The following is a 127,846-nucleotide window of genomic DNA, read 5'->3' as shown; positions in this document are numbered from 1 at the left end:
TAAGATACACAGGAGTTGTTTAATTATGTACTAAGAGCACGTATAAAGAGAGACTGCTGAGACCCCGGGGAGTAAGTAGGAAGCAGACATATGTAATACTGCATTCTGTAAATAAACCAACTATTTAGAAAAGGATTAGTGTCTAGTTTCATACTTCACCAACTGGCTTGGGGTAGAGTTAACATGAAAGCTGGCACTATGTAAATGCAGTTCTTTGAATTAATTGATGCATCACAAGAAATAAATGGAATATAAGCCAATGTCAAATGCTTCATCCATTTATTTTGAGCTCTTTTAACATTCAAGTTTGGTACAATTAGCAGCTGATAGGAATAGCAACACAGACTAGACTATGTTGCAGACTCCTCTTATCCTCTTTGAGAGAGAGTCCATTCATCACAGTATTCTCCCCCACATTACTAACCGCATTTCACAGAATTATGACAAATTGCCAGTAATCCAGGAAGGAATAAGGTTTAAAGTCTTGGTTAGCAGAGAAATTAACACAAACATGATCGGTCAATCAGAGCGAACAGTTAACGCAATACTGAGAAACAGAGTTGTTGTCTAAAAGGGACTCCATCTGTCTCAAGCTGCACAATAAACAGAATATGAGGGAAAATGCAGAAAATACTGAGAAGCACCTGTTTCTCGCTCCACAGGTGGTTATCCGTATTTTCTGCATTTTCTCTCATATAATTCTGTTTATTATGCCATTCTAGACGATGGAGTCCTTAATGATTGGACCAGATTAACAGCACTAGGCAGGGAACTCATATTCTATGTAGTCCACCTGACTGACCTCGTTATAATCACTACAGCAGGGAAAGAGGTGGCTCGGTGGGGAAGAGCCTGATAGGCAATGGAGGGAAGAAGCTAAATAATAAGATGGAAGGTCTGTTGATGGGGTGAAAGGCAGCTGTGAGTCAGATAATTCTAAATCTGCAAAATGGGCAAGCAGTCAACTACAGGTGAGTGATTAGATTACTTACAGTGTGGAAACAGGCCCTTCGGCCCAACAAGTCCACACCGACCAGCCGAAGCGTATACCACCCAGACCCATATTCCTACATTTACCCCTTCACCTAACACTACGGACAATTTAGCATGGTCAATTCACCTAACCTGCACATTTTTGGATTGTGGGAGGAAACCCGAGCACCCGGAGGAAACCCACGCAGACACGGGGAGAACGTGCAAACTCCACACAGAGAGTCGATTTGGAGATGAAAGTTTAGGAAAAGACTTTGTTAAGGACAATGTTGAATTTATAGCCCAGAAAGTGACCTTCTGTTTTTACCTCATTGATTTTAACCCGACTGCGAATCCTCTTGCAAGGATGCCTGCCTTGAAGAAGTTTTCCTCCTCTCTCTACAAGAATCTCAGGGAGTCCCTCTCCCACTGCAACTCCCAGGTCATTTCCTCTGCTCCGAAGCTCTTCAACCATGTCGCGAAACAAACTCGCTACCACAGCCACATTTGCTTCCTCAGTGCCTGCCTCCGTAACCAACTCATCCCACACGGACTCCGGACCACCTTCAAACCAGCAGAGTTCGGACCCGAACAGGACAAACAGTACAGACTACAGATTCAAAAACACCAGCAACAGTTCTCCTTCAAGATCCTCCGCTCCACGCTTGCAGCAATGCGACAGCACCTAACCTCTCTCCAGTCAGCCCTGCCTCAGCTGAGGGCCACACTCTCTCAGAATTGCAAAGGACCCACTCTGTATTATATCCTCAGGAGAATTCATACTCTCAACAAACAGTATTTCAACTCCATCTCCAACATCAAAAACTGTAAGTACAACAAACTTTTATCCACCCACCTCCATAACCAGCGCTCCTCAAACATTCCAGAAGCTTCACCTGGCCTCAGAAACGACATTAGCCATGCGGCTGATGCAGCTACCACCCCCACGCTGAGTGATGATGTCACTTCCGCCCCCATCATGGCCACTCCCTCAGCCACTTCCGGCCCTCACATCATCGCTGATGCCACACGCTCAGTGACTTCCGCCACTCCTACTGCCGTGGTCACCACCACTTCCGCCTCCACCAGCGCCACTCACCTGCATTCTGCTGACACGCCCCCCACAGACCCCACTGTCACTATCCCCACCCCCCCAGAACCCCGAGGGCAACATTACCCCTGCTCATGCCTCCACCCCCATTCCCCCCACCATCACACCCACTCCAGGTACTGGCTCCGACCCCACTCCCAGCTCCACACCCACACCAGATCCCAGCTCCCGGCCCTGCCGAGTTTTCACCATCCCCCCAGACCTCCCACTCACTGAGGACGAACGATCAGTCCTCAGCAAAGGACTCACCTTCATCCCCCTCTGTCCACGCATCAATGAATTTAATACACGTCGTGACATCGAACAATTCTTCTGTCGCCTCCGCCTCTGAGCTTACTTTCACAATCAGGACTCCCGCCCACCTTCCGAGGACCCCTTCGCCCACCTCCAACACACTGCATCCACCTGGACACCCCGTGCTGGCCAATTACCTGCCCTCGACCTCTTCATTTCCAACTGCTGCTGGGACATTGACCGCCTCAACCTGTCGTCCCCCCTCCCCCACTCCAACCTCTCACCCTCACAACACGCAGCCCTCCAATCCCTCTGCTCTAATCCCAACCTCACCATTAAGCCAGTGGATAAAGGGGGCACAGTGGTAGTCTGGCACACTGACCTCTACACCGCTGAAGCCAAACGCCAACTCGAGAACACCTCTTCCTACTGCCCCCTCGACCATGACCCTACCCCCCCATCACCAAACCATCATCTCCCAGACCATACAGAACCTCATCACCTCAGGAGATCTCCCACCTACAGCTTCCAACTTCAAAGTCCGGGAACCCCGCACTGCCCGGTTCTACCTCCTTCCCAAGATCCACAAGCCTGACCACCCCGGCCGACCTATTGTCTCAGCATGCTCCTGCCCCACTGAACTCATCTCTACCTACCTCGACACTGTTCTATCCTCCCTGGTCCAGAAACTCCCCACATACGTTCGAGACATCACCCACACCCTCCACCTCCTCCAAGACGTCCGTTTCCCCGGCCTCCAACGCCTCATCTTCACCATGGATATCCAATCCCTCTACACCTCCATCCGCCATGACCAGGGCCTCCAAGCCCTCCGTTTATTCCTCTCCAGATGTGCCCAACAGTACCCTTCCACTGACACTCTCATTCATTTGGCCGAACTGGTCCTCACCCTTAACAATTTCACCTTTGAATCCTCCCACTTCCTCCAGACCAAAGGCGTAGCCATGGGCACATGTATGGGCCCCAGCTATGCCTGTCTCTTTGTTGGCTATGTAGAACAGTTGATCTTCCGTAATTACACCGGCACCACTCCCCACCTCTTCCTCCGCTACATTGATGACTGCATTGGCGGCACCTCGTGCTCCCGCAAGGAGGTTGAGCAATTCATCAACTTCACCAACACATTCCACCCTGACCTTAAATTTACCTGGACCATCTCTGACACCTCCCTCCCCTTCCTGGACCTCTCCATCTCCATTAGTGACGACCGGCTTGACACTGACATTTTTTACAAACCCACCGACTCCCACAGCTACCTGGATTACACCTCTTCCCACCCTATCTCTTGCAAAAATGTCATCCCGTATTCCCAATTTTTCCGCCTCCGCCGTATCTGCTCCCAGGAGGACCAGTTCCACCACAGAACACACCAGATGGCCTCCTTCTTTAGAGACCGCAATTTCCCTTCCCACGTGGTTAAAGATGCCCTCCAACGCATCTCGTCCACATCCCGCACCTCTGCCCTCAAACCCCACCCCTCCAACCGTAACAAGGACAGAACGCCCCTGGTGCTCACCTTCCACCCTACAAACCTTCGCATAAACCAAATCATCCGCCAACATTTCCGCCACCTCCAAAAAGACCCCACCACCAGGGATATATTTCCCTCCCCACCCCTTTCCGCCTTCCACAAAGACCGTTCCTTCCGCGACTACCTGGTCAGGTCCACACCCCCCTACGACCCACCCTCCCATCCTGGCACTTTCCCCTGCCACCGCAGGAACTGTAAAACCTGTGCCCACACCTCCTCCCTCACCTCTATCCAAGGCCCTAAAGGAGCCTTCCACATCCATCAAAGTTTCACCTGCACATCCACTAATATCATTTATTGTATCCGTTGCTCCCGATGTGGTCACCTCTACATTGGGGAGACTGGGCGCCTCCTAGCAGAGCGCTTTAGGGATCATCTCCGAGACACCCGCACCAATCAACCAAAACGCCTCGTGGCCCAACATTTCAACTCCCCCTCCCACTCTGCCTAGGACATGGAGGTCCTGGGCCTCCTTCACCACCACTCTCTCACCACCAGACGCCTGGAGGAAGAACGCCTCATCTTCTGCCTCGGAACACTTCAACCCCAGGGCATCAATGTGGACTTCAACAGCTTCCTCATTTCCCCTTCCCCCACCTCATCCTAGTTTCAAACTTCCAGCTCAGCACTGTCTCCTTGACTTGTCCGGACTTGTCCGACCTGCCTATCTCCTTTTCCACCTATTCACTCCACCCTCTCCTCCTTGACCTATCACCTTCATCTCCTCCCCCACTCACCCATTGTACTCTATGCTACTCTCTCCCCACCCCCACCCTCCTCTAGCTTATCTCTCCATGCTTCAGGCTCACTGCCTTTATTCCTAATGAAAGGCTTTTGCCCGAAACGTCGATTTCGCTGCTCGTTGGATGCTGCCTGAACTGCAGTGCTCTTCCACCACACTAATCCAGTATTTGCTTTCCAGCATCTGCAGTCTTTGTCTTAACCACCTTTCTGACCCTTTGGTCTATTGTCATGGTTTGTGCCCTGCATGAACTTCTTCCTAACAATCTTCATCTTACCCTATCAAACTAACCTTCTATAGGATGGAAATCTTCCACTCTTACTCCATCTGGCCTATATACAGGACTCTAAACCTACAGCAATATGTTTGACTCTTAGCTGCTCTTGGGAATGGCCAAGCAAGCTACACTCTTCAGGCTAATTATGAGCAGGCAACAAATATTGCACTGCTCAGTGATGGAAAAGCATTCCCTTGACGGAGTGGGAGGGGGAGTTGAAGTGTTCAGCCACAGGGCGGTGGGGGTGCAGGTGTCCCAGAGATGTTCTCTGAAATGATCCGCAAGTAGGTGTCCTGTCTCCTCTCAAGGATAGTGGAATCAAGGGTTATGGAGATAAGGAAGGAACAGGATACTGATTAAGGATGATCAGCCATGATCATATTGAATGGTGGTGCAGGCTCGAAGGGCAGAATGGCCTACTCCTGCACCTATTGTCTATTGTCTATGTAGAGGAGACCACATCGAGATACAGTAGATGATATTGGTAGAGCTACAGGTAAATTTCTGTCGAATGTGGAAGGATCCTTTGGAAGTTTCCTCATTTCCGAAACATCGATTCTCCTGCTCCTCAGATGCTGCCTGACCTGCTGTGCTTTTACAGCACCACATTCTCAACTCTGATCTCCAGCATCTGCAGTCCTCACTTTCTCTACTGCCCAGTGGTGCCCACACCTGACAAAAGAATAAAGAACTGAGTACTTTATATATCTTATCTCTTAGAGATTTGTGTGGTGCATTGATGTGTTCAAATCAAGTCCCATTTGTTCTAGAGATGTGACAGAACAGGGTTGATGAAGATATCTGTACCTTTTATGTGGGTGGCATGGTAGCCCAATGGTTAGCACTGCTGCTTCACAGCACCAGGGTCCCAGGTTTGATTCCAGCCTTGGGTGACTGTCTGTGTGGAGTTTGCACATTCTCCCTCTGTCTGTATGGGTTTCCTTCAAAGATATGCAGGTCAGTTGAATTGGCCATGCTAAATTGCCCATAGTGCTGGGTGCATTAATCAGAAGGAAATGGGTCTGGGTGGGTTACTCTTCAGAGGGTCAGTGTAGACTGGCTGGGCCGAATGGCCTGTTTCCACACTTTAGAGAATCTAATCTTTTCTTCTTCATGTCTTATGTTCTCCTTAAATGGGTCCATATGCTATTCATCACCATGTGCTGTCAGGGTTCCACATTCTCTGGGTGGTTTGTCCTGAATTTCTGATTACAATTGCTTGTAACTATCTTATGCTGAAAATGTGTTGCTGGAAAAGCGCAGCAGGTCAGGCATCATCCAAGGAGCAGGAGAATCGACGTTTCGGGCATGAGCCCTTCTTCAGGAATTCCTGCATTCCCAAAATCACTCAACAGCTGCTCAAAAGAAATCAGACCGTTGTAACAAACAGTGAAGGCAGCGTTCTTCAAATGAGGTACTGAATCAAGGTCCTGTCGGCTCTGTCAGAGAGATGGGAAAGATCCCACAGCATTGATTTCTAAGACACTACTCATTTCTCAACCAGCATCACAAAAATAGGCTCCCTGCTCTTTATCACTTTGCCTGAAATGGCTACCACGCTTCACTGTATTACAACAGCAACTACTTTTCAACAGCACTGCATTAATTATGAGGCTATTTTGGATTGCCCTGAGGTTGTGAAAGGCTCTATGTAAATGCAAACTCTTCTACTGATTGATCGGCAAGTGATTGTACTCATAAATGGACTGATACACAACCCGCCATCCTTAATGTGACACAACTGACAACAGCTTAACAGTGTTAGTTGCTTTGCCTTTTATCTTTCTAACCCACCCACTCAGCTGCACTTGACAATGTGAATAGAAATGTAAAATCAAGTGTTTTGATTTATCATCTCTTACCTTACTTCCATTACATTCATAATGACTGACTTACATTCAAACACAAGAATTCAGAGTAGGAGTAAACCATTCTGCCTTCCTCCTGTGTTTCACCATTCAATAAGATCATGGCTGATTGGATTGTGGCCTGAACACTATATTCCCACCCATCCCTGATATCCTCTGATTCTGTCAATATTCAAGAATTTAACTAGTTCTGCTCTCACAGTATTCCACTACCCTACCTTCAATGTTGTCTGGGAAGAGAGTTCCAAAGACATGACCTTCTGTGAGAAAAATAATTCTTCCTCATCTCCACCTTAACTGGGAGATTCTTCATTTTTAAATTATGTCCTCTAGTTTTACATTCTCCCACAAGGGGAAATATTTTCTCAGTGTCTACCCTGTCAAGACCCCGCAGGATCTTATGTGTTGTAAGATTTCCTCTCATTCTCCTAAACTCTAGTTGATATAGGCCCAACCTTTCCTTATAAGTTAACCTCCAACCACCTTCTTCCCCAATCTTGAATTCAGTGAAGACAGCAGCCAACATTGACCATTGATTGGCTTGCACTATGCCTTGTCATCAGGCTTCTTCTAAATATTTCCCACTTCCAAAGGTACCAGCCCTCACTGGAGAGTGGCTGCCCAGTCACTGGCTCAGATAGCGAGCCATTTGATCAAAGAAGCAGCAACCAAACATCACTCACCACCCACAAATGGGCTTTCCAATAGGGGACAGTAGACATTCTTACCTCTAAGCTTGTTTTTCCTTCCCCCAGCAAGGGAAGGAAAACACAACTGAGACTAGCTATTCCATCTAGACCATTTCTCTGGTTTGATTGGCAACATTTTGCCATCTAAAAGGCAGTGCCTCTTAACTTAGGTGATGTCACACCATTAAAGCTAGTGACCGGCTGCCTTCTAGGTTTCTTTTCAAAGAAAACCTGTTGCAAACCGTTTTTATCCCTTTGTGGGTTAGTAGGATACTGTCTGAGTAGGTTCTTCAGTGAAGAAACTGAGTGAAAAGGCCCACATTGGCTAGAATTTATACGAATGAGATGATTTCATTGAAAACATTTGAGAGAAACTTGAAATATGAACTGCTGAGTATTTCCCCTTGCTGATTAGACTAGAATCGGGGAGTTACAGTCTCAGGATAACAGGGTTAGCTATTTATAACATACATGAGGAGAAATCTCTTCACTCATCTCAGGATCATAGAGATTTTCCCGCACGGAAAGAGGCCCGTCGGCCCACCATTTCCACACCAGTCATCAAACATCTTTTGGCACAGTGGCTCAGTGGTTAGCACCGTTGCCTCACTGCACCAGGTAAACTGGGTGGGATTCCAGCCTCAGGTGACTGTCAGTGTATATTTTGCACATTCTCCCTGTGTCTGCATGGGTTTCCTCCCACAGTCCAAAGATGTGCAGGTTAGGTGGACTGGCCATGCTAAATTGCCCATAGTGTCCAGGGATGTGGAGGTTAGGTAGATTAACCATGAGAAATGCAGCATTACAGGGATAGGGTAGGTCTGGGTGGGATGCTTTTTGGAGGGTTGGTGTGGACTGAATGGACTGCTTCCACACTATAGGGATTTTATGATCTATCTATTCCAATCTCATTTTTCAGTACCCTGCTTGTCTTTGGAATTCTCTTAGACAGTCCTTGACTTGTATCTTAGACAGTTATTGACTTGCTTTCATTTATTGTTGTTGCATGTATCGAGATACAGTGAAAAGTGTTGTTTTGCATGCTATACAGGCAAATTGTACCATACAAAGTACATTAGGGTAGCAGAACAGTGTGAGGAATACAGTGTTACAGCTGTGGAGAAGGTGAGGAGAGAGAGATCAGAATTAACATTTGAGAGGTTCATTCAGAGATATCAGCAGAGAAGAAGCTGTTCTTGAATCTATTCATATGTGCATTCAAAACTTTTATAATTTCTGCCCATCAGAAAAGGTTTGGGGTGGGAGGGATCTTTGATTGTGTTGGCTGCTTTCCTTAGGCAGTGGGAATCCATCTCTAGATGGAGTCAATGGATGCGAGGCAGGTTTGTGTGATAGACTGGGCTGTATTCATGACTCACTGGAATTTCTTGCGGTCTTGGGAACAGCAGTTGACTATCATGCTATGATGCATCTATAAAAATTAGTAAAGGTTTTTGTAGACCAGTCAAATTTCCTTAGCCTCCTGAAGAAGTAGAAGCGTTTAGAGGGATTTGGGTCAAATGCTGGCAAATGGAACGAGATGAATTTAGAATATCTGGTCAGCATTGACAAGTTGGACCAAAAGGTCTGTTTCTATGCTGTACATCTCTATGACTCTATAATCGTTCAGACTCATGTGACATCCCGACTCCAACAGATGACCTCTCACAATCTCTCACCCAGCAATCCCTGAAGAGAATTGACAGCACAGTGGCATTATTGCTACAGTATTAATCCAGAGAACCAGGTAATGTCATGGGGACTCTGGTTTAAATCCTACCATTGCAAATGGTGGCATTTGAATTCAATAAAAATCTGCAATTAAAAGTCTAATGATGACCATGAAGCTGTTGCCAATTGTTGAGGGACAAAGCCCATCTGGTTCACAAATGTCCTTGAGGGAAGGAAAATGCCATTCTGACCTGGTCTGGCCTCTGTGTGATGTCAAACCCATGGTCAATGTGGTTGACTCTGGATGATATATAATAGGTAATGAATACTGGCCTAGCCAGTGATGCCCACATCCCATGAATGAATTAAGAAAATCTTATGGGTGCTTCAAGAATACAGATTTTTAGACAAACAAGGAGAAAATCCCACCAAATTCTTCCAGCAAATTACCAGACAGAACTGAGCTACCTCATTGCCAGATGGATGTTAGAACTGCTCAAACATTCTCATAGAACAAAATAAAATGCAACACAGACATCGTCTAATCACTTTATTTTCACTAAATATAAATATGGGTGACATAACACTGTGAAACAGAGTAATGCTTTCAAATATTAATGCAGACAAAAGTTGCCATGTCCATTTTGGGAAAAAGGTTGGCGTCGCTCCCATCATCCTTCGCTGCCTGAGGAAAACGATTGCCATGCATTCTGGGAAAACTGCCTGCAGGTCAAAGGGCGAGAGGTTAGATTGAGAAGCACCACCACTTCAAAACATAACCTACATCATAAGGGAAATTTAAAAAGTCTACTGTCACCTGAGATACATCAATCGTGAAGAGTGCATCAGAATAGTCAGAATTTGTATATCTTGACAGATATCACCAGCTGATCCTTTACTTTCCTAACGATAATGTGTAATAGGATTTGCTTAATGCTGAGGGACGCACTAAAGCTTGGGGCAGCTGCCATCAAGGTTCAGTGGGGAAAGACCTTTCTGCTGAAATTAAATGGGGGTTTATTGAATTATCGGACCTCCTGGTGCCTCAAATATAACATTATATCAGTAAGCGATGCTTTTGGTTTGGTTGTTGGATAGAGTCAAACTCCAAAGTTTATTTCAAAAACAGAAATTGCTGGAAAAGCTCAGCAGGTCTGGCAGCACCTGTGCAGAGAAATAAAAAGTTAATGTTTCTGATCCAGTGAACCTTCCTCAGAACTCCAGTTTGCTTTTCCAGCAATTTCTATTCTTGTTTCTGATTTACAGCATGCACAGTTCTTTCGGTTTTTAACCAATGTTTGTTTGTTTTATTCATAGGCTGCTGTACAGAATTGAACTGCTTTAGTGACTTTGTATGCATTTTTGTATACATTTTTTGGTTATGAATAAAGTATACTTTTGAAATTTAAAAAAAAAAGGACTTCCTCAATACAGCCACTGCAGAGGGTCAGTGGGGAAGGTCGCTTTTATAAGGCCTTTCAGCCATAGTGCGCTGAGGAACATGTGTAGAGCCCCCTGGGCTGACAAGTGACATACGTTGTGAACATCAAGAGCATTGAAACTGTATTGAGGCTGTTCACGGTAGAGTATACTAGGAAGTGAAAAGTTTAATTCAACTGTGCTTTATGTAATTTTCAATTTGAAATGTTTTGCCCTCGGGTAGCATACCTGACATGAAAAGTACCTTGTAAATGTCAAAAGTTTTACCATTAGTTGTTTGGTAGTACAGAACCAGAGTGATGTTGAGAAAAAAAGCTACATTTTGCTTTTTTAGGATTTTGCCAGTCAGGCACACGGAGTGGAATACTTGCATGCACTAGTAGTCATGTATGTCATGGGATTCTGAACAAGGGTCACTTGACCTGAAACATTAACTCTGATTTCTCTCCATAGCTGCGGCCATACCTGCTGAGCTTTTCCAGCAATTTTTTTTCCTTGTTTCTGATTTCCAGCATCCGCGGTTCTTTTGGTTTTTTTTACAGTAGAGGATTGATTACATCACAAACCAGCCATCCTGCCAATTGAGCTAGAGTGATGTCAACAGCATGGGTTCAATTCCCACACTGGATGAGGTCACGATGAAGGACTCTCCTTCTCAACCTTTCCCCTTGCCTGAGGTGTTGTGACCTTCAGGTTAAACAACCACCCCAGCAATCATCTTTCTCTAATGAGAGAGCAGCCCTATGGTCCAGTTGGACTATGGTGACTTTTACAGATATTAATACAGAAAGGCTTGGTCTTTGCAACGAGAAGGAACTTATACACACACTGCACTGGTTCCAGCTCAATAAAACAGATGGTAGCCATAATGGAGGCACCTGTGTTAGACTGAGGTGGACAAGGTCTAGGTCACATGACACTAGGTTATAGTCCAACAGGTTTATTTGAAATCACAAGCTTTCGGAGCGCTGCTTCTTCATCAGGCATCTGGATGGGTATATGAATTAGAAGGGACATGGCCAAATGCTGGCAAATGGAACTAGGTCAGATTGGGATGGCTGGTAGGTGTGGAGAAGTTGGCCTGAAGGATCTGTTTCCGTGCTGTATAACTCTATGACTCTAGTTCAGTGACCAGAACTCTTAGGTCTGCCTGAAGCTGCTTGGTGGTGGGGAGGGGAAGACAGAGCAGGAATCTTTCCATATAATGTCTGGCTAAGTCAAAGTGGGCTCTGAGCACTGACCTGGGCATTGAAGAGTTTGTAAGAAAAAAAAGGTTACTGGAAAAATTCAGCAGATCTGGCAGCATCTGCACAGAGAGAAACAGAGCTAACATTTTGAGTTTGGTAATGACTTTTCTTCAGAAGTCAGAACAATCATGACACATTTTGAAGATACATACCAAACTCAAAATGTTAATTCGGTTTCTCTCCACAGAAGCAGCCAGACCTGCTGAGTTTCTCCAGCATTCTCTGTGTCTGTTTCAGATTTCCAGCATCCACAGCATTTTGCTTTTATTCAAAGGCTCATGTTGTTCAGGAAGCCAAATTTGTATAATATGGCAGCTCTGAAATCAGATCACACAGATCTGTGAGAAACAACCCAAGGGAGTGACATAAAAAGACGTGAATGTGATCCGAGAGATCTTTTTGTGATCATTCTTATGTGCAACCAGAATCAATGGTCAGAAACTCAACTTCCTGCAGGATCTGGAATAATGGATTTGACAGTGGCATCTGATTGATTTTAAAAATATTACCATATTGGATTGTAGTCACTTTTTAAAAAAAGCATAGTTGAAACATTAATTCAGCTAAAGATGGATTAGAGGTCGTTAATATTGAGTAACAGGGACAAAGAAGTTGTTCTTACCATACAGTAGCTGCATTACACCGGGCGCGTTTTACTGAGGAACTGTAACAGGAAGAGAAACAGAAATAAAGGTTTGTATTTCATTTCTGAAATGTATCACTCCTGCTTCTGCTGAGTTGGTCCTTCAGCCTCCATCACTTTGTGGCATGTATGTACTGAGCCAAGCTGTCCCGTCCTGCACTTCCATTTGCCTTCCTTAGGCAAGGGTCTTGAGTGGCTCCTGGTTGATCGGGTCTCTTTTCGAGAGCGCGACTCCCATTCTAACCGAACTCACCAAATGTCAACCTGTGTCCAGCTCCCACACAGTTCAATGGAAGCCTTCTCTGCAGAAAACAGAAAATGCTGGAGATCATAGTGGGTCAGACTCTAGATGACTCTTCATCTGGTAGCTCTGACGAAGAATCACCTAGACTCAAACATTAGCTTGCTCTCTCTCCGTGGATGCTGTGATCTCCAGAATTTTTTTGTTTTCAGTACAGATTCCAACATTTGAAGTAATTTACTCCTGCACTGTCTATAGAGTTTGTATGGAGAATGTGATGTGGATATTACACCACTAACTGTGTGTGTGTGTGTGTGTGTGTGTGTTTGTATGTGACCAATCAGCTTATCACACACCAAACAGAAGCACAACTGGCCACAATATTCCTGGCCTTGAGGGACAGAGGAAGGGCAATGGAAAAGAGGAACATCAGCTAATATTAGTCTTGCTGATTGCCATTTTGTGATGGCTGAGTGTGGGCATTAGGTGAGGGTAACAATGGCAATGTGATCAGCTGGCATCAATCTCAGTGCCTTCAGTACCATTACAGAAAAGTTACAACACAGGAGGCCATACAACCCTTTGACCCAACACAAGAGCAACTCAGCCCATGTCTCTCTCTTCAGATTCTTATCTAATTCCTTTTGTAAAGTCCCAATTGAATCTGTGTCCACAACTCACTAGGGCAGTGTATTCCATGTCTTAACCATTGACTGTGCAAAATAAGGTTTTCCTAGTGTCACCTTTACTGCTTTTATTGCTCATCTTGTATTGGTGTCCTCTGGTTCTTAAGCCTTCCATCAACAGTTCCCCCCTAGCTGTTCTGTCTAGATTCATAAACATCTGCCTCAAATCTGCCAACCCTCTCCTCTGAGATGAACAGCTCTCTGATCTGTCTAACTGAAATCCCTTTTGCCTGGTGCATTTATTATAAAATGTTTTCTTTTACTCCCTTCCTAATTCCTTTACATCCCTGGTAAAATGTGGCATAACTGAAAAATGTCCCAATGTTCCTTCAAAACCTCAACCTAAATGTCCCTGAACAGGTCATGATCAACTTGGACCCTTTCACTTGAAGGCTGTGCTATCAAACAAGAGTGTGCGGCCCAAACAAAAACAGACGGTCCATCGGTCCGAAGGAAAAAGAAATATATTGTTCATGTGGTGTGAGTGATGCTGGCTGGATCAGCATTTATTGCCCTAATTGCCCTGGGGAAGGTGGTAATAAGCTGCCTTCATGGACTTTGGTTATCCTTTGGGGTATAGGTCTATTCACAATGTTGTTAGGGAGGCAGTTTAAAGATTCTGACCTGGTGACACTGAAGGAATGTCTATATATTTCCAAGTCAGAATGGTTTGTGTCTTAGGGGGCAACCTGCAGGTGTTGGTGTTCCCATATATCTGCTGCCCTTGTCCTTCTCGATGTTTGTGGTTGTGAGTTTGGATGATGCTGTCAGAGGAACCTTGGTGAATTTCTGGCAGTGCACCGTGTCGATGGCACACATTATTTCCATTACGCAGCGGTATTGGAGGGAGTGAGTGCTGTAGGGCTGCTTTGCCCTGGATGAAGTCAGCTTCTTGAAGGTCATTGGAGTAGCACTCATCCAGGCAAGTGGGTTGCCTCATATAAGCACAGTCAAAAATGACGGACACTAAACCAAAGGGAGCACAATTAGGAGAGAGAACCAACAGCTTGGAATTCAAAACTTCTATCAAAAGTAACCAGGAAACAAACAAACATGGAGTTCATTCACCTCTTCCTTGGTCCGGCCTGTATTTGACTTCAGAACTACAAGAATGAGATTGATTCTTAACAGCCTTCAGAATTGGCTCTTGGCCAGCTAGTCAAAACATTGGCTCAACACCACCACATCCTTCAAGGCAATTAATGCCAGCCAGACCACATTCAATCCATGAAATAAGAAAGCCTGAAATTGCACAAATTGTTCCAAAGTTTTCATATAGGTTCATCATTACCTCGCTGCTCTTACATTTTAAAGCTCTTGTATTAAAAACTTGTACCCTGATGGCTTTACTTTTATAACTTCATCATCAAAAAGTGCAGCCTTTCATGTCTTTGCAAGATAGTCATCCACCCAAATCCCTCTGCTTTTCCACAGAAACGAGTCTGTTATTGTCACCCTCTCTGGACCCATTCTCTGCAGCCATTACTATTCGTCTTGTGACGCTTTTGATTGCTAATCTCTCTTGGCCTTTAGTCATTCCCTGAGCACCTCTTCTGGGTCCACTTGGTCCTTTTGCCACAATCAATTGGCTTCATGTTCTTTCCTGGTGGTGGTTACAGGTGGAAGGGCAGGATTGATTTTCAGAAGGCCCCATCTTGCCCATTCTCCAGATTGGGACAATTGGAGGCCCATACCCACAACTCAGCAGGCCGCCAGACGGAAAATCCAGTAAAACTTGCGAGCGATACATATTATTGTCAGCTTCAAAATAGATCTCCAATACAGTAATTTCCAAGTATGAAAGTTTCTTTACTGGTTTATACGTCTGGGAGGTTGTTATGGTTTCCAGTGGGAAACTAGCTGCCTTCTTGACCCACAAGGCAGGTATTCAGGAAGGTGGCAAACGGGGGGCTCTGAGTAGTCATTTACTGGCCACTGAAGAGCCTCAATTGCTGGTGAATTGAGAAAGGTATCCATGGGATTCTTGTGGTACTGTCAGCTAGGAGACCTGGGTTCAAACCCCATCTGCTCCAGGAGTGTATCATAGCATGTTTGAGCAGGTTGGTTAGAAAATATCTTGAAGAATTAGTATGGAAAGATCAAAAAAATCATCCATGAGCCTTTCTTGTCCTGTCTACACTACAAGGCGATAAAATCCCTCCTGTTTCCCTTCAGCTCCACTGAAGAGTCATATCGGACTCAAAATGCTAACTTTGTTTCTACAGCACTTTCTGTTTCTTCTTCCATTGAGATTGGGCACTGCATCCACCTCCTGAACCATCAGGAGAGTTGGCATAGAACATATGAAGCAAGATAACAAATAAGGGTTATACCTCTCACTTCCAGTTTACATTCCACCTCATCTTCACCCAGGTCGTTTATTGCCTTGCAGGTGTACATTCCTCCATCGAAGCTGCTTGGCTTACGGATCTGCAGTGTCAGGACACCTTGGTTGTGATGCATCAGGAACTTGGGATCATCTATGATCGCCATCTTGTTCTTCATCCAGACAATCTTCGGCTGCATTTGAGACAAGAAACTGGGATTACTTCCATGAAGACAGTGAACCAAAGTAAGTTACAATAGACCAATAGCAACACACGCACAAAAGATAGCAAGGATTTGCATTTGTAGATTTGATAGAGGTGTTCAAAGCATACAACCCATAAGATTTACTTTATAGAAGTTTATAAAATCATAAAGGCATGATTTAATAGCTAAGGTCTTTTCCCAGGGGTCAGGAGGTCCAAAACTAGATGGCATAGGTTTAAGGTGAGAGGGGAAAAATTTAAAAGGGACCTAAAGGGCAACTTTTTCATGCAGAGGGTGGTGCGTGTATGGAATGAGCTGCCAGAGGATGTGGTGGAGGCTGGTACACTTACAACATTTAAGAGGCATCTGGATTGATATATGAAGAGGAAGGGTTTGGAAGGATATGGGTCAAATGCTGGCAAGTGGGACATGATTAATTTAGGATATCTGGTTGGCATTGATGAGTTGGATTGAAGGGCCTGTTTCCGTGCTGTACAGTTCTATAACTCTACCACAAAGCAGTCGGCCCATCAAGACTGTCATTCTATCACTCAATGAGATCACACTTGATCTGATTATCCCTAACTTCACTTTTGTGCCTTATCTTCAGAACCTGTGATATCCTTACTGATACACTTAACAACCCATTCTCTTCAGCACTCTGCGGCAAAGAACTCCCCAGGATCTGGAATGTGCTGCCTGAGAGGGTGTGGTGGTGTGCCATGTTGAACCAAGGCATTTAAGAGAGAGTTGGACCATTATCTGAAAAGGGAGAGCATGTGGCGTTACAGAGAGGCAGCAGGAAGTGGCACTGAGGTGAACTGCTCTGTCGAGAGCTAGCACAGATATGATTGGCTAAAGGGCCTCCATGTGTGTTCCATTCTATGACCTGACCACCTTTCCCAACTTCCTTTGAGTTGTAGTTCATCAGAAGATTCCATAAACAAGAATGAGATAAACAGCTGAATAATGAGGATGAAATTGGACAGGGGAGGGGCTGCAAATGAAGAATCATTTTTTGTCTGTTGTACTATATGCCTGATATTAGACTGAATATCAGAATAATATTAACAGCCCAATGGTTATGGACCAACAACTGAGTGAAAAAGTTTGAAAAAAGCCTTTGCTGGGGTGTTAGCCTAGTGTTTGTGATCTAGTCTCTAGAATGAGACTTAAACCCTCAATCTCTTGGCACACAGCATATCCAACTGAGCAACAGCTGCTACATAAGACATTAAGAGTCAAACATAAAGAGTGACACTGGAGTTATGCACAGGCCAGGAAGATTATCCTTGCAGTTTTCCCTCCCTCAAGGACATTTATGAACAAGGCTGCATTTTGAACCACAATCTGACAGCCCTGGGGTGCTGTGACTTCTCTTATGTGGGAAATAAAGCATTTAGAACCATCGAGCTACACAGCACGGAAACAGACTCTTCGGTCCCACCCATTCATGTTGACCAGGTGTCTTAAATTAATCTAGTCCCATTCACCAGCATTTGGCCCATATTCCTATTCACATACACATCCAGCCTTTTAAACGATGTGTTCACTGCTCAGTCACATGGCTGCGCAGGTTTACTTCTCTATTCGTTTCACCTCCCACATGGTATCTGCTCCATCTCTCTTCCTTCTTTATTAAGGTGCTGTTGTTTCCACCTCCTTTTTCCAAAGTTCCAAAGCAATGCATCAGCTTATAAAAGAGCAACTACAGCTCCAAAAATTCAATGAAATCAGCTCCAACACTGAAAATACCTCAGAAAAGGAGCAGTTCTTACAGCCACAATTTTTTCTTGTCCTCCATCTTGGATTACCCAGAATCCAACATTGATGGGATGTGTATGTCGCTGGCAAAATTGTGTCCCAATCCTAATTGACCTTAATTGAGCAGTTTGCTAAGCCAAAGCAGAGAGTCAAGGTTGAGAGTCAACATCATCGCTGTGGGACTGGAGTCACATATAGGCCAGATCAGGTAAGGACATTAGTGATCCAGATGGGATTTTACAACAATCCATAATAGCTTCGCGGTCTTCATTACTGAGAGCAGCTTTCAATTCCACACTTAAATTAACTGAATTTAAATTCCACCCATAGCAGTGGTGCGTTTGAACCTATTGGCACAAATCATTTCTTAAAATAAAATCAAAATATTGTTGATGCTGAAAATCTGAAACCAGCACACAAAGTGCTAGAAAAACTCAATGGGTCTGGTGACATCTGTGGAGAGACAAACAGAGTTAATGTTTCATTCTTGGACATTCTGAAGAAGAATTGTACCGGACTCGAGATGTTTATTCTGTTTCAGTCTCCACAGATGCTGCCAGACCTACTGAGTTTCTCCAACATTTTTGTGTTTTCCCAAAATATTAGCCTGGAGCTCTTGTCCAGCAATATTAGCACAATGTTAGCATCTCCTTCTAATGATCAAATGTGAAATGACTTGATCAGGCGCTGGAGATATAGAGGAGTGATTCCATTCAATTGGACTCAGTGCATAAGGGATGAAGTGGAAGGGGATTTGTTCCATTAGAGGTTTTACATTCTGAATGGATGAAAAGGATCTTGGTCCATTAGACTCTGAACTGAAGAGTGACTAGGAAAGAGTGTGCATTCCTTTAGATTATTACAGCTAAATAGTCTTCAATAATATACTTACTTTAGGGCAACCTCGGACAGAGCAGCTCAGCTTTGCTGTGTAGCCTGCTACAATAGAACGATCCAACAGAGGCTGCGTGAATCTCGGTGCATGGCTAAAGTCATGTTCCTTGAATGGTGAAGGATTGTACATCTTGCCTGTGAGAGAAATTGTGCAGAATTCAGACGCAATCTGACTCAGTATTCTTCTCAATGCTGTTTGGTGTGTTTCATCACTCACTCTATCCCAGGTGGGGAAATGAGCAAGAACTGGGTGCCCTGTCCTCAGATACCCAATTATCACATCTCCAGAATCGTATGTACACACCCATCATCCTGCTGCTTCATGGTACAGTGTGCTAGTACACCAAATTACACCTTATGGTGTAACTGGGCAAGGCAAGATCTCTTGTGGTGCATTAGTAGCATCCCTTCCTTTGGATTAGAACATCTAGGTTCAAGACCCCCATCTACCAACGATGTGTAATGATCTGCCCAAATGGGTTAAAGTGTATGGAGCCCAGCCTTGTCAATAGCTTAGTGCATCCTATTTCATAATTTATCAGGAACATTTCTCCAAGTGGTTATGTTGTTTGGGTGTTGGCCTTTCGAGACCAGTGGGCACTACAGAACCTGGTGTAAATCATCCCCCTCGACAATGTTATTTTTGATTCGATAAGTTGTTGTTCTGGAAGGTTCTGTTAACTGCTTGTTGCTTCTGTTACACTAATTCATTGGGACTGTCAAACCTGCTAAAGCTTACCATTTTAAGAGCTGTAACCATACAGGGGCATTGTTTACAATCAGACCAGTGTCTACTGTATGCTGCACTTGATCTGGGAATGTGTTCAGGGGCTGTGTGGTGGAAGGAATAGTCACAGTGTCAGCACCTCACACATAATGAGTGCATTCACTTATTTGTGGGAGCTTGCTATGGGCAAATTTGTTGCTATGTTTCCTCTGTTTCAGCAGAGATTACTTCACAAAAAGTACTTCATTGGTTGGCAAGCACTTTGAGACATCTAATAAGTGTGTAAAGTGTTTGGTAAATGTACATCACTATTACCCTCTTCAAAATAAAAAGCTGTCAATGTATCAGAAGCAACAAGCAATGTTTCCATGCACTGAGAGATTGGGGGAGAGCTCCCATAATGAGGGAGGGGTTAATGCTGTCACTTACTGTCTTTCTGGATGTAGGCTGTATTCTTCGATGTTCTCGGGCTGTCACTTAGGCCACAGATGTTCTCACTGAAGACACGGAAGTAATACTCGTTACCCATGATGAGATCGGAGATGGTGCAATGGGGTTTGCGGTTATGTTCATACACAGTGAACCATTCCTGAAACCAAAAGGGGTCAAGCTCATCACTATTGTCTCAATCAAAGTCAAAATCCACCTAAAAATACTCCCCAACTAACTATCAGGAAGATTAAAGCCATTGTCTTCCAACCCCTACCTATTGACTCCTCCCCTCTCCTGCCAACTGCCAAGTCAAACCAAACACTTGCACATTGGCATTTTCATCTCAGAACTGAGCTTCTGACAATGCAATCACACAGCCTGCCCATTCTCACCACTCCGTAATATTGTCTGACTGTGTCCCTGCCTCAGTGCATCTGTTGCTGAAACCATCATTCACCCCTTTGTCACCATGAGGGCACAGTCCTGGCTGGGCCCTCAGTAAACCTGGGGTCATTTCAAACCTCTGCTGCCATATCTGTACTCACATCTGGTTGCATTCACCTATCATCCCTGCAACTTGTCAGATACCTCGAATTTAGAATTCTCCTCCTGCTTCCATGTCCACTCTATTCCTCCAGCCACTCCATCCTCATGGTGACCTGCACTCATCCCATTCTGGCCTCTTGAGCATTCCCAATTTTAATTGCTCTGCCACAGGTAGCCACGCGTTCAGCTGCCTGGCTCCTAAACTGTGAAACTCTCACCTTAACCCTATCTCTGTATCCTACTCTAAGCTGCTCCTTGCAAACCTATCTCTGCTATTGGAGCTACACTTATCCAGGCAAGTGGGGAGTATTCCGTCACTTGGTGGAAGTGACTTATAACATGTGTCTCTTGGATGGTAGACAAGCTTTGGGGAAAACTTGCAACAATATTCTTAGCCTCAGACCTGTTCTTGTAGCCGCTGTACTTATATGGTGAGTCCAGTTTAGTTTCTGGTCAATAACTCCCAGGATGTGGATAGTGGAGAATTCAGCAAAGGTCAGAGTCTTTTTGTTGGAGATGGTCATGATGGTCAATGGTGCTACTTTCAAGACCTCATCTGAAAGTATTGGATGCACTGCTGTACAGTGTAGCATCACAAGTGTGTGTCATTGCATTGTGATACTCACCTGCCCCATTCACCTACTCACCATGGTTTTCTTGTCCGCTTTCTGAATGGTGTAGCCAGTGATTTCCGTGTTGCCGTTATCCTTCGGTGGGGTCCACTCTATACTAGCATTGAATCCCCAGACATCTACAATCTTCAGGCTCTCTGGGGGCCCAGGTTTATCTGAAGTAGATTCAGATCAAAGAAAAATTACGGAAGAATCTGCAGTTGACATTCAAGAGAATGAAAGGAAAGAACTATTTGTTTCTCAGCAGCGGTCAGTTCATCTGAAAGCCTAGGGAATTCCAACTTCTGATTCAGAAGGTCGTGGGTTCAACCACTCCACTAAAGCTGACAGGATAGTGTTATACTGTGGGAGTACCACACTGTCTAACATGATAGCTCATTGACATGATATTAAACAGAGGCTCTGTCTGGTTTCATTTGGCACATTATAAAGAACTGCAGAGAGTTACAGTCAATAGACAATAGACAATAGGTGCAGGAGAAGGCCATTCTGCCCTTCGAGCCAGCACCACCATTCATTATGATCATTGCTGATCATCCTCAATCAGTATCCTATTCCTGCCTTATCCCTATGACCTTTGATTCCACTATCCTTAACAGCTCTATCCAACTCTTTCTTGAAAGTATCCAGAGACTTGGCCTCCACTGCCTTCTGGGGCAGAGCATTCCACACACTCACCACTCTCTGGGTGAAGAAGTTTCTCCTCAACTCTGTTCTAAGTGGCCTACCCCTTATTTTTAAACATTGTCCTCTAGTTCAGGACTAACTCATCAGGGGAAACACGCTTCCTGCCTCCAGTGTGTCCAATCCTTTAATAATCTTATACGTCTCAATCAGATCCTCTCTCAGCCTTCTAAACTCAAGCATATACAAGCCCAGTCGCTCCAATCTTTCAGCCTAAGATAGTCCCGCCATTCCAGGAATTGACCTTGTCATAGAGATGTACAGCATGGAAACAGACACTTCGGTCCAATTCATCCATTCTAATCAGATATCTTAAATTAATCTAGTCCCATTTGCCAGCATTTGGCCCATATCCCTCTAGACCTTTCCTGTTCATATACCCATCCAGATGCCTTTTGATTCTCCAAATGGCCTGGCCAAATTCATCTCTGAAGCAATATTACCAAAGGCAGATTATCAAATCATAAATCCTATAGCAGATCCTGGAATTGTGTACTGACTGCTGCATTTATACTACAATCCCAAAATGTTCTTGACTGCTAAGTGCCCGATGTCTTGAAAGAACTGTATAAATTCAAGTTCGTCCTTAAACAAGGCAGTAGCAGAACAACATGCCATTTGCATCTACTGCCTTTCCCCTCCCTTTCCAACCTCTGGTCTCTTGTTATTTTGCTGCTGTCTCATGTCCAATCATTTGTTTCATTTAGATTCTCTCCCTCCCTCACAGAACAGCTTCATATACAAATCAACTGACCCAAGCCCCAACCTACCCTTGCAGCTCATAGAATTTATTAAGAGCAATGTGGTTAATTCTTAACTGTCCCCCAATATAAAGAAAGTTAGGACCGCAGATGCTGGAGATCGGAGTCAAGAGTGTGGTGCTGGAAAAGCACAGCAGGTCAGGCAACATCCGAGGAGCAGGCGAATCGACGGAATCATTCCTGATGAGAGGCCATCGCCCAAAACCCTCGGTTCTCCTGCTCCTCAGATGCTGCCTGATCTGCTGTTCTTTTTCAACACCACACTCTCTCCTCTGTCCTCCAATATGACTTAACATGCCACTCAGTTTGAGAGCAATTAGGGATGGTCAACAAATGGTGGCCTTTTCACTGACACCTACATTTCATTGAAAGAATATAAGAAAGCGAGAGCCTAGAGTACTGAAGGAGATGCTGCAGGAGGATGTCATTGTGAGTCAACCCACAGCACATAGACTGCAGCGGTTCAAGAAGGCAGTTCACCATCACTTTCTCAAGAATAACTAGGGATGTGCAGCGATGCCCACGTGCCATGAATGAATAAAAAAAAAGAAAAAGAATCAAGAGCAGGAGTAGGCCTCTCGGCCCCTTGAGTCTGTTCCACCATTCAATACAATCATACCTGACCTTGTTACACCACATTCCTGCTTGTCCCGATAAACTTTCACCCATCATTTGTTACCAAGGATCTATTAACCCCCCCCCCCCACTTAAAAATATTCTGCTTTAAAACCTTTTGAGGAACAGAGTTCCAAGATTCTGTGAGAAAACGGTTCCCCACGTCTCTACCTTAAAGGGATGATACCCCTGCTTTATAATCATTGACCCTTTAATTTTAGAGACTCCCTCAAGAGAAAACATCCTCTTCACTGACCCCCCAGGATTTTAAATGTTTCAGTCACATTGCCTCTGACCCTTCTGAACTCTGGGCAATCTTTCCTCATAAGAAAAACCCCCATTCTCAGCAAACCATTTCTGAACTGTTTCAAACATATATATCCCACCTTAAATTTGGAAACCAATACAGTGCACAGGACTTCAAATACGGTCTCTTCAGTGTCCTGCATAACTGAAGTATAGCCTCCCAACTTTATTGTTCAATTCCCCTTGCAATAAATAATAACACACTATTAGCTTCCTTCATTTCTCACTGTACTGCATCATAATATTTTGCGATATGAACGTTTTGCAATTCATGCACTCAGATCCCTCAACACCTCACAGCTTTGCAATCCCTCACTATTTGGACTAGATGTTTCTTCCAAACTTTTCCTGCCAAAAATGGACAATGTCACATTTTCCCACAATGCATTTCACCAATTGCTTAACCTATTTATAATCCCTTTGTAGGATTCTTGTGTCCTCTTCGCTACTTACTTTCCTACCTATCTCTGCGCCATTAGCAAATTTAACAGCCACAACTTCCATCACTTCATTTTTTTGGACATTGTGAATAAAAAAGGTTGCAGTGTCACCCCTAATACATCCGACACACAACCTGAAGGAGAAAGGAATGAGCAGATATGTCAACAGAGTGAGATGGATCATAAACATCATAGATGTGTTGGGCTGAATGGCCAAGTTGCATTCTCTAAAATGTCACGGAGACTATCCAGGAAAAACCTAAGCTTTGAAGGGCAGCACCTCTGACAGTGCAGCATTGCCTCTGTAGTGGACGCAAGTGTCTTACACGGAGGTCCAAGTGGGATTGCCAAACTCGCCGCAGGATCAAACAGATCTAACCTCTTCATTCAGACATGAAAACTAATCGTTTGGGAAATGTAAGAAGGCAAGACCTTCAATAGTGAAGTGACAAGCTTGCCAGCAGGGCTGTTAAACTTGAAACGGAGAAACTGGAGCCAATTGCCAGCAAAGAACATTTGAGTGTTCTCCTCCATCACCTGTCAGTACTGGGGAAGGGTAGAGCCAAGGACACCACATGTGACTTCTCGGCCAAATAGAATCAAATCTTCCACAACCTAAGCTGCTCTGCAAATAGAGCACCTGCTGGCTTTTTAAGTTTCTGACCTTTTGGGGTTGGGATGCCCTGTTGGTCTTGTTTGAGGAGGTGAAATTAGAGGCTGGGGCAATACTTTTGAGAGATCTTTTGGGCTTTGGAATTGCCCCAAAATTTCCTTTCATGGGAAATGAGAATGCTTCTTCCTCAATGTCATTCCTTGGAACTTTACAGGACTGGGCTTGGCACATAGGGATGGAGTGGAATTACTGGCACACGCCTCTTGTAACATGAGCTTGACAGAAAGACTATCACAAGACTGGCATCAACTGCAGTGTACCAGGGGAAAAGATGGGTAATGCTGTGGAGATGGGCGTTTTGAGCAGGTGGGTGGATTAAATGGTCTAAGTTCCAGCAAAAGAATCCTAACTGCTGAGTTCAAAACGAATAATCATTGCAGATCAGAGAGATACTTGCAGATCAGATTTCCTTTGCCCTGCCATTGATGGCCATGCCTCAAGAGGCTGGAGGTCTGTGGTTCCCTCCAGGAGTCTCTCTAGCTCACTGTCCCCTCCTTTAGGCCACTCCTCAAAACCTTACCTCCGTGACCAGATACTCAAAGTCTCCTCAGTTATGGCTCAGTGTTGATCTATGCCTCATTTAACTTCAAGGTGCCATTCCTTGTTGTTCAGCAAGGGTTATGTTGGGGTCATAGGTATGTTCAGAAGGTGTTGCATTGCGAGATGTGAAGTTGAGAGAGTGTTCACGAGTGTAAGGAAGTGTTACTTTGAGAAGTGCAGGGTACTTCAGAGACCGCTGTGTGAGGGATGGGTTATCTGATCAGAAGGACAGAAGGTGATGCCTGGAACATGTTGCCAGCAGAGATAACAGAGGCAGGCACAGTAGATTAATTTAAGACCATAAGACATAGGAGTGAAAGTAAGGCCATTCAGCCCATCCAGTCCACTCTGCTATTCAATTATTACTGATGGACATTTCAATGCCACTTACCCACATTCTCCCTGTATTTAAGGTGGGTGTGGACAGCTGCATGAGTAGGTGGAGAGCAGAGGGATACAGATGCTTAGGAATTGTTTAGACAGTGGATTTGGATCAGCTCAGGCTTGGGAGGCCGAAGAGCCTGTTCCTGGGCTGTAACTTTTCTTTGTTCTTTGTTCTAAATTGAAGTAGCTCCAATTCTATTTGATAGCTCGAATCGGGCCCAGTTAGCTTTGCTCATCCTACAGCCGGAAGCTCAATTAACATTCCGTAAACTAATCCCCTCTGGCTCCAAATTCATTCCTTCAGCTAAAGAATTATTGGGTGTCCTTTAGACTTGGGTCAACTTTGTGTCAGGCCCTCTGCTTGTGACTCTGATTATACTTCAACAGGTTTCATTCATCTCAGAAAGTTCCAGAATCTTGGCCAAGTCTTTCCAAGTCTACAGTTGGGACATCATCAATCTTATTTTTTTATTTCCCGTCCCTAGTTGCCCTTGAGAAGGTAGTGGTGAGCTGCACAATTTGAATATTTTCAAGAAGGAATTAAGTATATTTCTGAGGCTGAAGGGATCAAATGGGAAGAAAGTGGGAACAGGGAATTGAGTTGAAGGATCAGCCATGAACATACTGAATGGCGCATCAGACGCAAAGGGCCAAATGGCCTACTCCTGCTCCTATTTTCTATCTTCTTTTGTGTCTTAACCCAACAACAGTGAAGGAACGGTGATATATTCCTAAGTCGGGATGGTAAGTGGCTCGGTGGTGTTCTTGCAGATGGTGGTGTTCCCATGTATCTGCTACCCTTGTCCTTCTAGATGGTCATGATTTAGGGTTACATTGTACTTTGCTCAAAAACTGCCTGCACTCATGTAGAACTCTGAGCTCAAAAACTGCATGCATTCATGTAAAATTCCGTTATCTCACTTTTTAGATTAGAATCAATCCAAACATCATGGCATAGACAGAGAACAAAGGGGGCTAACACCTTCAACATATTGTCTAGCTATCACCATTGTTAACAGCTAACCCGAGAATGCAACTTTTTAAAAAAAGATTTTGTGATTTACACTGAAAGAAGTGAAACTATCACGGTACTCTAACAGATGAAAGGCTTAACAGACAATCAATTTTTCAATGTATAATTTCAGTTACATCACACTGTAAGTTTTTGCTGTGAATTCTGTGTGTTAGGATTGAGACCTCCTGATGAAGGAGCGACGCTCCGAAAGCTAGTGTGCTTCCAATTAAACCTGTTGGATTATAACTTAGTGTTGTGTGACTTTTAACCTTCTAGATGGTAGCAGTCTTGGGTTAGGAAGGTGCTGTCTATGGATCCTTGGTGAAATTCTATGTGCCTACACATTCCCAGGTTCCCAGCATTTCAGATGTAGTTTTAACGTTCATTGCCTTGAAGGAAGGTGGCATGGATCTGGCTTTTGTCCCTTACTTCTCCACCTACTAAATCCCCAGGTTTGACTGAAACTGTGGTGGGAAAGGTCCTGGAGCAAACAGCAGTTGCATGTTGCTCAGGACTGGAGGGAAAGGTTTCACAGCAATCTCTCCACTATCTTGTCTCTGTCTTCTTTCTCCGTTTGCTCTTGGTTCTGCAAGACTGCAGTTTTGCAATTCTCATCTTTAGTTTGAAATCTCCCTGTGGCCTCACCCTTGTCCAGCCCCTACAACCCTCTACTCTCATCCAATTCTGGTGGCTAACACATTCATCACCTCACTGCTGTTGGCTCTGTGCCTTCATTTGCTTGCACTCTGAGCTCTGAAATCCCTTTGCTAAGCTTCCCAATCTCTCTCATTTTAAAACATTTTTTCAAACCCGTCTCTTTGACCAAGGTGGCCTGTCAAAATATCTCCTCCTTACGGTTTCTGTCAAATTTTGAATGAACTGTGAAGTGACCTTTAATCATGTAAAGGCACTATATAAATGCAAGGTGTCACATAAATCTCAAATTAATTAATTTTGCTGAATACCTCAAGGGATTGAACAATACCTCAGCAATGAACAAATTAGGAGCAAGAATAGGCCACTCTGCCCCTGTGCCATTCAATACAATCACTAATAATCTGACATGGACCTCAAATCCCATTCCCACAACATACCCATAACTATGGATTCCCCATACTCCCACATACATCATTTCATGACCATCAAGAAGTCAATGAATAGAAGCTGGTCCCTTGGTGACATGCGGTGCAAATGCAAATTATAACTGATTAAAGATTAGTATTTCACCGAATGCTCTATGACCATCCATCTCCTGAACACCTTGAACATATTGTGGAAAAACACAGACCAGCATGGATTGGTTAGGCTGTTGCTATGTTGTCTTGGCTAAATTGAAACAGAGGTGATAATGTTTGAGAGGTTTTGTCGCAAAGTAGATGTTGTAAAACTGTTTGCTGTAGCGTACTGTTTAAATAGACTCCGTAGGCAGCTATAGGACATTACTTAAATAGACGCTAGAGTACTGAAGTGTGTTGTTTAAATAAACTCTGTAGACAATTGTAGTACATTATTTAAATAAACTCTGTAGTCTGTCTGGGGTAGTGTGTCATTTAAATAGACTCTGGGACTGTTGTGTAGTACACAGTCTATGCTCTGAAACCTTAAAGAGGGATTTAGATTTTGAGTCCTGTCTGGGACAGAGATTGCGACATATAGAAGGTCAGCACCTTTATAGAAAACACATCACTCATGGATGTTCTCCTGGATTGTTTATGATCATCTGAGGAGGGGGTGAGGAGCGGGATGAAAGGTGAAGGTGAAGAGAAGAAGCATCTAGACATGATGCGTGCATCACTGTGGTCTCCAGTTTTTATGGTCTTTTCCTTTTTGTCAGCTTCACACATTCTTATGTTCCCAGATGTCAATTTTGTAAATGTATATTCCATGGAAGACTTAAATTTCTATCAACTTAAAGCTGAGGGACCTCTTTGGCTATCCATAAGTAATGATGCCAGCCAGTCCACGGTACTCACCAACAACCTGAATTTTGATTGTTGCCTTGTCAATCAAGTTCTCAATCTGAACACTGAGTTCATACTTCCCAGAGTGACTGCGCTCAGCACTTCGAATAAAGAGAATAGTGTCCACTTCGCTGTTGCGGGTACTGACTTGCTTAGTATCCAATGGCTGGCCATCTTTCAACCATGTGACCACAGGTCGTGGCTTCCCCTGATGAGGGTCAAAGTACAAAGAGTCAGTTCAATGCAAGCAAATTGGGAAAGCAAAGCATGTTTGTGAATCAAATCAAGACTGTGCTTTTAATTCTGAAATAATTTTCTTCCCTCGCTCATTTAGTTCTCCCTCCCCCGCTCCTGAAGACTGCCACAATGTATAAATCGATAAGTGACTGGGTTTGATGTTCCACATAGATTTTCTCCTGTGTAATTATCCTCCACTCACTAGAGAAATCACCATGTTTTTATCAGTAGACACTGCTGCAGTTACAGCCATCGGTTCTGTTCCCTCTAGCACAAAGTGACTCTTTAAATACTCTGCAGACTATTGGCCTGTTAAAGTAGACTCTGTAGACTGCTTGCTGCACAGCACTTTTTTAAATAGATTCTGTAGATTGCTGTGCTTTGGTGTAGACTCTGTAGACTGTTTGCTGTAGAGCACTACTTAATCAGAATTTGTAGACTGTTTGTTGTACAGTACTGTTTAATAGACTCTGTAGACCATTTGCTATAGAGCACTATTTAAACAGATTTTGTAGACTGTTAGCAGTAGTCTGCTGTTTCAAATAGACTCTGTTGATGTAAAGCACCATTTAAATTAATTCTGTAGACTGTTTACTGTACTGTTTAAATAGGTTTTGGAGACTGTTTACTGTGGTGCACTGTTTAAATTGACTCTGTAGACTGTGTACTATTTAATTGGCCTGTTGACTGTTATTTAAAGCACCCACTTCTGAGAGACACTCCTGCCCCATTCTATCCCTCAAAACACTTTCAACGTTGACATTTCATCTCGAGGACCAGGTTTGAAGATCCTGTCCTGTCTTAGACTAATTTGTTGGCAGCACGTACGGACAGAGGTTGACCTCACTACACCATCCCTCCATGGTGACAATAATTTCCCACTCCCCATGCCCCTCCACCATGGGAGTTACCCTGAGCATTGCCACCTGTTATACCAATCCCTCTGCAATCACCTCTTTCCTCATCCCATTTTCCTCCCTCTCCTATGCACTCCCCCACCTTTGCCCATTTCCACCTTCCCATATTCAATGCCTACGATTCACTTGCCTTCTTATTCCCTATATTTCTCTTCCACATCCACTTGCCCACTTTCCCTCTAGTCTAATTTATTCCTCCACTCTCTTCTCTTCTCCTTTCTCGCTCGTACACCCCTCCCCTTCACTTCCTTTCAGGTATCCCTGGCCTTTCTAATCCTGCAACACAAATACTTCATCTTGATCCCCTGTGTGCAGGACAATGGCAAATAGCACTGTATCTTAAAAAAGTCTTCCATCCCTTTTCACACAATAATTTCTTACATTTACATCTGTAATGAAAGTTGCCTAGGTAAACATGTCACACTCAACCCAACTAAAGCGCTGCAGCATCACTGATGGTGGGAGGTATAAGTACAATATACAAGTCTGTGTCTATAATATAGATTTAGGAATAAGAATAGAACATAGATGTTAAAGTTACGAAATAACACCACGGAGGCCAATATCCAGTCATCAAGTCACCCTTTATTTGCATGGACACAGTATGTGAACTTTGACCCAGCCAGATCAGAGCCAGTCCCTCGATGAGGAGAATCCCTGACCCTTCTGGTTTTTTTTCACAAATCAAGAAGGAGAGTCCTTGCACACACACTGGTCCAGCTCCTTCAAGAGCCAGCTTTCAGAGTGAATAGGATGTCTGACATTCCTGTTTCCCCTCCCCCCCACACTACTGCCTAACTGCGGTAGTGCTTATTATTTTCCCCAGCAACCCTCCTGTTTATATCTATCAGCCCGGGCTCCCTGATTGGCCTAGGTTAACAGCCCCACTTGGTGAATTCATACTCAATGAGATTCACTTGGCCAACCTCGATCCATTCACTACAAAGTTTCACAAACTTTGAACTACAAATTAGTATCAAGTTTATTTCTCTAAATCCCAGTCAGTTAACCGTCATTCTCTAAACTCTTCTCAAACACAAACATAACTCTTCTGGATACAGGAGGACTGAGTGCAATGTCAGCCGACTAAACTCAATCTTGGCATGAGTCAATTTTATTATGAGAATGGGCAAAGTAGACAAGGTATCTCTAACTTAAAATTGAAAAGAATGAGAGTTGGAGGGTTTGAGCTATGGGGAGGGGTTTAAATGGCTGGGGCTATTTTTTCTGGAGGATCAGAGGTTTACAGGTGATCTTACAGAAGTTTATAAATGCACCAGGGGCACGGATAGGGTGAATAGCCAAGGTCTTTTCTCCAGGGTAGGGGAGTCCAAAAATGGAGGGAATAGGTTTAAAGTGAGAGGGGGATGATTTAAAAGAGACCTAAGGAGCAACGTTTTCACACAGAGGGAGGTGCGTGTATGGAATGAACTGCCAGAAGAAGTGGTGGAGGCTGGTGCAATTATAACATTTAAAAGGCTTCTGGACGGGAAGATGAAAAGGAAGGGTTTAGAGGAATATGGGCCAAGTACTGGCAAATGGGACTAGATTAATTTAGGATATCTGGTGGACAAGGACAGGTTGAGCCAAAGGGTCTGTTTCCTCTGTACATCTCTCTGACTCTATGATCCCATTAAAATGAATAAGATTCTTAAGAGGCTGGCACAGAGAGGATGTTTCCATAGGTGGACAATCCAGAACTAGGGATTACAGTCTCAGGCATCGTTTGGAATTGTCTTCGTTCCAGAGACTTACGAAGTTTTGGAATGCTGTACTCCAGGGCTGTCGTGTACATCAAGGCAGAGGTTGATGGGTTTTTGGACATAGAGGGAATCAATGAATGTTGGAACAGTCTGGAAAAGTGAAGCTAAATTAGAAGCTCCCCCACAATCATATTGAACGGGACAAGCAGCCACCTGTACCACTTGTGCTCCCGGTCTTTATGATTTTACAGGCATTTGACATATTTCATCCTTATTTAGGCCCTAGTGCGGTTCCAAAGAACTAACCTCATAGAAAGTCACGTCATGAAAAGTCAACTCAAAAAACCCTTTTAGTTGGTTTGGGTGGAGTTCATAATGAAGTGTGATAGAGTTCAAGGTGGAATACATTCTATATGATCTGTCGCTAGGGCTTGACTTGTTTTCACATCTTATGCTTGCAATGCTAATATGTCTTCAGATTGAGGAGTGAGGAAAGATTTGCTCCTTGTTGTTACAAGTGGTGAATATCCCACTTGCCAGGGGTTCGATTCCCAGATGGGATGGCCATGCTGTTTCTCACACTGGCACAATGGACTGTAATTCCTTGATTTGTTTTCTTTTTTCATGGGATTTTGGAATTATCAGTATTTGTTATCTGAATCTAACTAGCCTTCAACCACATTGCTGTGGATTTGAAGTCACATGTAGGCCAGACCGGGTAAAGGTAGCAGATTTCCTTCCCTGAAGGACTCAATGAGCCAAATGGCCTGCTTTCGTATTGTAGGGATTGTATGACTCTTCATCCTTTAGAAGATTCAGAATGATGGGTTTATACAATAATTGATGATGACTTTACCATCACCATCACTTTGACTAGCTTCGGATTATGGAGTTGAAAACAAGTTCCAACACTTACTATTGTGGGATTTGAACACACATTATGAATACCACTCAGGGCCTCTGTAGTAAAACTCTGGTGACTTTACCATTACACCACCTTCCAAGGAGCTGGTTGATAACGTCGTTGTAGCTATATATCCCAAGCCATGCTCTCACACACAAAAAACTCCTCACCTGGAAAGGAATCACTAGATTGATTTGTTGGCCGACTTTACGGATGAATGTGTGTCTCAGTTGCCGTGGTACCCAGATTTTTGGGTGTTCTGCAAAGAAAAGAAAGGAACATAAAGTTAACAGAGCACCTTAGCAAGTCTGTACTGCCATGGCCTTGAGGATTAAACAAGCGATTAATTGGCACCCTCAATAACTTAACTTGATCAGAAGCTATCTAACTATTCAATTGAGCTCCGTGCAGCACAGTAGTGCTTATATTACTTTACATGTATTGTATCCCTAATCAACTAATCCAGCCCAAGTGATCCACACTTGCATTTACACTCCCATTTTTACATTAGAGTAACCTTGCATTCCTCCCTCTACTGTGTGTTTATTGAGCTACCAAAGTTCCCCTTAAAGGAATATATCACATTCCTAACTCACTGTGGGGTGGGAAGTTCCATGCTCCAGCCAGACTCAAACATGCTGGATATGCTTTTGATTGGTATCTTTAGTAATAAATTCTAGGACTCATTTCATCACATGTTGTGATTTTTAATTCCCGCTTACAGGATTATACCTTGTGTTTTAAGTTTGTAAAATCATGAGGGGCATAGATAGGATAAATAGACATGGTCTTTTCCCTGGGACGGAGGAGTCCAGAACTAGAGAGCATAGGTTAAAGGTGAGAGGAGAAAGATTTAACAGGGACCTAAGAGGCAACTCTTTCATGCAGAGGATGGTGCATGTATGGAATGAGCTGCCAGAGGAAGTGGTGGAGGCTGGTACAATTGCAACATTTAAAAGGCATCTGGATGGTTATATGAATAGGAAGGGTTTAAAGGAATATGGGCCAAGTGCTGGCAAATGGGACTAGATTAGATTGGGATATCTGATCGGGTGGAACAGTTGGACTGAAGGGAGTGTTTGCATGCTGTACATCTCTATGACTCGAAAGAAAGATCTGCAACCATAAGGCTACGCTTGCCGAGAGACTCAGAGCATTCCAGACAGGTTGATACACCTTTAATGGCAGACGAGGGTGGAGCGATGGCAAGCAAACAGAATTAAGCCAACACAGCAAACACTTGAGAAACCCAAGAGCATCTATGTCAAGAGAAACCTAATTAACATTTTGAGTCCGGTATGATTTGGCAGCACGGTGGCTCAGGGCACTGCTATCTCAGCACAGAGACCTGGGTTCGATTCCACCCTCAGGCTGTGTGGAGTTTGCACATTCTCCTCATGTCCAGTTTCCTCCCAGGCTCCAAAGATGTGCAGGTTAGGTGAACTGGCCATGCTAAACTGCCCATAGTGTCCAGGGATATGCAGGCCATGGATTAGCCATGGGAAATGCAGGGCTACTGTAGAGAGGTGGGTTTGGCTAGGATGCTTTTCAGAGGGGCCAACTGGCTTGCTTTCACACTGTAGGGAACTATGATGCTTCATTGTCTGAATATTCATAATGCACTCGAAGAAGATTCACTGTGGACCCGAAACATCAACTCCGTTTCTCTCTTCACAGATGCTGCCAGACCTGCCCAGTTTCTCCAGCAAATTTTGTGTTTTTGTTTAGATTTCTAGCATCCGCAGTATTTTGGCTTTATTTGAAGAATTAAGATACAGATTGTCCATGATGAAAAAAATGCTGGAACCAAGGGGCTGGCTAAATGGTCTCCCCGTGCTGCTGCTGATCCTAACAAAGGGTCTTCCTACTTAGACAGAGCTCAAGGATTTATGGCAAGTTACTAAAAGATTATGAGGATTTCACCCAGAGGAAAAACATCACACGTAGGCTCCTTATCCTGGGTTCCACTGCTGTATTCCCGGATCCTAAAACTTCCATTATTGACCCAAGTATTCTTACTTTTGCATTGTTCATCTTGGTTTTACTTACGGACAATCTCGCGGATAGTGACTGATTGGGAGAGAATTGCGGGCTCGCTTTTTCCAGCTATGTTTACTGCCCGCACACGGAAATTAATCTTCTCTCCTGTCGGGAGGTTTTTCACGGTGAATCCAAGACGCTCCACCAGCTCAGTGTTGGCTGCAATCCACTCATTGGCTACAGAGAGGCAGAGAGGGTTTGCAGTTAGGACAACATAGTGAGCTACCAGAATCAAAACTCAGATGGATGGATTCAGTTAAAGTGAGGGCAGCTGAATAGCGGCAGAGGCTCTGCTCCACTCCTTCCCCGATCCGAACTGGATTATCATCAGAATGGTCATGGAAGGCAAGTGGTTTGCTACACAGAAGGAAGGGGAACCGAAAGGGCTACAGAGTTAGGGTAGAGGAATGGAACTGAGTCGGATGCTTTTCAGAGGGTTGGCATGGACTTGAAGGGCTGAATGACCTGTTTCCACACTGTGCGATTCGATGATTCTATGAAAGGGATTGGGGAAGTTGAGAAACTGGTTTCAACATAAGAAATAAAAGCAGGATAGGCCATTCAGCTTCCTCAACTAGTTAGTAAGATTATGCCAATTGTGGACTTAGTCCCAATTCCCTCATTTGCCACACATAATCCTCAACTCCTCTGTCATCCCAAAAACCGGTCCAAATGGGTCTTGAATACATTCAATGCCCAAGTCTCCATTGTTCAATGAGGCAGAGAATTCCAAAAACTAACAACCCTCAGAGAAGAAATGACCCCTCACCTCCATATTAAATAGGAGAGGCCCTTTTTTTAAACAGTGCTCCTTGTTGTAGATTGCCCCATCCTTTCGACAGCCCAGCCAGTCAAACAACCTCAATAGCTCATAGTGCATGGGTGGAAGCTCCAATGAGGTAGAGGGTCAGCCATGATGATATCGAATGGCTGAATAGGCTTGAAGGGCCGAATGGCCTTCCATGTTAATTGGCTGTCAGTATCTCTCCGGGTTACAGAGTAAGATTTCATGTTTTCAGTTGATGCCCATTTTTGGATTGGAGTGGGACCTGCACTGTTTCAGGAGCATTGGCTGTGACTTTCCCTGAATTGGCCAGTAGGAGTCACTGCAGCACAGAAGAAGCTGCAAACTGAGATTGAAAGAGGGGAAGATAGCGACTCCATCTCGAGGCAACCACTCAACAACTTTATAACATTTTTGAATAAAATTTATCACAGGCTCTGGTCCTCTAGTGGGGAGAGGGATCTCTAGAGGTGGGGAATTCCAGTCAACCTCAGAAATATGGCCTCTAACTGACCCTGAATGATGGTTTCTCAAACAGTGGGTCATGACCCCCCCAAGACAATTAAGGTTTATAAAATCATAAAGGGTATAGATAAGGTCAATGACAAGGATCGTATTCCTAGCATGGGGGAATTTCAAGAGTAGGGGACATTTTTAAGGTAGAGGAGCAAGTTTTAAAAAAAGACATGAGGGACAACTTTCATACAGAGTGGTTCGTGTGTGGAATGAAATTCCAGAGGAAGTGGTGGAATGCAGGTGCAGTTACAACGTTTAACAGACATTTGGATAATTACATGAATAGGAAAGGTGTAGAGGGAAATGGGCCAAGCACAGGCAGGTGGGACTAATTTAGTTTGAGATCATGGTCGGCATGGACTGGTTTCCGTTATGTATGACTCGATGACGAAGGATTTCTGGATAATGAGCCCTGAGATAATGACGTTGGACTGAATATTAAGAACGGTATGGCCCCTTTAAATAGGTGCCATTTATCTTGTAATGGTAGCCATGGCCTAAGGGACATATCTTGAAAATTTGCTGTTGCAAATAAATTACTGCGAGATGGTAGTTTCTTTAAAAAAAAGAAATCGCCCATGCCCCACTCAGCAACTAAAGCCCACCATACTCCTTCACCCCCTCCACATATCTCGTGCCCCCAAAACCTTCACTCTGGAGTCAGTGCACTGACACCAGTGAGAACTGGGGGAGTGCGGGTTGGAGGTGAGAAGACGGGGTGGGGGAGTGCAATTCCAAAGTGGCCATTGCTGCATCAGAGGTCATGACCCCCCACAACAAAAACCTTGGCTTGAGACTCCACTTTCGGGGAGGTGCCAACCCCCTCTGTGTGGTGTCCAGGGCACGGTGGGACGAAGCATTGCTTTAACTGGGGAAAGGCATTTTTTTTGCCTTTTCTGCCCCGATGCCACCTCCAGTCAGAAATGCCCTCCCCCGGGGCGAGATGGTACGGGTGTTGGCCTCCATCCCCTACGTGCCTGCCTGTCTCACTCCCAATCCGGAGTTTGGACCCCCTTCACCCCCACACCCCTGGTAACAGTGCGGTACTCACAGCCTTCCTTGCAGTATTCAATTAGGTATCCATCCACACCTCCAGCACCAATCTTCTCAGGCATCCTCCACTTCAGGGTGGTTGTGGTGTCAGTGACATCCTCAACGCACAAGTGCGACGGCTCACCGGGCACGGCTACAGACACAAAGTATATGCTTAGTGGTGGGTTTGGTGTGGCACCTTTGTCCAGCCTCAGCCTGGCCATGACCCTCCACCCAGGCGCTTACAACCACCCAGCCTCCCAATGCCCGCTTAATCAGAAAGACAGGAAGGGGCAAATGTCTCCTAAAAGCCACCGTGGGAGGTCAAATTCCCCTTCACAATTAAAAAGTAACTTCTCCTCCCCACACCGCCCCAGTTGTTTGTAGAATTCCACTCATCCATTTGACCATCGCCATATGCTTGCCCACACTGCCCTTGGCTTACCAAGTGGCATGAATGTCCTGGAGGAGCCGCTATGCTGAGAGATGCCGATGCCATTCACAGCAAATACCCGCATCTCGTAGAGGCAGCCCTCAATCATCCGAGTGGCAGTGAAGGTCGTGTCTTGGAGAGGTTCAAAGTTCAACTTCATCCACCTCATGCTCGTTTTCTTCTTCCTTTCCAGCAGGTAACCTGGAGGAAGAGGCAAAGGATGAGCCAAGTCCCACTGAGACTGCAGAGCCCCCACAATGCATTGCAGCCCATGCACCATCTCTACTAGTGCATAGACCAGAGATACTACACAGGAGTCAGATTCAGGTCAAACAATCATTTCTTTGCACACAAGGAAACATAGAAACGTTAAAAAATAGGAACAGGAGTAGGCCATTCGGTCCTTCGAGCCTGCTTCATCATTTAAAATGATCATTCAACTTAGTCCCCTGTTTCTTGCTTTCTCCCATCAATCCCTTTAGCCTTGAGGACTATATCTAACTCCTTCTTGAAAAATATCTATCTCTTTCTTGAAAACCCGCTGTGGGTAAACACACTGTGAAGTGTAAATCCAACTCCACTGGTTTGCAGATATCTCCAAGTGTTGTACAATATATTACAACAGACAATTCCCACATTTCTCCATCCAGGTTCCTTATATTACCTGCTGCCTTCCCACTGTTTTCACAGACATTGTCTGTGCTTTAGCCAAAGCTAGCTCTATCCTGCTGATGGTATAGCTCCTACATTTCTAACCAGTCTTCATTCACCTGTGGTTCCCATTTGCTTTTACAATATGATTGAGAATAACCCTTAACTAGTTGAAACCAACACACTCTTTTCAGTGCATTGAGACAGCTGTGTGTGAGCTTTATTTCAAGCTGTTGGTGCTATGCCTGTGCTGTGTAGTTCTCCTACAGACTAATGCCTGCTGTTCGTCCCAAACACTCCCTTGGTTCCCAGTAGGTCAGGGCTTTCCATAGTGGAGGGGAAGGGTTGTAACCCCAAGTGGGGTCATGGGCTGAAATTGTGGGGTCACCAGTTCTAAGGTAGTAATGGTGGAGTTCAGACCAAGTGACAAGAACTGTTATCCAGTTCCAAAAGCCCCTCGCTGTCACTGAGGGTGCATGAGGATTTTCAAACCCTGAAATGGGGGCACAGAGTGTCTGGGGAACACTGCTCCAGGGCGTTGAGTATCCAGCCTTGCACTCTCAGAAGATGCGCTATTTTACAGTGCTCCTTCTGCTGTTCAGAGTCCCTTGTCTCCCTAGCTTGTCCTTATCCATAAGAGAGAGCAACGGAACTAGGCCATTTAGCCTATTGAGGTTAAAACAAGGATTGCAGATGCTGGAATCCAGAGTCTAGATTAGAGCGGTGCTGGAAAAGCACAGCAGGTCAGACAGCATCCGAGGAACAGGAAAATCGACATTTCGGGCAAAAGTCCTTCGTCAGGAATAGAAGCAGGGTGCCTGCAGAGTGGAGAGATAAATGAGAGGGGGGTGGGAGTGGGGGAAGGTAGCAATGAGTACAACGGGTGAATGGGAGTGGGATGAAGGTGATAGGTCAGAGAGGAGGGTGGAGTGGATAGGTGGAAAGGAAGATAGGCAGGTAGGACAGGTCATGTGGGCGGTGTTGAGCTGGAACACTGGAGCTGGGGTGAGGTGGGGGAACAGGAAATGAGGAAACTGGTGAAATCCACATCGGTGCCATGGGGTTGAAGTGTTCCGAGGCAGAAGATAAGGTGTTCTTTCTCCAGGCGTTGGGTGGTGAGGGAGTGGCGGTGGAGGAGGCCCAGGACCTGCATGTCCTCGGCAGAGTGGGAGGGGGAGTTGAAATGTTGGGCCACAGGGCGGTGGGGTTGATTGGTGCGGATGTCCCGGAGATATTCCCTAAATCGCTCTGCTAGGAGCCATCCAGTCTCCCCAATGTAGAGGAGCAACGGATACAATAAATGATATTGGTGGATGTGCAGTTGAAACTTTGATGGATGTGGAAGGCTCCTTTGGGGCCTTGGATGGTGGTGAGGGAGGAGGTGTGGGTGCAGGTTTGCAATTTTTGCAGTGGCAGGGGAGGGTCCAGAAAGGAAGTGTGGGTTGTTGGGAGACATGGACCTGACCAGGTAGTCACGGGGGGAAAGGTCTTTGCGGAAAGCGGAAAGGGGTGGGGAGGGAAATGTATCCCTGGCGGTGGAGTCCGTCTGGAGATGGCAGAAATGTCGGTGGATGATTTGGTTGATGCGAAGGTTGGTAGGGTGGAAGGTGAGCACCGGGGCGTTCTGTCCTTGTTACGGTTGGAGGGGTGGGGTTTGAGGGCGGAGGGGCGGGATGTGGATGAGATGCGTTGGAGGGCATCTTTAACCACGTGGGAAGGGAAATTGCAGTCTCTGAAGAAGGAGGCCACCTGGTGTGTTCTGTGGTGGAACTGGTCCTCCTGGGAGCAGATATGGCCGAGGCGGAGGAATAGCCTATTGAGTCTGCCCTGACATTCAATAAGAGCTTGGCTGTTCTGATAATCCTCAACTCCATTTTCCTGCCTTTTCCCATAACCCTTGATTCCCTTACTGATTAAAAATCTGTCTATCTCAGCCTCGAATACACTTAATGGCCTTAACAAACCTCTGTGGTAAAGAATTCCACAAATTCACCACCCTCTGGAAGAAGGAATTCCTTCTTATCTTTGTCTTAAATGGGTGACTCCTCACTCTGAGATGATGCTGTCTCCCATAAGGTTCATTGAATCCCTACAGCGTGGAAGCAGGCCATTCAGTTCATCAAATCCACACCGACTCTCTGAAGACCATCCCACCCGGACCCATGCCCCTACCCTTCCTAACATCGACAGCCTCTCCCCTGGAACACCCGTTACCTGTAATGGGCTGGCCACCGTCATACTTTGGAATATCCCAACCCGCGGTACACCAATCCTCTCCAATGCCAATGATCTTGACGTTCTCAGGGGGGTCAGGGACATCTGCAAAACAAAGGCTCGGTAACTCTGATTGTCGGCTTGTCAACGTAACTAACACTGCTCCTCACTGGAAGCTCAACAGAATTAAGGGTCACTAAGAGGGGACCAAGCATTCAGAGTGCTGGATGGCCTAAAGGTCTCAGATTCCCTTTCGGAGAGCACTGCATAATTCCCCAAGGCAGGCCTCCATGGGACCATTTGATTTGGTTGCTCGGCCATTTCAGAGTTGTCGCATATGGCATTGTGGGTAATCCTACACCACAGAAGGTTCAAGAAGGTGACTCATCATCACCTTCTCATGGACAAAGAGGGAAGGGGGCAACAAATTCTGGCCTGACTGATGACAAATTCCACAAATGTATAAATAAATAAAGATTACAAACAAGTTATCCTGAAAATTATAAGTTTCCTTCTTTAACCAAAACTTTTCCAGAGCAGACAGAAATTTGAAATTGGAAACAGGATGAGGATCAAAGTTTAAATTCCGAGAGTTGAAGTTCATTGATTACCTCAGGAACTAAAGCCTCCATGTCTCTACAAATTGGGAAATATTTTTGGTGTTTGGAATTTTGCTAGAAATCTTTTCTCCAAAATCCAGATTGTTGGCTGCCCTCTCTTTTCTGATCAACATTTTTGCTCCTTTTGCTCTAAAACCAATGCATCTGTTCCTACCACATTGCCCATCCCTCAGAGACCTACCAACAATTTTGATAAAGATGATGGCCTTATCTTCGCCCGCTGGGTTCTGCACCAGAATGCTGTATTTTGCCTCATCTTCTCTCAGTGCACCCTCCAACACCAGACTGCTGATATTGTTCTTTGCCTCAATACGTAGCCGTCCTTCTACGTCTGTGAGTTCCTAAACATGAAGTTAACGAATCAAGATACTTTCTTTGATTGCACCATCTTGTTAGCTTAATCATAGAATCCCTCCTGTGTGGAAGCAGGCCATTCAGCTCATTGAGTCCACACTGACCTTCCGAAAGAGCATCATACCCAGACCCCCACCACCTCCCCACTACCAGAGGACACAGCTTAAAAATACGGGGTAGACCATTTTGGACAGAGATGAGGAGAAACTTCTTCACCCAGAGAGTGGTGGCTGTGTGGAATGCTCTGCCCCAGAGGGCAGTGGAGGCCCAGTCTCTGGATTCATTTAAAAAAGAGTTGGATAGAGCTCTCAAGGATTGTGGAATCAAGGATTATGGAGATAAGGCAGGAAAAGGATACTGATTAAGGATGATCAGCCATGATCATATTGAATGGTGGTGCAGGCTCGAAGGGCAGAATGGCCTACTCCTGCACCTATTGTCTATTGTTTACCCCTGCAACCCTGTATTTTCAATGGCTAATCCACCTAACCTGCATATCCCTGGACAGTACAGGGCAATTTACCATGACCAATCCGCCTAACCCACACATCTTTGGACTTTGGGAGGAAACCGGCATACATACAGACATGGGGGGAATGTGCAAACTCCACACAGAGAGTCGGTGAAGGGTAGAATTGAGCCCAGGTGCCTGGTACTATGTTGTAGCGATGCTAACCACTGAACCACAATGTGCTGTTGGACTAGTTTGGGACCTTGGTTACTCCATCAGTTCCATAAGACCATAAGACCATAAGACATAGGAGTGGAAATAAGGCCATTCGGCCCATCGAGTCCACTCCGCCATTCAATCATGGCTGATGCGCATTTCAGCTCCACTTACCAGCATTCTCCCCGTAGCCCTTAATTCCTCTAGACCCCAACATTAAACTAGCGTCAGTTTTGAAATTGGTGGACCACAACTGTGGTTCAGTTGGTTTGAGGAGGTTGGTGAGCAAAACTGTGTGGACTCTTTGAGGAGCCGTACTGCAGGGAAACGTACTCTTCAGTCCAACCAGTCCATGCCGACCTTCATCTCAAACTAAACTAGTTCCACCTGCCTGCAGCTGTCCCATATCCCTCCACACATTTCCTATTCGTGTTCTTATCTAAATGTATTTTAAACATTGTAACTGTGCCCGCATCCACCACTTCCTCAGGAAGTTCATTCCACACACAAACCACTCTCCGTTTAAAAAAAATTGACCCTCAAGTCTTTTTAAAAATCTTTCTTCTCTCACCTTAAAAATATGTCCCCAGTGTTGAAATTCCCCATCCTAGGGAAAAAAACACCTATTGTTCACTTTATCTATACTCATCATTTTATAAACCTCACCCCTCAAGATCACCCCTCAACCTAGGTGAAAGAAGTCCCATCCTTGTAAATCTTTTCTGAGCCCTCTCCAGGTTAATGATATCCTTCCTATAACAGGGCGACCAGAATTGCACTTAGTACTCAAGGAGAGGCCTCCCTAACATCCTGTACAACCTCAACGTGATGTCCTGACTCCTATACTCAAAGGTCTGAGTAATGAAGGCAAACATGCTAAACACCATCTTAACTACCCTATCTATATGTGATGCAAACTTCAAAGAATTATGTACCTGAACCCCTAGGTCTCTCTTTTGTACAACACTACCCAAGGCCCTACTTTTAACTGTTTAAGTCCTGACCTTGTTTGCTTTACAAAAATGCAATACCGCACATTTACCCAAATTAAACTGCATCTGCCACTCTTCACTCTTCAGAGATTGGATCAGTTACTACAATGTTCACTGGAGTTTAGAAATGGTTGGGGTGGGGGTGGGGAATCTATAAAATTCTAACAGGACTACATGCTGGACGAATGTTCCAAATGACTCAGGAGTCTAGAACGAGGGCTCACAGTCTAAGGGTGCAACAAAGGCCATTTCGAGCTGAGGTGAGGAAAAGATTCTTCATCCAGACAGTGGGTGTACCAAAACATTGAGTGTTGCCGGGAACAAGTTAAATATAATTCTTAGGGCCTTAGGGATCATAGGGTACAGGGGAGAAAGCATGAACAGGGCAGCATAGGAAGAGGGGAAATTATCGGATGATCAGCTGTGATCATATTGAATGACAAAACAGGCTTGAAGGGCCAAATGGTGTACTCCTATTTCTGATGATTCAGGTTCCATGACGTCTAGGTCAACAGCTCCAGTTTACTAACAAGGGAGAACTGAACAGCCGATGGTGGTGGATTTTAAACAACAACATTAAACAGAGCCCCGTCTTGCCTTCCCTTGGGCATACAGAGCACCATATTGAAGTGGAGTGGGGTAGTTCTTCTTGGTGGCTAATGTTCATCCTCAAGCAACATCATTAAAAATAGATAACCTGGTCGTTATCACACTGTCATTTAGAGAAAGCTTTCTGCAAACAAATTGGTTTGTCTTCATCCTGTATGTCTAACTTTCACAACTTCACTGGCTGCATAATGTTTTAATATGCTCTGAGGAATGATTGAATTGTTATGGAAATGCAGTTTTTTAATAAGTCATACATCTGGCAGTCACTACGGGGTGTTTATTACTGTCAGACTTCAATATTGTGGAAGGCTCAGGAATGAGAGTCTGAAGCACCCAAGAGGTTGTTATGTGGCCTACTGGATAAAGGCATCCAACCAATGGATAAGACATCTGACTTCAATGTTAATCAAGATGTTATTGGAGGTCTGCAGGTTCAATTCTTGTTGTGATCACCCTTTTAAAGTGATGTTGAGAAAAACTTCTTCACATAGTGAGTAGTTCGGGTCTGGAATGCACTGCCAGGGGATATGGTTGGGGCAGGTTCAATTGAGGCAGTCAACGGAGCATTGGATGGCTTTTGTAAATAGTAACAGTGGGCATGGATATGGGGAAAAGGCAGGAGATGCCGACTAGATAATAGATCCAGACTGGATAATAGATCCCGACTTGATAATAGATTCAGATTAGACAATAGTTAGGGACTGGATAGTAGATCAGACTGGATAGTAGAGCCAGACTGGATAGTAGATGTGGATTGGATAGAAGAGATTCAATGCGGGCACAATAAGTTGACTGATCTCCTTCTGTACTGAATGATTCTGTGACTCTGCTGATGTCCAGAGAGTCCCAGGAGGTATCCAGAGGGTTCTGGGAGGTGTCCAGAGGGTCCCAGAGGGGATCTGGGGCTAGAATCCAGGGAGCCCAGGCATTGGAGGACTGCAGGGTGTGTGTCCAAAGTGCATTGAATGAAATGGTCAATTACAAACAAAGAAATTAGTTGCCCCAAGAACAACTGAGGGAATGACTTACCTGGTCAGCCTTGTACCAGGTAATAGTGGGAGGGGGCTCGCCACTGGCATCAGCATCCAATCGGACTTTGTTTCCTGCCACCACCACAATGGTATTCTGGGAAACCACACTGCCTGTGCAGTCAAGGTGGATCTTTGGAGGCTCTGTATGTGAAAATAATCACATTTTTAAAAATGGACAGAGACACAGGAAGACACAATCCCAGAGAGGAAACATGAAAAAAAACGTCAGATAAAGAATTAAGCAAAAAAGAACAGAAACAAGAAGAGAGAGAAGGAAGACAGAGAGAGAGAGAGAGAGAGTGGGGCAAAGAGACAACAAGATTCTCGTTTTCAGAAGCGATTACAATTATATTTCTCAGATTATGCATTCACCTTCGGACACAGGTCCTACTCAAGACATGACAATCCATTTGGCTGATCACTCAGTTTAATTTTAAAATGCAAACACAATATTGCAATGGAACGACCTCACCACAACATTCAAAACCGACATCCAAAACTCACCTTGGCGGGGGACGTAGTCAATTTTGATCTCTGGAAGACACAAAGAGAAAGAGAGAGTGAAAATAAATTGGACAGTGAAACCAGACATTGAGCTTGGTTGCTGTTTGTTGTTCATCAATGAGCCAAGATAGGAGCTTCAGGGAGCAACAAGAAGCTATTCAGCCTCTCAAGCCCATTCTACTGGTCAATGACTGAACTCCATGCACCCATTTGGTTCAATAATATCATTATTGTGATTTCCTGAATATCATTCACTGCCAAAACTCTCATAGTTAGTATTCTTTAGCTTATTTTGCTCTTTGTACGTGAGACCTCCAGCATCTGATCACCTTTTGTACAAAGCGCTTCCTGATTTATCTCCTGCCTCTGCTTTTAGGAGCAAGTGAGGTCTGCAGGTGCTGGAGATCAGAGTCGAGAGTGTGGTGCTGGAAAGACACAACAGGCCAGGCAGCATCCGAGGAACAGGAAAAGTCAACATTTCCTGATGAAGGGCCAATGCCCGAAATGTCGATTCTCCTGCTCCTCAGATGCTGCCTGACCTGTTGTGTCTTTCCAGCACCACATTCTTGACTCTGCCTCTGCTTTTAGTTCATCCACTAGTCCCAGTCTCCCTCCACAATGGAAAAAAAAAACTCTCCATCCATTCTGTTCAAAATTCTGGAAACTTTAACCAAATCACTGAAAAATCATCCGACACCCAGGGAAAACTGGTCTCACTTCAATAAAACCATCTCACAACCTAATCCTCGGAGTCACGGGAATATTCCAGTGAATTGAGACTGTATCTCCTTCCAAGGCTGATGTATCTTTGCAAAGGCATGGTTTTCTGAATGAGGTCCAGCTAGGGCTCTGTATACCTGCAGAAACACACTCTGCCACACTCTGCTTGCCCCATCTCTTGCCCACCTTTTCCTGGGAACCCCTCTATAATGGTAACTTGCATAAAATACATGGAATATTGTACTGGCAACCTTATTCTGTAGGCTGCAAACTATCCATCTCACTATCTTGTGACTAATATCACATCATCCAGAATCGTTGAACAGTATGTGTTCTGCTGCAACATATAAACCTTTGGTTTGTTTACAGTGCAGTATCTATATCCAAACACAATCCATTATAGATTGTACATACCCAATCACCATCTTATATATAGGATGAATATTTGATCATGTTCCTACATAGATTGTATTTTCCCATTTACAGTCCTGCATATGGAATGTGTACCCAATCACAGACCTCTTTAGATCTTATATACCCATTTACAGAGCTGTACATATTTAATGTACCCATTTACAGTCCTCTAATCACAGCCTGACATACACAATCTATACTCATCCACAGTGCTCAGTAGATTGTGTGCATTAACTGATAGAATGGGAGCTAGTGAAGTGGCCCGTACCTAAAAAGTTGAGCTTGGCAGAGATGGAGAGAGCATAACCATCTGGAATGAACGTGTAATCAGCTTCATCATCCGGTGTGATGTCATCAATGACCAGCTTGTGAAACCTGTGGGGAGGAACAAGGATAAGGCAGTGTGACTGTACAAGAGCTGGGGATGTGTTTTTGGATCAGCACACATGCCAGAGCTGGGAAACCCCATGATACCAGCAGCTCAACTGGACACCAGGAACGTTACGGTGTGAAGGGAATCTGCTGGACGTCCTTGCACTTCAGGCATGAACACCCGGTGGTGTTCGGGGAGAGAAAAAGGTTGAAGCTTTTAGAAACATTTTAAAGGACGGGGTGCACGTGCGTGTGTTTACTGAGCCAGAGTGGTGGATGGAGAAGGAGATAGTGATATGATCAGCATCTAAAGGGAAGAAATTATCTTAGAAAATGCCACTCTATGGTAAAATTGTAGTCATCAAACATACAGGAGCAGATGGATATAATTTTCCTTCCTTGTTTAGAAGGAAAACTGACTGTTGCCATTAGTCTACTGACCACTCAGACCAGTGAGAGCTTGGAGGACTGGGCTGGGGGGGGGGGGGGGGTCAAGTTGGCCTGACCCTGCAGATTTGGCATTTGGAGGGAGACTGGGGAAGGAGAAGGAATCCAGTGGATCACTGTGGTGAGCAAGGAGATGATGGTGGAACCTACCTGCCCTTATGGGTGATGTGAATGCGCTTGCTGGGCTTGATCTCAATCCCGTTCTTCAGCCACTTGCCTGTCACCTTTTCATCGGAGACCTCACATTTAAAGACTGCCTGCTCCTGGGCCTTCAATGTCAGGTCAGCGAAACTCTGCAACACCTCCAGGACCTTTTCTGAAACACACACGCAAGGAAAAGCACATGACCGGTTGATTCCAAGCTTGCCTCTGGAAAATAAAAACTACTTCCTTTCTTGGCAGCTCAATACCCCAAGACCTTGAGAGCAGCCCAGTGAAGACAATAGACAATAGGTGCAGGGGTAGGGCAGGTGTGGAGGCATCTATTCTCACTGCAATCCCCAAACCCAATGCTGAACTGATGTAGCAAAGACAAGGAAAAAACTGTACCTTCAGCCTAAAGCACTTTACAACCAATAACGTTTTTTTCCAGCATCACTAATGAATTGATTTATTATGGTCAACATGTACCTGGGTACAGTGAAAAGTTTTGTTTTGTGAGCAGTACAGGCAGATCATACTATACAAAGTGTATCAGGATAATAGAACAGAGCGAGGAATACAATGTTACGGTTGCAGGATAGGTGCACAGAGAGCGGGGTCAACATTAAATTTAGTTTGAGAGGTTAGTTCAAAAGTCTAATAACAGTGGGGAACCCCTCTATAATGGTAACAGTGTTCTTATATCGGTTGTCATTCTATGTTACAGTGCAAGGAACACCACAAGCAATTTGTACCCAGCAAACTCCCACAAGCAACACTGCACAAATGACCAGTCATATGTATGGCTGTTATCTGTACACATTTGTCAGATATTAGAGATAGGAACTGACATTGACTTTAAAGATAGAGTTCTCCTTATGCACAGATTAAAGTGCGATTATTCAAACTATGGAGAGCTGGTATCAACACAGCAAGACGGCAGCAGTTGGATCTCTTTCTTGGAGGCTGACTGTGTTACAAATTATAGGCTGGGGAAAATTCCCTGCCCTCCCTCAAAGTATCGCGGAATCCCTACAGGGCGGAAGCAGGCCATTCAATCGATCGCGACCACATTGACCCTCCAAAGAGCATCCCATCCAGACCCAGCCCCTTACCCTGTCACACTGCATTTCCAATGGCTAGCCTGCATGTCCCTGGAAACTGGGGTAATTTCCCATCTCCAATCCACCCTAACCTGCACATCTTTGGACTGTGGGAGGAAACTGGAGTACCCTGAAGAAACCCTTACAGACACCGGGAGAATGTGCAAAACTCCACACAGACAGTCACCCGAGGGGGGAACTGAACTCGGGTCCCTGGTATTGAGAGATAGCAGTGCTAACCACTGAACTACTGTGCCACCAGAGAATCCTCTGCCTCTCCATGAAGGTAGACAAAGCCCTAGTTTAATGTGTCATTTGATAGATGGCGCCTCCAGCAGCACTAGACTGCCTCAGTAACTCATTGGAGTGTCCAATGATGTTTTTTTGCACCAAAGTTCTGGATTGAGATGTGAACTCACAGGCTCGGAGATGGGGACACTACCATTGAACGACAGCTGAAGATACTGATGAGTGAGTGAAAGGTTGCAATCTAATTGCAGGGTTCAAGTGGCTTGTATGTATACAATCCTTATAGAATCACAGAACCCCCACAGCGTAGAAAGAGGCAGTTCGGCCCATTGAATATCTGAGAGAACTATAGAATGGTTACAGCACAAAGGAGGCTGTTCAGCCCATTGTATCCATGCTGACTCCCTGCAAGAGCGACTTTCCTTCTTGGTATGGTTTAAATCCATGTCCTCTAATTACTAACCTTCAGCCAGTGAGAATATATTTCTCCCTGTGTGAACAAGAGGGGCAGCGTGTAACAAAAATGTCACTGAGCTAGAGATTGAGGTGATTGCTCTGGGCACGCTGCAGCTGGAGGCTATAATTTCCAGAATTTATAGCTAGTCTCAATCATGGCGATCACAAAACGATTAACCAATTACTGTACAGAAACTCATCTGGCTCACTAATGTACTTTAGGAAAGGAAATAGAGTTATAGAGATGTATTGCACAGAAACAGGCCCTTCAGTCAGAATTGTCCATCCCCCCAGATTAATCAAGTCCCAGTTGTCAGCATTTGGTCCATAATCCCACCAAATCCTTTCTATTCACATACCCATCCAGATGCCTTTCAAATGGTGTAATTGTACTAACTTCCTTTGGCAGCTCATTCCATACATGCACCACCCTCTGCATGAACAAGTTGCCCCTCAGGTCTCTTTTAAATCTTTTTCCTCTCATCTTAAACCTGTATTTCTAATTTTGCACTACCCTGGGGAAAAGACCCTGTCTATTTGTCCTATCAATGCTCCTCACAATTTTGTAAACTTCTATGAGGTCACCCCTCAGCCTCCGATGCTCCAGGGAAAACAGCCCCAGTCTATTCAGCCTCTCCCTATAGCTCAAACCCTCCAACCCTGGTCTGCCATCTTTACCTGGTCTGGCCTAAATGTGACCCCCAGACCCACAGCAACGTGGTTGACTCCTAACTGTGGGGAGAAAATGAGGACTGCAAATGTTGGAGATCAGAGTCGAGAGTATAGTGCTGGAAAAGCACAGCAGGTCACAGCCGATTCCTGATGAAGGGCTTTTGCCCGAAACGTCCAATCTCCTGCTCCTCGGATGCTGCCTGACCGGCTGTGCTTTTCCAGCACCACACTCTCGACACTGACTCCGAGCTGCCCTCTGAAGTGGCCCCAGCAAGCCACTCAGTTCAGGGGAAATTAGAGATGGGCATCAAAATCCAGATGTTGCTCATGATGTTCACGTCCAACAATCCTCATAACTGCAACATCTCCACTGAACCTTCATTGAATTTTGATAAAAACTGCATCACTATTCTCTTTTGAATGATATGTTGGACAGACACTACCAAGAGTTCATTGATGCCTGTGCTATTCTCTGCTGACTAACGTTTGAGTCTCCTTTATTGAGGTTCAGGACAGCTGTAAGTCACCAGCCTCCCCTCCACTCCACGCAGCTTGCTAGAACGTACCTTCCACAATCAAATCAGCTTCTGATTCCCCTCCGTTAGTTGCAATCTTATAGCGGCCTGCATCCTCCTTGGTGGCATCATTGATGATCAACATATGCTTCTTCTCACTCTTCTTAATACGATACTTCAGGGTATCCTCTCGGGTCAACTCTACCCCATTCTTTGTCCTAATTAAGGCAAAAAATGTAAAGTATGATGAACGCCACTGCCTTAAACACTGGAAGTCCTTCCCTCAACTTCAACCCCAGCCCTCCAACTTTTATCCTGACATCTCTAAGTGGATTGGTGTCCAACCTTTGTCACAGTTCCACTCACTGCTATTGGGATGTTACTTGGTGTTAAAGGCAATTTGTTGCTGTCATAATCACGACGGCACAGAACAAGGCTATTTGGCCCATCAAGACCATGCCACCTCTCTGCAGAATAATTGAATCAATCCCATCCCCCCCCCGCTTTTCCCTCCAGGCCCTCTCCCTGTGATGTCACTCAGTTTTGACCTGTGTTCGCAGTCATTGCCAAACATTATGTAATAAAGTTCTTCCTCACATCTCCCTGCATCATTCGACCAAAGCCTTAAACCTGTGTTGCCCTAGTCTTTATACCTGGTATTGTTCACCATTATCACTGACCATAGGGAGACCCTAAGACTATGTTTTAAATGGATAGAAAATTCAGAAGTCTGACTTGCAACGAGACTTGGCAGTTCTTGTCCAGGATTCTCACAAGGTAAACTTGCAAGTTGAATCAGTAGTTAGGAAGGCAAATGCAACGTTGGCATTTGAGCGGACTTGAATATAAAAGCAGGGATGTACATCTGAGGGTCCATATGGCTCTGGTCAGACCACATTTAGAGTGCCATGTGCAATTTAGGGCCCCATATCTCAGGAAGGATGCACTGTCCCTGGAGCATGTTCAGAGGAGGTTCACGAGAATGGTTCCAGAAATGGAAAACTTAACATATGAGGAATATTTGAGGACTCTAGGTCCTGGAATATATGTAAGACTGAGATAGATCGTTTCTTGATTGTCAAGGGGATCAAGGGTTAGGGGGAGAATGGGGTTGAGAAACTTATCAGCCATGATTAAATGGTGGAGCAGATTCGATGGGCTGAATGGCTTAATCTCTGCTCTGATGTCTTATGGGTCTAAATAGGAGGAGGAATAGGCCATTTGGCTTCTTGAGATTGCTCTGACATTCAATAGGATTGTGGCTGATCACTGGAGGGGGCCACCCAGTGAGCACAGGATCAGGCTCTGACTTGCTAACTTCCTGGTTAAATAGTGCACTGTCTCAGTTAACAAATAAAGAGGCTCTTCTGGTGCAGTGGTAGCATCCCTGCCTCTGGACCTGAAGGTAAAAACAATGACTGCAGATGCTGGAAACCAGATTCTGGATTAGAGTGGTGCTGGAAAAGCACAGCAGTTCAGGCAGCATCCGAGGAGCAGGAAAATCGACTTTTTGGGCAAAAGTCCTTCATCAGGAATGATGAAGGGGTTTTGCCCGAAACGTCGATTTTCCTGCTCCTCGGATGCTGCCTGAACTGCTGTGCTTTTTCAGCACCACACTAATCCAGAATCTGGACCTGACGCTCTAAGTTCAAGTCTCACATCGGGACTTGATGGCCATAAAAGGTATATCATAATGTTGAGAAAGTGAGGACTGCAGATGCTGGAGATCAGAGCTGAAAATGTGTTGCTGGAAAAGCGCAGCAGGTCAGGCAGCATCCAAGGAACAGGAGAATCGACGTTTCGGGCATCAGCCCTTCTTCAGGAATGAGGAAAGTATGTCCAGCAGGCTAAGATAAAAGGTAGGGAGGAGGGACTTTGGGGAGGGGCGTTGGGAATGCGATAGATGGAGGGAGGTCAAGGTGAGGGTGATAGGCCGGAGTGGGGTGGGGGCAGAGAGGTCAGGAAGAAGATTGCAGGTTAGGAAGGATATCATAATGTGGCCAAACACACATGGATGTGTGCAGTCACAGTGGATGCTGGACTCAGATATATTGGGAAATGTACAACACTGAATAGAACCATTCAGCCCACCTAGTTAGTACCAGCTCTTGGAAAGGGAAGAATTGTCGGACTGTGAAGGAATTAGTTGTGTGGGACTAATTCAAAGTGTTTACCAGTGCCTACTGTTGAATCTGCTCCCAGCACAATTTCAGGTTTCATATTTCAGTTCCCTCTCCCCCTCAGCCACCCTCCACTCTCTTTAGAAATCACTTGAAATCCATCGTTTCTGATTACTGACCTTCCTGCCACTACAAATAGTTTCTCCTTATCTACTCTTTCAAAACGGATCATAATTGCAAACATCTCCATTGTATCTTGAATCTTCTCCATTCAAAGGAGAGAAACCTCTACATTTTTGCCCTCTCAAAGTTTATCCAAACCTAGCCAAAGTCACAGGTGAAGAATTGCTGCAGTCCTTTCAGATTAGGTGGATCCACATTGCTGTGAGGGAGGGAATTCCAGGATTTTGACCCAGCAACATTGAAAGAACAGCAAGATATTTCTAAGTCAGAATGGTGAGTGGCTTAGAGGGTTTTTTTTGTGGGGGGGGGGGAGGTTGGTGTTCCCGTGTATCTGCTGCCCTTGTCCTTTGAGATGGAAGTAGTCATGGTTTTGGAAGGTGCTGTCTAAGGAGCCTTGGTGTCAGGTTCCTTGAGTGTTGTTGGAACTGCACTCATCCGGACAAATGATATGCATTCCCTCACACTCCTGACTCAAGGCTTTGGTGAGATTAGATTAGATTCCTAACCAGTCCACACCAAGCCTCTGAAGAGTAAACCACTCAGACCCATTTTCCCTTTGACTAATGCACCTCACACTATGGGCAATTTAGCATGGCCAATTCACCTGACCTGCACAGTTTTGGACTGTGGGAGGAAATTGGAGCACCCGGAGGAAACCTATGCAAACTCCACACAGACAATTGCCCAAGGCTGGAACCAAACCTGGGACCCTGGTGCTGTGAAGCAGCAGTACCAACTACTGAGCTACCTTGCCATCCCTCCCGTGAGATTTGAGGTGTGGTAACCCCCAGCAAAATATTCCCAGCCTCTTAGCTGCACTTATTGCCAGAATATTTATACGGCTGGTTCAGTTTAGTTTCTGGTCAATGGTAATTGAAAAGAGCCCTCTTCGGGAAAGACAGGGGAGAAAATTGGGTGGGGGTAAGAGACAAGCAAAGATCCTCACCAGACTACGACTGCTCCTTCCTCTGAGACCTCACAGTCAAACTCAACCCGGTCATCCACAAATACATGTTGGTCATCCAAGGGGACAGTGATGACGACAGGAGGCTCTGGGAATAGAAACAGACCAATCAGCATTGACTTTCAGGAAGGGAGAAGGTCAAGTTCTGCCAAGCGTTTAGACTGGGAGATGCGAAGAAGGTGGATTCTCCTCACGGACCAGTCAAAACTATCTTAAACATCCACGCATCTGATGGATATCACAGAGAAAGCGTATATAGAATATAACACAATAATGAGGTAGTGTTTCAGTTATCATTATCTTAATCAATATGTTTACAAGTTTTGTGTCATACCTTTGGGACAGGTAGAGTTCAAACAACTGTGCTCCTAGTCCCGAGATTGGGACACTACCACTGTACCGCAGAATTGTAATCATTGATCAATCTATTTGGACATTTTACGGAAACTCAAGAACAAGGTGGGGTTAAACCTGAATAATGTTCAAGTGCATTGCATAATTGAATTATATCCTAGCTAGTTCATCGAGTAACACGAAAGCCAGCGTTGACTAATCGACAACAACAGCCTGGTTTTTGCCATTCCCAGTGCATCCCGTGTGATGTCAGAGGGCTGAGAGTTCAAGCCCCACTCCATGGATCTAGACTGACCCTAGCGCTGAGGGAGTGCGGCACTGCCAGAGGTGCTGACTCTCAGAGGCAAGGTATCGAACGGAGAGCTCTCCCTGGAGATGAATGCAGAAGATCCCATGGGCCTCCATTTCAGAGAAAAGTGAGGGGACGTCTCCCTCCACCATGTCTTGACCTCAGCCAACATGATATCAAAGAAGAGATGATCGCTGGTCGTTCTCACACCGCTGTTAGCAGGAACTTGCTACGCGGTCACCAACAGCTGGCATTCCCTGGATTGCAACTGATGACCATGCTTCAGAAAGTACTTCCGTGGTCGCTCTGGGTGGTGTCAGGGTTGTGGGCAGGCATTACATGAATGTACATCCACACCTCTCCCCTATGCGACTCCCATCCTTTCCCCTACAATCCTGTCACGGCTAGATGCGCAACCAGGTCACATGGGTCAGAGGTGTAGCCATCATCATTGAGCCATGTGACCTGTGGGACCACATGTCCCGCCCCCTCCTCAAGGGAGGGAGGGTTCAGAGAGGGGCAAGAACAGAAAGGACAGGGCTAGATCGTCCCAAGCTTTTCCATCTCAGACCTCCTTTGTGGAGTGTTTCCTGATTTCCATCCATTGTCCCAACTTCTGGGAACAACATAAGAAAAGCTATGTCTGTCCCTCTCCAAACCCATTTGTCTTCTTTTGCGAATGGATGGTGGATTATTCCACTTAATATCAAGTGAGATCAATTCAGCTCTAAGGCAGTATCAAAAAAAACAACTGATTGCCTTTCAAGACGTTGTTAAACTTGAGAGTGCAGGAAAGATTTACAAGGATGTTGCCAGGGCTGGAAGGTTTGAGTTATAGGGAGAGGCTGGAGAGGCTGAATAGACTGGTGCTATTTTCTCTGCAGCATTGGAGGTTTGTAAGATCATGAGGGACATGGATAGGACTTTTTCCCAGGCTAGGGGAGTCCAAAACTAGAGGGCACAGGTTTAAGGTGAGGGGGGAAGATTTAAAAAGGACCTGAAGGGAAGTGTTTTCACACAGAGGGTGGCGCATGTATGGAATGAGCTGCCAGAGGAAGTGGTGGAGGCTAATACAATTACAACATTTAAGAGGCGTCTGGATGAGTATATGAATAGGAAGGCTTTAGAGGGAAGTGGGCCAAATGCTGGCAAATGGGACTAGGTCAGCTGGGATGTTTAGTCTGTGCAGATGCGTTAGACCGAGAGGTCTGTTTCTGTACTGTATGACTCTGTATCATGGCAGTTCAGAGAAGGTTCACTAGAATAATTCCAGAGATGAAAGGTTTGTCTTATGAGGAGAGATTGAGCAGTTTAAGCCTATACTTGCTCAAGCTTAGAAGGACGAGAGAAGATCTAATGAAGGCAAAGGATGCTAAAGATGACAATGTTGAAGTAGAGAGGATATCCCTCATGTGGGACAATCTAGAACAAGAGGTTGGAGCTTTGTGATAACGAATGACAGATTTAAAACAGAGATGAAGAGGAATTATTTTTCTCAAAGGTTCTCAAATCTATGGAAATTACTGATGGATGCTGAGAAGTTGAAGAGATCTATGAAGGAGATAGACAGAATTTTAATTAGCAATTGATTAAAGAGTCATGGAAGGGGTTTAGGAAAGTGGACTTGAGGCTGAGATGAGATCAGCCATGATTGTATTAAATGACTCAAAGGGATGAATGGCCTACGCCTGCTCCTAATTCTTTCATTCAGTTAAAACAAGGGATACGCAAAAGGCCTGGACATCAGGTGACCCAGGTCCCCAGCAGTGCTACAGTAATACTCACCCCTGACAAAGAGGTCAGCCACGCACCTATCATCACCCACGATACACTCATACTCTGCATCATCTGCCAGTATGCAGTTCTTAATGGTCAGAACCCTCTTCAGCCCGATGACCTCAAAGATGAACCTGCCGGAATAGAAAAAGCAAGAGTCAGCCTGTGAGACTGAGAGTGCAAAGTGAGAGAAGTGAAGAGCTCCCTTAAAACAGCTGAGCCAGAGAAGCTCGGACCTGAAGCTGGAGGCAGAAAAGTATGTTACACGTGTGAAAGACTCACCTACAACTACAACCTGCATTCGCAGTACAGCACCTTCGGCAATGGAAGATGTCTCAGGACACTTTGGAGTAGTGATTATCAAATGTAATTTGAGATCAGAAGGAGCCTTTAAAATAAGTGACCGTCGGGTTCATCAGTTAAAGGATTAAGAAGCATTTTAAAGGAAGAAAGGGAGATGTAGACAAGGTTGAAGGATAGAATTCCAGATCTTAGGATAGCCTGAACTGTCACTAATCTTGAAGTGATTCCAATTGGGAATGCATGAGAGGAAGGGGAGAAGGGCAGAGTTCTATAGGCTGGGAGGATGTATGAGTTGAGATAGGTAATTGTTATAGACCAAACCAAACTCCCACAATATATATTCAGAAGGTAGTCTTGACCCTAACTTTTTCTTAATTTAAAGGTAAGGGTAAGGTGCTGTGTTCCAGATACAATTCGATTGGTCAAACTACTTGGCATTAAGCAAAATGCACCTTATTTATACACTGTAGTTAGAAGTTAAAATACAACAAAAGAAAGAAGAAACTGGAATAATTAACTCTATTGGAAAATTAACAGAATGATAGATTATTCAATCACTAAGCAATAACTGTTCCAATATGATAACATTCTATCAACATGCCCTTGGCAAAAGGCAAATTCAGTAAAATAGTGTCACACAGGTAATTCTCCAGTCCAGGAGAGTGTGAGAGAGTGTGTGAGCGAGAGAAAGTGAGAGAGAGCGAGAGAGAGCAAAAGAGAGCAAGAGAGAGAGAGAGAACAAGAGACAGCAAGAGAGCAAGAGAGAGAGAGAGAGAATGTGTGAGAGAGTGCAAGAGATGTACTGCAGCTTTCAAATCCTGCTTCAAACCCCAGCAACTGCTACTGAAGCTAAAAGTCCTAGTTCTGTGGGAGCTTGACTCCACCCATTCAGGCTGCTTCTATTGTTTCAAAAAAAACCAAAGCCTCACTTTAAGGGCTTTCAACACAGCTCGATGCCTCAGCCTTAAACCTCTCTTCGAACAAAATGAAGAAAAAAATATAATGTCAGGCTCAGAATTCAATGGAAGTAGTTGTCATGGGGACCCAAAAGAATCACGAGGCAGATTTCAGCCTGTGAGGTGAGAAATATAGACCGCACATTCAAGAAACCAAATAGGGCCAATTCTTCTGAATGCTGGTCCACCAAAACTCTGTAACATAACTGTTCCGTCGGCTGCACTGTTCACCTCTTGGTTCTCCCCATTCCTGGTCCCAGGAAATGAGGCGTGTGAGACATGAGGTGTACAAACTGAAAGCCAGACACCAGAATAAGTCTCGGCACAATGCCAGTCCAAAATTGAGAAGGACAGCCGTAAGGTTAGTCCATACTTACACTAAAAGAAATCAGGGCTAATGGAGTGCCAGTCCTCGGGTTGACATTGAAATCAGATGGCTGCACCAAAGCTGATGCTTTCATCCATCCCTGAGACCCTGAAGACCAGAAATCGAGGTTAAAAGGCCCAAAATTCGAGGCAGAAATCAGAAGATGGGGAAACAAAATTGACTTGTCGAATTGCACTACATCACCAACCTTCAGTGAAAGTGACCGCAAAGGTTGACATAGGGTTTTCATATTGTAAAACAAAATTGCAAAGTAGAAGAAAGACTAGAAAATGGACAAAAGATCCATATGCAAGTTCCTACTTTACTGCTACAGTCAAGTGCGGCAAATCAATTCTGACGTACCTGGCACTTGGTCTGATTTCTTTCCCATTCTTCAGCCACTTCACATCCATGTTGTGTCCCGCTAGTTCGATGGCCATTCGAATCTTCCCTCCTTTGTCCACCTGATACGCACTCTCCAGCCTCTTAGTAAACGCTGAGGGAGTTTCCAAGAAAAGGGGAAAAAAGTAAAATAACTGTTTTCTTGAAAATTAAAAAATTACTATTAAGTCATAAATATCATTTTCAGTCAGGTTGATGTGGGGACATGCTGGCATTGTGGTTATGTCACTGTGTCAGTAATCTAGGCAAATGGGTTCAATCCCACCATAGCAGATGGTGAAACTTAAAGAGTTTTATAAAACAAATATCTGGAATAAAAGATTGGCCCAATGGCAGCCATGTAATCCATTTCAAAATCCATCTGGATCACTAAGGAAATCAGTCATCTTTCCCCAGTCTGCCTACATGTGAATCTAAAGCTAGAACATTACCCTAAGGTTCTGGATTTCTGGCCTAGTGACATTACCACCAGCCTCCGGCCCTTCCTATTGGAAGAAAAAAGGTCCAGCAAACATGCAATACAAGCTTCTGAGTTTAAATATCTGTTTCCTCACTGCCTTAACTGGACAGAAAGGGTGCAACATGTTTCTCACACAATGAAGTTCCGCAGCTGAACTGAATTTGAGCTACTGGCTTCCAAAAGGCAGATAAAGAGGCTATAACAAGGAAATTTGCAGAGGAAGTCAGCTCTCAAGGGTGGAGGGCTGGGGCAGAGGGTGGTGCACAGCGGGATTGAGGGGGGAATGGCAGGTTGAGTATTGCACAGGGGATTAATCTTTCACTGAACCCAACTGGTTCCATCGCACAGCATGGAACTAGGCAGAGTGTGTGGAGTTGGGAACCAAAATGGCAATTGATATCCTATTTACCTCATAACACCAATGGCAATTGATATCCCATTTACCTCGTAACCCCAATGGCAATCAATATCCCATTTACCTCATAACCCCAATTTCCAGATTAACGGGAGTCTTTTGTCAGAATCAAGCCATTGCTTCAGACACCAGGCAGTAGGCCCCATTATAAAATGCATTTGCGACCCTGCAATATTAATTTGGCAGTGAAGAATCCAACTTCACTTTGAGGTCTTTAATGTCTAGTTTATACCAGGAGGCAATAATGGATTCTTGTGATGCAGTGGCAGTGTCCCTACCTCTGGGCCAGAAGATCTGGATTCAAATCTTTCTTACTCGATGTATGAACAGGTTGATTATCTGTGCCAGGCATCGAAATTTGGTTTCTATGTCGACTAATATCTTTGTATCGTTGTTTCATTGTGGGGGAGGGGGATGCTGTAACTTCTCGTCTTCTTGTTCCAAACTCCCTCATTCCCCCCTCATCCCATCCTCAGCTCTGGCAATGGTCAAAGATTTACTCACCTTCACTCTTCTTCTCCACCCTCTTTTTCTTCTTCAGTCTCTTCAGCATGCCACGCAGATCCGTGATGCCATATTGGAAGGCTATTTTCTCATAGTCACAGGGCTTAGCATTTTTCAGGATCTCCCAGACGTCAACCTCTTCCTTCGGAGTTTCCTGAACTTTGACCTCCCTGTTTTAAAGATAACAAAAGCCAGTGATGCCAAGAGAAATGAAGCACTGTCAACTGAATTTATAATTCTTGTGTTGAGTATGGGGAAGTGTAGTTTAGTTTCATTTTAGATTTGGCCACGTGGGAAGTCAGTTTAGTTTACATACATTTTAATGAGGTTTTAAATCTTGAAGTGAGGAACTGGGGTTTAATAGTTCAGTGCATTAGTGGGGTAAAAGTTGTGCCTTTGGTTAGTGACAAGAAAAATCGAGCCATCCAGAAAGTGAGTCATTCTGTGCCCATGAGAGACAGAGAGCAGAAAGGAAACCGATTGCAGCTGTGCCAGCCTGGGATTGAACAGAGGGCCTCAATGTGGAGCTGGTGATAGCTCCTCACTCAGGTCTAGCTGTATAGGGTATTGCTGGAATAAATGGAAACATGTTACCATAGCGCCTGAGGACCAAAGGGCTGCCTTTTCATTAGACAGAGAGATGATTGCCAGTGGTTTAACCTGAGGTTCACCATGCCTCAGGCGAGGGGAGGGTTTTGGAATGAGGGATGTTCATGGTAACCTCAACTGGTGCAGGAATTGAACCCACGCTATTGGTGTCACTCTGAATCACAAACCAGTGAAGACAATGGGGAACATCACTTCAAAAATACTTCATCGCAGTTCGAGACATCCAGAGAGGATAAAAAGCACTATGTAAATGAGAATCTTTTGAGGTGAAGGCTAAATGGATGATATGGAAAGAACACAAATTAAGGAAGAGAGAACAAAAAACTGACTTTTCCCTCAGTTATGGAACGCAGCATTTGACAGCAAACAAGATTTGTTTTGATATATAGTTATTGCCTAGGTAAGTATAGCAACCTCAATCATCCTTCATCCTACTGGGCGAGATATCAGGCCCAAGTAAGGAGCAAGGGGAACTTCCTTTGAATCTTCAGCAACCCCTCGAGGAGGCTGACCAGATGGCATTTCAACATCTTCCTGTGACAATTTTATTTTCCTTTGTGTCACCATAGTCTTTAGAGGGGGAGGACTGGTGGTGGTTTAACCTGATGACCACCTCATCAAAGAGGAAAAGGTTGAGAAGGAGAGTCCTTCATTGTAACCTTAGCTAGAGATGGGAATTGAACCCATGGCTGTTGGCATCACACAGTTTTGCAAACCAACCATCCAGCCAAATGAGCTAACACAGCCCTCTATCAGCAGTGCACTGTAGTTCCACTGTAGTTGGAAGAGCACAGGAGTTCAGGCAGCATCCAAGTAGCTTCGAAATCAACGTTTCGGGCAAAAGCTCTTCTTGCACGAAATGTCGATTTCGAAGCTACTTGGATGCTGCCTGAACTGCTGTGCTCTTCCAGCACCACTAATCCAGAATCTGGTTTCCAGCATCTGCAGTCGCTGTTTTTACCTTAGTGCACTGTAGTGTCAGCCTAGATACACAATTAACTTTCCCAGTCTGAGACCATCACTCTCTAGTTCAGAAGCAACAGTTCTTCCTGTTCAAACTGATACTTAGATTCCGTTGAGGCGCTTATAAGAATATAATTCACTCCACTCCTACCTCTTTTTTAGCAATCCACTGAAGTCCAGCTCCCCAGCATCGTCTCCAGCTGCAGCTCTGAAAGACAAATTAGCACAGCTTCATTTAATAATAAATGTCTTTCTGACTCGCATTCTGATAATCCCTTTCTCTGCCAAGCTCTCTGCTTTCCCTCCATAGGTGCAGACTTTGACACAGAATTTACGGTTCATCTGATGCTGGTGTTATATCCCCACAGGAATCTCCTTCTAATCTTCCCCATTCAATCCCATCCACATGGCCTTCCATCCCTTATTCCATCCTGGGTCCATCTAGCTTCCCTAAACTATTCCCTCAACTATTCCCTGTGGGAATGAGTGGCACTTTTTCATCACTCTCTGGATGAAGATGTTTCTTCTCAACTCCCTTGTTGAGTTTATTACCAACTATGTTACGCAGTCCAGTGGTCACAGATTAAGGATGCAGGGTAGGCCATTTAGGACTGAGATAAAGAGAGGTTTCTTCACCCAGAGAGTGGGGAGCCTGTGGTTCAGGCCAAAACATTGAATGTTTTCAAGGAGTTAGATATAATCCTTAGAGATGAAAGGATCAAAAGATATGGGGGAGAAAGCAGGATCAGGAGCCCAAGTTAGATGCCCAGCCATGATCATACTGAATGGTTGAGAGTTTTGAATGGTCAAATGACCTAATCCTGCTCCTATTTTCTATGTTCCTGTGTTTAATGGCCTCTGTTCAGGTCTCCTCCACAAGCTTCCCTCTGTCTAACCTAATCATAAAAACCTCTCTCAGGTCAGCCCTTAGCCTCCTCTTTAGAAGAGGAAAACAAAGACTTCTATTTATCTCCTAAGAGAGACATCTTGCTGAGGTGTGGCTTCATTAACGGTGGCCCCCTACACTGCCTCAACCCTTCCTCTGTGGCTGCAGACAGTCCTGGTCAGGTTCAAGCACGATATCTCCCATGGCTGAGTGACTAGCTGATTAGCAGTGTGTTCACGTGGGTAAGTTGTACTGACAACTGGGTGCTGCCACACAACAGAAGCTGCTATAGCAGTGTCAAGTATTCAGTCTGGCAAAATCTGTGTTTAAATCACACTCCAGGACACTATGATCAACGACGGCACATTCATAATGTGACCCAACAGGTTGAGTACCGTAACAGGTACTAGGCAGAAGTGGGTACTGCAGATGCTGGAGATTAGAACATATCAATCTGCAAATCCTTCTGACACACATCGATGGCAGCAGGAGAGGTTCCTGGATGGCAGTGTGATGGAAAAAACATGGCAGCCATCACCATCGCTGTCTGTAGCTCCAGGCTACAACAATTGCTACAGCAACTCCAAACTCCCTCAACAAACTGTAACACAACACTGCCTCAGTAGCAGAGAGATTACTGGTGTTAATCAAATAAATATAAGTTCAAATCCTTCCATGGGAAGTTTAAGAATTGCATTCAGTTCAAAAAGATAATTTTTAAAAATTCAATCACGGGACATCGGCACCACTGGCTGGCCTTAATATTCATTGGAGTTGACAAGACTGAGGTGGGATCTTATTAAAAACTATAAAATTCTAACAGGGCTGGACAGGGCAAGTGAAGGAAAGATACCCCCAGTGCCTAGAGTCTCAAACCAGGGTTCACAGTCTGAGCAGACAGGGTCAACCTTCTATGACTCAAATGAGGAGAAATTTCTTCAGCTAGAAAGCAATGAATCTGTGTGATTAATTGCCACTGAAAGCAGTTGAGACCAAAACATTGACTATTTTCAAGAAGGAGTCATAGAGATGTACAGCAAGAATCCAGACTTTTTGGTCCAACTCATGCGTGCCGACCAGATATCCTAAATTACTTTAGTCCCATTTGCCAGCATTTGATGCATATCCCTCTTAAACCCCTCCTATTCAGATACCCTTCCAGATGCCTTTTAAATGTTGTCATTGTACCAGCCTCCACGACTTCTTGGGCAGTTCAGCCCATACAAGCACCACCCTCTCCGTGAAAACATTGCCCCTTAGGTACCTTTTAAATCTTTCCCTTCTCACCTTAAACCTATGCCCTCTGGTTTTGGATCCCCCTACAATGGGAAAAGACTTTGGCTATTCACCCTATCCATGCCCCTCATGATTTTATAAACCTTTATAATGTCACCCCTCAGTCTCTGAAGCTCCAGGGAAAATAGCCCCAGTCTATTCAGTCTCTCTGTACAGCTCAAATTCTCCAATCTTAGATTTAGATTACTTACAGTGTGGAAACAGGCCCTTCGGCCCAACAAGCTCACACCAACCTGCTGAAGCGCAACCCACCCAGACCCATTCCCCTACATTTACCCCTTCACCTCAAATCCTTGTAAGTCTTTTTTGAACTCTTAGTTTCACAATATTGTACCTATAGCAGGGAGGTCAAAGTTGATCGCAGTATTCCAAACATGGCCTAACCAATGTCCTGTACAGCCATGACATTACCTCACAACTCCTAAACTCAATGCACTGACCAATAAAGGCAAGCATACCAAATGCCTTCTTCACTATCCTGACTACCTGTGACTCCACTTTCAAGGAACTATGAACCTGCACTCCCCAGGACTATTGAGTGTCCAATTTCTGCCCTGGTAGTTCTTAGGGCTAATGGGCTCAAAGGGTAAATATTTATATAAAATGCTGGAATCAATAACAGTGACCATTAGAATCCAGTTACGGTCTTTAGAGAAGAAAACACCATTGTCCTGTCTTGTTCTGGACTGTCTGTGGCTCCCACACCAACATGGACAACTCTGACCTCACCCCTGAACAACCTGAGTGTAGTCAACTGTATCAGGACCACCATGGCAATGAGGGACAGGTAACCAATAAGGGGAGATGCTGATGGTGACTGGTAACCCAAAGGCCCAACATGAAGCTTTGGGGACAAATCCCACCACAGCAGCCAGTAATATTGAAAAACAATGAATACAATACAGAGAGTGAGGCATGAGGCCATTACTCATTACATTAAGAAGGCACCTGATTCACTAATGTCAGAGAGTCATAAAGTCATACAGCATGGAAGCATGACCCTTGATTTAACCAGTCCATGCCAACCATAAACCCAAACTAAACTTTTCCCATCTATCTGTGCTTGGCCCATATCCCTTCAAACATTCCTTATTCAGGAACTATTCCAAATGTCTTTTGGCATTCTGTAGCTGCATCCACCACGTTCTCTGGAATTTCATTTCACACATGAACCACTGTGTGTCTAAACAAAATTGCCCTTTTAAGGCAGCATGGTGGTTCAGTGATTAGCACTGCCGCCTCACAGCGCCCAGGGACCCAGGTTCAATTCCAGCCTCGGGTGACTGTCTGTACATTCTCCCCTTGTCTGTGTGGGTTTGCTCTGGTTTCCTCCCACAGTCCAAAGATGTGCAAGTCAGGTGGATTACCCATATTATCCAGGGATGTGCAGGCTAAGTGAATTAGACATGGAGGAGGAGAAAGTGAGGACTGCAGATGTTGGAGATCAGAGTCAAAATGTGTGGTGTTGGAAAAGCACAGCCGGTCAGGCAGCATCCGAGGGGTGGGGGGGGTCAATGTTCCTGATGAACAGAGTTAACATTTCAGGAACATTCCTGATGAAGGGCTTAAGCTTGAAACATTGACTCTCCTGCTCCTTGGATTAGCCATGTGAAATGCAGGGTTACAGGGACAAGGTAATGGGTGGGATGATCTTTGGAGGGTCAGTATGGACTCAATGGGCCAAATGGCCAGCTTTCACACTGGAGGAATTCTATGTACTTAAAATGTGCCACCTTTATCCCATCTGGCTTAGATGTAGCTCCAGACCCACAGCAATGTCGTTGACTCTCAAACATAGGAAACAAGAGCAGGGACAGGTCATTCAACCCTAAGAAATCTGCTCTGCCTTTCAGTCTGATGATCCGACTCAGTACCCTGCTCCCACTTTCATCCCCTATCCTTAATCCCTTAACTCCCCTGCGAAATGGACCCAGAAGCCCACTAGGTTCAAGGGCAATTAGGGATGGGCAACACTCTCTGGTCCCCAACCAGCACTGCTCGATCTTCAGATAGACCAAAAGAGTAAAAAAGTACTCACGTTCGCTTAAAAGTTGTCAGAAGGTTATCCTCCTCCGCTGACGCTGCAGAGTAATGAGTGAAGACTTAGAAAGGCATGACATCTATAATAAGTTCTGCAAGATTATCAGGGAGACATGCAACATTGTCTTGAAAGGAACAGAAACCAAAATTGCTGGAAAACCTCAGCAGATCTGGTGGCAGCAAAATTACTGGAAAAATTCAGCAACTGTGAAAAGAAATCAGAGTTAACATTTTAGGTCCAGTAACCCTTCCTCAGAGTTACCCTGATTTCTTTTCCAGAAATTCCTATTTTTGTTTCCGATTTCCAGCACCCACATTTGTTTCAATGTTTAGATTTGACAGAGAGGTTCCAAACTGAATCTGAAGGTAAAGAGAATCTGAATCTGACAGAAAGTGACTTGCTTTTGTTAAAACATGCTAAAATTCTACTTTGGACAAAACTTTGTGATTCCCTGCTTGGAAGATTGAACAGGTGCGTAAAAAATTCAGACATTGTTTAAACTAAACTGCAAAGGAAAAGAAGACAGTAGTGAAACCAGTGGAAGGTAATTTTAAGACTACTGTTCTCACAGAGACAGAAGTTACATAACACCGGGTCATAGTCCAGCAAGTTTATTGAAATCATGAGCTTTTGGAGCACTGCTCCTTCATCAGGTGAAGTATTCAGATTTCACCTGAAGAAACAGCAGCACTTCAAAAGCTTGTGATTTCAAATAAACCTGTTGGACTATAACCTGGTGTCATGTGACTTCTGACTTTGTCCACGCCAGTCCACCACCGTCCTTGCAGAAACGGAGTAATCTTGAACATGGGCCCAGGGTTTACAATTAAAAGGGGTAGCCCATTTAAAATGGAGGTGAGGAGGAATTTCTTCTCTCTGAGGATTATTGTATATAGAATACTTTTCTGTAGAAAGTAGCAGAGACTGGGTGGGTGCATTCAAGGCTGCACTAGATTTTTGATGGATATAGAAGTCATGGATTTTGGGGGACAGACAGTAATGTAAATTTGGGGCCCCAAACAGATCAGCCATGACCTTACTGAATGTTGAAGCAGACTTGAGGGGCTGAATGGCCTGCTCCTGATTTGAACAATCGTTTGAAATGGATTCCCAAATTGTGAAATGGAAGTGAAGGCTTAAGAATGGTTTGGATCTCGTGGAGTTTTGGGGCAGAAGTATTCAGATTCTTTCAGGGTGGGAAGCTATAAGATGGGCAAAATAGTTTTCCTGATATGTTTTCTAAAAGAGCAAGTTGGGGTCTTTAGCAATTACCAGGGCCATTAAAACAGGCAGTTGTGACTCCCCTGGGTGTTACTGTGCATTTTGAGCTCATGTTTCTGGTGAAGAGGGGCAGCATGGTGGCTCAGTGGTTAGCACTGTTGCCTCACAGCACCAGGGACCTGGATTCGATTCCAGCTGCAGATAACTGTCTGTGTGGAGCTTGCACATTCTCCCCATGTCTGCGTGGGGTGTTCTGGTTTCCTCCCACACTCCAAAGATGTGCAGTTTAGGTGAATTGGCCATGCTATATTGCCCATAGTGTTCAGGGATGTGTAGGTTAGGTGTATTAGGTCTGGGTGGGTTACTCTTTGGAGGGTCGGTGTTGACTTGTTGGGCCAAAGGGCCTTTTTCAACACTGTAGGGATTCTAAATTTAACATGAACCCGCTGTCCTTTAAGGTTGAGAATTCCTCCGACAAAGCCAACTTGAGTGTCCTGTACATAATCAGGGCAAGAGGTGCTTGTGGTGCAGTGATAGTGTACATCCTGGTTCAAGTCCCATCTTGCTCCCTACATCCCTGAACAGGCTGGTTAAAAGTATCTAATATCAAGGTAGGATTATTACAAAAGTATAGTTCTTACCTTCAACAGTGATATCAAAGGCCACACTGTCAAACTGATCTTTTGAGGTCACTTCACATCTGTAACCACCAGCAATGGTCTTATCAACTTTAGCTACTTTCATCTCATAGGTGTAAACCTGTGGAAAGACAGTTCATTCATTACCTTAAATAAAATGCTCCACTAGCAAATGTAGATGCCTGTAGAACTGCGTCATCAGTCAGATCAGTGGTTAGCACTGCTGCCTCACAATGCCAGGGACCCAAGTTCGATTCCACCCTTATGCCTTATGATGTGCAGATCAGTCTGTGAGGAATTTGCACATTGTCCCCATGTCTGAGAATGTTTCCTCTGGCTACTCTGGTTTCCTCCCACAGTCCACAATCCCACAAGGATGTGCAAGGTAGGTGGATTGGTCATGCTAAATTGTCCAGGGTTGTGCAGTTTAGGTGGGTTGACTACTGTAAATGCAGGATTGGGTCTGGGTGGGATATTCTTTGGAGAATCTGTGCAGGCTGAATGGCCTCTTTCTGCAGTGTTGGGATTCTAAGGTCTTTTAGATACAGGTCTGGTGATCAATGTAATTGGGAGAAACTATCAAGAAAGTTGTCCCAGTATAGGTAACCTTCTTGATTGGGCCAACTGCAGATATAGAAAAAAGTCAGGATGGGTGAGAGGTGCGAGTGGGCTCTTTCTATCTGCAAACATGGACAGCCGAGTCATCATGCAGGCTGTGGGCCTCACCTTTGACTTGCTGTCGTACTGCTCCTTGAACTGGTACACTTTCCCAGCTTTACTGCTGAGATCCATCCATTTCCCTTTGAACCATTTGATGGTTGGCTTCTTCAGAAGATTGCTCGAGTCAACCTTAGCGACCAGACAGATACTGCTACCTGTTGAGCAAAGGCAAGAAAAGGTCAGGCAACCCCTCCCCTTCAGCCTCCTCTTGGTTTATTCCAGCACTTAGCAGCATCTCGGCAAATCCCAACCTGAGAGGGATGATCCTACACAGCGAGCTCCAGAACGTTTGTTTGCAACCTTGACATTCTGTATGACCCGGAGCAGAACACCAGACCTCAGAAATTGTCCATCACAAAGACCATATATTTCTACCTCAATAATCTCGCCCTTCAGGTCTGTGTTCCCATTACCTGCCCAATCTGACTATTCCTGTCTTGACCAGACTTACGTAGCCCACACTCTGTAAATGTAAGCTCCCCCAAATATCTGCCATCTGTATCCTGACCTATGTCCACTCCCAATGACCCAACGATCAAGAAGCTCAATACCACCCAGGTTAAAAACAGCTCCCTTAATGGGCACCCCATTCAATACTTTCCCGACACTCAGTAGCAGCAGTGAGTTCCACCTTCAAGATGCACTGCAGAAATTCACTCAGGCTCCTCTGTCAGTGCCTTCCAAAGCCCCAACCTCTACCATCTTGAAGGATTTGGGCAGCAGATATATGGGAAAGTCAACACCTCTAAGCTCCTCTCCAAGCCGCTCACCATCCTGACTTGAAAATAAATTACCATTTCTTCAGTGTGGCTGGGTCAGACTCAGGGAATACCCTCCCTGAGGGCATTATGGGTGGCCCACCACACAGACTGCAGTGGTTAAAAACAGTGGCTCACCAACAGCAAGGGCAATTAGGGACAGGCAACAAACGCTGGTCTAGCCAGCAACATATACATCGCAAGAGGAAATCATTTGTAAAATAACAAAAGCCTTGCAGTTAGTGAGCTCGGCGACTTGGCAACATCTCAACTGGAAAGTGTTGATCTTTGCGGTTGAATCCCTCTATGGGTTCACCCTTCTCTAGGTCTGTAACCCCCCCCAGCCCTGTAACCCACAGAGTAGCACATACACTGCCCCCACACTGAACCCACTCTGCTACACGTCAAGGACGTTCATCTCTATAAGACTATCCTGAATGAGAACGTAGGACGAGGAAGAATCCCTCCCCAACCCTTCACCCTCCCCCTTCCCATCCTCTACAGTTTCTTGGAAGGTCAGTTTTCCAAGATTTCCACAACCCTATTAAGTGAGTTGTAATTCCCACTGATAGCCTGGTTCTAATTATGCAACGTGTCCTTCACCCTAGATTCCACCCATCAATGTACAATATCAAACACTGAAGATACCTTGACACACTTTAAATCGCTCCAATCATTCACTCAGACTGTCAATGTGCATAGACTCACCAATGCAAGCTGATATTGTTTCTGGCTTCTCAATGAAGAGGCCAGTCAGGTTTTGATGTGCATCAGCAGGGGCTGTGTCTGCAAAAGGAGCAAAAACAAAAGATTTACACACCTCAGGAGCTTGCGCTGTAGACCGTGGCTTGTGAACCGTGGGCTCTTTGTTAGACGATGCTACTGAGAAAATGTTCCTCTAAGGGCCATTTGCAGCGAAATGAATGCACATTGTGCAAAACTCTAGACATCGTTATGAAAGTGGGCTCCCTGAAATATTAATATTGCATATCAATGACTAGACAGACCTTGGAGCTCTTGGGGAGGAACGCCTCGCAAAACAGAGAAGACTGACCACAGCAGGGATACATTTGTAAAGAATACAACCAGACGACGGGTGTCACGAGGCTTACAACTCTTTCTGAGAGAGGTCACAAGACCCAGTTTGTGGGAATAATTAACGTTATCGGATTTTATCACAGACAGCCAAAGAGATTACTTGTTTGGAACAGTAGCCTGTGTCCTCTCTCGATTTTCTGAACTGTCCTCCATCTCAATCAAACTTTGAGAGTTGCAAACCCACTGGAAAGTCTCTTCACCACAAGCAGAGAGTTCGGAAAGAAGCATAGAATCCCAACAGTGCACCTAGAGGCCATTCAGCCAAACCAATTCTCCAAAAGGCATCCCCACATTTACCATAGTTAATCCACTTAACCTACATACCTTTGGACTGTGGGAGGAAACCGGAGCACCTGGAGGAAACCCACACACAGATACAGGGAGAATGTGCAAACTCCACATAGTCACCAGAGGACAGTATCAAACCTAGGTCCCTGGCAGCGTAAGGCAGCAGTACTAACTACTGAGCCGCTATGCCATTTATGCCATAAAGGAGAATTCGAACTGATCCAGGATGCCACGTCAGTACCAACAGCTTGTGTGCAAAAGTGACTTTGGCTGCAGGCGAGAACATAGAACAACCTGAAAACATTGTTTTTTTCTGATTGTAAATGTTACATGGCCAACATATTCTTTAAATGAATTAAATGTTGAGTTTAATAGGTTTTTCCCCTGAATTTGAGTGAGTCGGAGTGAGAGTGAGAGAGTGACTGACAGACTGACAGAGTGAGTGCGAGTGTGACTGAGAGGATGTGTGTCTTATAACATGTTGCAACCCAAAAGGAGGCTATTGAACCCAACATCTTCATACTAACTTACAAAGATCTGACTGGACTAATCCCATTTTTTGGCCCATGACTCTGGAGGCTACAATTTTGTTTGGAATAAACTTACCACTTAAGGAGCCAGGTTGACTTGTTTCTGATACTGAGCTATACAGAGCGTGATTTGTGTATAATTGGCAATATCACCTCCCTTTTTAAATTCAGACTTCGTTGCAAATGGTAGAGGAGTGGAATGAGAAATGGATATCCCTCCTAACAGGATTGTAACATGTAGACATTTCTGATTTAAGCATTACATCTCAATGTACTCCTGAGTTAGCTTATGGCATGGCAAGAACAAAGATACAAAGTAAACAATAGTGTTTGAAGAGGATGCTGGCTTTCATCAATGGAGTAGGATTTTAATAAAGGTGACAGCACCATATCTGAGCTGCTCAATGTCCCAAGGGTTCATAGGTTATCCTACAAGAAAGCTGGGCTCAGCAAGAATTAGACAGAGAGAGGAAAAATAAATAAATTCTGGAAATACTCATCAGGTTTGGGTCGCATCTGTGGACAGAAAGAGAGGCAACATCACACAGAGGGGAAAGTGAGGACTGCAGATGCTGGAGGATTGTAGAGGACGGAGGAGAACCTCTTCAAGGTGGGGACCCTTGGAAAAGGTTTCGCAGTCAGGTTAAAATCAGCTAGGAGAAAGTGGCACACATTCCTGATGCTCGACTCTCCTGCTCCCCAGATGCTGCTTAACCGGCTGTGCTTTTCCAGCACCACAAGGCAACATCTCAAGTCAATGTCATTCATCAGAACTGAAAAGAAATAGAGGTTTGGGAAGTTTAAGCAAGTGGAAACACAGAAGATAGGAGGAGGGGTAGGCCATTCAGCCCTTCGAGCTTGCTTGGCCATTCCACATGATCATGGTTGATCATCTAACTCAGTAGCCTTCTTAAAACTCACTCAGTAGCCTCTTTCAGCTTTTTCCCCATACCCTTTTGCCCTATGAACGATGCCTAAATCTTTGGTGAAATACATTCCATGTTTTGGTCTCGACTGCTTTCTGCGGCTGAGAATTCCACAGACTCATCCCTGGCTGTGGGAGCAGTGGGAAAGGGGCAGGAAGAAGGAAAGGATCACTCTGTGATTGGGTGGAGAGCAAATCGGCAGAGATATTAAAATGCAAAAACCAAGGAACTTGGTAATGGTTTCGGTTAGCCCCTCGGAGCTTGGCCATTCAGCAGCTGTCACCATACAGAGCATTGACTCCGGTTTCGGAGGTGGCTTTGGGAATGTTGATTGTAGGTACAGTAAAGATACAAAGGTCCAAATTGTTAATGGCATCTAATGATGGGCATAGTGTATTCTGAGGCTTGCAAATCCAGGTAGGTTGAGCATGCTACCAATTTCAAATGGCCAAAACAACATGTTGGTTTGCCAGCCATTGCAGCATACAGGCTACATATCTGGCACCACACAGGCACTAAAACTCACATAGCACATTACTCATTAGGCAAATATGATTGATGGCAATATCCTGTTAGTGGAATAAGCCACTCGTGGGTTTGCTGCAAAGTAGCCATTATTCAAATCTTTGAGGCATTTTTCTCTTCCAGGGTAGTTCTTTCAATCTACATGCTCAGATATGTCAGGACACTCCTTAGGGGCAGGTGGGACAAGAATCCGGACTTCATGGCCCAGGGGGAAGGACACTATCATTGTGCCACAAGACCTTCTAAAACACAACTTGTAAAATAATTAGCAGCAATTGAGGGCTGGAGTAATCTGAGGTAGAACTGGGCCCCATTGCTAATGTTGCAATTGCAGTGTCAAATGAGTGTGCAAACTCTAGTTGTGATTAATAGCTCGATTTGAGGAATATCTAAACCGGTTTCCAGGGGTTTGGCAATTCTGCAGTTGGGAAAAGTCATGTATTGAAGCTGTATGGAGCATTATAAAGGAAGCAGTGTGGTAGACAAGGTTGGTTCCTTCTTTACCAGATGCATGTTGACCACCACCAATGAATGAAACGGCTGAAAAGCTCATACTTTCTCCTGTTTTGATGAGACATCATCTCAATTTCAAAACATTATCTCTACTGTTGCTCTCTGGCCAGCTGTGTATGTTCAGGGGCGTTTTTCCTTTCTGTCTTTATCTCCTATTTCCAGTCGGATTTTGTTACAGGATGACACTCGACTTAGTGAGAAGCAGTTAGGGGAATGGCCTGGGCAGGTAAACATTCATTGTGTGCACAAACTTCCTGGGGCAAGGCTGCTCACTGTGCGTTGGATTGGGTCTCAAGACGTTGTTTTGAACCACTGTCGCTGGGAGCCATATCTCGAGTGGAAAAAGTCAGACAGAGTTATGAGGGTAAAAACAAGGACTGCAGATGCTGGAAACCAGATTCTAGATTAGAGTGGTGCTGGAAAAGCATAGGAGTTCAGGCAGCATCCGAGGAACAGAAAAATCGACGTTTCAGGCAAAAGCTCTTCATCAGGAATACAGGCAGAGAGCCTGAAGGGTGGAGAGATAAATGAGAGGAGGGTGGGGGGTGGGGAGAAAGTAGCATAGAGTACAATAGGTGAGTGGGGGAGGGGATGAAAGTGATAGGTTGGGGGGAAGGGGGGGGGCAGTGGATGGGTGGAAAAGAAGATAGGCAGGTAGGACAAGTCATGGGGACAGTGCTGAGCTGGAGGTTTGGAACTAGGGTGAGGTGGGGGAAGGGAAAATGAGGAAATGTTGAAGTCCACATTGATGCCCTGGGGTTGAAGTGTTCCGAGGTGGAAGATGAGGTGTTCTTCCTCCAGGCGTCTGGTAGTGAGGGTGAGGGTTAAGAATCACAGTTTGAATTTTATTGAGAGGTTTGGGACCTCATTGTCAAGACAAATTGGGAAGGGGGCTGGATCATTCAAATTAAGAGGAGTATGCCATTCAGCTCTTTGGCTGTTCATCAATACAATAAGATCATGACTGACCTGATTTCACATCACATTCCTACCCAGCCCCTTAGACTCCCTCAATAATCAAGAATCTATTGCCACTACCACAAAAACATTCAACGATGCTGCCTCCAATGAAGAGAGAGAGAGATCCTGACTCACAACCCTCTGGAACAAAGGGTCTCCTCACCTCTGTTTTTTGTGGCTGACCTTTCATTTTTGAACAGTGACCCCAGCCCCCTGGCTCTCCCCCATAAGAGAAAGCACTTGGTAGCAGCTGACCATTTTAACAGGAAACAGCTTTCGCTCCCAACTATCCCCAAACCAGCAACACATCCCATCACTTCATTCACCTTGAGGACAAAGATCAAACCTTGTGTCTCTCATGCCTCAAGGTACCACCCAATCTGGACTTAGAGAGCTCTCTTTGCTCAGACATCCAGTGTCACTTGCCTGTTAGAGGTAACATCACTATAGTCCCACTCGTTCATTACAGAGAGACGGTTGGTAGTGAATTTAATCTGGAGGCTCACCATGCCTCAGGTGAGGGGCACAATGACTCCACCCACCATTGAAGCTACACTCTGCATTGTAAACCAGTGGCCCAGCCAATGGCACTAACCAACCCCTCACGTAACATACAGCCAGGGTGCTCAATGGCATTTTCATGCTCCACAATCACCTGAAGCCTATTTAAATGCAAATGAAAGACTTATGCAAATATATCTCCTCTGGTTCAGGATGCAAATGAGCAGTGAATAACTTTGTCAGTCTGCCGACATCAACGTTCTGCCACTAAATTGAAAGACCTAGGTGTGACTTGCACTGTATTCAAATCCACTTGAACATCCCTCATTACATGTTTGAAATGAAGTGTTGATAGCACAGTAATTGTATCTATATGGGAGGCCTGAACTGTAGTTACCTTTTAATTACTTCCCTCTGTACCTTAATTCATGGAAAAATCCATTCTCTGGACCTTTGCTATGTTGCTTTGACTTACTGACATGGTCTTTTGAAGCTAAATGTTTCCTGTGTGGTGCAGTCACAGCTGTAACACGATAAATTAAAATCTAACCTCTTCGTGGGTCAAGATTACATCCACTGATTCTCAGCCACTTCAGTGTAAAAAGGCCATCTTAGTTTGACAATTCTGGCTTTGGAAAATGCTCAAAATGCAATGTTGGACAGGGAGGGGGGTAGGGTTGGGGGGAATGTAGCTGAGAATGCAATAGGTAGATGAAGGTGAGGGAGACTCCTCCCATTTATCTCTCAGCCCCCTGGCCCACAAGCCTCATTCCTGATGAAGGGCTTTTGCCTGAAATGTCGATTCTCTTGCTCCTCGGATGCTGCCTGACCTTCTGTGCTTCTCCAGCACCACACTCTCGACTCTGATCTCCAACATCTGTAGTCTTCACTTTCTCCACATTGTATGACAGGCAGTGCTGAGATCAGTCCATACCTCTGCTGATATAAATGCAGAGAATGCTGGAGAAACTCAATAGGGCTGAGGGCACTGATGGAGAGGGAAACAATTAACATCTCAAGTCCAATATGCCTGCTTTTCAGAACAGCCTGAACGGTCGATTCCAAATAGTTATATTGGATTTGAAACATTAACTCTGTTTTGCTCTCTCTCTTTCTCTCCACAGATACAGCCAGACCAGCTGAGTTTCTCCAATACTTCTTGTTTTTCTTTCAGAGTTCCAGCATCTGCAGTATTTTGCTTCTCTCCTGATTGATGCCAATGGAAATAATTCAGCCCATCGTGTTGTTACTGGCCTTCAGCAAGAGCAACCCCTCTAGCCCTCCCACATCTGCCTTTTCCCTTGGCCCTGCCAATTTTATTGCCCTCATAGAATTGTCCAATTCTCTACTTATGCGAGACCATGAGAAAGGTCAGCGACTATTTAGTACATTCTCTCTCCATTGACATTGCCTGAACTACTGATTGAGTGTTTCAACAAAGACGCAAAGTCAACTCTGAAGAACAGTCACACCGGTCTCAACACGTTAACTCTGTTTCTCTCTCCTCAGATGCAGCAAGACCTGCTGAGATTCTCCAGGAAGTTTTGTGCTTGTTTCAGATCTCCAGAGTATTTTGCTTTTATTTGAGTGTTTCCAGCATTTTCCTATTTTATTTCAGTGTTGTACTCCAACAGAATCAGGAGCGTGTGGAGCAAGTAGTATAAATCCCAACTCCAGGCTCTTTATAGCCAGGGGTCTACTCCCAACACAGGCTATATCTTGAAGGTGGTGGCCTGGAGTCACCCATACGTGGTATTGACATTGAAGTGAAGACAGCAAGGACTGCAGATGTTGGAAGCCAGAGTCAATAGAAGCTGGAAATGCACAGCAGGTCAGACAGCACCTGAGGAGCAGAGAAGTCATAGTTCTGGGCCGAAACCCTTGGTCAGGACTGGTGTCTGAGTAAATGTCAATACCTTTTAACCCCCAACTGAACACGTAACGTCTAAGGCAGCACATGTGCATAGGTAAACAAAAGAAATAAAAACAGCAATGTCTGGACAAACTCAGTAGGTCAGAGAGTCATACAACACAGAAGCAGACACAACCAGTCCATTCCAAACTGATTCCACCGGTTCATCCCGCTGCACCAAATCCGCTTCCCAAAAGTGGCCCACGAGGCACTCACATTCCACGCCCAGCTCCAAGCCACTGAATTGGGCTTCTTGCCCATTCAAAGTGTGGGATCGTTCGGCCACAAGACCTCTAACCATTCGCTTTACTGGGTAAAACTGTGTGGAGGACGAGCACCAGCTATCCTGGGGGAGCCAGTCACCAGATTGTTCGATTAGTCTTTGCCCCCCAGACCAAGGTCAGACAACTGATTTGCATACACCACAGAGTTCCAGCAGAGTTTCCTCTGGCTCTGCCCTGCCCAGGCACGACAGGAATGGGGCTGGTGGGGAGGGGGAGGGAGGTTGGCAAAGGCTGTAGAAGGTGGTGTTCAGGTTCTCAAATTATTGAACTTGATATTGAGTCCTGAAAGCTGCAAGGGGTCCCCGAGCGCAAGGTAAGAGATACTGCTTTTCCTACTTGCTCTGAGTCTCACTGGAGCACTATAGGAAGACTGAGACAGAGATGTTGCTGTGGGAAATTCTTTTCAGTGATGCTCCACTATTGATATAAAACAATTGGTGAGCTTTTGCTCCTTTTCGAAGAGGTTGAAATAATTATAGGTCAACGATTTTAATTGCTCATTTACCACCTGACTTCAGAACAAAGCTGTTTTTTGCTTGTTAGTTTGGGGGATAGCAGCTAGATGTTGATATGGTCTTACTGGCGTGTTGTGTGCGTGCAGCGTCAAGTAGTGGCTTTGGCCATAAAAACAGATCATCAACATGGTCACAAAAGCAGTATATTGCTTGGGTGGCACAGTGGCTCAGCAGTTAGCACTGCTGCCTCACAGTACCAGAGTCCCAGGTTCGATTCCAGCCTCGGGCAACTGGCTGTGTGGAGTTTGCACGTTCTCCCTGTGTCTGCGTGGGTTTCCTCCAGGTGCTCCGGTTTCCTCCCACAGTCACAAAGATGTGCGGGTCAGGTGAATTGACCATGCTAAATTGCCCATAGTGTTAGGTACATTAATCAAAGGGAAAGGGGTCTGGGTGGGTTACTCTTCGGGGGGTCAAAGGGCCTGTTTCCACACTATAGGGAATCTCACCTTCCAAAAAAAAACTCAGCTGGTCTGGCAGTCTCTTGGGAGAGAAGGCAGAGTTAATGTTTCAAGTCCAGTGACCCTTCTTCAAAAGGGAGTTCTGAACTGTTTCCAGTTCACTGTTAACTTTGCTCTCCCTCCCCAGAGGCTGCCAGACCTGCTGAGTTCCTCCAGCAAGTTCTGGTTTTGTTTCCAATTTTCAGCATCTGCAGTTCTTTTCTCTATCAACACAGTCTCCGTCAGACTGACAGTAATATATGGGGCGTGGGGTCAGTTGGCTAGTCAGCTGGTTTGTGATGCCAATGATGTGGTGCAATACCATGAGTGATTCTCCTTCTCAACTTCTCCCCTCACTTGAGGTGGTGGCCCTCAGGTTAAACCCAACTGCGTCTCTCGAATGACAGAGTAGTCCTATGTTCCAGTTGGAATATAGTAGAGTAGAACAGAATCCCTACAGTGTGGAAGCAGGCCATTCAGCCCATCGAATCCACACTGACCATCCGAAGACTACCTAGCCCAGATCTACTCTCCTACCCTGTCCCTGCAACTCTGCATTTCCCATGGCTACTCCACTTACCCTGCACTTCCTTGGATACTACAGTCAATTTCCCATGGCCAATCCACCTATCCTGCAAATCTCTGGACTGTGGGAGGAAACCGGAGCACTCAGAGGAAACCCACGCAGACACGGGGAGAATGTGCAAACTCCACACAGTCAGTCACTCATGGGGCTTCCTGATGAAGGGCGTATGCCTGAAACGTTGACTCTCCTGCTCCTCGGATGCTGCCTGACCAGCTGTGCTTTTCCAGCACCACACTCTTCGACTCTGATCTCCAGCGTCTGCAGTCCTCACATTCTTCTACCCGAGGGCGGAATCAAACCTGGGTACCTGGCGCTGTGAGGCAGCAGTGCTAACCACTGAGTGGCATTACCTTTTACATGAGTCAACAATGGAAGCTCTTTCTCCCTGTCTCTACGTTCCTTCCTAGTCGGCTCCAAGAGTCCGATTGCTTCAGCAGGGAAAGACCCCCTTCAGTGCAAAAGTGGGTACTGCAGTTGCTGGAGATCAAAGTCAAGATTAGAGTGGTGCTGGAAAAGCACAGCAGGTCAGGCAGCATCCGAGGAGCAGGAAAATCGACGTTTCGGGCAAAATCCCTTCATCGGAAAAGAACCCCTTCAGCCTATTGTAACTGTGTTTCAAAGAACCATCCAACTAGTTTGATTCAATGTTAATTTTCAAAAGGCAATTGGATAAATGCTTACAAGTAAAAACAACAGAGCTACAGAGGAATGAGCAGAGAGCGAGAAGTAGGACACATTAAAAGACTCCTTGAAAGAGTCAGGATGGGTGCGATGGGCCAAACAGCCTTCTCTATGTTCTCTGATTCTTTCGGAGCTTGTCAAGTGAAGCAAGAAAAACCTCAAAATTCTTACCATCTTCAGGGAGTTCACCACGACTCTGTTCTGCAGAGGAAAGAGAAATACAGAAGTTATTTTGACTGATCAAAAATATTAATTAAGATATCTATATACTAAGGAGCATCATGGAAATAGACAACAGAAAAATTTTGATTTACCTTCAGCAGGGGCTTTGGTGGCTGCTGGAAGTAGAAGGGGAGAATTAGTGTGGTTGCTTTTAAGTGTCTTTTTACTCACAATTTTATCCATTTTCTCCCTCTCCACTCCCTCTCTGACTCCATGATCACACGCCTTGCCCTAAGGGTAACCAATTATCTCATGTTGGGGGGATGGGGGAGGGGGGGGGGTCGCAGCATGGCTAGGTCAGTTAGTAAGAGTCTGGTGTAGAATAGTGCTAACCTCATTTGGATTTGAGCACCATGTTGGCTATCGTAGTTCATGGATGGCTGACTACCCTTCTCCCCACACTGCTAGAATCAATTCTCTCTCTCTCTCTCTCTCTCTCTCTGTCTAATAGAGACAAATAACTATGGCCCTTTGTGAACTACGACTGTTTATCCAAAAGTCTGGTCAGTCAACATCAACTGAGCATCCAACATTAGAAGGTACTTCCATCACTAACTGCTAGCCCCCATACACACCCTGTCATGCCACTCATATTGCCCCTAGTGGTAGGGAGGAGTGAGTGAGCTGACTGGACAGTGAACTGCAACATGAACCGTGACCAAATTCCTGTTTTCCCCTTTGTGGAATTACATTAAATGCCCTCTGGATGTCCAAAAAATGCATACATACAATCAGGTCAAGCAAGTTAACGGAGCATCTCAGAAAATATAGCTCCATTATTCAACCATGATCTATTCTTCACAACTCTCTGTCCAGCTGGTGTTCGATAAGGGCTTATATACCTTCAATAATTTTAGTAGCTTCCCCATACTCTTACGTTAAACAATCTGTAGAGTGACCCGATCTAAGTCAGAGTGGGGTTCAACCCCATGGTTCCTTTTTAAGAAAATTTTGGAAAATCATATGAAGCAGTTTCCCTCCCTGATTCTATTAAGGATCTGGGATGAAAGCCAGCAAGTGCTATCTTAAGCCCCATTGTTTTCACCAGTAACTTTTTTTCAAAACTTGTATGATATCTCCAGAACTTAGGGACCCCATGAATCCCAAAGGGTGTCAATAAACTACTGCCTCATTATTGTTCTATTTTGTATTACAATTGCTGACTAATGAGTACATTGACTGGGTATCATCAAACAAAGCATTCTATTCAAGCTCTTCATGATACGAGTGACTCACTCAATCACTTAAGGGAGAACATAAATGAGTTGACTACATGTTGAGGTTGTACAGGATGTTGGGGAGGCCACTTCTGGGGTAACCCTGCAACAGGAAGATTATTACTAAATTGAAGAGGAGGTTCAGGAAAGATTTACAAGATGTCACCAGGACTGAAACGTTTGAGTTATAAGGAGAGGCTGGATAGATTGGGGACCTTTTTTTTCCATTGGAAACTAGGAGGCTGAGGGGTGACCTTATAGAATCATGAGGGCATGGATAGGGTGAATAGCAAATGTTTTTTTTCCCCCTAGGATGGGGGAGTCCAAAATACAAAGGCATATTTTAAAGGTGAAAGGAGTAAGTTTTCAAAAGGGGCAATGTTTTTACACAGAGAGTGGTTTATGTGTGGAATGAACTGCCAGAGGATGTGATAGATGCAGGTACAGTTACAACATTTTAAAGACAATTGGACAGGCACGTGGATAGGAAAGGTTTCAACGGAAATGGGCCAAATGCAGGCAAATGGGATTAATTTAGTTTGGGAAACTTGATCAGCATGGACTAGTTGGACCGAAGGGCATGTTTCTGTGCTACTGCTTCAAAAGTTTGTGATTTTGAAGAAACCTGTTGGATTATAACCTGGCATTGCGTGACTTCTGACTTTGTCCAGATACAATGGTCCAAGATGCTGAATTATTTGTCCAGGCACAATGTTGGCCATCTGCAATAGGACCATTACTTTTGGAAGTTACAAGAGGGAGATTCCTTGGTAGAGTACAAGTGACTTCTGGGAATCTGCTAACAATTCCAGGAGATCTCGAGAGTACATCAGGAGGTTGGACTATGCTAACATGTGCAGAGTATCTCTGGGGGTGGGTTAGTAGATATATAAGACCATAAGACCATAAGACATAGGAGTGGAAGTAAGGCCATTCGGCCCATCGAGTCCACTCCACCATTCAATCATGGCTGATGCACATTTCAGCTTCACTTACCAGCGTTCTCCCCGTAGCCCTTAATTCCTCTAGACAACAAGAATCTATCAATCTCGGCCTTGAAGACATTTAGCGTCCCGGCTTCCACTGCACTCTGTGGCAATGAATTCCACAGGCCCACCACTCTCTGGCTGAAGAAATGTCTCCGTATTTCTGTTCTGAAATGACCCCCTCTAATTCTAAGGCTGTGTCCACGGGTCCTTGAGAAAGCCCAGAGATTACCTAGTGCTTATTAGGCACCTTTAAAAGTATATCAAGATTTATAGATGGCTCAGAGGAGTGGGTCAGCATGTTAGGTTCAGAAATATTTCTGAATTCTATCCATACTGGGGACAGGCTGAGGTTTAGTTGAAATGCCATTGGATTAGTGACACAGTGACCCAGAGACTATTGCTTTGGGGACATGGGTTTGAATTCTTATTGCAGCTGGCGGAATTTAAATTCAATTAATAACATGGAATATAAGGCTAGCGTCAAATATCATCAAAATCCATCTGGTTCACTAATATCCTTTAGGGACGCAAAGTCTGTCATTCCTGTCTGACTTGTATGTGACTCCAAACTCACAGCAACGTGACTTTTAACTATCCTCTGAACCAGCTGAGCGAGTCACTCAGTTCTGTTAGGGGAAGGCAGCAAATTAAAGGATAGCCTGATCCCGAAATAATAACAACCTGCAATCACCTGGTCTAACATGATAATACACCCCATATCACTTCCCAGTATTGCAACTGAAAGATATTTGGACAGCTACAAATCTTGGAAAATAAACAGTCTTCATTCCAATGGAGTTTGGGGTCAATGGACATATCGATCAGCCTCAGAAGTCATGGGTTGGTTACCCATGAAAGAATTTTACACCGTGTTTCTCAGACGTACTACTGTGGAGCTCTACCTTCATGGACAATGCAAAAATAAGCAATCTTTACCACTTAGTAAGATGCCCAGCCTCGACCCGAAGAACGCCATGGCAGTGGGTTCAAGGATGGTAGGGGGAGGGGAGGGGGCAGAAAAGGCCTGACCGAGAATTCCAGAGTCCAGGGCCCAGGCATTGGATGGGACCTCAGGTACAGTGAGCACCATGTTGGTGAGATCAAATGGTTGTAGGTGGAAGACAACCAGACTCAGCAACACTCTGAGGGGAATCCCTTTCCATGGAAAGAACACAGGAACAGGAGGAGGACATTCAGCCCCTCAAGGGGTGCCATGGAGGCTCAGTGGTTAGTACTGCTGCCTCACAGCACCAAGCACCAGGGTTCGATTCCTGCCTCGGGTGACTGGGTGGAGTTTGAACATTCTCCCCGTGTCTGTGTGGGTTTCCTCCCACAGTCCAAAGGTGTGCTGTCAGGTGAATTGGCCATGCTAAATTGCACTAGTGTTAGGTGCATTAGTCAGGTTTAAATATAGGGTAGAGGAATGGATCTGGGTGAATTATTCTTCGGAGGGTCAGTGTGGACTTGTTGAGCTGAAGGGCCTGTTTCCATACTGTAGGGAATCTAATCTAATCAAGCCTATTCTGCCATCCCATCAGTGCTGAGTTTTGCTTTAACTCCTTGTTCCTGTGTGCATTCCACATCTATCAATGTCATCACCTAACAACAACTCTGACAATGTCAATGCTGAAAATTTCCAATTGTCCAGTCTTTTAGGGAGACAATTCCGGATTGTTCTATGGAGACGGCTCTATCATTTTGTTAATGAAGCTGGTTCTTACCTGCAGTCTCTGGTTCTGCACTTTTTTCTGTAAAATAAAGAAATGCAACTGATTAATGAACAGATAATCTCAGTCAATGCACAGATCACCTGGTGCTAGCGGAATACGTTGGTGTGGCATTACCTGGCACAGCACTACATACCAGCTTCCTTCACTTGGAGCTCAAACTTCTCCTTCACCGTGCCCACCACTGCCATATAAACAGAGTCATCCTGCTTGGCCAGGTGGTTGATGGTCAACGTGTGTTTCTTCCCCTCCGCCTTGATCGTGTACTTGGGTCCAGCGATGAGATCCTTCCCACCTTTCTGCCATTTCACCTTCACGTTCGGCTTGTCCACCTCCACCACAAACTCTGCCTTCCCACCCACCGTTCCCGTCTGGCTCTGCGGCTTCTTGGTGAAGCCAGCTGCATCGGAGAGAAGAACAATGTGGTCACCAAAAGGAAGAGACGGTAATGAGGGAGGGAGAAAGGCAGAGTGGAGAAGTGCAGAAGCTAAACGTGTCGTTTTGAGCTGAAATTGAATGGTTAGAATGCAACGCGGCAGATAGGTCACATGGCCTCCAACCTAGTGACTTCCCAATATGGCCACGTAGGCCTCAAGATTGTAGTAAGGTCAACACTGCCATGCATCTTTCTAAAGGAGACAGAAGCCATATAATCAATAGTATATAGAGACACTGGAGAGGTACAAAAATAGATTAACAGAGATGAGACTCAAACTGAAAGCTTATAAATATCAGGGAAGGTCAAAACAGGCTGAAGTTTACAACAACACAAGAAATAGGAGCAGGAGACTATGGACTATTCAGTCCTACAAACCTGCAACACCCTGTCCAAGACTATATACAAGCTGAAAAGTGTGGCCCAATTAATAACAGAATCAAACACAGCCACTGAAGCTCCAGCTCTTCAGCCAGTCCAGGATAATCATCTCGGGACCTTGAAGTTACGCACCCTTTTTCACATTTGGAAAGGTGATGCAGAGGGCTTGAGGGAAGCACAATGGGCTATAACAATCAAAAACCTGGCGGTTACTCTGATACTGAGTTATGGCGCTAAACTCTGTTTCTCAGGTTGTGCGTTTGCAAGACAAGCTGGACGTGATCACCAGGAATTTCCAATCCCAAAAGACCTTGAGGAAAATCCCAGTAAAGGGTATTTCTTTCTCCCTCGGAAAATTGGGAAGTTCATGTTGGGAATCATTTGACAGGAAGAAGATGCAGCCATTGGACCCTAAAGCAATGCAGGGATTTGCTTAATCGCAGATTTGATGCACAGTTGAGAGAAAGGATAGACAGATCCCTCCTTTATTCTTCCCCCCACCATGTCTCCAGTTTTCTCTGATATAGTTTTGGCTCAAACTCAGTTTGCATTTCTTTCTTTCCAATTCTGCCCATTTCCAGTTCCTCCACCTGTCCTATATCGCTCCTGCTTTTCCATCCTATTCCACTTTGCCCCTTCATCTCCTCTCCTCATCCTTCCTCATTCCCTTTCTCAAGATAATATTTTCCTACAACAGTGACTGCATTTCACACGGAACATCCTGGCTTATAAAGTTAGGTCTGTCTTGCCTTCTTCTCAACTTGCCTCCAATTTGTCTGCTCTCTTCCTCCAGGACTACAGGCTCCCTGTGGAGTTCTTATTGCGCAGATAATGGCATCTAGCATTACACCCCAATGTCTACACGATCCTAACTAAAGTGTGGTACCTTATCAAGTATTTTCTGAAAACCCAAGCAGTACAGTGGCTCGGTGGTTAGCACTGCTGCCTCACAGCGCTCAGGACCTGGGTTTGATTCCAGCCTCTGGAATCTGTCTGTGTAGACTTTGCACGTTCTCCCAGTGTCTGCGTGGGTTTCCTCTGGGTGCTCCGGCTTCCTCCCAAGTCAAAGATATGCAGGTGGATTTGGCACGGTAAATGTAGCATTACACGGATTGTGGTGGGATGCTGTTTGGAGGGTCAGTGTCAACTTGATGGGCTGAATGGCCTGCTTCCACACTGTAAGCATTCTATGAAATAGAGACAGGAATAGACCCTTCAGATCTGCTCCACCATCCAATCTGATTATGGCCAATCTTTGGGCTTTAACTGCGCTGTCCAACTCACACCCCATAGCCCTCAATTCCCAGAAGCTTGCCTATCCCAGCCTTAAACAGAGGTGAGGCAGTGACCTTGTGGTAATATCAGTGGATTAGCAACCCACCTTCCCAGGTTAACGCTGGGTTCAAATCCCACCAAGACAGATGGCAAAATTTGAATCCTGTAAAACCCATTTGGCTGACTAATGACATTTCAAGAAGGAGATCAGTCACATAATCTGACCTACATGTGACTCTAGACCTACAGCATCCTGGCTGTCCTTCAATTACCCTCCAGTAAGAGCCCAGAAAGACACTTTGATCTAGAACAATTAGGGAAAAACAACAAACATTGGCCTTGCCACCATATAACAGGCTGAGGAACATTTACAATGGGTATAAAGTGCTTTAGAACATCCTATGCTAAGAAATCGGCAATGTAAATATTACCTTTCCTTCACTAACTCAGCTGAGACTGGGCCCAAAGGATGGCAGCCTTCTGGCGAACTTCATACTCGCCACTGCCATCACCTTCAGTGCCATATGGAACCATCACCACTTGGCAGAAGGTTACAGGATTCAGCAGATGCCAACACTTCAGTGCAGCACCAAGACAGTGCAACATTGTCAGAGCAGCTTCCCTATAGGCTTCCGGTCGTGGGCGCAGCCTGCCCCAGGGACAGAGGAAGTTTTCGTGGCCCAGTTCCAAAGAAGGGCAAGGGGCTCTGTTGGTGCTCAACCAATCCTCAAGCAACATCTCACAAATTGGTCCTTCACATCACTGCTCCTGTGTGATCCTGCAGTGCACACACCACCCTGCTGCATTTTTCCATCTCAGAAATATATTTCAAAAGGAAAAGATTTTCATTTAGCATTTAGCTCACAATTGACCCTGTGTCAAAATCATCACCTGTCCTTTTGTTTCTGTGTTGCAGATTTCTCTTGAGAGTCTCTGCTCCACTCTCTGTCTGTCTGTCTGTCTCTCACTCAGTGGGACATCACATTGCAGTTGTATACTGCATTGGTGAGGCCACTTTTGGAGTGTTGTGTACAATTCTGATCTCCCTGCTATCGGAAGGACATTATTAAATTGAAGAGGGTGCAGAAAAGATTTGTCAGGATGTTATTTGGACTGGAGGGTTTGACTTATCAGTATAAGCTATGACTTTTTTTCTCTGGAGCATAGGAGGTTAAGGGGTGACCTTATAGAGGTGTATAAAATCATGAGGGGCATAGATAAGCAAACTCCCAGGGAAGGGGAGTTCAAAACTAGAGGATATCATTTTAAAGTGAGTGGAGAAAGATTTGAAAGAAACCTGAGGGACAAAGTTTTACACAGAGGGTGGTTCATATGTGGAATGAACTGCCAGAGGAAGTGGCAGATGCAGGTGCAGTTACAATATTTAAAAGACATTTGGACAGGTACATGAATAGGAAAGGTTTAGAGGGATTTGAACTAGAAGTCAGTGAGGTTTACAGAAGCTGGAGATCAGAGTTGAGAGTGTGTTGCTGGAAAAGCACAGCAGGTCAGGCAGCATCTGAGAAGCAGGAGAATCGACGTTTCAGGCCAGAGCCCTTCATCAGGAATAAGGCTGGGAGCCTCGGGGGTGGAGAGATAAATGGGAGTGGGGTTGGGGCTGGGGGAAGGTAGCTGAGAGTGCAATAGCTGGATGGAGGTGGGGGTAAAGGTGATAGGTCAGAGAGGAGGGTGGAGTGGATAGGTGGGAAGGAAGATTGACAGGTAGGACAGGTCATGAGGACGGTGCTGAGCTGGAAGGTTGGAACTGAGATAAGGTGGGGGGAGGGGAAAATGAGGAAACTGGTGAAGTCCACATTGATGCCCTGGGGTTGAAGAGTCCCAAGGCGGAAGATGAGGCTTTCTTCCTCCAGGCATCGGGTGGTAAGGGAGATTTGATGGAGGAGGCCCAGGACCTGCATGTCCTCGGCAGAGTGGGAGAGGGAGGTGAAATGTTCAGCCACAGGGAGGTGGGGTTGATTGGTGCGGGTGTTCTGGAGATGTTCTCTAAAGTGCTCTGCAAGGAGGCGTCCAGTCTCCCCAATGTAGCCAAACGCAGACAAGTGGGACCAGTTTTAGGAAATTTTGTCAGCATAGACTGGTTGGACCGAAGGGTCTGTTTCTGAGCTGTATAACTCTATAACTCTCACTTAATCATGCTCTCTCAACCTCTTAGTTTTTCACTTACCCAGTCACTCATTCTCTCTCTGTCTCCCTCTCTCTTTCCCTTCTCTCTCTCTCTCTCTCTCTCATACACAAGTTGTCTTGCCATACTGATAGCCAGTCGCTTGGAGGATTTACAGCTGAGCACTAGATATAAAGCTGACTCAGGAACTGAAGGGGCTCTGGGCTGCTGACTACAATCTGTCAAAGAGCAACAACTCCAGTGATTTATGGTCCCACTTTGAACACCATTTGCCAAGTCTGTCCTTATTTAAGTCAGAGACCCTTACAAATCAAATTGCAAGCCAAAGAAGGAATAGATGTCAGCTTCTCTGGAAATGTGATCCTGTTACACAGTCATAACTCACAGGGCGGGACAGCCTTCAAGAAATTTTTATGGGTTTCAGGTGTCAAATCTCTGTTCTGTATCCACTGGATCACTGGTGATCCCAACCCCTGACATTTACAAATAAAGTTAAATCTCGTTAAAAGCAGCTCCCTTGAATATTGTTGTTGCAATTCGATCTCGTGGAACATCTAGAATTCTGCAATCAAAGAGGTTTAAAATGTACAAGAGTCTACGGTGTAGAAACAGACCATTTGTCCCAACTGATCTATGCTATCACATACACTCCACAAACTCCACTGAGAATCACGAAATCTTAGACCGCAGTTATCCCCACTTGGCCTGTCATTCCCATCATAGATCCCGGAAGGATGTATCTAATTTAGTCACTATTCCCCATGTAAGTTCAAGTAGTCTGTCCAATTGCCTTTTATAATTCCCTGCTGATTAGCACTCTAGAATATTCTCTGGTTGTACCTTCATCTCATCTCATTGGTTTTGCTCTTCCTGAAAAGTCCCTCGAAAGGGACAAAGAGGGAAGGAAGATGTCAACTGGAACAAGAAGTTTCCCTGATAGTCCAGTGAATATTCCGGAAACTTCTGAACTGTCCCAAACAGATAGCAATGGGGTCCTTTCAGTATAGAACAAAGAACATTATTTCCCGTGGCCTGTATCCATCACGTACACTGTACAGTCCAGCAGATGAGAGGCCACTCAGCCCATGAGTCCGTGCTGGCCCTCAGCAAACAAGCCATTCATTTCCCTGCTCCATCCACACTGTCCTGGGAGTTTTACTTCCCTCAAATGCCAATAGTTTCCTTTTAAAATTAGTCCTTGTCTCCACTCACTCTACCCTCATGGATAGTGAGTGCTTAGGCATTAACACACACGTTCCGTTGCGGTATCGCTTGGTCAAGACATTAAAGCCTTGTCCTGAACACTTGCACCACCATTAGAAGTCACATGATACCAGGAAGTAGTCCCACAGGCTTATTTGAAATCACAAGCTTTCGGAGCGCCGCCCTTTGAAGTCACTTTACCTGACGAAAGGAGTGTCACTCTGAAAGCTTGTGATTTCAAATAAACCTATTGGACTATAACCTGGTGTCGTGTGAATTCTGACTTTGTCCAGCCCAGTCCAACACTGGCACCTCCATATCATGATTTGTCCCATCAGTAGTTGGGAAGAGCTTCTCTTTGTCGAACTTTATCCACCTCAATCAAATCTCCGCTCAGTTCCAAGGAGAGGTTGCCCAAGTTCCTCCAACCTCACCCTGTCACTAAATTCCCGTTCCCAAGAGAAATCTCCTCTCTACGCTCTCCAGGACACTTGTACCCTCCCTGAAGTGTGGGGACCAGACCAGCTCCTTCACATAACACCAGTGAAAGATCTGAAGAATATCTAACATCCAAGTGAGTTATAATCCAACCAACAAGCTCAGATAAGTTGAGATGTTGGAGCTCCCTTGGCTTAGAATCAGATGATACTCCTGTACTTGATCCCAAACAATTAATTACTCATTAGAGGTACAGGAGGTAATGGTAAAGTCACCATAGCTTTACCAGAGCACAGGACTGCACTCTCATTAGAGAGGAATGACTGGTATTGGGGGGGGGGGGTTAACCTGAGGGTCACCATGCCTCAGGCAAGGGGAGAAGGCGAGTCCCTCGTGGCGACCTCAGATGGTACAGGATTGAACCCACACTGTTGGCATCACTCTGCAAACCAGCCATCCAGCCAACTGAGCTAACCGACCTCCACCCCCACCCCGCACCCCCTCCGGTTCAAGAGGAAGAGTAGGAGGAGGGGGACCCAGGTAAAAACTTCAATTCAGTGGTTAGTAATCTGAGTCAGATCTGACAGTGAAAGTAGGCAGGCAGGTGCAGCAAGCCATTGGGAAGGCAAATGGTATACTGGCCTCCACTGAACCAGTAGAACTTGCGATTTGTTTTGTATTCTTCAGAACAGTGCTCCAGGATAACCAGTATGTTCATTTCCAAGTATTAATGGGATTTTAAAATTGATTTTTCCTTTAGGTTGCAAGAGGGATTCAGTTCAAAAGCTGGGATTTCCATATCGTGATTGTATAGGGCTTTGGCCAGACCTCATCTGAAGTAATACATATTGTTTTGTCTCTCTATCTAAAACCTTGCCATAGAGAACTTGCACAGTGGAGGCTGATACTCGGATAGCTGGGCTGTCCCATCGTTGGGATGAGTCAAGATTAGAGTGATGCTGGAAAAGCACAGCAGGTCAGGCAGCATCCGAGGAGCAAGAAAATCGACATTTCGGACACAAGCCCTTCATCAGGAATCACCATGGTTGGGAAGAGCATGTATTCACTGGGGGTGAGAGGGGATCTGATTGATACACATAATATTCCTTCAGGCTTGGACCGGGCAAGAAGGAGCACGCTTGGAGAGTCCAGAACCAGGGGACACCATCTCAAGATACTGGGTAGACCACTTGGGACTGAGATGAGCAAAAACATCTAATCTCAAAAAGGGAGTGAACCTGTGGAATTCTCTACCAGAGAAGGTTACAGAGGCCAAATCATTAAGGAAGAGCTTGGTATATTTTTAGATCTTAAAGGCATCAGGGAGTATGGGACAGGAAGATGACTTTGAAACAGAGGGTCAGCCATCATCATACACTGAATGGTGAAGCACGCTTGAGGGGCTGAATGGCCTACTCTGAGTTTCTATGTTTCTAGAAGGTTGTGGGATCAAGCCCTACAGTGTGATGTTTAATGTCAGAATAACAGGCCTTTCACAATGACACTTCCAATCCCACCCAATGCCAAAACCCAAAAAACCTTGGGTAACAAAGACCACAACCAATCACTGAGTCAATCTTCAATTGGTCTGGCTTGAATTGCTATTTGGTGAGGAGACTTCAAAACCTCTACCACCCTTCAGTTTATTGTGAGATCACTCCTACATGATCGGCTCTGACGATGACCCAAGTCTTAGGCTTTCAATTGATCTGCTCCACCAATGGGCAGTTCCCTATTTAAGGGAGAACTGGGATCTGCTGGTCAATGCCATGTCTTCGTTAACCCCACGGAAAGAGACGATCTTCTTTCTATCATGCTGCAGTTTGTGGGAGCTTGCTGTGTTTCCCATAATAATCAAAGTGCTAAAATGCTTTGTCATGTCCTAAGATCCCAAAAGGTGCTACGTGAATGCAAGTCTTTACTTTTGTGACTCACATCTTCGGCTGGCATATGTTCTATTTTAATTTATTCTCTGAAAGAGACAAAAACTCACACAGCATGAGTCAGGGAGTCATTTAGGGGTTAGCATGAGGCCACTCAGCCCATTTAATTAATGTCAGCTCTCTATAGAGCAATCCAGTCAGCCCCTTTCCCTTTCTCTATCCCCACGGCCCTGCAAAGGGTTTGCTCTTCTTGCCCCATCTAATTTCTTTTCAAAGCCATTCATCGTTCAAGAGAGCTAGTTGGATGGTAATGCCGTGCAGGGATATGTGGAAACTGCAGATTGGCAATAGGGCCAGTGCAGGCATGATGGGTCAAATGGCCTCTTTCTGCACTGAATTAATTCTGTTAATTGTCTCTATATCAACTGCTCTTGTTAGTAGCCCACTGCAGGTTATAGAAACATTAACAACAGGAACAGGAGTAGGCCATTCAGCCCATCAAGCTCACGCTGCTCCAACAGGACCATCCTCTATCTCCAAGACTGCCCTCTCTCCAGACCCTGTCGCACCAATAGTCTTCAGAACCATTTCTTTTGTAACTTTTTCAGTGACCTGGCTCTCTGTTGACGAGAATGCAACAGGTCCCCCGTTGGTTGGAGTACAACAATGGTAGCCCCAAACCTCAGGTCCCGCACTCAGAACCCAAGAGAATGAGAAGGAAGTAACAGCGAAAGGAGAAAAAGAATGGCGTTGAAAAGAAGCAGGAAGTGAGAAAGGAAGGGAGGGCCAGAGAAATAAAACGGGGCCCACAGACACAGAGACTGGGGAGAGACAGACACAGGGGAAGACAGAAGGGGAGAGACGGATAGGGGGAGATAGACGGGGGAGAGACAGACGGGGGAGACAGACAGGGGGAGCCAGACAGGGGGAGACAGACGGGGGAGAGACAGACAGGGGGAGACAGACAGGGGAAGACAGATAGGGGAGAGACAGACAGGGGAGAGACAGACAGGGGGAGACAGACAGGGGAGAGACAGACAGGGGAGAGAGAGACAGGGGGAGACAGACAGGGGAGAGACGGATAGGGGGAGACAGACGGGGGAGAGACAGACGGCAGAGACAGACAGGGGGAGACAGACGGGGAGAGGCAGACGGGGAGGGACAGACAGGGGAGAGACAGACGGGGGAGAGACAGACAGAGGGAGACAGATGGGGAAGACAGAGGGGGGAGAGATAGACAGGGGGAGAGATAGACAGGGGAGAGATAGACAGGGCAAGACAGACAGGTGGGGGGAGGGGGAGACAGATAGGGGGAGACAGACAGTGGGAGACAGATGGGGAGAGATAGACGGGGGAGACAGACATGCGGGGTGACGGGGAGACAGACAGAGAGAGACAGACAGGCGGGGGAGGGGGAGACAGATGGGGGAGAGACAGACATACGGGCGGGGGAGAGATGGACGGGGTGACAGATGGGGGAGAGACAGACAGATGGGGGGAGACAGATGGGGGAGACAAATGGGGGAGAGTCAGATCGGGGGAGAAACAGATGGGGGGGAGACAGCTGGAGGTGGAGAGACAGCCGGGGGAGGAAGAGACAGACAGGGAGGCAGATGGGGGTAAGATAAACGGAGGAGAGACAGATTGGGATGGAGACAGACTGGGGGGAGACAGACTGGGGAGACAGATGGGGGGAGACAGATGGGGGAGAGACAGACAGGGGAGACAGACAGGGGGAGCCAGACAGGGGAGAAACAGATAGGGGGAGACAGATGGGGGAGAAACAGATAGGGGGAGACAGACAGGGGGAGACAGACGGGGAGAGGCAGACGGGGAGGGACAGACAGGGGAGAGACAGACAGGGGGAGAGACAGATGGGGGAGACAGACGGGGAGACAGATGGGGGAGACAGACGGGGGAGACAGATGGGGGAAGACAGACAGACGGGAAGACGGACAGGGGGAGACCAACACGGGGAGACAGACGGGGGAAGACAGATGGGGGAGAGATAGACGGGGGGGGGGCGAACAGACGGGAGAGACAGACGGGGAAGAGACAGACAACAGGGCGAGACAGACAGACGGGGAGGAGACAGACAGACGGGGGGAGACAGACAGACGGGGGGAGACAGACAGCGGGGCGAGACAGAGAGCAATAGAGAGAAATGGGGATGGATAAAAAGGAAGAGTGAGAGAGAACAGCCTCAGACAGGAGCACTCAATGTGAAATGCAGCTGAACAGAAAAGGATGAGAAGGAACACGAGAAAAGACAAGGAAAGACACAAACATGGTCAGAGAGAGACATAGAGGCACAGAGGGAGAGATATGGATAGAGAGAACGGAGGTGATACAGCAATTGAGAAATCAAAGCTTGACTTGAAAGCAGGAAGAAGTGAAAAAGAAACGATGAGCATTAAAATGTTTTATGAGCCTTAAGTGTCGGCTGATGGGATTTAACTTACTGTTCCACTAAATCCTGTTAATTTATTTTCCAGTGACAGGGTGCAGAACATGAACAGACCGCTGGGCTCGAGCCATGCAGCTAGGCTGAGGGGAATGGAGCTGGCCAACCTGTCCTATTAGGGGCAGAGACATTGGCTCAGCAGCACCCCCCCCCCCCCCCACCTCCCCTTCCTGTCCCTTGCCAGAGCTCAGGGGCACGCGATATAATAAAATGATACCCTGCTGAAGCCTGCCGCAGCAGCAACCGGACACCCTGGGAGACAGCTTCCAAATTTGCTCGGCAGCAGCTTTAAGACGACTTACCATGGCAGGCGCTATTTTAAGCTAATCCTCCAAGACTATCACTTTAACCCCTTGAGGCATGGTGGGGGGGGTGGGGGGGTGTCACTAATCTAAAACTCCCTCCATCCTTCAGGGATCGTGAGGGAGAGAGCCTCATCTCCTTCAGATAAAGGAGCTGAATGGATATCCGCTTACATAGAGTGCAAGGTCAGGTTGTACAAGGGTGGGGCAGGAAGGATGAAAAGATAGAGCCTTTAAAGTACTCGGGATGTCCAAATACATTCTGCAGCTCCTGATGTCCTTACGAAATGCAGAAAACCTCTCCATTTTCCCACAGCAAGCTCCGGAAAACTGGTGAGTGGGTATCCTGGTGATCTACAGTCCCAGCTTAACGCTGGGGGGGGAAACCAGGTTCAAATCCCACAAACCCAGCTGATGGAGCTTTAATTCAATTAGTTAAACCAAGACTTAGCAGGACTGTGGTGACGCAGTGGTTGTGCCCATACCCCCTGGGCCAGGAGGTCTAGTCCCCCAAGGTGTGTCAATAACATCTCTGATTGGAAAATATCTAGGAGAACCAAAACCAAGTCATGAAAATGAAATTAAATCTGGAATTATTGAAGCTTGAGAATGGTGAATCATCACCAACTGTTGTAAAATTGGTTTCGGTTTAAGGTTTAGATGTCCCTTCAGTGACTCCACTCATAGCAACTTGGATGATTCTTATCAGCCCTCTGAAGTGAGGCACTCAATTCAAAGGTAATTAGGAATGAGGGGCAAATACTGGCCCAGCATTAAATGAAAAATATTCTTAAATAACATTGCTGGAGGTAAAAACATTGAGGTAGACACTGTGGTAGTATCCAGAGATGGGCAGGCTACATGGGTTAGCCAGGGGAAAGGCAAGGTTACAGGATTAGGGTAGGAATGGGTCTAGGTGGGATGCTGTTTGGAGGGTCAGGATGGGCTGAATGGCCTGCTTCTCTACACTGTTGGGGTTCTATGATTCCTCCCTCACTCACCATTGAAATCTAGTGACCACGGGGTCAGGTGTGTTCACCTGAGTGAGCTGACTCTTGGCTTAACACTTCACGTAGGTACATCCCAAACAGCTCAGAGTGCAGAGAGAACAGAGGGAGGGAGGGGCAAAGGTGGAAATATTTCAGTCCAAACAGCAAGTAGGTCAATGACCGAAGGGTCTGTTTCCATGCTGCATGTCTCTAAGACTCTATAAACCAAGCAAAAAGCATCAAAAAGGCAGGAATTGTTTTCCCAGCTTTCAAGGCATGGACAGATAACTCAGTACGAACAAATGGTGCCCCATAGGTTGAGATTGGCATCAATAGGGTTCAGTGCTGACTAAAGGTACTTTTCTTCATTTGCTAATTGACTGTCCCTCTGTCAGGGCAGCATTGTGGGGTCTGGGTAGATAAGTTAATACTGAGGGGAGGGGATGTAGTGGGACACCTTGTTGTTGGTGGGGGTGATGTTGGTAACTTTATCGGACTGAGAGATCAGGTCCGGTGGACGTCTGGGTACTCTTGTACATAATCGGGTGTGGGCTGTTCTCCCCCAAAACACCCTCTCCCCCACCCCCCCCCACCCCCCAAAAAAACATCTCATTACTATTTGGTAGTTTGATATTGTTAAAGGGGCATTGGACACTCTGATAGCCCTCTCTATCAGAACCTCCACCACACCGACTGCTGCAGCTCAGCCTAGGGGTAATTAGGGAGGGTCGAGAAATGCTGACCGCGATTGTTTCTCAAAAAAGATAGCGGAGGCTGCAACTGCCAACATACCATGCACCATCTCAAACACCCCTCAAACTCAACACCAGTCCCCACCCCTCTCATCCCAACTTACATGCCCAGATGCTATCAAATATCCCAATTTAAATCGTCTCTCCCACTTTTGAAGGGATTAGCTAAAACCACAAGTATAACATTGCTATGGGAAACCCAGTGGGAATCAGAGAAGGGAACAAGAGGCCATTCGGCCCATGGTCTCTGTGCCAGCTCTTGGAAGGAGTGACCTAATGTCTTAACATTCCAGCTGCTCCTTCAAAGACCCTTACCATTATTTTCCCCTTTGCCCTGATTCCCTTCTTAAAGTTACAACTGAATCTGGTCTCACCCCCCACCCCCACAAATAGCCCATCCCAGTTCACAAGAGACCCCAACCTCCTATATTGTCTGCCATCACCGAGACTGACTGTTTTGGAAACATTGACACCGAACAGACTTCAGTTTGCAAACATGTTTAAAAGCAACATTCCCTTAACCCCTTCGGTGCCAGATTCAGTCTGCAGCTCCAGTCCTTTTTGGTGAGGGAAATGCTGTCATCGATGGAAATTCACAAGAGAGCCTGTGAAAACTGCAAGATGCAGAATCACCTTAAAAAGGTTTCAAAACTTGCAGCAGCTCCAGGACTAATAGAATTCAAAAATGTAAACAATTCTCTTTATTGGATTTCAAATTTAATTCAAAATAACTTGCATTATTCCTGTTTTGACAAATAAGAGCACACACAAAAAGACTTGTCATGGTAAAAAGTTTGCAAACTCTTTCTCTGGGGAAGTGAGGCAGCATTTCCCTGGGAGTCCTGGTTACTCACCTGGTTTCTTTGGTTCCGGCATGGTGTGTGGTCTCGGTGCTGCTCCGCTTCCACTGAGCTCCGCTCTGGGAGATAAGAGCCTTTCAGATCACAGAGAGGCTCGCAGCCACTCGGTCCCCTCCCCCGGGTCCTGCTGGATGGTTGGGGCAGTCCCCTAGGGAGGGACTAGTCTCCAGAGGGATCTGTGCCAGACTCAGTGAGGATCTTGGACAGAGAGAGAGACAGACAGACAGGCAAACAGATTGATAGCATCATAGAGTCATAGAGGTGTACAGCACACAGACCCTTCGGTCCAACCTGTCTATGCCGACCAGATACCCCAACCCAATCTAGTCCCACCTGCCAGCACCCGGCCCATATCCCTCCACAAACCCTTCCTATTCATATACCCATCCAGATGCCTTTTAAATGTTGTAATTGTACCAGCCTCCACCACATCCTCTGGCATTCCATACACATACACCCTCTTAGGTCCGTCTTATATCTTTCCCCTCTTGTTCTGGACACCCCGACCCCAGGGAAAAGACCTTGCCTATTTATCCTATCCATGCCCCTCATGATTTTATAAACCTCTCTAAGGTCACCCCTCAGCCCCCGAACACTCCAGGGAAAACAGCCCCAACCTATTCAGCCTCTCCCTATAGCTCAAATCCTCCAACCCTGGCAACATCCTTGTAAATCTTTTCTGAACCCTTTCAAGTTTCACAGCATCCTTCCGATAGGAAGGAGATCACGCAGTCCATCTTTCCATCATTTAGTGTCAATCTCCTACCTTTTCCTGCACTCTATTTCTATCCAAAATTTCTTTCCAATACCCCAATGAAGAGTCACCTAATCTCAAAACATCAGCTTGCTCCCTCTCCCTGGATGCTGCCTGGCCCAATGTGACTTTCAGCATTTTTTTGTTTTCAGTTCAGGTTCCAGTTATCCGCAGTAACTTGCTCCAATTCCCCTCTTGAATGCCTCAATTGATCCACATTTCCAGGCAACACATCCCATTCCCTAACTACTTACTGAATGAAAAATTATTCTCACATCACCCTTGCGTCATTTGCACATCACTCTATCCCTCTTACTCGCCATCCAAGCGGAAGCAATTTCTCCCTCTCTACTCTATCCAGCCTCGCACATGATTTTGAAAATCTCTATCAGATCACTCTCAACCATCCCTTCTCTGAGGAGAACACCTGAGGAGCAACTTTTTCACCCAGAGAGTGGTTAGTGTTGCCAGAGGAAGTGGTGGATGCGGGTACAGTTACAACATTTAAGAGACATTTGGATCAGTTCATGAATAGGAAAGGTTTAGAGAGATGGATGCCAAATGCAGGAAAATGTTCTGAGGGAGGGTCACTTGACCTGAAATGTTAACTCTGGTTTCTCTCCATAGATGCTGCCAGAGCTTTTCCAGCAATTTCTGTTTTTGTTGGAGGCAGGCAGAACTAGTTTGGTTTGGGATGATGTTCAGCATGGATGACTTGGACCGAAGGGTTGTTTCCGTGCTGTATGACTCTACAGAGGCAGGGTGGCAGAGATAAAACCACATCATGATTACAACCCAGACGGAGGCCATTTGGCCCACCGAGACTGGGTCTGCTCTCTGGCGGTGCAATTCTCTTAACGTCTTTCTCCCCACAACCTTGCATCTTCTCCCTCTGTACTGAATCTCAGTGTTGTTAGAGCACAGGAGGAGAACATCCAGCCCCATCTTATCTACACTTGCTCTCCTACGGGCACTATCACCCAGTGGCATTCCCCTGCCCTCACCCTTGCCCATCATCTCTCTTCAAATATTCATCCTGTGCCCTCTGTAATGCCTCACTCATCTCTGCCCCCAATACACCTCCATGCAAGAACCCCTTCAAATCTTTGCCATCATGTTCTGGATCCTTCTAATAGATAACAATCTTATTTCCCGTTGAAAGAGAAATAGAAATTATTGGAGGAACTCAGCCTCTGTAGAGAGAGAATCAGAATTAACATTAATATGACTCATTTTCCGAACTGTCTTCAATGTCCCAGTTGAAGCTGCCTCTATCAGTCCCCAACCACTTGCTGCGTGAAAATCTCTCTCCGTTCATGTGCCCACTTCTTCTGACCTTCGACCTGCGTCACCTTGTTCTATACCCCTCCAACGTGGGAAATCCCTGACCTACTCTGACTGTAAATGCTACAGAAGCACAAGCTGACTCTGTTCTGGTTTCACAATAGGATGAATACAGGAGCAGGAGGAGCCCCTTAAGCCTATTCCAGGCTGGAAAACACCTTTGGGAGTGAAAGAAGGAAATCAGTTTGTGATCCCACCTGGGGGTGTGACTGCCACTTTGGGAGGCACTGGTCCACCTGATTGAGGTTGCAGGTCGGGTAGGTGCTGTCAAAGGGACCTTGTTGAGTTTTTGCTATTCATCTTGTAGATGGTACATACTGCTGCTACAAAGTGTCGGCAAATGTTTGAGGTGGTGGACATGGTGGTGATCATGTTTTGTCTCAGACAGTGTCAAGCATATGGAGTGTTGTCGGAGCTGCACCTATCCAAACAAGTGCAGAATATGAACACCATCACACCAAATTAATGGAGATATCCCAGATTATAATCACAGTCTTACAGGTGAGTCTCCCATGTAGCCTTTGTAAAAACAATGCTGTTGGTTCTGCATCTATTTAAATAGCTCCTGACAGTGAAGTACCCTCAGTCATATCAAAAACCTACTGGGAGCCCGTGTTAGGAATGTGGCTTTAAGGTTGAGTCTGTGCTGAGTTCCAGAAATTCTAGGGTACACAAGCTTGAATCTCTACAATGTAGAAACAGGCCCTTCAGCCCAAGAAGTCCACACCAACTGAAGAGTAACCCAACCAGACCCATTCCCCATATTTACCCCGATTAATACACCAACCTACACACCCCTGAACACAATGGGGCAATTTAGCATGGCCAATTCACCCTGACCTGCACATCTTTGGACTGTGGGAGCACCTAGAGGAAGCCCACACAGACACAGGGAGAATGTGTAAACTCCACACAGACAATCGCCCAAGGGTGGAATCAAAGCCAGGTCCCTGGCACTGAGGCAGCAGTGCTAACCACTGAGACACCGTGCTGCCCATAATTTGGAACACTTATTCCTTCAGTCTCAAAATTTCCTTCAGAAATTGCTGGAGACATTCAACAGGTCTGGCAGCATCTGTACGGAGAAATCAGAGTTAACATTTCGAGTCCAGTGACCCTTGCTCAGAACTCCCCCCGTTCTGAGCTTTTCCAGCAATTTCTGTTTTTATTTCTGATTTCCAGCATCCGCAATCCTTTCGGTTTTTATTCCATCAGGCTATTCAGTTCTGAGGAAGGATGACTGGACTCGAAATGTTGACTCTGCTTCCCCCCCTCCACAGATGCTGCCAGACCTGCTGAGTTCCTCCAGTAATTTCTGTTTCTGTTCCTTTAGACCGTCCATGCTAACGTTCCATTTGCTAAAGTGAGAAATGGCGCCACCCAATGGTGCACTGGGAAAAGGCATTGTCCCCTTCAGAAGCACTCATTAACCTATCAGTGGCACATTAACAGATCACAGGCAGGCCGTTGGGGAGGAACAAGCAGCATCAGATGAAAAGAGGGGAAAAATAAATAACCAGCAGACCATTTCCCATTACTCCACTTGCAAAGGCTGTGTGTACGTTTGGAAGCTTGTGCATATTTAAGCAATAAAATGTAGGAGCAGAATAACTGACCTGATAATCCTCATCTTTACTTTCCCAGGTTTTTTCCCATCACCCTGACTGATTAAAAACCTGTTTACCTCTGTCTCAATTTTTATGTCAAGAAGTTTGCGTGTGCAGGTCTGCTGAGTATGCACACAAAGGAATTTTGTTTCCTTCATTCATGGGACTTGAGCAGCGTGGGGTGGGCCAGTGTTTGCTGTTCATCCCTAGTTGCCCTTAAGAGGGTACAGGTGAGCTGCCATCTTGAATTAGTGTAGGTAGACCCACAGCACCGTTAGGGAGGGAGCTCCAGAATTTTGACCCAGTGCCACTGAAGAAATGGTGATATATTTCTGAGTCAAGACGATGTGTGTGTTGGAGATGGTAAAAGGTTCCCATGTATCTACTATCCTTACCCTTCCAGGTAATGGAAGTCACAGGTTTGGAAGGTACTGCCTAACAATCTTTGGTAAATTTCTACTGTGCATCTTGTACATAGTATGAACTGCTGCTACTGAGCGTCGGTGATGGAGGGAGTGCACGCTCATGAATATGGTGTCAATCAAGCAGGTTGCTTTGCTCTGGATGGTGTCATGCTTCTTGAGTGTTGTTGGAGCTACACTCATCCAGGGAATTGAGGAGTATTCCATCACAGGTCTGATCTTGTAGATGTTTGACAGGCTTTGGGGAGTCAAGAGGTGAGTTGGGTCAGATCAGGGCTCCTAGCTTCTGACCTGCTCCTGTAGCCGCTGTGTTTATGTGGTGAGTCCAGTTTAGCTTCTGGTCGATGGGATGATTTGACCAAGAATACACTGATGACAGTCCAGCTGTGTTGGATTTGTTTAGATTTTTTTTGTACAGGACATGTCTGGGTAATTTCCCATGTTGCCGGGTAGACGTCAGTCCTGGTACAGCTTGGCTTGAAGCAGTACAATTGGAACAATGTTTGCAGGGACAGTTGTTGAATTGGGCACCACTATTCACAACAGAATGTGACAGCATAGCAGAGCCAAGATCTGATCAATGTCTGTCCATCTACACCTGTCCAGCTATGTGTGTGTGTGTGTATATGTCTTTGTGTGCACATGAGTGTGAGTGTGATAGGGTGGTCAGCTCCACAGGCAATCAAAACTGGATCTGTTCATATAGACAAAGTATCATCTTTACAGAAGAAGCCCTGACTTTTGTATCTCCTTCACATCGAGGGTCCCTGCAGTTGGGAACAGTTCAATCATTCACTCCCTCAGCCCCTTTACTGAGAGAGTGAACTAAGGGTCAGAAAGCCAAGTGGGAAGCCATCCTGCATTTGATAGTGGCCACACTGACCAAACACTGAACTCTCTAGTACAAAACCAAACGTCTGGCGATCCCACTGTGTGTGTACATGTATACACACGTGCATGTCTGTTTATGGAAAGTGTGTGTGTGTGTGTATAAAGGTCTATGTGGGTGTGTGAGAAGCTGTGGTTGTGTGTAAAGTGAGCATGTGTGTGTGAGAGAGAGAGAAGCTGTGGGTGGGTGTGTGTCTAAAGCGTGCGAGTGTTGATGGGTGTGTGTGTGAAGCTGTGGGTGTGTAAAGCTGTGTGTGTGTAAAGTGTGTGAATGTGGATGTTGTGTATATAAAGCTGTGTGTGGGGGGGGTTGGTGTTTGTGTGAAGCTGTGGGTGTGTGTGGAGATATGTGTGTATGTAAAGCTGTCTGTGTGTAAAGTGTGTGAGGGTGTGTGTGTAAAGTGTACAGGTGTGTGTGTGTGTGTGTGTGTAAAGCTGTGGGTAAAGGTAACTCACCTGTGCAAGGGGACAAAGTAGACAGTTGGCACAAGCTAACGATGATCATTTGAACAGCAAGTTCTGGTACAAACAAACAGTCTCTTTCTGTGTTGGAATAATTCTGTGATTCTGATCGAGATCACACCAACTTCAGGCCTTCAGTAGATCCTCAACCTTGTGCAATGCCAAAGGCCTGGGCAATATTGCCCCCTGCTGGATATCAACCCCAAATGAAATCAGAGGCAAAATCTGTCAAAACCCTTTTTCTGAAAATGCTTCTTTGCCAAGAGCAAACATATTGTTTCAGTGATATCCAATTTTAGGAACTGAGATGTTCAAGTGGCATCCTCTGCCCTGGACTAGGCTGCCTTCACAGCATAAGCACCTTGAAGCAAATGGAAACGATCTTTCTGACCTGCACAAGTTGATAGATAGACCCAGCTCAGAACACTTTCCTTTCAATCTCACCGTATCACTCAATGTCGTCATAGCTGTCCATCCCCAAGCCTCCCCCCCCTCCCCCTCCCCCTCCTCCTGCCCCCATCAATAAACACAGCGTGGAGCCAGGGTTGAGAAAAATCAGTAACATGGATACAGGACTGGAGACACTTGGAAGTGTTTTCTTGGAGAGATGTGATCGAGGTATTCAAATCGTGGACAGTGCAGAAAGGGAAAAGCTGTTCCTGTTGCTGGGAGGATCGAGAAGCAAAGGCCAGATGGAATGTGATGGGAAGTGACCAAGTGTGTGACAGTAGAGGGCTGGAAGAATCCTTTTTCTGCTAGGAGGGTGGGGAATCTTCGGAATTCTCTACCCCCCCAGGGCTGTGGAAGTTCAATCATTGAGCATGTTCAAGACTGGAATCAATAGATTTCTAGATACTCAAGGTATCGGGGAGATGTGGATAGCATGGGGGAAATGGCACAGTGGGAGATGATAAGCCATGATCTAGAATGGCTGAGAAGACTCAAGGAGCCCAATAGCCCATTCCCGCTCCTAATTCCTACGTGACATAAGGAGAAACACTTTCACATGGTGAGTGATTAGGTTCTGAAATGCGCTGCCTGAAAGAGTGATGGAAACAGGTTCAATCAAACAATTTCAACAATTATCTGAAAGGAACAATGTGCAGGCTTACAGGGAGAAGGTAAAGAGAGCGACACTAGGTGCATTGCTGAGAGAGTCAACACGGACATGGTGGGCTGAATGGTCTCATTCTGTGTTGTAACAATTCAGTGATTCAGAGTGAGTTCACACCAACTCCTACTCAACAATGAACCTCAGTCTTACCATAACCATCCCATAATCACCCCTAAACTTATCATAACCCCAATAAACCTATTAATACCAACAGAAACCCAAATAAACATCATAACCTTCCCAAAACCTCCAATAAATCCTCCACTCCGCCACAGCTACCTTCTGCACTGAAACAGTCATTGTACTAATTGTGGCTCCCATGTTGCTTTGTGACTCTGGTTTTCCTTAGTAACCTCTGAGCCAAGTCCATTTCCCCTTTGCACGTCGAACTTTCCTGCTGACTTCGCTAATTAATCCCAAGTTCCTCATTCTGAAACTCGTGATGCTTGGTTTCGAAGTCCTTGCACACACTCTTAACACCCAACTTTTGATTCTTTTCTCAAACTTGTAGTTTTCCATTGCCTACGTCTACAGCTTTCGATAAAACAGGATCCCTGGGGGAAAGGGAGGGCGAAGGGGAGACGGGAAGAGGAGGAAGTGGGGAAAGTATGGAAGGAGACAGAAAGGGAGGAGGAGGGGATTTGGGGAAAGACACAGGGGGTGGGGATAGGATCCAGATTGAGCTCTGATTGTGGAGGGTCTGCAGAACTTATTTGGATTAAATGCAGTACAGAAACCAAACAGGGCCTTGGCAAACCTCAAGTGCCTTCCTCGTACGAGAATTAGGACTGAGGTACAAGGGGGCAGCAGCTTTCTCTGGGACCGTGATTTCTCCCCTTCCTTCTCCAACTTGACCCCAGTTGATAGAGTCAGATATAAAGGGAATTAGAGGCTATGAGCAAAACACAGGATTGAGACAGTGGAGTCTTGGTAGTGTCACTGAACACTGGGGATATGGGTTTAGATCCCCCCAGTATAGCTGGTAGAATTTAATTTCAATTGATAAAATCTGAAATATAGAAGTATTCTTGTCCAACCCAGCCTGACCACAGCAATGTGGTCTCCAAAATGGCCTAATAGTCACTCAGGTCAAGTATTTATAGAGAGCCCCCATGTGACCGATATGATCACATCCAATCCATCACATACAGGGCTGTGGGGGTCAAATGGACTGCTGCTGCTTCTAGTTATTATGACTGCAAAATAAAAGAAAGGTTGATGGGCAGAGAAGCAAACGGTCTGTTTCATGTCTCTCATTTATAAAACAAGTGAAAAGTTTCCAAAATAATGGTGATCCTACCGTTGTGCTTTTGAAAAGAATAACAGAGATCAGCTCCTGCTATGAAAATTAGAGGATTTTTATTTTCCTTTTAATTCTGTTCAACAGCCAAACATCCCACAACATCTGGTCCTGGTCTGTTAGTATCAACTAACATTTCTTCTATTTACATTTATTTACATGAGGGTTATTGTGGGGATAATGGTACCCGCAGTTGTGCTGGCACCCAGCACCATTGTAGCGCCAGGCAATGACTGGCAGAATAGGACTGCCAAACCCACACACACGCTCGCGTACACAACTCATACACAGTCATACCCCACAAACACATGTACTCATTCACAAATTACATACATACATTGCACACACAAACAAGCTCATGTACACAACTCATACACAGACATGAGCTGAAAATGTGTTGCTGGAAAAGCGCAGCAGGTCAGGCAGCATCCAAGGAACAGGAGAATCGACGTTTCGGGCATCACCGAAATGTCGATTCTCCTGTTCCTTGGATGCTGCCTGACCTGCTGCGTTTTTCCAGCAACACACTTTCAGCTCTGATACTCCAGCCTCTGCAGTCCTCACTTTCACCTCATACGCAGACACATACCACACAAACACATGTACTCATTCACAAATTATGCATACACACCACACACATACAATGGCCACATCAGCTACACTGGGAGGCTGGACATTCCTGATGTGTGTAACACAGTTTTCCAATGCATTGAACGGTGTTTAAAAAAGCAACAGACAAAAATATTTGGGCTTCAAAACAACTCGATTCAGCGCACACAATCTACACAAGATAAAAACCAAGGTCAGAAACCGCGCGGGCACCTCCTCGGACACTTTACAGATTCTTCTCAAGCACCCAGTGCACCATTCCCCCCCCCCCCCCCCACCCATCCCACCCATCCCACCCATCCCACCTCCCCTGTTACCAACTCCAACCCCACCTCCCCTCCCTCATCTTCACCTGCTTTGCTTTCAAAATATATACAGATACATCTTAAACTTTCTGAAATGTGTTTAAGGAAATTAATTTTGCTTCCCCAAGCACGGCGCCATTCCATTAATGCTTTCTGTGGGGTGCAGCCTTTGACGTCGCTTTGGGAAAGAGAAATGCACTTTCTCACTGCAGCTTGCAGGCGCTAACCTGCCTCTTAACAAAAAAAAACGGAGTCTTTAACATAAAATTTACAACAAAAGCACGCTTTCTAAAATAAACAGAATACTGCAATGGGACGAATCGGCCCCCGCTTGATTGGTACCCCATCTGCCAACTTAAACATCGACTCCCTGCATGGCCGACGCGCGGTTTACCATCCACACGATGCACTGCAGTAAAGCTCATCTGGCAGCACCTGCTGACCACACAACCTCTACTGTCCAAATGGACAAGGGCAGCAGAAAACCTGCGAATACCCCTCCAAGCCACACGCCATCCCGACCTGGAATGTTCCTACAGCGTCACTGGGTCAAAATCCTGGAACTCCCTTTCTGACAAATTGCCACTGCACACCACAACCTTCTCCAGGGTCATGACTGGTGGACAATAAATAAAACACTGGCCTCACCAACAAATGCCTCCTCCCATGAAAAAAGAATGAAGGAAAACAAAAGGAGAACACAGCAAAGCCCCTGGTTGGCTGCATTTCCCAAAAGGGCCATGTGTGTTTGGGTCTTAGCTCGTCACGACCTCTCCAGGATCATTGCTCCACCCAGTTGAACCTCCAGCCCTACAGCTTCAAGCAGCACTTAGTCACGACAAACCCTGCAGGTAGTGCCTTTCATCAACGGGATTCAGGAAGCTGACGTCCTCCAACCGAAAGCAAGGGGGAATCTGATCATTTTAACTTGTCCACCAACACTCCCAAAGCCTGCACCCTCATACTGATGGAGGGCAGATAGTGAGCACAGGCCAAAAGGTATAAACAGAGGCTCTCTTCTGCCAATCAGCAAGATAGTGATGGATCCGTATCTGTATTGGGCCCCAGCTCTGCATTTCCTAATATCCTGAGCCAGCAGCGCCCATTTCAGATGAATTGAGCTACCGCTGGGCTGCTTTTGTGCAGGGAATTTATTCTCATGGAAGTGAAGCTTTTCCTAAATTTTCTCCAATGGATATGTCCCCAGGCCCTGGAAACCCCTCTCCCCAACCCTGCCCCAAACCCCCAAGCAGTGGAAAAGTGTTCTCTCCAAAGCACAGAGGTTTGTAATGAACGTCCTTTCAAAGTTCTCCTGTAAATGGCTCCCTCAACCAGCCTGAGCCCCCTGGGGGGGGAGGGAGGGAGGGAGGGACGGGAGGTAAAATGAGGGGCAATCTCCTTTTGGGTAATCAGTGGCCTTCAGAGGTTTTCTGGAGAAACAGAACGGGCTGCACAGCTCTATTGGGAAAGCAGCAGGTAGCGTCCAGTTTGTGAGCCTCGGTATGTCTCACATGGACAAGCGATGGGCATTCAACAGCACTCTCGAAAACCAAGGCAGAAACACAACGCAAAAACAAGGAAGTAAGTGCAGTGTCAAGCCCAGCCTTCACGTCTTAATAAACATCGACAGTCCAAGATGGAAGAGTCCAAAAGGAAAGGGAAAAGGGCCCCCTCCCCCGACTTTACGGCAAATAGCTGGTTTTACATTCAGATTTCTTCTGAGAGAGCAGCATGCCATCAAATTGGTAGGTGAGCTTCTTCTTGATCTTGCGGATCTCGCCAGTCTTGCCGTAGTTCCTCAGGGCCCGCGCCATCTTCTGGTAGGTCATCTTCTTGCGGTTGCCCTTCTGCATTCCCCAGCGATGAGCCAGCACCTCCTTGTGCTTGGAGGAGAACTGGAAAGTGCCCTTCTCACGGTCCACCCACCAGACGCAGTCCCGCATGTCCCCACTCTTCAGAAGCTCCAGCAGGAACTGATAGAGGCGCACCTTCTTCCGAACACCTGCACAAATTGGGAAGTACATTAGTCATATGACTCAAGAGGGCCTCCTGTGTCAAGAGACAAATTTAGCAAATGCTGTCTGGAGTTTGAAGGGGCATTCCATAGAGTCATAGAGATGTACAGCATGGAAACAGACCCTTCGGTCCAACTCATCCATGCTGACCAGATATCCTAAATTAATCTAGTCCTATTTGCCAGCTCTTGACCCATAACCCTCTAGTCCCTTCCTATTCATACACCCACCCAGATGCCTTTTAAATGTGGTAATTGTACCCAGCCTCCACCCCTTCCTCTGACAGCTCACTCCATACATGTACCACCCTCGTAAGAAAAAGTTGCCCCTTAGATCCCTTTTATAGCTCTCCTCTCTCATCCTAAACCTTTGCCCTCTAGTTCTGGACTCTCCCACCCAGGGAAAAGACTTTGTCTGTTCACCCTATCCATGCCCCTCATGATTTTATAAACCTCTATAAGGTCACTCCTCAGCCTCTGATGCTCCAGGGAAAACAACCCCAGTTTATTCAGACTTTCCCAATAGCTCAAATCCTCCAACCCTGGAGAACATCCTTGTAAATGTAAGAGTTCCTCCTGCTCTCAGCCAAACTGGAGGGATGTGCAAATTCATCTGCCTGTTTGGCTACACTACCCATGGGCCTGCAGGTCCCAGAGTGGGACTTGAATCCCAACCTTCTGGTTTGTAAACAGGGACTCTACCCACTGCACCACAGGACCCCCTGATGGAAGGGCAAGATGGTTTGGCAATCACAAGCTGGAGCATCAGCACAAGAGGATGACAGGGTCTGGTCCCTTGAGGATGATCATGCAACAAACAAGAAAATTGTTGGAGGGGAGTTGGAGGATATCATTAACCGGTGGGGATGGGTTTAGGTTCAGGTGTGAGCTTCCACCACTGCCAAATAGGCAGAAGGAATGGATAAGGTAATGGTGCCATGTGGGAAGGGAGGTAGTGAGATCATAAATGGAGGCAAAAGGGTGGGGTGGTGTAGTATTGGCTGAGGGAGACTGGGGCAGAATCTTTGGCATCCCGTTACCAGACTCAGCACCTTTAGGAACAATGGCTCCAAAACGAGGAACACCACCCAGTGAAATCAATTCCTTCCAAGAAAGGAAAAGGGTGCTGGACTGCTGAAATTAATTTTTAAATGGCAACATTGACCATTTATTTAGAAATAGCTTTCAATTAGTTGTACTTCAAAGAGCGAAAATGGGAGATGTGGGAAGCGGTGATAAAGTTACCAAGGCCAAAGTGAATGTTATGGGAACATGCGTTCAAATCCACCACAGTAGACTCTCCAATCCAGGGAAAAGACTTTGTCTGTTCACCCTATCCATGCCCCTCATGATTTTATAAACCTCTATAAGGTCACTCCTCAGAGTCTACCAAGAAGAATTTAAATTCCATTAATAAAATGAGCGCTGGATGCTAGTTTCAGTAATGGCACAATCACTAATTGTTGTAAAAGTCCATCTGGGTCATTAGGAAGGAAATCTGTGTCCTGACGTAGTCTTGACTACATGTGACTCCAGACCCAAGCCAATGTGGTTGACTCTTAACTGTTCTCCGAAATAGCTGATCAACCCACTCAGTTCAAGGGTAATTAGGGATGGCTAACAAATGCTGGCTTCGCCAAAAGATGTTCACAAAGACAAACAGCAACCCAATTCCACATTGGATTCTTCTGGAATTAGCCAGAAGTTCAACTGGGCACTCACCCAACTTTGACAAACCAACTAAGCCTTTGCTACTTTCCTCACTCCGAGTCGAGCAAAGCCAACTCTGTCACGGTTGACTGCACTAACTGGTAGGAAATGTCAGTTTTCCTCCCCTAACCCCATCCCCACTGCCAACCCAGCAAAACTGGCAGCAGCTGGATTTCATAATTTAATTTGGGATGGAGGAGGATATGGAGACACAAGTCTTTGCCAGGAGACTGGCACCCAGCTCAGGGGACTAACATTTCTATTTCCAGCATCCCCACTTCATCACAGCACCATGACTCTTTATTCACATTGTCAAGTGCCCATCAGTATCTTGCAGTCTCTCAAACTCTCCTTCGCAGACTTTCTGTCTCTCTTCCCTCCCTTCCCCATTTTTCTCACCCTTTCTTCCATCCCTTCCCCCTTTCCACTCTCTTGCCTCCCTTATTTCTCTCCCCTCTCTCTCCCCCACCCCTTCCCTCTTTCTCTATCCCCCCTCCCCTACCTTTGTCTCCATCTCCCTGTCTCTCTCTTTCCCCTCCCCTCTCTCTTCCTCAGTCTTTCTCTGGCTCTCTCTCTCTTTCTTTCCCTCCCTTGTTCTCTCTCCCTTCTCCTTTCCCACCTCTTTCTCTCTCTCTCCCCCACTCTCTCTCTCTCCCCCACTCCCTCTCTCCCCCAGAAGTGAACACAATACTCCATTCACTAACTGACATCCTCTCAGATTCTTATGTTGACCTGTCATCAGGGCCTGCACTGACCTCCATCGTGCGTGGACGACTCTCTGGGAGGGATATTCTCGTCAAACTCACTGTCAGAAACCTCCAGCACGGGGCTGCCGAGGTTATAGTCATCATCCTCGGATATCGAAGGGCTTGACAAATCGGTGGGTGTCTGGAAGGAAGGGTACAACATGGGGAAAACCTGCTGGGGAGGGAAGTGCGAAAGAAAACAGAAAAATAAAATCCCTGTGCCAAAAATCCATCAGGACAATGCATTAAAAATGACAAATAATAGACATACAAGATTAAAAATCGAAAAGAACAGCGCAAATAAAAGAGCTGAGAGAGAAGCTCAAAGAAAGAGAGAGAGAGAGAGAGAGAGAAAGAAAATGTTATTTATTTTAAATTAGCAACAGCTTTGGAAGTTTCTCATTTCATGTATGTTCCCGTTGATTCCCAGTGGTGCAGTGTTTACCTCCCAGCTGCATCATTCTGTTGGTCCATCTTTCACTGCAACACTGGGAGCAGGAACTGGCAATGAATGTTCTGCCAATCCCCTGAAAAACGTTTACAGCTTTACCTTGAACAAATATGCTACATGATGGGAAAAGGCATAAATCACCCCTTGTCATCTCTCTCTCTCTCAAGCCTTTCTCTTTCTCTTCACACATTTTATTACCTCTTTTTCCCTTCTAAAGTGCTTGTTTCTCCAGTAAATAATATCCAAAATCTAAAGACAAGATAGTTATAGAGTCATACGAAATGGACCCTTTTGTCCAACCAGTCCATGCCGACCAGAATCTCAAACTAAACTAGTTCTGCTCAATTCCCTCCCAGGTTTCCCTCTAGAACTTGACTCTTTCATACGTGGATTGTCTCAAAATCTGCCCTTTCCTTTCCCCGCCCTGAAAAAGACAGAGGAAAATCTGAGGTTCTGAAATAGAAACAGAAATTGCTGGAGAAACTCAGCAGGACTGACAGCAGCTGCAGAGAGAGAGAGAAAAACAGAGTTAATGTTTCAAGTCGGATGTGACTCTTCTTCACAACTGTGTCGTCAATGTCATCAATTCTGGAGAGGAATTGTACTGGACTTGAAACATTATCTTGGCTTCTCTATTCTCTAGCTACGGCCTATCCAGATAGTTATGAAGGTTCGCCTTAGCTGCCTGCTTTTTAACTCAGTACCCCTATTTATGATGCTCAAGATTCAATTTACTCTGCTAACCATTCTTTTGCTACAGTTTCCACCTGCCCCACTCAGTTGACTGGATGACTGGCTTGCGATGCAGAGTGATGCTAACATCACAGGTTCGATTCCCGCACCAGTTCAGATAACCACCTTCGCAACCTGTCCCCTTGCCTGAGGTGTGGTGGCCCTCACGTTAACACGTCAATTGTCTCTCAGTCTCGCCTCTAACACAACAGCAATGTTACACAGCTGCCTTATTTAGAATTAGAGCCCTTACAGCCCAGCAAGTCCACACTGACCCTCTAAACAGTAGACCCATTCCCCATGTTTCCCCTGACTAATGCACCTAACATCACGGGCAATTTAGCCCAGCCAATCCACCTAACCTGCACATCTTTGAATTGTGGGAGGAAACCCATGCAGGCGCAGGGAGAATGTACAAACTCCACACAGTCGCCCGAGGCTGGAATTGAACCTGGGTCCCTGGCGCTGTGAGGCAGCAGTGCCAACCACTGAGCCACTGTGCTACCTGGTGCTGCACTCTTTAAAGATTCATACACATGAACTCCCAGATCCCTCTTTCCCTCCATGCTCTTTAAGACGGTGCCATTAGATGGATATGGCCGGTCCCCATTCCTTCTGTCAAAACGCATTAGTTAGACTCCATCTGCCCATGCTGCAGGGCTCTCCATATCAGTTTGCGGTCCATTAGTAACATCGCCACCCCTTGCCACACTGACAAGGTTGGTGCTATTGGCCCATTCCGAAATGTTACCTGGTTGTAGTCCTCCTCCAGTGGGCAGGTGCTGTGGTTTGGCAGTGAGGGCTCTGGAGTGCTGACAACCTCCAGTGGGAACTGTGGGTACAAACTCTGCAAGTGTGAGACTGCCACATTCTGAAGCTGGGTGAACTGTCCCCCGTCGAAATGCTCATAGCTCAGGCTGTGATGTTCAGAGCCCGTCCAGTAATGATCTAAACAGAGAGAAGCAGCTTGTCAGGAGGGACACCTTGGATACTCCTAGAACATTATTGCCCTTAGACCCTGCGCTCAGTCTCACCAGCCACCTCCAACACCAGTCAATAATTCAACATGCAGGCCACAATATAGACAGGATTAAACTAGGTCTCTGACAGGGTGAACAAAACAACACATGCACTGTTGAAACAGAACTTGCATGATATTACTTTTAATCTTTCACAGGATGTGGGCATCATTGGCTAAGCCAGCATTTACTGCCCATCCCTAATTGCCTCCAGATGTTGGAGGAGCGCTGCCGTCCATATGGTTCAGGGACATTCTCTGTTCTGTTAAAGAGGGACTGCCGGGATTTTGACCCAGTGACAGTGAAGGAAAGGCAAATTTATTTCCAAGTCAGAATATTGGGGTGGCTTGGAGGGGAACTTGCAGATGGCAGTGCCCTCTTGTACCCTTCTCAATAGTAGCAGTCATCGGTTTGGAAGGTGAGGAAGGAGACTTGGTGAGTTGCTGTCGTATATCTCGTACATGCTGCACACCAGTACTACCGTGCATCAATGGTGAAGATGTGAGGCAGCTGCTTTGCCCTGGATGGCAGTGAGCTTCTTGAGTTGGAGCTGCACTCTTCCAGACAAGTGTATGGCACTCTGTCATACTCCTGACCTGTGCCTTATAAATGATAGGCAGGCTTTGGGGAGTCAGGAGGTCAGTAACTTGCTGCAGAACACTCAGCCTCATCCTGCTTCATGGCCCTGTTAGTTATGTGGCTGCTCCAGGTAACTCTCTGATGGATGAAAAGGTGCCATGGGATAAGGTGATGATAATGACAATCTTCTCAAATATAAACACATTGTAACCTTTTGCTTTTAATGTGCAGAATATTCTCTCCTTGAATTATTAAATATTTAAATGAATAAGAAAGTCATATCAAATTTACAGCAGAGAGACAGGCCATTTGGCCCATCAGGTCTGTGTCATTGTTCATGTCCTACTCAAAACTCCTCCCAGTCATCTTCATCTCACCCGGTTTAGTGAGCCCGGAACTTTAACTATCGAGGTGGATATGGACAGCAGATACTTAGGAAAACCATCACATGAAAGTTCCCCACCAAGCCACTCACCATCCTTACTTGCAAGTATAACGTTCTTCTTTCACTGTTGCAGAGCTAACAGCCTGAAATTACCTCCCTGTGGATGCACCAATACTCTGAATTCAGCTGGCCCACCACTAACTTCTCAAAGGAGAACCAGGTACTTGGAATACATGTTGGATTTGGTAGCGGTGCCCTTATTTCTGAAGACTGATTTTTTTTAAAAAATGGTATTCAAGAGCTCCTTGTAGCCCATGAGTCAAGTCTTCCTGAACTGCAAGGCTCTTGTATTAGCTCGGAGCTGAACTGGGCTCTCAGTCCCAGTGACGAGACAGGAAGTGATGATACATTGGGAGAGTCCAATTGCTAGCAAAGAGGTTAAAAAAAGGCCTTCTTTCAATATGCATCAACATCCAAATCACTGACCTGTAGGTTGCTCTGGATCAGCAACGTAGTAGGAACAAAAAGAAGCTGGATGCTTGCTGTATGTATCTGTTTCATATGACACTGCATCAGGATACTGTAGAGAAGAGAACGGTCAGGATTATTCTAATTTTCACTTCATATCCCCATCCACCTCACTGTTTAGACTTCCTGTGACTTGCACTAATGCAGCACATTAACGTCTCCCGCTCCAGAAACACCACACACATTGAAACACCACACATACACCATCCCCATTTTCAGAGTCTTCAGCCAATCAGGTGCTGGCCGAACTGCAGAAACGACCACAATATGATCAACAGATAATTTGCTCACAGCTATCTCCCACAAACAACAGTTAAATAAGAGGAATCTGTTTTCAGAGACCAAAAAAATCAAGTGGTGGGAAAGCCCAGCGCATCTAGCCAACATCTGGGGAGACAGAAACAGAGAATTGGACTCAAGGCATTAAATCTGAAGTTTCTCCTTCTCTACAGATGCTGCAAGAGCTGCTGAGTTTCTCCAGCCATCTTAAACTCCAGCATCTACAGTTTTTGCTTTCATTACAGTTTTTAGCTTTACATTGGCCAAGGGGTCTAAATATTTTCTCAGGGTACTAGGAGGATGCCCCCTGATCTCCATCGCATTATTGGAGGTGGGACTCCTTACATCTGCCTGAGACTGTAGACAAGGTGTGCATCATTGGATCAAAACCCTGGAACTCCCTCCGTAACAACTCTGTGAGCAACAGTGGTTCACCACCACTTACTCCAGGGTGATTAGGGACAGGTAATAAATGCTGACCCAGCCAACGACACTGATATCCCAGAAAAGAATAATAAAAAATTATGATCTGATTCAGAACAGCAGTCTGGGTGCTTTCAGTTCCACAGTGGGCTGTGCCAGGTATGACCAAGGGCAATAATACTGGCTTACAAAAAAAAACAAATGAGGTGGATTTGTAAAAGCTCAGCTCATGTGTCCAAGTACATGGTGTCGACAGCTTATTTGAATTCTTCCAAAAGGAGGTGTCAGTGTTATCATAAATAGGCCTGGACAATCTTGGTTAATTAGTTAACTTTTGCGATAACTCAGGAGGTTGGTGACCAGAAGAAATAGCAACAGGAACAGGCCATGCGGCCTCTAAAGCCTACTCTTGCTATTCAATAAGACCGTGGCTGATTTGACACACTTCATGACCACTTCCCTACATTTTCCCCAACACCCTTGATTCCCCGACCAGTCAAGAGTCTATTTCAGCCTGAGTTCAACTCGTGCTCCCACCTGTTTCCTTTTCGTGTTCGTGCACATAGCACTTTCGACTGTTTATCTGTCACCCCAGGGACCCTCTGTACGGATGCACGTGGCCATGGTGGGGAGGGGAGGGGGTGATTAACAACTGGAGTGTGTCAGTGATTTGAATACAGAGTCTGGCCTCACCACCCAGTCTCTTGCCTCAATCCTGCATGTTTGACGGTGCCCAGTTCATAGAAAGTTACAATCCACTCAGCCACGCTTAGCGATGGTCTGAGCTACAATCTGCAGAGGTTGCTCCTGTTATTAGGTAGGGCCCTGTGAGGGCAGTCTGTTGATCATGTTCACTGTTCAGTCAGTCAATCAGCCTCCATTCAGAACTCCATCTGGTAACACTGCCGACTGGAAACTGGATGAGATTTGTATCCAATCGGATAACAATACTACATAGGAAGAGGCCATTCAGCCCATCACCTTGGTTACTCTCCCTTGAATGCTTCAGGCAATGTTTGAACACAACTGGACGACTATTTGAGATAGTCCAGTGCAGATCCAATTAAAAAGGACCCTCAGATAACAGTTAGACACAGGGTAAAGCTCTCCATGTTGTGTCTCAGTCCCCAGGCCCCCAAGCATTCATGGAACCAATGAGTGGTTACAGCAAGGAATTAGGCCATTTGGCCCATTGTATCTGTACTGGACTGCTGCAACAACTTACATTTATATAGCACCTTTATCATAGATAAATGTCTTAAACATTGTGCGTGGATTGTCATTAAATGAGTCCAAACAGCACTGCTGATAGCTCAGACAGGACAAGACTGGAGGAGTCCATGAATAGGTCAGCCATATCTTATTGAATGGTGGAGCAGGCTCGAAGGGCCAGGCGGCCTAATCCTGCTCCTGTTTCTTATGTTCTTATCAGTTTCCCTCGGTTGCTCTTGGTTTGAATCATCTGCCTGTCTGTACTTATCAAAAGCATAACAGGATCAAAGTTAATGAAGATAGAAGTGGTCAAGCTCCATGCTTTAAGTCAATGCAGTGTTTGATACAACTCATTATCTTAATGGGACGGCATAGGAGGATTGTTAGGAGTCAGTCAATCACATTGTTGTGGGTCTGGAGTCACATGTAGGCCAGCCTCAGTAAAGATGGGAGACTTCCTTCCCGAACAGAGTGTATGAGTGAGCCAGATGGGTCCATTACTGGCACCGGCTCTCTATTCAGACTTACTTAGAATATCTTTAATCAATTTATTCAGAGACGTTATGACACACCTCTGGTCTCCTTGTCTCAAAGACAGGGTTAAGATGGGTGCCCTACCACTGTGCCAAACAGGCTCCTCCAGATGTAATTAATAAAGTAACAACATTTAAATTGAGCATTCGGCTCTGTAGAATACAAGAAATGACGGAGCTGAGGGGTTTCAGAGAGGTATGTGACTTATACCAGCCAGTGTGCAGATAAAATCTCCAGCCAGATATTATAGATAGACTGGTCTGTTTTAGACCTAGTACATTAGGAAACTGTGGTGCAGCAGTAATGTCACTAGAACAGTAATCACAAGACCCAGGTATGAGTGTGGAAACATGGGTTCAAATCCTACCATGTCAGTGAGTAGAATTTTAAAGTTAATTCATGAATCTAGAATTAAAAGGAAGTTATTGCTGATTTTAAAATAAACCTTGTCTGGTTCATGAATGCCCCTTTAGGGAAAGAAATCTGCTGTTCTTTCATGGTCTGGCCTACATGTGACTCCAGACCCAGAAATGTGGTTTACTCTTAACTGCTCTTTGAAATAACTCTAACAAGCCTCTAAGTTCACAGGCAGTTAGAGATGGGCAATAAATGCAGGCATAAGAGAACAAAACAAACAGACAGTCAGATTTCTCAGACGCTCTCCAGTAGTTTATCTAATTCAGATTCATTTCTGCTCAGATATGGCAAAGTTGGCAAGTCTGAGCATATCAATTAAGGGTGAAAATATGTAAACATTCAATCGTTTGTAAAGAAAAGCACTCAAAACTTTTAAAGATGCATGATACTTACCAGAGAAATCTGTGATGGCTCAATCCTATGGAGAAGGAATAAAATAAGACAAATTAGAATGTTAGCCAAAATCAAAAGGTTCTGCTTAGACCCTACTCCTGGAATTAATACCCTGTGATGTCTGGCAGAGCGTGTGGCAAAACTGTACATGTGGCCTGCCACATGCCCCTCAAGAGAGAAAGAGTGGGAATGGGGAGTGAGGGGGAAGTAACAGGAGGGTGGCAGGGGCAGGCAGGAGGAGGAATACTTAAGGCTCTACAGCCCACGCAGCACTTCCCTATTATTTGGGAATTTGTGGCATTCACATTTTGAACAATAACAACAACAAGGCGTTTGGAAAAGTAAAGCTGTACTGTCGCAAGACACCATGTAGGTAAAGAAAAGCAAACAACTGCACATGGATAGCCCAGGAGTTGGTCCGGTTCACAATGCCCTCAAAGGCCAAAGAGTCAACACTGAATGCCCAGATTTACCACCACATGGCTGTCTTTGGCATCTGCTCATCAATGTCTCCAGCAGAGGAAGAGGGAAGAACTGGTAAAGGTGATGGGAAACATTACTTGGCATCAATCCAGAATGGAATCATACAGTTCAGGAGAAGGCCATTCAGTCCATCTTTCCTGGGTTAGTTTTGTTCATTTTCTTGCTCCATCTCTGAGCCAGGAAACCTGGGTTCAAGTCCCACTTGCTCCAGAGATGTATTGTGATATTTGTGAACAGTTTGATTAGAAAATATCTATAACCAATTCCCTATGAAAAAAAATGTCTCCTTTCTATGGGTTTTCTCTGACAATGATTTTAAACGTGTGTTCTCTGACCATTGATCCTCTTATAGGTGAGAATCATCCCTCCTAATCTGTGTAATCAGAACTTTTCATGATTTTGTCGACCTAGACTAAACTGGTCTCATGGGAGATGCCCCAGCTCCTCTAGTCCAACTAAATCAAGTAAGAGCTCACTAGCAATGGCAATGACTTTACGAGTTGAAACCCTCATACAGAGAGAATGTGTGAATGGGCCATAACCATTTCCATTACTATCCAGGAGCCAGCTCCCCCGTAATTGGAGAATGCTGGGTGGGGTCGGGACGTGGTAAATATTTGACTCCGCACGTTTGCATATATCAGGCATTCCAACCATTCCTCACCAGACTTGCTGAATAATTGACAGCAAGATTGCAATGGTTCACTCCATTGAGTGTTGCTTGAGTAAAGTGGCTCCTGCTTCAGAAAATTCAAAGAAATTAATAGGAAATGCGATTGGAATCAGACAAGATAAAAAGGGATGGGATTGATCTAAGTAAAATCAGCACAATTTCAAAATAGCAGTTCTTTTTAAGGGTTTCTATAATCACGATCATGTTCAAAGCAACGTTTAGGAATGTACGAACAGGAAAAAGAGTATTCACACCTTAAAGCCTACCCCTCCATTCATTTCGATCATCAGTGACCTGCATCTTATTTTCAGCTACCTGCCTTTGTCGCAGAACCCTGGCTTTGCAAGGTTGGTGCCAGAATTCATATTTCAGGCATGATTGAACAGTCTGAGGCTTATCTCTCCAGACAACATAAGTGAGGGGCAACGACCAATAGATAATGAAGGGATTCAACAAGGTTGGCAGGCAATTCCAATGGAACCATTTATTGAGACAGCATTTAGAAATGGGGGGATCGTTACAATGACCAGCAATGCTGCATTCCCAGAAAGCTCAATAAGCAAGTGAGGGAGACAGGAATGAAAACAAATATGGTGATAGGGTGAATTGAAGAGAGGTGGTTGGAGGCTCATCTGAAGCACCTATATTAGCAGGAAACAGTAGTAGAACTCCCAATTCCGTAAATTCAATGATTTTATAATCATTAACAAATCCAACAGGAAATTCAGCAGAAACTTTTTCTTTTAACCTAGAGAATGGCGAGAACACACTCGCACTTATTGAAATGGTGGCAGGAATCCTGAGCATCCTGAACCCATCCAATCTCTCTTCCTTTCCTTATTTCAATAGAAAAGCTTGCATTTTTAACCCCTGCCACTGAAGCACACTTTCCATTCGCACTACCGGAAGATTTAAAGGCAGAAAATCAGGTTGGAGGTCAGAGTCAAGGAACGCAACCATCATGTGAACCTTTCCCTTCCGCCCCCCACCCACGGTCCGAAAGATTTGTTGACTCACATGCAGCGAGACTCTCAGATGATTAAGACTCACACACACACACACACACACACATTACACATACACACACACACTACACACACACACACATTACACATACACACACATTACACATACACACAAAGAGGCATATATTACAGAATGCCTCCACTTGTATGAAACCACTAGGGTAAGTTCAGATCCACCTTCAAGATGAGAAAAGCTGCTGGGGACAAGATTCTCGCTTTCTCTGTCTGCTGGCTTTCAGGGTCATCATGTGAAATGAGACTCCCCCAGACTCCAGTTCAGGGGGAGGCTAGCATCTGTCATTCAATTGCCCATCTCACTCAGGATTGTGACGGGCAGAGCTGGGGTGGGAAATGGGTAATTTCCACATTGAGAGGTGAGGCCCATCCACTCGACAATTCCTTCGGTCACTAATGTCAATGACAGAAGGTGTGGTGTGTAGAGAGACATGTACAGTAATTGCCATTGGGATTAGCAATCATGGAAATTTCAACACAGAATTTCACACAGAGGGTCACAGCAAACAAGGAAGCCATTTGGCCCATCATGTCAGTGCCAGCACTCATAATGAACAGTTTTACAAGCTCTTGAATGGGATGTGGGCATCATTGCTGTTGCCAACATTTGTTGCCCATCTCTCATTTCCCTTGAACTAGGGCAGTTAAGAGTTAGCCACAATTTTGTGGGAGTGGAGTCACATGTAGGCCAGACCATGTAAAGACAGCAGATTTTGTTCTCTAAAAGACATTAGTGAACCATTTCAATAAAAATAGCAGTTACATGATTGCCATTAGACCAGCTTTTAAATCCAGACATTACAAATTCAACCATCTGCCACAATGGGATTTGAACCATCTCCACAGAACATTAGCACAGGCCTCTGCATCACTCGTCCAATGACATTACCACTATGCGACCAATTCACCTAATGCCAGCCCTCCACCTTCTGCCTGTAGCCTTGCACATTGTTCCTTTTCGGATATTAATCGAATTCCCTCATGAAAGCCTCAATTGAACATGCTGCGACCACACCCCCAGGCACTACATTCTAGACCCTAACCACTCACCGCGTGAAAATTTCTTGTGCCATCAATGCTTCTTTTGCCAATTCCCATCAATCTGCACATTCATATTCTTCATGATCCTCCTGAGCAGCAGCAATTTCTCCCTCTCCACACTGTCCACACCCCTCATGACTTTGAAGATCTCTCTCTAAACCTTCTCTTCTTCGACAAAAACAGACCCAACACCTCCAATCGATCTATCTAATGAAAGTAACTTAGTTTTCACTCAGTGTGTTGGCCCAGAGCAGAGAGAGTTTACATCTTGCATTTAAGCACTCAGAAGAGGAAAAGAGAAAATTAGAAATATAGGACATTAATTACACTTGAATCCTGCCCAATGATAGCTGAACTCCTCCCACTGGACTCTTGTATCAAGATTACACAGATTCCTTAAACATCAATATCATCTGCTTTCACCTCCCTCTCTTCTTCCCTCGAAGACTTCAACCTCAAGGTCTCATTGCAAAACAAGGCTCGACTGGCCAACCTTGGTTTGCTAGCCCTGGCAGTTGCCTATTCACAGCGGAAGCACACTCCAGCTGACCCCCTCATTGCTGTCAACACTAATTCTAATAGTTGCTAGTTATGTGCTTCAAGAGCAGGAAGCCAGGCTGATTACGAGACACAAAGCCCATTTATAGTAATCTTACCAGTACATCACGTGACTATGTCGATTAATTCTGAACCTAGCACTTTCTTGTTCTGAACGTCAACACGGTCAACTCAGGGTTAATCTACTCCATTCCAGCCCAGCGGCTGCAAATGCCAAATTCTGGAGACTGCTAATTGCTACTGTGTGCATCTTGATCTTAAAATTCCCATTCTTGTTTCAAATGTTTCCATGGTCTTTGCCCCTCCTTATTTAGATTAGATTCCCTACGGTGTGGAAACAGGCCCTTTGGCCCAACAAGTCCACGCCAACCCGCCGAAGAGTAACTCACCCAGACCCAGACTAATGTACCTAACACTATGGGCAATTTAGCATGGCCAATTCACCTGACCTGCACATCTTTGGACTGTGGGAGGAAACCGAAGCACCCGGAGGAAACCCACACAGACATGGGGAGAATGTGCAAACTCCATACAGGCAGGTGCCCAAGGCTGGAATCGAACCTGTGACCCTGGTGCTGTGAGGCAGCAGTGCTAACCACTGAGCCACCGTGCCACCCTAAAATTGTGAAATCTCTTGTGCTTCCCCAATAATGAATGTTTCGCCACTGTTGGCCATGCATTCAGCTGGCTGTGCCCAAACTCTGCCATTCCCTCCCTATACCTCTGCTTCCTTTAAGAGGCACCTTTAAAACTACCCCTTTGATCAAGCTTTTCATCATCTGACCTAACATACCCTTAAGAGGCTTGGTGTCAAACTTTGCTCTTTCTTAAAAAAAAAATTAATTCAGGGGATGTAGGTATCACTGACCAGGCTTCTATAGCTCATTCCTCAATGGCCAGAGGACAGTTACAATTCAACCACATTGCTGTGGGTCTGGAGTCATATGTAGCTGAAAATGTGTTGCTGGAAAAGCGCAGCAGGTCAGGCAGCATCCAAGGAACAAGAGAATCGACGTTTCGGGCATCAGCCCTTCTGCGAATCCTCTTACAAGGATGCCTTCCTTGAAGAAGCTCTCTTCCTCCCTCTACAAGGATTAAGATTCCTGAAGAAGTGCTGATGCCCTAAACGTCGACTCTCCTGCTCTTTGGATGCTGCCTGACCTGCTGCGCTTTTCCAGCAACACATTTTCAGCTCTGATCTCCAGCATCTGCAGTCCTCACTTTCTCCTTGGAGTCATATGTAGGCCAGACCAGGTTAGGATGGCAGATCATTTCATTCCTACAGGGCGTTAGTGAGTCAGATAGGTTTTTAAACAATAATCATCTGTGGTTATATGATCACCATAAGGCCAGCTCTGTATTCCAGAGTTTTATTGAATTTATACTTCACGTTCTGCCATGGTGGGATTCGAACCCACGAGTCCCAAATGATAGCCTGGGGTTAGAACATAGAACAGTACAGCCTTTCGACCCACCATACCTGTGTCAACCACGATGCGATTCTAAACTAATTCCATCTGCCTGCATTTGGCCCATCTCTCTCTATGTTCTGTTTGTTAGTGTGCCTGTCTAAATGCCTCAAACTCTACTATCTGCTTCGAACACCAACCCCCCACACTCCGGCACCTTCTGTGCTAAAACGTGCCTCGCACATCTCTTTTAAACTTTCCCCCTTCACCTTAAACCTACCATCCCTAGGATTTGAAATTTGCACCCTGGTGAAAAAAAGGACCCTGACTAACCAGGCCTCTCATGATTTGATACACTTCTATCAGGTCACACGTCAGCCTCCGACCCAGCCTCCACCCTCTCTGGATTAGTAACCTGCTGACTTAACCACGACCCCATTTCTTCCCCATGAAACACTTTGGGCCATTTCACTTGATGTTAAGGATGCAAGTTGTTGATTTTTAGAAATGGGGTCTTCCAGCTTGTTCAGGATAGTGACCTCCAGGACCATAGGCAAACAGCAGCCCACTGCACCATTAAAGACGGGGCAGGTATTGCTGATTCAGAAGGCTGCACGGTCAAACCTTTCCTTGTAGACTGCACCATATTAAATGAAACAGCAGCAATCACCCTGAGAAACAGGGCAAGAGGGAAGGACACGGAGTATCTCTGTGTCACACTCATTTACATTATCACACTCTGCCTCCACCATACACTCTCCTTGTCAAATACCATCTCTCATTGCCTCTCACACCCTCCCTGTCAAATATTGAACCTCTTTGCACACTCCCTAGCAAATACTGTCCACTTCCCTCTTGGTCCTTTTCAGACACCCTCCCTGTCAAATAATCTCATACATCTTCCTTAACAATTGACACAATTACTTAGTGATTAATTTGGCTTTTCTCCCCTTTATTCTTTCATCCCAAATTTTCCTTGAATTGAGTGGAATGCTAGGGCCATTTCAGAGGGCAGTTAAGAGTTAACCACATCACTGTGGGTCTGGAGTCACATGTCGGACATTAGTGAACCAGACGGTTTCAACAACTGATGACGATTGCCATGATTGCTGTTGTAGAGGCTAGCTTTATAGTCCAGATTTATTAATTGAATTTAAATTCCACCAGTGACCAGGATGGGATTTGAAACATATTAGCCTGCACCTTTGGATTACAAACCCAACAACATCACCATTACCTCTTTCCCTTCGAGTGCCCTTTCCTCTGAACTACAAAGTAAACCATCAAATTAAAAAAAAACAAGGATTGCTTTATCATTTTGGACAACATAACCAAACTTTATTATAAGCTTCCAGGACTGTGACCAATTTTCAAACATTTCTTAGTTGAAAATTATTTTTTTCCTCAGGATTTGAACATCACCAGTGAGGCCAGTCTGTGCTCACTGCTAGGAGATGGCAAGTGGAGAGATCATGAGGACCTCTTCTTTGCATTTTAGATAGGTCGACTCCCACAACAGTATCTGGTGGGAAATTAAAGATATAGGTGGGCCTTTCATCCAGTTACCTGGGATTATCTGCTGTGTTGGATAGCACAGTGCTACAGGATACAGCTGTAGTCGGAGACCATAGTATGTGAAGGCATAACATATGTTTTGTGGAGGCAATTTTACATTGCTTTTGATGATGAATAATATCCAAAACCCATTGCTACATTTGAGAAGTAATATTCTTGTCCAGTTGACCACAAAAACAGAGTGCGCAGTCATATGACAATTTACCCCCACTTCAGAAACTGCAATAAAGGGAAGTTTTACTCGTTGCAGTATTTATTTGCACTTTCCAATCAGTAAATTTCCTGCTTGTTCAACCATTCTGGGGTCATGATGAGAACTCCCATTCCCCTACCCAGTAAACACTATCACTCATAGGCCATATCAATAACTGGAAGACTACTGCCAGTCAAAAACAATTTTGTTTCGCCCTATGAGCCAGTCCATAGTGGCACTAAGATTCAACACCATGACATAACATAACTGTGTGTGTGTCTGTCTGTCTATGACAGCAACCTCAATTTAGTTTCTCAATTCAGCTGCACAAAGGCACAAAACAAGGCCAAACGTCTCCCCAAAAATGTGAGTCACCCTTTGGTGCCTCCTGGTAGCCAGCTTGGTGCATTGCTGGTGGGCTGCAGGACCTTTTAACTGACTTACTCTTGAAGGTGAGGAGGATTGAGAATTAGTTGAGAGTTGCTGTGTGTGGTCAATTAACAAATGCTTTGCACATTTCTTGAACTCTCCTTCATAACATTCAGTTTTGGAATTGTTCGGTATAATGTTCATTCAGTCGTGCAATTAGCCCAATATTACAGCTGGAAGAAGGACTCCGATGAGAGATGTAGTCCTTTATACTCTCACGTCTTCCCTCTCATCCTAGTGACTGCAGACTGACTACTGAAGATGGTGATTAGTGTTCAATGGATATGAAACAACTTGCATTTATATGCAGCCTTTGACATAGTAAGATCTGCTCAGAGGAGCAGTTATCAAACCATATCAGGGGCAGGTTTGCAGAAGCTTGACCAGAGATATTAAGGTGAATCTTAAAAGAGGGGCTGGATAGGTAGAGAGGTTTAGGGAAGGGATGGCACAGCAGTGTGGACGGTGGGCGGGCGGGGGGGGGGGGGTGAATGCAGGGGCTGGCACTGCCAATGGTGGAGCGATCAAAATCAGGGATGCCCAAGACACTCAAATAGACAGGGTGTCAGCTTCTCAGAGGATTGTGGGGCTGTCGAAGTTTGCAGAGAAAGGGAGAGACTAACAATTTGGTGACAATCACAAAACGTAAAATTCAAGGCAACTCCCAGCATGCGACACCAAGATGAGGAGATAGATTTGATCTGTGAAAGATGCACAAAGCTATAATTAAAGCATTGTTTTTTACTGTTAAGAAAATACACTTGTTTTGAAGAGTTTTACCCAAAACAAGCAGCATCAGAGGCAAAACAGCAGCATATGCACCTTTAGAACTGTTTGTAAAAAGTCATTATCCCATTGGTCTTCTGGGATTTGACAGTGGACAGATTGGATGCTGAGCTTCTTTAACCACAACAATGGCTACGCATCCAAAGTGCTTTGGAATGTCTTGTGGTTGTCACAGATGCTGCAAATAGTTCTCTCTCTGTAAACAACTGCCATAATCTGGCACACACAATTAATTTAAGTCACGGTTCAATATGGGGACAGGTGGCCCGGAAACAATTTTTGGTCATTTCAATAATTGGATCACCTTCAAAATTGCCTCTGACCCCTCCTTCATCTGAAGGCAGTCACTTGATAGAAGCTACTAGCACCCTTTTTGAGAATGAATGGAGCATAGTGGCATCTTCACCAATCATCCCTCTTCTAATGAGGGATTGCTGGATAGTGTGTGATTGGTGCCAACTGTTTGCGGACTGAGGCCAGGTACAACATCCTAAATTAGTTCAGCTGATATTACGGCTTGAGCCAGAGACTTGCATGTCTCTACAACTGACTAAACCATGCAGTTCCCAATTTGCCCACAAGGTGGAGGTAAAAGAAAAACCCTCCCTTCACTTTTTAATTTGTTAATCCTGAATTTTTTTCTTGTCTGATAATTTATTAACATTACAAAGCATCGAATAATACAGAAGCAAACCCAAGTGTTGCCAAGTTAGATGGAAAATCTGTACAACATATTTGTGACTGCAAAAAAATATTTTCGAGAAAGAAACCTCCACAAGAAACAAAAGCATATGCAAATACTTGTCTATTTATAATCACCGATATTAAATGATAAAACAAAACAGTTCATAAGAACACAATTCTCTTCCAGTGTTCTAGTAAAATTTCCCCTTCAACAAACATCATCAGAAAGCAGATTAACAGGTCAAGCTTGTTGCTATCTGTGGGAAGTTCCTGGCAAAGCATAATGTTGTATTTACTAACTTAAGTCTCTCGAATCTTCAAATCTAATTAATTATTGTGAACATGTGACATCGAAGAATGTGTCAATTAGTAGACTGTGTGTATCGATACTATCATAGTGTGCCTATACGTGACAGAAACACTATTTTCTTGCCTTACACTGAACTTAACCTTCTTGGCATAAACCCTGGCAATGTCAGGAATGTGATTGCTCATCACATTTGCTTATTTTCCTTCTCTTGCCGCCCCTTTAGTGCAAGAAAAGACGCAGAATTTATTCAAATTGTACAGAATGGTGCTCCAGATGAGAATGTTTTCACCAATTTAAAACATGCTAGAGATATCAGCTTCCAGCGTCCCAAAACTGCAGCTCCACAATCGAAAGCAGACAAATGGAACCTGTAACTCTGAGGTAACCAGTGTGAGTCAATTTATTTAGCCAGAACTCATTCGGCCAAGATTACAACTCGATTGACAAACAGACACCTCCATACTGTACACATAAACACGCAGCTCAGGAGTGCAACTATCTAGAGCAACCTATCAAAAAGATCATAAACATTTTGTCCTTAACTCCTATTCGAAACAATCCAATCTTCGAAGTTCAAAACGCGTTGATTATCATTCACTTTACTCCCCATGAAACAGCAACTTCACTCTTACTGAAACGCTATGAAACATTGCAGCCATAACTGACAGTAATCTTGGCACCCCAAGTCCATCTGCCAATTTTAAAAAATTACCCTTACAGCTAGATTCCTCGCACCGATTAAAAGTGTATCACTCCAAAAAAAAATGTTTTTAGACTCTCGCCATGACAATTTTTGGATGTTTCAAAATCATCTTTCAGTTCAACATTGGAAAAAAAAGTAAGCCTTAAACTTTATCTTTCTTTTTTTAAAGAAAAAGGGATGTTTTGGGGGTGTTAGGTTCATCTGGATAGGCCAGTGGGTTGATGCAGTGTTTAGTGGGGAGGCGTTTTAAATAGAGCTCTGGATTTTCCTATGTTTACAAGTACTTACTGCGGTGTTTCCAGTGTGTGCATGTTGGTGGACAGAGCGGTGCTTTATGAAGACGACCTCTTTGCTCCCGCTTCCTCTCTGAGTCCAGTCTGGTGTCGTTGCGTGCTTTTAAAATATCCATATGTAAGTGGGTGGAGCCTGTGGAGTTTATTTCAAAAATCCCCTTTTGCATTGCACAATCAACATTTCTGGGAGTTAAGAGTCTTTTGTCGGTTTTTGGGAAAGACAAACTGAAAAAGTTAAAAGTGCGAACGGAAAAGCTCCCCCTTTCCCAAAGAGCGAGAGAAACATTTATATTAGATTTTCCAATCATGTAAACTAGCCAGAATTGCAAACCAAATCGTCTCGCAAACTGTACTCGCGTCTGATTTCCCCAGTGATCTCAAGCCTCTGCTGCACTTGCTTTTCAATCCTCGCCCAGATGTGCACATTTTCCAGGGAATCCCTGCTGCAAAAATGTTCAGTGTCGATCCTACACCACGCCCCCTCCCAAATAAATAATGTCGCCGCCTCTCTCTCCCCCGCTGCAGACCACACTCTCACAGGAGCCCTCAGTGGATACTGTAAAGACAACACCTGTCTGGCCATCCTGGCCTTCAGTGGCTTCTATCATTGAAGAGTTTTGTTCACCACACAGACAATGGAAGAGAGTGTTGTGGCGCAGTGTCCCTACCTGAAAATGTGTGTTCAGATCCCACCTCAGGGCAGACTGCCACTGAAATCTGTCATAACCCATCCAAAGTGATTGATTTGAAGAAGTATTAGGAACGGGAAGGGAATCCTCTGCCTTTGGAAGCCCGGTCCACCTTTTGATAAGACAGTAACTGATTTCATTGTTCATTTTCCACTCTGTCCTCCTTGATTTCCTTAATTGCAGATTAATTACCTGTTATAGAGTCGTGGAGTTGAACAGCACTGAAACAGGCCCTTTGGTCCAACTCGTCCTTGCCAACTAGATATCCTAAATTAATCTAGTCCCATTTGCCAGCATTTAGCCCATATCCCTCTAAACCCTTCCTATTCATATATCCATCCAAATGCCTTTTAAATGTTGCAATTGTACCAGCCTCCACCACTTCCTCTGGCAGCTCATTCCATACACACACCACTCTCTCCATGAAAAAGTTGCCCCTTAGGTCCCTTTTATATCCTTCCCCTCTCGCCTTAAACCCAATTCGCCCAATCCATGAACCTCATGATTTTTTAAATGTCCATAAAGTCACCCCTCAGACTCCAGTGCTCCACAGAAAACAGTCCCAGTCTATATTGGAGAGGGACCAGCAGGAGGCTGTTGTACACACTGGATCTAATGACATAGGAAGGGAAAAGGATGAGATTCTGAAAGAACATAAGAGAGTTTGCCAAGAATTTAAAGAGAAGATCCTCAAGGGTAGTAATATCTGAATTACTCCTGGTGCTATGAGCTAGTGAGGGTAGGAATAGGAGGATAGAGCAGGTGAATGCATGGCTAAGGACCAGGTGTATGGGAGAAGAATTGCACATTTTTGGATCATTGAAATCTCTTCTGGGGTCAAAGTGACCTGGGGAGGGGGAGACCCAGGGAGACTAGTACAGGTGGGAAAAGGAGCAAGTCAAAGTCAAGGCAGGCAGGGACAAAGCAAAGAACAAGGTAGGACTGATAAATTAAACTGCATTTATTTCAATGCAAGGGGCCTAACAGGGAAGACAGATGAACTCAGGGCATGGTTAGGAACATGGGACTGGGATATCATAGCGATTACAGAAACATGGCTCAGGAATGGACAGGACTGGCAGCTTAATGTTCCAGGATACAAATGCCACAGGAGGGATAGAAAGGGGACAAGAGAGGAGGGGGAGTAGCGTTTTTGATAAAGAATAGCGTTACAGCTGTATTTAGGGAGGATATTCCTGAGAATATAACCAGGGAAGTTATTTGAGTGGAACTGAGAAATAAAAAAAGGGATTATCACCTTATTGGGATTGTATTATAGACCCCCCAATAGTCAGAGGAAAATTCAGAACAAACTTGTAAGAAGATTGCAGTTATCTGTAAGAATAATAGGGTGGTTACGGTAGGGGAGTTTAACTTATCAAACATAGACTGGGACTGCCATAGTGTTCAGGGTTTAGATGGAAAGGAATTTGTTAAGTGTGTACAAGAGAATTTTCTGATTCAGTATGTGAATGTACCTACTAAAGAGGGTGCAAAACTTGACCTATTCTTGGGAAATAAGGCAGGACAGGTGACTGAGGTGTTAGTGGGGGAGCACTTTGGGGCCAGCGACCATAATTCTATTAGTTTTAAAATAGTGATGGAAAAGGATTGGCTAGATCTAAAAGTTGAAGTTCTAATTTGAAGGAAGGCAAATTTTGATGGTGAGAACTTTCAAAGTTGATTGGGGGCAAACGTTCACAGGTAACGGGATGGCTGGAAAATGGTAAGCATTCAAAAGCGAAATAACAAGAATACAGAGGCAGTATATTCCTGTTAGGGTGAAAGGAAAGGCTAGGAGGTGCAGCAAATGCTGGATGACAAGGGAAATTGAGGTTTTGGTTAAGAAAAAGAAGGAAGCATATGTCAGGTATAGACAGGATAGATTGCGTGAACCCTTAGAAAAGTATAAAGG

At 45.3% G+C, this 127,846-nt stretch overlaps 2 protein-coding genes across 5 annotated transcripts; both read right to left on the bottom strand.

Moving 5' to 3' along the window:
- Positions 1–9,651: 9,651 nt before the first annotated feature.
- On the bottom strand, positions 9,652–94,968 carry mybpc2a (myosin binding protein Ca). Of its 2 annotated transcripts, none has more exons than XM_072588750.1 (32): positions 94,833–94,968; positions 81,849–82,112; positions 81,707–81,733; positions 77,872–77,895; positions 77,729–77,758; positions 68,510–68,587; positions 67,050–67,198; positions 66,327–66,444; positions 64,462–64,504; positions 60,393–60,449; positions 58,670–58,839; positions 57,252–57,384; positions 55,272–55,396; positions 52,826–52,931; positions 49,628–49,794; positions 46,591–46,756; positions 45,890–45,996; positions 44,488–44,517; positions 43,982–44,124; positions 40,512–40,671; positions 39,711–39,815; positions 36,858–37,046; positions 36,432–36,566; positions 34,090–34,257; positions 32,211–32,299; positions 28,292–28,487; positions 20,916–21,055; positions 19,720–19,879; positions 18,562–18,698; positions 15,707–15,893; positions 12,426–12,467; positions 9,652–9,839 (listed from the first exon to the last, which is right to left on the bottom strand). In XM_072588750.1, the coding sequence occupies exons 1-31, from the start codon at positions 94,852–94,854 to the stop codon at positions 12,457–12,459; spliced, it is 3,636 nt and encodes a 1,211-aa protein (XP_072444851.1). In that variant the 5' UTR covers positions 94,855–94,968; the 3' UTR covers positions 9,652–9,839; positions 12,426–12,456. The 2 variants fall into 2 exon arrangements, with proteins under 2 accessions (XP_072444851.1, XP_072444852.1); XM_072588751.1 differs by having other exon boundaries at positions 77,872–77,892.
- An 8,686-nt stretch (positions 94,969–103,654) lies between these two features.
- Positions 103,655–125,351, bottom strand: LOC140489323 (transcription factor Spi-B-like). 3 transcript variants are annotated; one of them, XM_072588749.1, is made up of 6 exons: positions 125,238–125,351; positions 115,066–115,090; positions 111,766–111,859; positions 110,048–110,244; positions 108,174–108,288; positions 103,655–105,645 (listed from the first exon to the last, which is right to left on the bottom strand). In XM_072588749.1, the coding sequence occupies exons 1-6, from the start codon at positions 125,258–125,260 to the stop codon at positions 105,326–105,328; spliced, it is 774 nt and encodes a 257-aa protein (XP_072444850.1). In that variant the 5' UTR covers positions 125,261–125,351; the 3' UTR covers positions 103,655–105,325. The 3 variants fall into 3 exon arrangements, with proteins under 3 accessions (XP_072444850.1, XP_072444849.1, XP_072444848.1); XM_072588748.1 differs by having other exon boundaries at positions 108,123–108,285; positions 125,238–125,350; XM_072588747.1 differs by having other exon boundaries at positions 108,123–108,288; positions 125,238–125,348.
- Positions 125,352–127,846: the final 2,495 nt, after the last annotated feature.

Source organism: Chiloscyllium punctatum, chromosome 18 (assembly GCF_047496795.1).
Source record: "Chiloscyllium punctatum isolate Juve2018m chromosome 18, sChiPun1.3, whole genome shotgun sequence".
Taxonomy (NCBI): Eukaryota; Metazoa; Chordata; class Chondrichthyes; order Orectolobiformes; family Hemiscylliidae; genus Chiloscyllium; species Chiloscyllium punctatum.
This window is presented reverse-complemented; position numbering and strand designations above follow the sequence as displayed.

Bases quoted from the DNA above. Each gene is read 5' to 3' on its own strand.
- mybpc2a (XM_072588750.1), bottom strand. From the start codon at position 94,854: ATGCCGGAACCAAAGAAACCAG. The intron at 82,113-94,832 runs GTGAGTAACCAG...TCTCCGATGCAG, and splicing joins GCCGGAACCAAAGAAACCAG to CTGGCTTCACCAAGAAGCCG. The intron at 64,505-66,326 runs GTAAGAACTATA...ATTACTCTGCAG, and splicing joins CTTTGATATCACTGTTGAAG to CGTCAGCGGAGGAGGATAAC.
- LOC140489323 (XM_072588747.1), bottom strand. From the start codon at position 125,260: ATGCACACACTGGAAACACCGCA. The intron at 111,860-115,065 runs GTAAGTATCATG...TCTTCTCTACAG, and splicing joins AGCCATCACAGATTTCTCTG to TATCCTGATGCAGTGTCATA. The intron at 105,646-108,122 runs GTCAGTGCAGGC...CAATTTGTGCAG, and splicing joins GTCGTCCACGCACGATGGAG to GTGTTCGGAAGAAGGTGCGC.